The sequence below is a fragment of the Stomoxys calcitrans genome, chromosome 4 (assembly GCF_963082655.1).
Source record: "Stomoxys calcitrans chromosome 4, idStoCalc2.1, whole genome shotgun sequence".
Lineage (NCBI taxonomy): Eukaryota > Metazoa > Arthropoda > Insecta > Diptera > Muscidae > Stomoxys > Stomoxys calcitrans.
The window spans coordinates 87339757-87483663 of NC_081555.1; the positions used below are offsets into that span (position 1 = coordinate 87339757).

The window sequence follows — 143907 nt, forward strand, 5'->3', positions numbered from 1 at the left end:
GCAAAATTCATACGTTATGCCTCATAGCAGCTATATCGAAATATGTTCCGATTTGGAACAAATACTAATAAGTACAAGTCATTGTTCAATTGTGTATAACAAAATATTGGCCTTTTAAGCAGCTACATCCAAAAATAAACCGATCTAAACCATATACGACACGGATGTCGAAAAGCCTAACATAAGTCATTGTGTCAAATTTCAGTGAAATCGAATTATAAATGCGCCTTTTATGGGGCCAAGACTTTAAATCGAGATATCGGTCTATATGGCAGCTATATCCAAATCTGGACCGATCTGGGCCAAATTGAAGAAGGATGTCGAAGGGCCTACCACAACTCATTGTTCCAAATTTCGGCGACATCGGCAATAAATGCGCCTTTAATGGGCCCAAAACCTTAAATCGAGAGATCGGTCTATATGGCAGCTATACTCAAATCTAGATTGATCTGGGCCAAATTGAAGAAGGATGTCGAAGGGCCTAACATAACTCACTGTCCCAAATTTTGGTAAAAACGGACAATAAATGTGCCTTTTATGGGCGCAAGACCTTAAATCAGCGGATCGGTCAATATGGCAGCTATATCCAAATCTGGACCGATCTGATACAAATTGGAGAAGGATGTCGAAGGGCCTAACACAACTCACTGTACCAAATTTCAGCAAAATCGGATAATAAGTGTGGCTTTTATGGGCCTAAGACCCAAAATCGGCGGATCGGTCTATATGGCAGCTATATTGAAATCTGGACCGATCTAGTCCAAATTGAATAAGAATGTCGAAGGGCTTAACACAACTCACTGTCCCATATTTTAGCAAAATCTAATAATAATTGTGGCTTTTATGGGCCACCTAAATCGCCTAAATCGGCGGATCGGTCTATATGGCAGTTATAGGAAGATATAGTCCAATATAGCCCATCTTCAAACTTAACCTGCTTATAGACAAAAAAAGAATTTGTGCAAAATTTCAGCTCAATATCTCTATTTTTAAAGACTGTAACGTGATTTCAACAGACAGACGGGCATGGCTAGATCGTTTTAGATTTTTACAAAAATAGCAGTTTTAAAAGCTGAATCTTAGAAACCAATATAAAGCAAGATAGCAAATATGGTAAAAGTTTTTATGGATTATTCGTCTACATTCTCTGAAATAAATTTCAACATTAATTTTTGTGCTTTCATTATGGTTTGGAAGACAAACTGTGTTGTAAAAAATGCGTGCTTAACGATATTCTGTTATGCATTTTTCGTAATTAAAATTGTTCAAAAAGGATTATATTTATTTAATAGACCTACTGTGGATGTATTTGAACGCCTGTTTGCACAATAGATCTGAAAATCAACACAGCTAAGACAAAGATCAATCGATTCGTTATATAATGGCTTAGACCAAGTTGATGCCCGCTGTCAGAGGAATTCATGTGCGGATGTGTATGCTAACCATCTATGCTTTAGATTTTAAACTTTAGAATTTACACTTCAGATTCAAAATAGAATATTACGCTTTATATTCAATGGGTTGATGTTTCTCGGGCGTCCCCTCCTTCGCTGTACTTGCGAGTTTCAGTCTAAGACATTTCTCTCTGTATATTCGTGCGGTCGGCGTAGAATATGACCCAAACAAGTCGAATTTCTACATGGACACGGACAGTGTTTGTTCTTATTTGGAATTCCTCATTTGAAATACGGTTTGGTCAGAAATTTGAAGTATTAAGCAGTGATGCATAAAAACTTTGATTTTGTGTGTAGTCGTTTGTGTCCAGCTCCAAGTTGTACAGCCATATAATAAAAGAGATTTCACACCACAGTTGAAGATTCTGACTTTTGTCTTATATGAGATGTCAATCCAACTCTAAACTTTGTTGAGTTTTATAAAGGCACTTCTATCCTTGTTTAACGTACGCGGATGTATGGTTCTGATCCTTTGTCCTTTGCGATTTTGTTGCCAAGATAACAAAAGTTGTCAACGTCTTCAAAGGCATGGTCGTTGAGTGGAGTCATATTTGTCGTGCTTATCCTCATCAACTTGGCCTTAGGCATGATATAACGAATAGCTTTTATACCCACCATCATAGGATGGAGGTATACTAATCTAGTCATTCCGTTTGTAACACCTTGAAATATTTATCTAGGATCCCATGAAGTATATATATTCTTGAACGTCTCGAACTTCTGATTCGAACTAGCCATGTCCGTCCGTCCGTCCGTCTGTCGAAATCACGATAGTGGTCGAACGCGTAGATCTAGCCGCTTGGAATTTTGCACAGATACTTTATATTGATGATAAGGCCACCGTAACGCAGAGGTTAGCATGTCCGCCTATGACGCTGAATGCCTGGGTTCGAATCCTGGCAGGAACATCAGAAAATTGTTCAGCAGTGGTTTTCCCCTCCTGTGTGGTGGTTTCCCCAAATTTGCATTTACTTTATATTGATGTAGGTCGTTGGGGATTGGGCCATATCGGTTCAGATTTTGATATAACCTCCCATATAAACCGTTCTCCCGATTTGATTTCTTGTGCCGATTTGACTTTCATCCGATTTGGTTGAAATTTTGTACATGGTGTTCTGTTGTGACTCCCAACAACTGTGCCAAGTATGGTTCAAATCGGTCAAGAACATGATATAGCTCCCATATAAACCGATCTTCTGATTTGATTTCTTGAGCGCCTGGAGCCGCAATTTTCTTCCGATTTGGCTAAAATTTTGCACATAGTGTTCTATTTTGACTTCCAACAACTGTGCCAAGAACGGTTCAAATCGGTCTATAACCTGATATAGATCCCATAAAAACCGAACATGATATAGCTCCCATATAAACCGATCTCCCGATTTGATTTCTTGAGCCCTTTTTCCGATGTGGCTGAAATTTTGCATATAGCGTTCTGTTATGTTATGATTCGTCTAAGACCCCATGAAGTATATATATTCTTGAACGTCATGACATTTTAAGTCGATCTAGCCATGTCCGTCCGTCCGTCTGTCTGTCTGTCGAAAGCACGCTAACTTTCGAAGAAGTAAAGCTATCCGCTTGAAAACTGATCTGGGATCTTGACTTCTTGAGCTACTAGAGCTACTAGAGGACACAATTCTTATCCGATTTGTCTGAAACTTTGCATGAGGTGTTTTGTTATGATTTCCAACAACTGTGTTGAGTATGGTTCAAATCGGTCCATAACCTGATATAGCTATCATATAAACCGATCTGGAGTCTTGACTTCTTGAGCCTCTAGAGGTCGCAATTCCTATCCGATTTGGCTGAAATTTTGCATGACGTGTTTCGCTATGACTTCCAATAACTATGTCAAATATGGTTCAAATCGGTCTTTAACCTTATATAGCTGCCATATAAACCGATCTGGGATTTTGACTTCTTAAGCCTCAAGAAGGCCTAATTATTATCCGATTTGGCTGAAATTTTGTACAACGGCTTCTTCCATGACCTCCAACATACGTATCAAATATAGTCTGAATCGGTCTTTAGCCTGATACAGCTCCCCTATAAACCGATCTCCCTATTGTACTTCTTGAGCCCGTAAAAGGCCCAATTCTTATTCGATTTGGCTGAAATTTTACACATATTCTTCTACTGTGCAATTCTTCTTTTATTCTTTGTTTATCTAAAAAGAGATACCGGGAAAGAACTCGGCAAGATCCGATCCATGTTGGAGGTTATATAAAATATACCCGGCCGAACTTAACACGCTTTTATTTTTTTTTTTGTCTTAGCTGTGTTGATTTTCATACCAACTGTGCAGACAAGCATTCAAATACTGCAACTGTAGGTCCATAAAATAAATTATTTAAAGCTTTTTGAAAAAGTTTAAATACGGAAAATGCATAACCAAATATCGTTGAGTACACATTTTTTTCAACAACGTTTGAAAAAAATGCTCAAATATGATTTTTTTTGTGAAAATTGTCGTATCTTCTAAACCATGATGAGAAGCTCAAAAATGATGTTGCAATTAATTTCATAGAATGTAGAAACCATAAAAACTTTTACTATACTCACTTTATGTTTAGGAAGAGATATGCCAAAGCTACCTTGAAGGTTTCTATGATTCAACTCTTATAACAGCTACTTTTGTCCTACTTTATTGGTTTTAATTTTTAAGAATCACGAATGGTATGACTTTTCTATTTTGATTTTGAATATGGTGTTCGGAAATATTTTTAGAGAAAAAAATCTTTCTTTTTTGTTTTGAACTAAACCGTCTGGGGTGGTATAATTGAACTTCGCACATTCATTGATGTTTACTATTTCGTGTTATTGTAAACTCGTTTTTGGTGGTATGTTGTGTTAGTGTGTTTTGAAATTTTTACAGAAAAAAATCTCTGTATTCAATCCAGCAAGCTTTGTCTCTCCCGTTCCTCTCACATATTTTTCAGGTGGTCGCAATAACCCAGCTCAAAGCGCATTTATAGTTGGCCGCATCAACCCAGCTGATGGGACTTGATATGTCAAAACATTTTTGAATTCCCCTTACAAAAACATAACGAAAATATTAACTTCAAAATAAATAAGTTATAAATTTGTTATTGTGTTTGCTGCTGTTATGGTTCTTGAACCTCAATCGCTTTCAAGTTTACGCTGGGACCTTAGGCCATTGTGTCGCTCTCGAAAAATTTTAAGAAGCGCCAATGATTAAAGTGCAATTTACAGGGAAAATCGTAAAAAAATTAATTTTTTTTCATACTGGCCATAAATTACCTCAGAAGCACAACAAGACCTTCAAACGGGCCCTTGTCCCACCGAAATTAAAAGATACCAAAGTTAAAGGAAATTTAGCGTAAAACACAAAAAAATAAAAAAAGTCCAACCACTGTATTTGAGAGGGAGAATTGCAATAATTGAAGCCCTTTTTTAGGCAGAACTTTTATAACTATAAAAAAATTACAAAAACCCTTTTTACATTATAAAAAAATTTTGCCTGTGGCGCTTGTTCCACAAAACACAAAAAACAAGTAAAAAAGGCGTTAAGTTCGGTCGGGCCGAACTTTGGATACCCACACCTCGGGTATATATGTAAACCAGCTTTCGTCAAAATCCGGTGCAAAATTCATACCTTATGCCCCATAGCAGCTACAGCGGTCAAAAAAAGTATTCATCATTCAATGTTTTTTTTTTTAATAAGTCTACAAAAGACAATTGGAATAAAAACATATTAAACTAATGATGCAGTAGTGCTTGTGTGATATATATGTACACAATTTCATTGTTTTTAAAGAAAAAAATAGTATTTATTGGAACAAAAAGGGCCATTTTACAGCTGAACACAAAAAATTAAACAAAAAAAGTATTCATCATTGCAAAAAAACAAAAAAATAAATAACATAATTTAAAAAAATTAATACTTTGTTATTCGACCACCGCGTCTTATAACTTCTTTTAAACGGTTTGACATCGATTGGACTAATTTAGCGGTTATATTTTGGTCTATATTAGTCCATTCCTCCATTATCACCTGTTGCATTTGACTCTTGCTCGAAAAATTGCGCGTTCTCAATTTGCGTTCGAGATGTTCCCAAAGATGTTCAATTGGGTTCAAGTCGGGACTTTGAGGAGGAGTTTTAATGACTTTGGGGCAGTTATACAGCATCCACATCTTGGTATTTAAAGCAGAATGTTTGGGGTCATTATCTTGATAATATTGAAAGTTATTACCAAGCCCAAGTTTTACAGCACTATCTTTTAAATTCCTCTTTAAAATGTCAATGTAATACTTATGATCCATTACTCCATTAATAATTTCAAGATTTCCCGCTCCTGAAGCCGCCATACACCCCCAAACCATTAAACCACCTCCACCATGTTTTACAGTAGCAACTGTGTTTCGTTCTTCAAGCTCTGTATTTGGTTTTCTGTACACTATGACCTTTCCATCGCACCCAAAAAGATTAAACTTGCTCTCGTCTGCAAAAATGACTGTTTTCCAAAATGATTCGGGCTGTTTTACATACATTTTTGCGAAGTTTAGCCTTTTCACTCGGTTTATTTTCTTCCTCTGTAACTATGCCTTTTGAGTGTATTTCGAATTGTTTGTGTAGTAACTTCCTTCCCTAAATATTCCATAGTGTTTTTACGAAGAATGGTCGCATTTGTCTTCGGAGTTTTCTTAACTTGCCGCACTAGCCAACGCACATCTCCAACTGAAAGTGCTTTTGGTCGACCAGATCTTGGTTTATTGTCAACAGTTTTCGTTTCTGTCCACTTTCTGATGATGGATTGTATAGTAGATCGTGGTCTATTTAATATTTCACTGATAGTTTTTTGAGTTAAACCATTCCTGTGGTGTTTTATTATCAAAACTTTTACCTCATCAGAAACCTCGTTTTGCTTACGACCCATTTTGACAAAAACTATATTTTCAATGAAATTAAATATTTGCTGTCAAGGGCAAAGCCTCCTTTACTAAATAAAACAGAAAAGGGGGATTCCCAAATAATATTTGAATTTGACTTTGATGATAGCACATCAATGATGAATACTTTTTTTGTTCTGTTTTTGGTGTTATTATATAAAATTGCATTTTTTGCGCTAATTAAATTTATTTTTTGAATTTATTTTAAAACATATTACGAAAAATAAACTATTGCATAAAACTGCATTATTTGTTTACTTTAAATTTTCTTCAATTACCCAAAATAAGTGAATTTATTATCAATTTTGCTAATGATGAATACTTTTTTTGACCGCTGTATGTCAATATCGACCAAATACTAAAAAGTAAAAGTCATTGTTCAATTGTATATAACAAAATATTGGTCTTTTTAGTAGTTATATCTAAAAATAAACCGATCTGAACTATATACGACACGGATATCGAAAAGCATAACATAAGTCAGTCTGTCAAGTTTCAGTGAAATCGGATTATAAATGCGCCTTTTATGGGACCAAGACTTTAAATCGAGATATCGGTCTTTATGGCAGCTATATCCAAATCTGGACCGATCTCGACCGAATTGCAGAAATATGTGGAGGGGCTTAACTTAACTCTGTGTCCTAAATTTCGGTAACATCGGACAATAAATGCGCCTTTTATGGGCTCAAAACATTAAATCGAGAGATCGGTCAATATGGCAGCTATATCCAAATCTGGACCGATCTGACTGAAATTGAAGAAGGATGTCGAAGGGCCTAACACAACTCACTTTCCCATATTGCAGCGACATCGGACAATAAATGCGCCTTTAATGGGCCCAAAACCTTAAATCGAGAGATCGGTCTATATGGCAGCTATATACAAATCTTGATCGATCTCGACCTAATTGCAGAAATATGTGGAGGGGCTTAACTTAACTCTGTGTCCTAAATTTCGGTAACATCGGACAATAAATGCGCCTTTTATGGGCTCAAAACATTAAATCGAGAGATCGGTCAATATGGCAGCTATATCCAAATCTGGACCGATCTGACTGAAATTGAAGAAGGATGTCGAAGGGCCTAACACAACTCACTTTCCCATATTGTAGCGACATCGGACAATAAATGCGCCTTTTATGGCCCCAAAACCTAAAACCGAGAGATCGGTCTATATAGCAGCTATATATAAATCTTGACCAGTCTGTACGATAATGCAGAAGTATGTCAAGGGGCTTAACTTAACTCACTGTCCCAAATTTCGGCGACATCGGACAATAAATGCGCCATTAATGGGCCTAAGACCCTTTATCGAAGGATCGGTCTATATGGCAACTATATCCAAATCTGGACCAATCTGAGCCAAATTGACGAAGGATGTCGAAGGGCCTAACACAACTCACTGTCTCAAATTTCAGCAAAATCAAATAATAAATGGGGCTTTTAGGAGCCTAAGACCCTAAATCGGAGGATCGGTCTATATGGCAGCTATATCCAAATCTGGACCGATCTGAGCCAAATTAACAAAGGATGTTGAAGGGTTTAACACAACTCACTGTCCAAAATTTCAGCAAAATCGGATAATAAATATGGTTTTTATTGGCCTAAGACCCTAAATCGGCGGATCGGTCTTTATGGGGGCTATATCAAGATATAGTCATGTCTAGATCGTCTTAGATTTTTACGCTGATCAAGAATATATCTATACTTTATAGGGTCGGAAATGGATATTTCGATGTGTTGCAAACGGAATGACAAAGTGAATATACCCCCATCCTTCGGTTGTGGGTATAAAAATAAGAAAGATTAATAAGTAAAAGCATGCTAAGTTCGGCCGGCCCGAATCTCCCCTCCATAGGATTTTCGCCGTCCTACCGACCGTTTCACTGTTCCACACTGTTGCATGAGCATAGGACAAGAGTTGCCTTTCTTGCCCTATCCAAAATGTTGGATCTGAAGTTCAATTTTCTGTCCAGCAAAACACCAGGTATTTTGCGCTTTCTTTAAATGGAACATTCTCTCCTTCCAAGGAGGCAGGTGCCACAGTAGGCAGCTTGTAAGTCCTGCTGAAAAGAACTACTTCTGTCTTGCACAGGATGACGCATAGACCGCTTTTGGTAGCCCACTTTGCTGTTGTACGTAGAGCTTTCTGAAGTATATCTCTTAGTGTTGGGAAATTTTCTCCTAACCGCAATTGCCACGTCATCGGCATATGCGACCATTTTTACACCTTTTTCTTTCAGAGACAATAATGTACTATTGGGTTGCCCAAAAAGTAATTGCGGATTTTTTAAAAGAAAGTAAATGCATTTTTAATAAAGCATAGAATGAACTTTAATCAATTATACTTTTTTTTACACTTTTTTTCGAAAGCAAGCTAAAAGTAACAGCTGATAACTGACAGAAGAAAGAATGCAATTACAGAGTCACAAGCTGTGAAAAAATTTGTCAACGCCGACTATATGAAAAATCCGCAATTACTTTTTGGGCAACCCAATATTAATGGCTATATTCCAAAGTAGAGGAGACAGTACACCCTCCTTGAGGCGTTCCTCTGCTGACCCATATTTTTAGATCCGCAGATCCCAAGCCTGCCGTAATACATTTTTTAGTAAGTAAGTTATTAATAAACTTTCTTACAGTAGAGATGATGCCTAGAAACTCTAACTCCTTCATGATTGACGTCGGTTTTATATTATTGATAGCACCTTCAATGTCAAGAATTTCTACCATTGTATATTCATTGACAGCAAAGAACCTTTTATGTAGCCGACTAAGTCGTGAAGGCTTGTTTCAGTGCATTTTCCTTTACTAAATGCATGCTGCTGCCGAGACAGGCGATCTCCGGGGATCTTTGTTCTAAGCTATGCTTCTATCAACCTTTCAAGAGTCTTCAGCATAAAGGATGACAGACTAATAGGGCGAAAATCTTTGCCTTCGTTTGGTAAAGTTTTCTTGCTTTCGGGGTGAAAATGACCTTTGTGTCCCTCCATCCCACAGTTATATATGACTTTCTGATACAAGCAGATTATATCTCCATAAGTCAAGAAACCAGTCTATCAGACAGCTTGTAATTCAACCGGTGATACATCATCAGGGCCTGGCGGCTTAAAGGAGTCGAAACTTCTTATCGCCCAAAGGATTTTCGGCTCAGACACAATTTACCTAAAGGCCTCCGACGAATGGATATCAGTGACAACCTCTTCTGGTGCCAAGTTGTCCGTTGCAGAATTTCCCGGGAAATGTGTATCAACGAGTAGTTCTAATGTTTCCTCACTAGACATTGTCCATATATTCTCTGACTTCTGAATACACCCATCGTAATAGGTCTAGAGGACAGAATCTTCCTTAGCCTAGAGGCCTTAGATGTATCCTCCACGGAGCTGCAGATTGCAACTTTAATATATTCGATAGACAGCTCACCCCTTTCGTTGACATCCGAATTTCCCCATATCTGGTTATAAATATATAAAATGTACAGAATTTTTATTAAAATTTTCTAATAAAAAATGGTATACTAAAAAAATTTACAAAATATAAATTCGAGCAATATTTTTAAATTTTTTACAAAATATACACTTAAACAACTTAGAGTAATATATAGAATAAGAAAAGGCATACATAACATACACATGCATTAATTTAATATGTTGAATTATAACAAAGATGTATAACAGTTACAGCTATTGAATGTATAACAGATACGTGGGGGAACAAAGGTATAGATTGGAATAAAAAATTACATCCTTTAAAATGAAATGAGAAAAATTATGAATAAATAAGCATCATGAAAAAGATGAAAATTTTGGGTTTTACAATAGCAAAAAAATAATAAAAAGTTTTGAGATATAAAGAAAAATAAAGGTACTTGGCAAATTGGAGATACATATCTATTTCTCTCTATACTATGAACTAACTAAGTACACATCACATAGAGAATTGAAAGAGGAAAACGCAGACTTCTATCAATTCTCTTTTCAGCATAGCAAGTCTCTCATTTGGTTTCTTCATTGTGGTCGTAGGCTTCATTTGAGATTCCATTGGGCGCCGATGAATCATGTTCTCCCTTTTCCGTTGTACTCTCCTTAGATGTCTTATATGATTGATTTTCTTTGTTGGAAGGCAATTGTGATAGATGCCCATTGTTGGCCTTTTCCGACTTTTCTCCCGTTTCAGGATCTTCTTCTTCCGAGTGTGTTACATATTCGTAACGCATAGCCAGAAGCATGAATATGAACATATCGACTATCATCAGACCAGCAAAGAGAGCAAATTCTGCAGCCTAGAAAAAAATTGATGCAAATAATATGTTAAAAGTATATCAGATTAGGCATAGGATTGCGGGTTAAGATATCGAACACAATTCAGAATGAATGGAAAATTGAAAAATTTGTCAAAACTTATTTAATTAGAATACTTTGTTGAACGCCTGGGTTTGAATCTGCAATGCAATAAAATGTCCTTCAGACCTGGCTACAAAAAGGACTTTTTTTAATAATTGAGCTAAAACTTTCTTCCGACAGCATTCATGCAAGAAAAATTTGGTGTTCCCTGTCGGTGGATCCCTAAAGCTCCTCATGCTCCTCATGTGCGAAATATAGACAATATAGTTCTCAAATAAGTAAAAACCAGGCTGTTACCGGACAGGGAGCGACAAGGAATTCCTAAACAAGTACAAGAGCGAAGTGAAGTTGCTTATGAGAGCCTCATGGGTCTGTCTTTACCAGGCGATAGTGGGAGTGATCTTCTAGGTTCTGTAGGATCCTCTCTAAGGACCTGAAATCCCTTTGGAAGCATGCTGAGAGATGACTGAACGGAGTTAGCCCTGAACGGAGTTAGCCCTGAACGGAGTTAGCCCTGAACGGAGTTAGCCCTGTCTGCGATGCAATTCACTGAGTGCTCGGAAGAAGCCAGCAGGTCGTTGTAGTTGGACGGGAAGCGCGAAGTGAGTAACTGTGCGTGGTTGAGGATATGATAACGGAAGGAAGTCTGGGAGGTGAACTCTTTTGAACCCTATAAGCCGACGGTAACGAATGATAGATTTATTGCATAAAACAAAACCGCGTGCCATACTAATTGTCGTGGTGATTTTTAAGAGCTACGTTTTACTGGACTATGTGCCGACTGGATGGTGTGAGATTAGGTTGGTTTTCTTCGCGAAAGCAAGGCACTCGCTGCTTAAGGACTACAGTAAAATTATTCTCATCCTTCGTCTTTAAGACCCATGATATATTACTTCACGTGTATTTAAGAAAGCTTCATTACCCATCAAAAACTGCAAATTTTGGCAATGGCCATTCCACTTAGGAACAGGGACAAACTTCTTACATATCAATGAGTGCAGCCGGATTCAAGTTTAAGCTCAATGATAAGGGGCCTCCTTTTTATAGCCGAGTCCGAACAGCGTGCAGCAGTGCCACACCTCTTTGGAGACAAGTTTTACATGGCATAGTACCTCACAAATTTTGCCAGCATTAGGAGGGGAAAACCACCGCTGAAAATTTTTTTCTGATGGTCTCGCCAGGATTCGAACCCAGGCGTTCAGCGTCGTAGGCGGACATGCTAACCTCTTTGCGCTACGGTGGCCTCGCATCACTGGTATGCAAATACCAGCATACTTACACTAAGGGTCGGTCGTTTGACAGTGCCCTTCATGATGTGGTTGGGTAGATCGATGTAATTTTGGGGATATGCGATATCGATCTTCGTAGACATAAAACGACTGGGATTTTAATAAGGTAATGTTGGAGTATATGCACGACTATCTTATGAATATGAGGATCTACTCTCTCTTGGTAATTCGGTTAATACGATAATGAAAGGTGGTATTATTAACTCATCACTAGTGGGGGGCTCAATTAGGAAGAATGTTACTTTTGGGATTTCCAGGTACTTCCTTGTTAAAGGGCTGAACGTCGTATTAACGGAAAGGGGGTTTTAGTGTGTTCGTACTCCGCCTTTCCCATAATTTACTGTACACATATAAAATGGATGGGAGGTCCGGGCAGGATTCTACATTGAGTTCCTTGGAATTAGGAGTCACAAAGGCTTCTGAACAGGTGTAGCGCTTTTTAGTAGGAGCTCTACATCATCATAAAATATTTGAAGACGATGTCGATGCATAACCTGCTTCCCGATCGAACTCTGGGGACGGGCTATGTCAGGTCGAGACTGATATAGGCATCTGGAGGCCACCGTGGCGCAGAGGTTGGCATGTTCGCCATGACACTGAACGCATGGGTTCAAACCACGGCGTGAATAGCAGAAAAATTTGTAGCGGTTTTTATCCTCTTACTATATTTGTGAGGTATCTTAGAACTTCTTTACAAAGTGGTGTCGCAATGCGGCACGACGTTCGGACTTGGCATAAAAAAGGAGGTCACTTATCACTGAGCTTAAACTTTGATCGGACAGCACTCATTAATATGAGAGAAGTGTCACTTGATCCTTAATGGAGTGTGCATGGAAAATTTATTAAAGGCTTCTGGACGGGTCTAGCGTCTCTAGACTGAGCGTACTCCACGTTTCTCAGAACCTTCTATACACACAGACAGGTTGTTGTAGCCACATGTCTATATGTGGAGGTGGCGATCCTCGTCTAGCTTTTATAAGTGAGAAAGCTCATTGCGGTCCAAAGGACCGATCGCCGCAGTAACATGATGACCATTGATTAAACAAAGACACCAATTACTCGTCTTATCATATCGACCATCATAGTCACTCAGAATTTATACAAGAGCCGGTGCCAACCGGCATCCCACTTAGACTCTCCGTTCGATGCCACTGATTGTCCACGTCTCCAATTGCAGCTATTCCGTATGCAGCATTCCACTATCCGCAACCTGTGGACGCGCCCGGTAGCTCGCAGCTAAGCTTCTCGTGATAACAAACAACACCACACAGATCAGAGCTCAAAGGTCCAGCCTGTGTGGTGCTCATAGTTATCCAGTGCCGGGTACACAAAGAGGTCTAAAATACATGCATGTGTGTCAGGATTCTTCATTTAGTTCCTTGGAATTAGGAAGTCCTATAAGCTTCTGAACGGGTGTAGCGTCTTTTAGTCGCAGGTCTTCCTGATAATAAAAGCTTTGGAGATGATGTAGATGCAGGACCGACTGCCTGATCAGACTCTGGCGTCGGGCCATATGAGGTCGATACTGGTAAGAAGATGCAAATCTTTTTTTTCGAACCATGGGGAACGTTGACAGACGTTGCTTCGTCCGGACCATCGAGAAGTAGTGTGGAAGGCGGTCGATCAGCTAGCCAGAAATGGATCGATGGTGGGTTGCTGGTAGAGCTAGAAAAATATCGATGGCACTATCGATATTTTGGTCTGAATATCGATTTTGATATTTTTCCTATCAATACTATCGGAAAAGCTATTTTTTTTGCAAAAATGAACAAAAATAAGCATTCCGACACTGAAAATATCCTATAAGATACATTGCGCCTGTAGAGGTCGCAATTTTCATCCGAGTGGGCTAAAATTTTGTATAAGGCTTTCTCTCGTGACTTTCAACTGGCATTATTAAATTTGGTTTTTTTCGGTCTGTGCATTGATAATTCTTCTATATAAATCGATCTCCTGATTCTTACTTCTCATTTTCCTTTGAATAATAGGTTTTGGAAAATTAACGATAGAATCGATACTATCGATATTTATTATTAGAAATATGGAAAATAACGAATGTTGTTATTATCGATGTTTCTCCAGCTCAAGTTGCAGGTTGACCAAGGCCCAGTGGCCTAGAGTTCTAACGAAAGGCACGTAACATGTGCGCTCTAAAAATTTGAAAATAACTTCGATAACTTATGTCGGATATTGTGTATCCACCTAAGTGCCAGTGTCTGCTCCAAAGTCTCATCATTCTCCGCACATATCCTACACATGCTATCACTTGGCGTACCGATCTTGCATTAGTGAGCTCGTAGTCCTATGTGTCCCGTTATGCTACTGGAAGCTATACTGACCTCCTTCTAACTTCCTTTCAGTAATATCCCCGCCTTTTCACGATCTGGATCTCCCCATAGCATTTTCGTCGTCCTACCGTAGTGCATGTCCGCCTATGACGCTGCACGCCTGGGTTCGAATCCTGGCGAGACCATCAGAAAAAAATTCAGTTTTCCACTCCTAATGCTGGCAACATTTGTGAGGTGTTATGCCATGTAAAACTTCTTTCCAAAGAGATGTTGCACTGCGGCACGCCGTTCGGACTCGGCTATAAAAAGGAGGCCCCTTGTCATTGAGCTTTAACTTGAATCGGACTGCACTCATTGATATGTGAGAAGTTTGCCACTGTTCCTTAATGGGATGTGCATGGACAAAATTTGCAATTTACAATTTTTCATGAGCATTCGTCGCTCTCGTCCTTAACATGGACTGCGTCGACTCGAAATGCTTTGGGTTAACCAAGTTTATTGACTGCAGTGCTCTGGCTTCCACTGTAAAATCGTCTGTTCTTTCATTCCCTCTTATTCCTACTATGAGAAGTCTTAAGTCATCATAGACAGCTGGTATTCGCACCTCCATTAAGTCACGTCATTGTTCTGATAAAAGGTGGCTAACCTTGAAACAACCTTGCAATAAACTACTCGTTTTCAAGGGCTTAGTTTGTAATGTGGTCGCAGTACGGACATTGTGTCAGAACATGTCTCCAGTCCCCAGGACCGTTGTCACTGTCCGTCCATCCTGTTTTCCACCTATCATAAAGCCGCTCTAAAAAGAGTGATTTGAGCAGCATACCCATGCACCAGATCAGAAGAAGTGAGTCAATCTCCATGCACCATTTCAAATCCCTTTTTTATACCCTCCTTCATAGGATGGGGATATAATTTGTAATGTTGTCGCAGTACGGGCATTGTGTCAGAACATGTCTCAAGTCCCCAGGACCGTTGTCACTGTTCGTCCATCTTGTTTTCCACCTATCATCAAGCCACTCTAAAAAGAGTGACTTGAGCGGCATCCCCATCAGAAGAAGTGAGTCAATCTCCATGCACCATTTCAAATCCCTTTTTTATACCCTCCATCATAGGATGGGGATATACTAATTTCGTCATTCTGTTTGTAACACCTCGAAATATGCGTTTAAAACCCCATAAAGTATATATATTCTTGGTCGTTATGACATTTTAAGTCGATTTAGCCATGTCCGTTCGTCTGTCTGTCGAAAGCACGCGAACTTTCGAAGGTGTTAAGCTAGCCGCTTGAAATTTTCCACAAATACTTTTTATTATTGTAGGTCGGTTTGGATTGCCAATGGGCCAAATCGGTCCATGTTTTGATTTAGCTGCTATATAAACCGATCTTGGGTCTTGACTTCTTGAGCCTCGAGAGGGCGCAATTCTCGTTCGATTTAACTGAAATTTTGCACGTTGTGTTTTGGTATCAAGTCCAACAACTGTGTCAAGTATGGTTTAAATCGGTTCAGAACCTGATATATTTGGTTGCCCAAAAAGTAATTGCGGATTTTTTAAAAGAAAGTAAATGCATTTTTAATAAAACTAAGAATGAACTTTAATTAAATATACTTTTTTTACACTTTTTTTCTAAAGCAAGCTAAAAGTAACAGCTGATAACTGACAGAAGAAAGGATGCAATTACAGAGTCACAAGCTGTGAAAAAATTTGTCAACGCCGACTATATGAAAAATCCGCAATTACTTTTTGGGCAACCCAATAGCTGCCATATAAACCGATCTTGCTGCCATATAAACCGATCTTGCTGCCACTTCCACATATTGTGCGAGTGCTCCATTTGGAGCCGTCGTGTGGTCTGTGGTCTTCAAAAGTATTTTATTCTTGCTTAGAAAGAGGTCCACATACTGATGTTTTTTGGGCGCTCAATTAGTTTCAGTCTCGTACTCGAGTAGTTTCAAGTACATTTGTTTCATATTTAGCCAAAGTATTTTTTGGACTTTTCATACCCACCACCGAAGGATGGGGGTATATTCATTTTGTCATACCGTTTGCAACACATCGAAATATTCGTTTCCGACCCTATTAAGTATATATATTTTTGATCAGCGTAAACATTTAAGACGATCTAGCCATGCCCGTCCGTCTGTCTGTTGAATTCAAGCTACAGTCTGTAAAAATTGAGATATTGAGCTGAATCTTAGCACAGATTCTTTTCTTTGTCCATGAGCAGGTAAAGTACGAAGATGAGCTATATCGGATACGTAGCCACTGGATTCTGACGAAAGGTGGTTTATATATGTACCCGAGGTGGTGGATATCCGAAGTTCGACCCGGCCGAACTTAACACCTTTTTACCTTTTGTAGGTATGATAGTGTCATATATACGCATATCATTTCTTAATGAAATGTGTCGTCTCGTCATCACCAATCAATAATAAGTATTTTAAAGACAACAAATGTTCAATTTAGATTTTTTAACAAATTTTTTCAAATTATGTTGCGTTTTTTGAAAATTTCGCCAATACATGATTCTTATATAAAATTTTGTTCAAATACGATTTCCAAAATCACCTTTTTCTAGTTTTCCTTTTTTGTAGAGAATAAAGTCTTTTAGGTTGCCCTGAAAAATGTCCTTACCTGAGAATCGAAGAATTTAAGCTCCGCTATAACCACCACCAACATGTTGCCTAGGGCCACAGATAGCAACCAACATGCCTGTAATACGGATTTCATGCTTTGTGGCGCCTGTGTGAAAGAAAATTCCAAACCCGTAATGGAAAACATAATCTCTGCAGCAGTTATGACAATAATTTGTGGTAGCTGCCAAAGCATATGGACTGAATTGGGTTCCGTAACGACATGAGTTTTATAATTCTGCAACAATAATAAAATCGCATAAAAATAGAACAAACAAAAATAAAAACATACTTACAAATCCTTCCTTAAAGTTTCCATTAGCCATGAGCACATATACACCACCAGCTCGTGCAGTCAAATTCATGACGGCCGCTCCATTAAGATTCAAAACAACCACTCCTCGGGTTACGGTCAAAGCTTGTGAGGTGTTGTATGAGGAGAGTTCTGTCATAGTTCCAGATGCATCTACTATGCTGAAATTACTCTGGCCAGCAGGTACATTCAGCATTACACGCAATAAAGGATTGCCTAATTTGGGCTGTTCGGGGCTATCGATGAACTCATGCATTCGATCATTGGCTATGAAGTAACTGACCGCCTTTCCTGGCTTTACATTAAACACACCAGATATGCCAGGGCAGGAGGCATCCTCTGAGGAAGCATCAAATCTGTAGGCTGTTAGCTGTGGTGCCTTAACTTCTTTCTCCACCCACATGTCCAGGGCGGGGACGAAGGTCTCATTGTTTGCATTGCTCATGGGGAATTCGCTTAAAAATTTGTAATTGCAAGGCATGCCATTGTAAACTCTAAGCTGGGAGGTCATTTTTCCTGGCATAACGGGGGCCACAGCTTCCAACTTCAATTCAACAAAGGCCGAAAGCAGAAAAGCTCCGGCCGCCAAAAGTCCACCAAGGGTAAGTTTCTGCAAAGGTCTGCGAATGCCAACCAATGAGAGCAAAGGATACAGCACATAGTCGAAGAGAGGTATGAAACCCAAGATAAGCAAAGGATTGATGACCTGCATCTGATCGGGTTTTATGAAGAAACCAAAAACTTCGCCATCCATACGGGTTGCCTGGAAGGTCCAACGGGAACCTTGCTGATCGAATAGTGCCCAGAAGACGGGGAAGGGTAAAAATAAAACCAAAATCTTCAACAAGATTTTGGTATCGGAAACCATTTTTTTACCCACAGCAGGTTCGGCATAGTCTAACCAATGTTTTCGTGGCACGCTTTTACGTTCTCTATGCCAGCCTCCGATAGCCTTGGTTATGCATTGTGATACACCCAAAATCATATTTCCTGCAGGAGGTTTCATGATGTACAATCTCTTGCCGGCCACAAATATCACTACGGACAACAACATCAATATGGCTGGCACACCAAAAGCCAAAGAGAAGCAATCGTTATCGCCGAAACAGTGGACATCTTCGCGGAGAATAGGTGTTACCGATGTAGAGATCATGGAGCCAGCGTTGATGGCAAAGTAGAATAACGAGAAAAATGTGGCCAATTGTTTTGCCTGCTCTGGCAAACGGAATTGATCTCCTCCAAATGCTGATACGCAAGGTTTTATGCCACCGGTTCCTATGGCTATGAGCACCAGGCCCAATATGGTGACCGCCCTAAAAGAAAAAAATAGAGAGGGAGAGTTATTTATGTGCGTAAAGAATTGTTTTTTTGTTTGGAAACTCATGAACTTGTGCATGAATTAAACCAATTCAGAGTGTGGGAAACCTCCCTGCTGAAAATTGTCAATATTGGATCATGAAGGTACTGGTATACCCAAAGAAATAAGTCTGCTGATATCAGCATTATCGGCCGTGCTGAAATTTGGATACCCATCACCATGGATATATTTAACAGCTATTTTATTATAACTCTACTATATCCATATTAATATCCAAATATAAGCTGATCTGGATCGTATATACCAAGCCGTATACAATTTACAGTTTCAAATTTCAACGAAATCGGCTATTAAAAACTACTTTTATGCGCTTAAGAATCAGAATACCCTGATCGAGCCTATACCTATATCCAAACATGGTCCGATCTAGGCAATATTCGCTTCGGATAGCAGGCCGAGTCCATGTCATTGTTAAAAATTTCAAACCGGGCAATAAATGCGCCTTTTTTGGGCTTAAGATGCTAAATCAGCAGATCTATGTGGCAACTATATCGAAACGGAACGCCTAGTCCAACTCAAAATTGCAAATTCGCCCATGAAAATTCCATTAAGGAACAGGGGCAAACTTCGCACTCTCTTACATAAGAGTATCAATGAGTGCTGTTCAATTCAAATTTAAGCTCAATAATAAGGGACCTCCTTTTTATAAGCGAGTCCCAAGACTCTAAATCGGCAGATCGGCCTCATTACAGATATATCAAATTATGGTTCGATCTGGCCCATATCCAGACAACAAGAGACGTACTTCTACTCATTGTACTAAATTTTACCCAAAATCGGGTAATAAATGTGGATTTTATATGCTTCACACTCCGAATCGGCAGATTGGTCTATATGGCAGCTATATGTAAATATTGCCCGATATGGACAAGGATGACCTAATTCGGAATCTACGCAGAAGCGTTGTAACTAGACTAGCATTGGAAATTTGTGGTGTACTGTCATATCACTTTCCAACACCGGTACAAGTGATGACAGGATCTTAGCCACGATTGTCGGCTTAGTGGTGATAAATACAGGTTGATGAACGAACAGTAAATTTATTGAACATTCCAAGAAAAGTGATAGAGAGAGGGAGAGAGAAGCAGATCCATTCGCCGATGATCAATGGCTCGGAAACCACGAATCCGATGAAAGGCTCTCTCGATATATCACTCCCACAATTAACCGCCGAAGGAATTGAAAACGTCCTCTGTCCTTATTCGATTTCAAATCGATTCATAATTTGATATAGCTGGCATATAAGCCGATCTGGGTTCTTGAGTTCTCCGATTTGGCTGAAATTTTGCTCAATAAAAAATCCTTCCTACCAAATTTCGAGAGAATCGGTTAACATTTAACTTTATTATTGCAATATTAGTCCAAATCAGAAGAACATATATATTTGGGAGCTATATCTAAATCTGAACCGATTTCGACCAAGAACTTAGATATTTTGTTAGATATTTTGTTAGCCGTTGTGCAAAATTTTGGCAATATTGGTCAATAAATGTGCTTGAAGTTGCTCTAGGAGTGAAAATCGGACGATATATGTATGAGAGCTATATCTAAATCTGAACCGATTTCTATGAAATTCGCCAATAATATCAAGAGTCAAAAGAAAATCCTTCCTGCCACATTTTGGTTAACAAATAACTTCATTATTGCAAATTTGGTGCAAGTCAGATGAGCATATATATGGGAGATCGATCGGAATACTTATCGATGGGTCTAACTCTCTTCCTTCTGGGTGTTACAAACAAATGCACTAAGTTATAATACCCTGTACCACTGCGGTGGTGTAGGGTATAATGAAAGGCGTAGTCAGGGTAAAACAAGCTTTTTATTTATCACAAATTTTTGCAAGAATTTATATTCAAAAGCATGCACTTTCATCGCAAACAAAGTCCAACGTTTTTTTCATTTATGTGAAACGAACCATCGATTTGGGTGTATGGTAATGGATGGTAACCATTATGTGTATGTGGTTTCTATTTTGAAATAAGTAAGCTTACTTACTTATATTCGGAGCTTAAACTTACTTATATTCGGATAGAAATTGCGCCCTCTAGAGGCTTAAGAAGTCAAGACCCCAGATCGGTTTATATGACAGCTTTAACAGGTTGTGGACCGATTTAAACCATAATTGGCACTGTTGTTGAAATCGTAACAAAACACCTCATGCAAATTTTCAGATAAATCGGATAAGATTTGCGTCCTCTAGTGGCTCAATAAGTCAAGATCCCAGATCGCTTTATATGGCTGCTACATCAAAACATGGACCGATAAGGCCCCATTTACAATCCCAACCGACCTATATTAATAAGAAGTATTTGTGCAAAATTTCAAGTGGATGGCTTTACTCCTTCGAAAGTTAGCGTGCTTTCGACAGACAGACGGCGGACATGGCTAGACATGGAAGTTTCACCTTTTTATTTGCCAAGACCCAAAATAGAAATAGCAGCACCCGTAAATTTGCCGTTATCATTGTTTTTCATTCTCTTCAAAGCTAAACATTTTTTTGTAGCCTCCATCATAGGATGGGGGTATATTCATTTAGTCATTCCGTTTCCAACACATCGAAATATCCATTTGCAAATATACAAAGTATATATATTTCTGATCATCGTTAACTTCTCAGGCGATTTAACGATGTCCGTGTGTCTGTCCGGCCGTGTGTCCGTCAGAGTACTACAGTCTTTAAAAATTGAGATATTGGGTTAAAATTTTCGTATTTTCGTAGACTCGTATTTCTTCTTTACGCAGGTTAAATTCTTGAACGGGCCAAATCGGGCTATATTTGGATATAGCTGACATATAGACCGATCTGGAGATTTAAGGTTTTAATCCATAAACAAGAAATTGTACTAGGGGTACCGATATTCAAACCGAATATGGCTTATATCGGTCCATATTTACATATAGCTGCCATATAGATCGATCTGCCGATTAAGGGTCGTAAGCCCATAAAAGTTGCATTAATAACCCGATTTCGTTGGAATTTGTCGCAGTGACTTGTATTAAGACTCCCGACATCCGACTCAGATATGGTTCAGATCGGGCCATATCTAGAAATAGCTGTCTTATAGACCGATCTGTCGATTAAGGGTTTTAAGCTCATAAAAATCGCAAATATAATCCAACTTCGCTGAAACTTGAAACAGTGAGTTGATTTAAGCCTCCCGATATTAGACTCAAATATGGCTCTGATCGGTCTATATTCAGATATAGCTGCCATATAGAGCAATCTGCCGATTAAGGGTCTTGAGCACATAAAAGTTGCATTTATAACCCGATTTCGCTGAAACTTGAAACGGTGAGTTGTTTTAAGCCTCCCGACATCCGACTTAAATATGGTTTAGATCAGACCATATTTAGATATAGCTGCCATTTAGACCGATTTGCCGATTAAGGGTTTCAAACTGCAATAATTATCCGATTTCACTGAAATTTGAAATAGTGAGTTGCTTAAAGCCTCACGATATCCGACTCAAATATGGTTCAGATCGGTCTATATTCAGATATAGCTGCCATATAGAGCGATCTGCCCATTAAGGGTCTTGAGCCCCTAAAAGCTGCATTTATAACCCGATTTCGCTGAAACCGGAAACAGTGAGATGTATTAAGCCCTCCGTCATCATACCTAAATATGGCTCAGATCGGACTATATTTAGATATAGCTGCCCTATAGACCGATCTGCCGATTTAGGATCTTTAGCCCATAAAAGCCGCAATTATCATTCGATTTCGCTGAAATTTTAAATAGTGAGTTAATTTAAGCCTCCCGATATAAGACTCAAATATGGTGCAGATCGGTCTATATTCAGATATAGCTGCCATATAGAGCGATCAGCCGATTAGGGATCTTGAGCATATAAAAGCTGCATTTATAACCTGATTACGCTTAAATTTCAATTTGAGTCGTTTTAAGCCTCTCGCAATATGGCCCAAATATGGTTTAGATTGGACTATAAGGGTCTGAAGCCCATAAAAACTTTATTAATAACCCGATGCTGCCGATCTGCTGAAATTTGAAACAGAGATTTGTCGGAAGCCTCCCAACACCTGACCCGAATATGATTCAGATCGGATCATATTTGGATATAGGTGCCATATATACTGATCTTCTGATTTAATGTCTGCAACCCATAAAAGCTGCATTTATTACCCGATTTCACTGTAACAGTGTGTTACTTTAAGTCTCCTATATTTACTATATTTAGATATAGCTGCCATATAGACCGATCTGCCGATTAAGATTCTTGAGCCCATAAAAGCCGCATTTATTACCAGATTTTGCTGGAATTGGTCCCAGTGACTTGATTAAACTATATTAAGATGTAGCTGTCGTATAGACTGATATTTCGATGTAATGTCTTAATCCCATAAAATGCGGATTTGTTGCCCGATTTCGCTGAAACTGTGACTTGTATAAGGGTTCTCAGGACCTAAATGAAATATGATACAGACCTTCTCCTAATTGCATGTTACTATGGATATGGTAGTGGAGTTGTTATAAAAGAGGGTGGTTAATTTATCCTTTGTGGTGGGTATCCAAAGTGCGGCACGGCCGAACCTAGCACGCTTTTAGTTGTTATACCCTCCACCATAGGATGGGGGTATACTAATTTCGTCATTCTCTTTGTAAATACTCGAAATATTCGTCTGGGACCCCATAAATATTCTTGACCGTCGTGACATTTTATATCCATCCATCCATCCGTCTGTCTGTCTGTAGAAAGCACGCTAACTTTCGAAGGAGTAAAGCTAGCCGCTTGAAATTTTGCGCAAATTCTTCTTGTTAGTGTAAGTCGGTTGGGATTGTAAATGGACCTTATCGGTCCATGTTTTGATATAGCTGCCATATAAACCGATCTTGGGTCTTGACTTCTTGAGCCTCTGAGGTGCGCAATTCTTATCCGATTGGAATGAAATTTTGCACGACGTGTTTTGTTATGATATCCAAGAACTATGCCAAGTATGGTTTAAATCGGTCCGTGTTTTGATATAGCTGCCATATAAACCGATCATGGGTCTTGATTTCTTGAGCCACTAGAGAGAGCAGTTATCGTCCGATTTGACTGAAATTTTGCATGTAGTATTTTTGTATCACTTCCAACAACTGTGTTTAGTATGATTTAAATCGATTCATAATCTGGTATAGCTGTCATATAAACCGACCTTGGATCTTGATTTCTTGAGCCAATAGAGCGCGCAACTCTCATCCCATTTGGCTGAAATTTTGCATGAGGTGTTTTGTTATGACTTCCAATAATTGTGCTAAGTATGGCGTAAATCAGTACATAACCTGATATAGCTGCCATATAAACCGATCTGGAACTTTTGCTTCTTGAGCCTCTAAAGGGCGCAATTCTTATCCGATTTGGCAGAAATTTTGTACAACGGCTTCTCTCATGACCTTCAACATACGTTTTTAATCATCTGAATCTAATCTGAATCAATCAATAGCTTCATACAGCTCCCATATAAACCGATCTCCCGAATTTGCTTCTTGAGCCCCTTATCCGAATGAACTGAAATATTACACAATGACTTCTACAATGTTCAGCATTCAATTATGGTCCGAGTCGGAATTCAACTTGATATAACTCCAATAGCATAGCAGTTCTTATTCAATATTCTCTGTTTGCCTAAAAAGAGATACCGCGCATAGAATTCGACAAATGCGATCCATGGTGGAGGGTATATAAGATTCGGTCCGGCCGAACTTAGCACGCTCTTACTTGTTTTTATCTATTGCATGTTTTCTCACCTTTCATTGGTAGCTATTGTACGCAAAACATGTATTTAATATATTAATTCTCAGAATTATTAGTGTTCTATCAACCGGTTATCAAAGAAGCTTTTTTGGTGAAATCGTATAATATGTAATTAAAATAAAATTGTTCATATAAATACTTACTGTACTGGCAACTTCAGTAGTGGTATTGCACCCAAAGCCATAATTACACCACCAATCGCATACACAATTGACAAATAAAGAATAGTTCTAAATTTTCCAAGCCAGCTGTCAGCAACTATGGCACCCACCAGGGGGCATAGATAGACCAGCATGGTAAAGACATGAAATAAAACCGTTGATGTGTCATCATCGTATTGCAATTTGCTAGTCAAATACAGAACCAATATGGCTGAAAATTAAAAAAACAACAACATTCAAAAATGGCAAGAATGATTTTATGAGGGTTTTCCCATTTAAATTTTTGCTTACTTCGCATGCCATAGTAGTTGAAACGTTCACAGAACTCATTGCTGATAATAAAGCCAACGGCTTTTGGATATTTTACCGGCTGAAAATAAAACAATAAAAGAGGAAAACAATTAACTCTTTTTTTTTTGGATTCAGATTATTAGTTAAATGTAATATTAGAAAATATTAAAAAATTTCTCAAAAAGTGTCATTAAAGAATTTTTCCAAACTCTGCCTTAGGATATTAGGTTCAATATATTTTCTTTTTTGTCGTAATTCTGGTGTCAGTCACTTGTTTTTTTCGTTTAGTTGAATGTACAGGTAAATGCTCCGAGATATCATGGCATTGTCCGATTTTAAAAACGTTGACTTTTACAGAGGCTAATACACCACAAAGAGAATAATGAAAATTACACTTGTTTGCTTGAGAATACCTTACATACAACTGAAGACTTTATGCCACAAAAAATATCTCAAAACAAGTTTATATACATTAAGCTAGGGCTGCCAGAATCCTATGTACTCTAAAATATTTCCAAATGTTCTCAAAATAATGTGGAACCCGAAGCCAGTATTAAAGAATTAGTACTGGGAAACCAAATAAAAAACAAGTAAAAAGGCGTTGGAGGCCACCGTAGCTCAGAGGTTAGCATGTCCGCCTATGACGCTGAACGCCTGGGTATGAATCCTGGCGAGACCATCAGCAAAAAATCTCAGCGGTGGATTACCCCTCCCAATGCTGGCAACATTTGTGAGGTACTATGCCATGTAAAACTTCTCTCCAAAAGAGGTGTTGCAAAGCGGCACTCCGTTCGGACTCGGCTATAAAAAGGAGGCCCCTTAACATTGAGCTTAATCTTGAAACGGACAGCACTTATTGACATGTGAGAGGTTTGCCCTTGTTCCTTAGTGGAATGTTCATGGGCAAAATTTGAAAAAGGCGTTAAGTTCGGCCAGGCCGAACTTTGGATACCCACCACCTCGGGAATATATGTAAACCACTTTTTGTCATAATCCGGCAAAATTTATGCTCCCATAGCAGCTTTATCGAAATATGGTCCGATTTGGACTAAATTCGACACGGATATTTAGAGGTATAATAAGTATAAGTCACTGTTCAATTTTGTAAAACATAATATTGGTCTTTTTGATTGGTTTGGGTTTATATTTGAGCCATATCCAAATATAAATCCATCTGAACCATATACGACACGGATGTAGAAAAACCTAACATAAGTGACTGTGTCAAATTTGAGCGAAATCGGATAATAAATGTGCCTTTTATGGGGCCAAGACTTTAAATCGTGATATCGGCCTACATGGCGGCTATATCCAAATCTGGACCGATTTAGGCCAAGTTGCGGAAAAATGTCGAAGAGCCTAACACAACTCACTGTCTCAAATTTCGGCGACATCGGACAATAAATGTGCCTTTAATGGGCTCAAAACCTTAAATCGAGAGATCGGTCTATATGGCTGTTATATCCAAATCTGGACCGATCTGTGCTATATTCCAGGAAGATGTCGAGGGGCCTAACTTAACTCGCTGTCCCGAATTTCGGCAACATCGGCCTTTTATGGACCCAAAACCTTAAATCGAGAGATCGGTCTATATGGCAGCTATATCCAAATTTGGACCGATCTTGGCCAATTTGAAGAAGGATGTCGAAGAGCCTAGCATAACTCACTGTGCCAAATTTTGGAAAAATCGGACAATAAATGCGCCTTTTATGAGACTAAGACCCTAAATCGGCGGATCGGTCTATATGACAGCTATATCCAAATCTGGAAGGATCTGGGTCAAATTGAAGAAGGATGTCGAAGGGTCTTACACGACTCACTGTCCCAAACTTCAGCAAAATCGGATGATAAAGGTGGCTTTTATGAGCCTACGACCCTAAATCAGCGGATCGGTCTATATGACAGCTATATCCAAATCTGGACCGATCTGAGTCAAATTGAAGAGGGATGTTGAAGGGTCTAACACAACTCCAACTTCCAAATTTCAGCAAAATCGGATGAATAATGTGGCTTTTATGAGCCTAAGACCCTATATCGGCGGATCGTTCTATATAGGGGCTATATCAAGATATAGTCCGGTATAGCCCATCTTCGAACTTAACCTGCATATGGACAAAAAAAGAATCTGTGCAATGTCTCTATTTTTAAAGAGTGTAGCGTGATTTCTGTCTGGACAGACGGACGGACATGGCTAGATCGTCCTAGACTTTTACGCTGATCAAGAATATATACACTTTATAGGGTCGGAAATGGATATTTCGATTGTGTTGCAAATGGAATGATAAAATGAATATACCCCCATCCTTCGGTGGTTGTTGTTGTTGCTGTAGCAGTGTGTTGTACACTAAGGCGGCAGCCCTTGCCGATGATGGAATCCATCGGATCAATCCGGTACGTATATACGGCTGCCATGGAATTGATCCTTCGGTGGTGGGTATACGATGCATGGTATGCAAGATATATTGATTTAGACAGACGGACGGACATGAACTTAAGTCCATGCTATGGTAGTGAGTATAAAAACTAAGTTTTTACAAAGTTGTTAGTAATAATTAAACTCCTGCACCTCGTACATATCAAATCTCATTAAAATGAATTTTGCATAAAATGTTTTGTATCAAACTTTGATTTTTAACAAAAGCCAAGTTTATTGTTATGTGTTTGTTAACAATGAACTTTTTGGGGGCACTAAAACAAACCAATACTACTAATACGTAATACTACCAATCAAACAATTTAATCAAAAACATATTTGCAAATTAGCATAGATTTACCAAATTTATTTTTTTCCTATCCAAAAAATATGGGTGGAGTGGTAACAATATTAAATAGCGTGATATTGAACAAGTATACACTCAAAAATAGACAAGGTCAATATGCGTGCCTGCCAAAAATTTTATGCCGTATCGCATATCAAGTTTATGGATAAAAGCAAAATAAAAAATATTTTTTTTCTGCATTGAGCAAACTGGTATTCCAAGATGTATTTTTATTTAATTATACCCTCCACTATAGAATGCGGGTATATCAACTTTGTCATTTCGTTTGTAACACTTCAAAATATTGGTCTAAGGCCCCATAAGTATATGAATACAAGAACGTATTCTTATCGTTATGACATTTGAAGTCGATCTAGCCACATCCGTCCATTAGTCGAATGCAAGCTAACTTTCGAACGTATGTAGCTAGCTCCTTCAAATTTTGCACAAATTCTTCTTATTGGTATAGGTCGATTGGGATTGTAAATGGGCCAAATCGGATCTATATAAACAGATCTCTCTGCCATACTTTTTGGGCCTTAGAGAGCGCATTTTTTATCCGAATTGGCTGACATTTTTTACGGTTACTTCTCCTATGACGTCAAACGAGTATAATTTAAACCGACTCATAACCTTATATAGTTCCCATATAAATCGATCTTCATATTTAATTACGTGAGCCTTAAGAGGGTGCAATTCTGATCTGAACTTGACTTACGCGATGCATGGTATACAAGATTCGGCCAAGCCGAACTTAACACTCGTTCACTTGTTTTTTTATTACCATTTATTTCACCAAGAGTTAGGATCGAGATATACAAAAGCAGCGGAGTTTAAATTTTTATGATTTAAGCAAATTCTCCAACAAATGTTGACATTGTATTTGAGTCATGATGGCAATTTTGTTTGTTGTCATTAGTTAATTTTATTATGCACTTGTCAGGTGGCCAGTGTTTAGTAAATTTATAGAAAAAAAAATAGGGAACCACCAAAAATTGAGAATAAAAAATTAATAAGATTGTAGACAAAAAACAATTAAAAGCGTGCTAAGTTCGGCCGGGCCGAATCTTATATACCCTCCACGATGGATCGCATTTGTCGAGTTCTTTTCCCGGCATCTCTTCTCAGGCAAAAAAAGGATAAAAGAAAAGATTTGCTCCGCTATTAGAGCGATATCACGATATGGTCCGGTTTGGACCACAATTAAATTAAATGTTGGAGACCTGTGTAAAATGTCTGCCAATTCGAATAAGAATTGCGCCCTTTGGGGGCTCAAGAAGTAAAATAGAGAGATCGATTTATATGGGAACTGTATCAGGCTATAGACCGATTCAGACCATAATAAACACGTACATATGTTGATGGTCATGAGAGAATCCGTTGTACAAAATTTCAGGCAAATCGGATAATAATTGCGACCTCAACGGGCTCAAGAAGTCAAGATCAAGTTATGAACCGATTTGAATCTTATTCGGCACAGTTTTTGAAAGTCATAATAAAATAATTCATGCAAAATTTCATTCCAATCGGATAAAAATTGCGCCCTCTAGAGGCTCAAGAAATCAAGACCCAAGATCGGTTTATATGGCAGCTATATCAGGTTATGAACCGATTTAACCCATACTTGGCACAGTTGTTAAAAGTCATATTGAAACACGTCGTGCAAAATTTCATTCCAATCAGATAAGAATTGCGCCCTCTAGAGGCTCAAGAAGTCAAGACCCAAGATCGTTTTATATGACAGCTATATCAAAACATGAACCGATATGGCCCATTTACAATCCCAACCGACCTACACTAATATGAAGTATTTGTGCAAAATTTGAAGCGGCTAGCTTTACTCTTTCGAAAGTTAGCGTGCTTTCGACAGACAAACGGACGGACATGGCTAGATCGACATAAAATGTCACGAATATCAAGAATATATATACTTTATGGGGTCTCAGACGAATATTTCGAGTAGTTACAAACAGAATGGCGAAATTAGTATGCCCCCATCCTATGGTGGAGGGTATACAGTATACCCATTTATAATGCAATTTTTGTCTTTCAAAAAATTATTTTAGACTTAGAATGTCACACAAATTTGACTTACGGGCAGTCGATAACATTGAAATGAAACCTGTATTGATTATGCAAAAAATTTAAATTTTTTTTTTACAAATTTGTATGGGTTGAAATAAAAAAACTATAAATAAAATCAGAATTAAATGAAAACCAGAAAGGAAGGACAAAAGTCGGACGGAGCCGACTATATAATATCCAACACGTACTACTTTTATTGCATGGAACCTTTCTTGAAATCAAGTCCGACTTTAATTTTGCATTCTTATAGAAATATTGAAAGATCCCTATAAGATTTTCTAACGATACTAAATTGCGGCTACTACAGGATTAAAGATATATTGGGTTGCCCAAAAAGTAATTTTTCATATAGTCGGCGTAGACAAATTTTTTCACAGCTTGTGACTCTGTAATTGCATTCTTTCTTCTGTCAGTTATCAGCTGTTACTTTTAGCTTGCTTTAGAAAAAAAGTGTAAAAAAAGTATAGTTGATTAAAGTTCATTCTAAGTTTTATTAAAAATGCATTTACTTTCTTTTAAAAAATCCGCAATTACTTTTTGGGCAACCCAATAAATGGGAGCTACATCTAAATCTGGACCGAGTTTGATGAAATTTAGCACACGTCCAGGACTTCAAATTAGAAACATCTCACGCTAAGTCTAATAAAGATCGAATCAAATTTGTAGCTTCTACAGCTTTAAAAGGCCATATCGGCCTTTAAAAAAATTGCATTAACCCATTAACGACAAAAAATACCCAAGAATATAGCTGCCTTAGAAAAATCATGGCTCGAAAGTGGACGACTGAAACCAATTACGACAATTTTTCCCGTCATGTTTTTGGGGGAAAATTGGCTCGTCAAAAGTCGGCAATATTTCATATCCCAAAAATCAAACGAAATTTTTCTCAAAATTGTTAGGAGTGAGATTTTTTGGAATCCGTTTTAATGTCTTGTTGCATTTGGTGGTTTCAATATTAAAAAATAAATTTATGGCAATTATCGTATTTCTTATGACAGCAGGTGCGATTTTTGACAAAATCAATAAATCCAACTTTATTCGCTGTAGGGGCTTAGGAAATAAAAAGATTTTTTTTTCAAACATTTTTAAAATTCAAAATTTTTAAAAAAAATTGCTACGTCAATATCAATTCTCTAAATTATAAATATATAAAATGTCATAAAAATCGAACAAAGGAATAGAGGGTCAGGCGTAATGGGTTAAAATTTTGTCTTTAAAATTATTTATTGAAATTTGTATATCGAAAAAATTTAGGAAAATTTTGTTTGGTACAGGTAAGCATAATAAAAAGACTTTTATGCAAAATGTAGTGTCCCACAATTCAAAATTTTATTTAAATTTTGGCTTTAAAAAATAATCTCGGGGTTAAGTTGTTTTCAGAGAGTTTTAAGCTGAAATTTTGTCCTTAGAAAAAATTTTATTCAAATTTTGTCTTTAGAAAAAATTTTATGAAAATGTTGCCTGAAGAAAAGATTTTAAAAAAATTTTGTCATAATAAAAGTAGTTTCGAGGGGGTCGGACCCGTGCTAAAGTTATGTCATTAGAGAATATTACCCTGAAATTTTGTCTTAATAAAAATTTCATTAAAATTTTGTCATAATAAAAGTAGTTTCGAGGGGGTCGGGCCCGTGCTGATGTTATGTCATTAGTGAATATTACGCTGAAATTTTGTCTTTAAAAAAGTTGCATTAAAATTTCGAAAAAAGATCAATAAAAGTTTGTTTTTACTAAGAATTTCATTACAATTTTGTTCTTAAGAAAAATAATTTTAGGGCGGCCCTCAGCATGTTGTCTTTGTAGAATATTATAAATATAAAATTTTGTCATATAAAAAAAATTTTACTGAAATTTTTTGTTTAGAATAAATTTAATTTAAATTTTTCTTCAGAAAAATTAATTTAGGGGGGTTCAGGCCCATGCCCCCCCGCCCCCCCCCCTGGCTACGTCCCTGATGGGAGTTGTATCTAAATCTGATTTTGTGAAGACCGTACCAAAATTGTGGCTACTGCAGCCTTGAAAGGCCATATCGGATGAAAGATATATATGAGAGCTATATCAAAACCTGAACCGCTATGTTATGAAATATTACACATGTATTGGGACGTAAAATAAAACATCTTATGCCACATTTTGTAAAGATCGGACAAAATTGTGGCGGCTTCTGCCTTCAAAGACCATATCGGACGAAAGGTGTATATGGAAGCTATAACTAAATATGATCCGATATTTTTTAAAATTATTGCCGTTTTCATTGAGTTCCATATTGCGATGGTCACTAAAAATTTGCTGTTTGTGGGGTATTTTGGGAAAGGGGTAGACCCCAGAAAATTGGTCCCGAAAATGGGTATCAATTCTTGCTCTACCCCTAAATTCCTTTCATTTAAGCTCCACATTAACATGGTCGGTAAATATGACCGATTTAGGGGTGTTTTGGGAATTGGGGTGGTCCCCCAAACACTAAGCCCGGAAAATATATCAGCAACGTGCTCTATTCTCATATATCTATATATCATTTATTTGAACCCCATATTGCCATTGGCCTCAAAATTGGATAACAAATTCGTTTTCTAATCTCATTTAAACTCCTTATTACAAAAGTCAGCAAATATGTCCGGTTTGGTGTATTGGCCCTAAAAACTATGAATATTTAGTTCCACTCTCTTTAGGACTCAAATTGTCATGGTGAGCAAATATGTCCTATTTGGGGGTTGTTATGGTGGTGGGACGTCCGCTAGACAGTTGGTCCCTAATGTTGATATTAGATATATGGTCTACTCCCACATACCTTTAGCCCCACATTTCCATAGTCGGCAAACATGACCGGATCGGATTCGTGTTCCACTTTAAAAACCCTCTTATTTGAGCCTCATATTGCAATAGTCAGAAAATACTTACTATTTGGGTGGTGTAGTGGAGATGGGGTGGCCCCATAGACACTTTTCCCGAATATTGATATCAAATTCGGGCTTTACTCCCAAAGACTTTTCATTTGAGCCCCATATTGCTGTGGTCGTATATTTGTCCCCTTTTGGGAGATGTTTTTGGTGAGAGACGGCCCCCCAAATACTTGGTCCCATATTTGGATATCAGATTCGTATTCTACGTTCAAATACCTTTTATTTAAGCCCCATATTCCCATGGTCAGTAATTAAGTCCTGTTTGGGGGGTGTTTTGGGAAAGGGGTGGACCCCCAGAAACATGGTCCCACATTTGGATATCTGATTCGTTTTCTTATCCTATATACCTTTCATTTGAGACCCATATTGTCGTGATTGGTTTAAATATATATTTGGTAGTTTTTAGGGTGGGGCGCCCACCCTAGGTACCCCATTCGAAATTTATATACCAAATTTTTATTTTTAGGGTACAATATGAGAGCACACGAAATTTCGCTTAAATCGCATCACCATCTCTGAGATCTGGCGTTTCTGAGGGGGAGGGTCCGCCCCCTTTCATATATTTAAAAAAATGTAGTACCCTATTTTCACCATGGGATCGTTATGCACAATCTGTGAACATTTCAAGAAAATCGGTTCAGCCGTTTCTGCGTCTATAAGGAACACACAAACATACAAACAAACACAAATTGATTTTTATATATAAGATACGAAACTTAATTTGTAGAGAGCGTTCTTTATAAAGGACGATATGCCGGGAGTGTGTCTTACATAGGTCATTCTTGTTCATTTTAATCATAATTTGAACGCGCATATTGTTAGGATTTGCCTCCACCAGCTGTTAAATGAGAAATATTGGTCAAGTTAACGTACCATTAATTCTAAGTTTATTTCCATTGATAAAATTTACCTGCACCCTTGCTGTTTTATTAGATGTTTCTTTTTAATTTTTTTCATTTTTGTTAGTTAACAAGAACATGAAAGAGGAATATTGATCAACATTATAGAACAACTGTGATTTATGATATGTTCCGCCTTCTTTTCTTTATGGTTTTTCAAAATGTTCACATAAATAAACATCTAGCGTAAGAAATAAACACGTCCGATAAAACAGACACTATGCACTAATAGGTCAAGTAGTAAGTCAATAAATATTTGAAACAGTTGTTGTCATTGGAAAGACAATTTTATTGATATTCATGACATCGGAAATAACATTGCAAATGCTTTAAATTGTGCCTGACTTTAACAGGTCAGGGGTATGTATTTCTAACATAGAAGTGATATATTCGTTAATTTATAACTGGTCAAAGGCAATGTTAATGTTAATAACATTTGTAATGAACTAAAAAAACAGTGCAACAGGGCTGCAATATACTGCAAACTTATGGCGTTATTCACAATACTTTATGAAGATTTGAAATAGGTTTATTTGACAAATTTCCTTTATCTTCGTTTATGAGGGAGTGAGAGTGCGCAGGCGTATGCTCAAGCTCCTCATTGCGAGGAGTTGTCGAATAGGTGCCAGATGATCAATCGGCCTATGCAATTGGCAAAATTCTACTGGATCGCATAGGGAATTGTAGATTAAGTGCCAGAGCCCATGTGAGAGGCAAATAAATAAGCACCCCGTAGTAATTTAATGATAAATAAAGCTCTTAACATAAAACGTCTTTTTTCAAGTGTCGGAAGATCAATCAACAGCAAACGACTTCTGTAAGGAGGAAGTAATTCCGATGGGTTCTAATTCAGGCCACGCAAAGCGAAAATCACAATTAAATCTGAACTGATTCGATTCTTTCAGAGTAACAATTTTAAAACGGACTCCATGTGACTCACCCATACTCCAATATAGGGCGAACTAAAGGCTCTATTACACGGCATGTAGTTGTCTTATGACATGTAAAATTTTGAACACGTTGAGTTGTACATGTCGGGTGATACAAGCGAAACTAACATATGAAAATCACTTTTCAAAAACGCAAATGTAATTTTTGTCGATTAGCGCGTGCTCTATTCCTTCTGACAAAAACCTAAAGAAATCAGATGTTTTTGTTGTCAGCCTAATGAAAGCAACTCTAAATTAATTTCTTTTTCACAAACTTTATGATTTAACCAGCTTTCTCACAACTTTATCAATTATTACTCATATAAAAAATCAGATTTTGTTAACATTTTTAGGTTATGTCATACGGAAATAATACGGAATAATACGGTGTGATAGAATAAATGATAAATCGTATGTAAAAGGACAATTTTGACAAACATTTTCAATTACATGTGAATACAAAAAGTGACATGTCATAAGACATATACATACAGCGCCTTAAGGTTACAAATAAGCTCTTAGTGACATTAGGGTCATTGAACTCCTAAGATCAACGTTCAATGAAACCTTATAAAGAATTAGCTTTATTAACGCAAACATCGATGTGTATATGGAACCGTAATCTAGGATCTAAGATAACGCTTAGATCAGCAAACGAATCAACATTATCCAGTTTGTACGAGTCGATGAAGAAATCCGGAAGTATAGGCTGGGATCTAAACGAAAACAATTTCTCACATTTCTTTAAATTAAGGGACATACTCTCTGGGTATGGCCTTCTGTTTAAATAGGATGATGCCCAGTTTAGAAGAGGAAAACCCATAACATCGTGTTTAAGAAGCAGAAGCCTATGTATCACTGTATCAAAATCCTTGCTACAATCGGTACAAATAACGTCTATCTGTTTCCCATTCATAAAACCCTAATGAACGTGGCATACAAATTCCATGAGGTTACAAGATGGGGATCTACCCTTTACGCCCTTTAGAAAATGTGATATTCTTCGAGAAACAAGAAGTTCGAAATGCTTAGGAATAGGACTTTTTTCTAAAGCAAGCTTAAAGTAACAGCTGATAACTGACAGAAGAAAGAATGCAATTACAGAGTCACAAGCTGTGAAAAAATTTGTCAACGCCGGCTATATGAAAAATTAGCAATTACTTTTTGGGCAACAATAACAATATGTCATTTATGGTGGTCAACCATAGGAGTGACGCGCCTTGTGCCACTTTTTCCCTTATATTTATGCCATGGGATCCACCCTTTCCTTAGCATATGATTTATTCAGTCTTCAGGACCCGGTCCACTCGGTATTGGTCTAAGTATTGGGTCAGTGTACGTTTTGACATCGAAGGATTCTTCTATTTTATGCACAACCTAGTGCAGGACAGTCTCCGCCGACCTTCCCTTGACATAGGCATGCTGTTTCTATTTGGGCAGTTCGCTGGATGTCCTACTCTTTATCATGGTGTCCACAATACGTTCCATGGTTTTGAGTAGAAAGGACTTATAGGTCTGTAGGCCTTTGTTGTAGCATAACTTGCCTTGCTAGGCTTGTCTGCCTGAGTCTCGTCGTATCCTGTGGAAAATGGGTTTTCATCAAAAACCTCAACATGTCCTCCGTTGTCTCTGCTCTCACTCCCATGGCGTCTACTAAAGTTTCAGCTTGGACATGGGTTTTTGAGGGAACCTTTTTATCTTGGGGGCGTCATTAACGCTATCGACCTGTTCGCAGAGAAGTAGTGAAAATTCCCAATCGTTTTATTTTCGGTATTATAACAGGACACATAGGACTACGAGATCACTTATGCAAAATCGATGCGGCAGGTGATAGCATATGTAGTGCTTGTGGGGAAGATGATAAGACGTTGGAAAATTTCCTATGTTATTGCCTGGCTTTCGCGGCTAATAGACACGGGTACTTAGGTGGGGGCACAATACCAGACATGAACCAAATTAGGGGCGTGATATGGGAAACAATTAAGGATGTTGAAAGTAACAGGGAATTCCTAACATAGATTTTCTTTTCCGAGATTACTTTATAGCATTTAGAGCTCACAACAAGCCGATTACTTGCTTAAGTTTATGTCCATAATGGCATGGGGGCGGATTAATATCCGCACCCTCTTTTCAACCTAATCTAACTAGTTTTAATAATTAGAAAATATTTTATGTGTATAAAAACCCCACATATTTAGGTTTGCAGTACTGAACTTTGTACGAGTACAGTTTTTTGTATCTATTGTTGCAAGGTAATGAAATTCTCTCAAGGGTATGTAACTGACCTTACCCTTAATATAAGTATTTGCGCTTTTGAATTGGCACCACTCCAGGGCTTATCACCAGCTTTATTGGGAAAATGTACTGAAAGCGAGTGTTGTTTTTTTTCAGCTACTCCTTTCCACCTGAAAACACTATAGTCCACAGAGTAAACAGATTCAGTATCTGTATTTAATTGTATGTTAAAATGGGTCACTCAAGCGTTCATTGTTAAATTCGTTTATTAATCGTTGGACAGACGGAATTGCTTTATTGTATTTTCAATTAAAAAATAAACAAACAAAAATGCCAACGTAAAATTTTTGGTGTAAACTTCAATTTTTTGTGGCTGTTGTTTTTTTAAGAGTTTTTTTTAGATATGCTTGCGGCAAAATTAACATATTTTTAAACAACTATTTCATGCAGAAAAAAATACAGAAGTTATCTTGTAAAACAGTAAATATTGCATAAGATAAAATTACTGACTACATTTTATATGGGTGCAAGCAAAATTTCAAATATGCCAATGAACACTCCATGAAGGAACAGGGGCAAACTTATCACAAATCAATGAATGCTGTCCGATTCACGTTTAAGCTCAATGATAAGAGGCCTACTTTTTATACCCTCCACCATAGGATGGAAGTATACCAATTTCGTCATTCTGCTTGAAATATTCGCATAAATACTCCTTATTAGTGTAAGTCAGATGGGATTGTAAATGGGCCATATCGGTCCATGTTTTTATATAGTAGCTGCGGTTTGGCTGAAATGTTGCATGGATGTTTTGTTATGATTTCCAACAACTACGCCAAGTATGGTTAAAATCGGTCTATAACGTGATATAGCTGTCATATAAACCGATCTGACTTCTTGAGCCTCTAGAGGGTGCAATTCCTATCCGATTAAGCTGTAATTTTGCATGAGGTGTTTCGTTATGAATTCAAACAACTGTGCTAAGTATGGTTCAAATCGTCCATAACCTGATATAGCTGCCATATAAACCGATCCGGGATGTTGACTTTTTTTTTGCCCATGAATATTCCATTAAGGAACAGGGGCAAACTTTTCACATATCAATGAGAGCAGTCCGATTTAAGTTTCAGCTCAATGATAAGGGGCCTTCTATTTATAGCCGAGTCCGAACGGCGTGTCGCAGTGTGACACCTCTTTGGAGTGAACTTTTACATGACATAGTAAATCACAAATGTTGCCAGCATTAGGAGGAGAAAACCACCGCTGAAAAATTTTTTTGATGGTCTCGCCAGGATTCGATCCGAGGCGTTCAGCATCATAGCCGGACATGCTAACCTCTGCGCTACGGTGGCCTCCTCCTCAATCTCCAATAAAGTACACCAGAAAGAAGTTTCTTTGCAAATATTAAGTAGGCTAGCTTTATTCGCTTGAAATCCATCGTGATATTGACAGACAGAGGGAATATTAACGATCAGGAATATATCCATTTTATATATATGGTAACCTATATATGCTAACCTCTGCACTATGGTGCCCCGCGCCAGTATCATTCTTCACTTTATTTCAAAACTGGTGTCATTCGTTTCGGTTACGGCGGTGCCGAGGTAGATAAAGTTACTGACTATCTCAAAGTTATGGTTCCCAACTTTCTCCATTTTTTTATCTGCTCGATTGTACAAGGCGTTTTGGGAGTTGAAACTATTCATTTCGTCTTATCTCCATTTACTGTCGGACCCATTGTCACTGACTCTCTTTCGATTCTTTCAAAGGCAGCAGTTACTACTTCCGGTGACCTATTCATTCTATTCATTTCGTCTTATCTCCATTTACTGTCGGACCCATTGTCACTGACTCTCTTTCGATTCTTTCAAAGGCAGCAGTTACTACTTCCGGTGACCGACCTATGATGTCAATGGCATCGGCATAGGCGAGTAGCATGTGTTCTCTTGTGATTAGTGTGCCATATCTATTGAAGAGATCACACGATAGGCTGTCTCCTTGTCTGAAATCTCGTTTGGTAATAAATGGTTCGGAGAGATTCTTTCCTATTTTTACTGAGGAACGTGCGTCAGCAAGTGTCATCCTGCAGAGTCTTATTAATTTTGCAGGGACACCAAACTCAGGCATGGCTTGATATACCTTTGAACGTAAAGGGATATTGAAGGCGGCTTTGTAGTAAACAAAGGGAATGTGTTGATTTGTCCATCTCGGGTCTTTTCCAGGATTTGGGGCAGTGGGAATATCTGGTTCAGGGTGGATTTACCAGGTCTAAAGCCGCATTGATAGGGCCCAATTATCTCATTGACTTTAGGTTTTAATCTTTCACACAGTACGGTCGAGAGTATTTTGTATTCGAAGGGGAGAAGCCTTATTACTCTGTAGTTGGCACATTCCCTCTTGTCTCCTTTCTTGTGTACAGGACGTAGTATGCTGGGGTTCCAATCATCGTTCTTTTAGTCAGATTGCGCAGATAAGCTGATGCATACGCATTCTCAGCGTATAGCCTGCGGTCTTAAATAGTTCAGCGGTTATACCGTCGGCTCCTGCTGTCTTGTTGTTCTTTAATCGGGTCACTGCTACTTGGACCTCGTTCTGACTAGGAGGTAAACATTCTATACCATCATCATTGATTGGTTCTGTGGTATCCTCTTCGCCGCCAACGTCGGACACTAGCAGTTGGGTAAAATTTTCTTTCCATATCCTATGATGGCCAACATTCATTTCAATTATGATCCGAATCGGACCATAACTTGATATAGCTCCAATAGCATAGTAATTTTATTCCTTTATCTTTTGTTTGCATAAAAATAGATACCGGGAAAAGAAAAATGGTTTTATCCGACCCCTATGAATAAAAATGGATTTCTTCTTCTTTCTTTAAACCCCGCAAAACAGCAGTGGGTTTAGATGGCATTTTTCCAACTTTTAATCTTTTAGTATCTCAATTTATTAAGAAGCCCGATGTTTTACCATGTTGAGGTAACTAATGGTGTTTGTTTGCCCTAAGTCAATTTAAATTTCTCGTATATTATTCTTTGGTAACATAAACAACAAAATTTCTTTGGAATTATATATGATTTAAGCTTGGCTACTAAAGCCAATACTATTTTTCTACTTAATTATGTTTATATTTACTATAAACTTTTAAATAAATCAATAAGCTGGCTTACTAGTTCTAGTTCTAGAATTGTCCATTTAAGTATAAGTGTAGAGTTAACGTCATTAGTTTGCAATAATAGTCATATCATATACATATTAGATGTTATCTCATTTCTTGATTATAATTTGATTAACTTTTTTAGTCACTTTTCATACATCCACATGTAATTTAATTTTTTTGTAGTAACATACAACACCTTAGTAATAATGCGGATGTTATTAAATAATTGTTGGTGTTTTTTTTTCGAAAATAGACAATTTTCATGCTTAGCGATGAGTGAAAATGAGTTCATAATTTAGAATTAAATATCTGCTAAAATGAGCGTGGAATCGATTATACTGGATAAAATATTCAAATGCAAATTGTACCTTTTTCTAATTTGCTTATATGTGTCGAAATTTGTATACGACAAAACGAATAAGAGAAAGCTTTGATTTTTTCTTAGAATAATATTAAATACAATCCGCAGAACTAAATCAAATGTATCGAAAGTTAAGAATTTTCATCTAATATTTTTCGTTTTGGTGAGAGCCTTAATATCAAAGAGAGTTCCGATAATTTTATCGAAATTAAATTTTTACAGAAAACTAACTGAACCGCGCCTGCTCCGCTGCGCCTTCTTTTATTTTCGACAATTAAAGACCTACTAGTGAAATACCATGCTACGAAAATACTATATCGCTTGACTAACAGTTTAACTATATAAGTGCCTTTATCTGAATCCCATATGATCTTTATTGGTCTACGAATTACAGTTTGGATGCAAGGTGTACTCTATTCTTAAAATACTTTATTTCATCCCTATATTCTCATGATGTCTGATTTATGGGAGTTTTCGGGGATGAGGTAATCCCCCAGACATTTGGTCCTAAAAAAATATCAGCATCGTGCTCTTCTCTCAAATACCATTTATTTAAACCCCTTATTGCCATTGGTTTAAGGAGAGTATACAGGTTGAGGCGTCCCCCAAACACATGGCCCCAAAATTGGGCCATTTGAGCCACATCTTGAGATGGTCAAAAAATGTTTACCCTTTGGGGGATGTTTTGGGGAAGAGGTGAGTCTCAAATACATGGTCCTAAATTTGGATTTCCAATTCGTATTCTACTCCCAAATATCTTTTTTTGAGCCCCATATTGCGATGGTCACTAAAAAATTTCTGTTTGTGGGGTATTTTGGGAATGGGGTAGACCCGCAGAAAATTGGTCCCGAAAGTGGGTATCAATTTTTGCTCTGCCCTCCAATACCTTTCATTTAAGCCCCACATTGACATGGTCAGTAAATATGCCCGATTTAGGGGTCTTTTGGGGAGTGAAGTGGTCCCCCAAACACTAAGCCCTGAAAATATATCGACAGCGTGTTCTATTCTCATATATCTATATATCATTTATTTGAACCCCATATTGCCATTGGCCTCAAAATTGGATATCAAATTCGTTTTCTAATCTCAAATACCATTCATTTAAATCCCTTATTGCAAACGCCAGCAAGTATGTCTGGTTTAGGGTATGGGCCCTTAAAACTATGAATATCGAGCTCCACTGTCTTGAAGGCCCAAATTGTTCTATTTGGGGTTGTTATGGTGGTGGGACGTCCCCTAGACGGTTGGTCCCGAATGTTGATAATAGATTCATGGTCTGCTCCCAAATACTTTTTATTTGAGCCCCATTTTTCTATAGTTGGCAAACGTGACCAGATTGGGGGGTGTTTTGGGGGATGGGGAGGCCACTCAGTGACTTGGCTTTGAAAATATATATCAGATTCGTGTTCTACTCTAAAAAACCTCTTATTTGAGCCCCATATTGCGATGGTCAGCAAATACTTCTTATTTGGGTGGTGTTATGGGGGTGGCCCCATAGACACTTTTCCCGAATATTGATATCAGATTTGTATTTTACTCGCAAATACCTTAGATTTGAGTCTCATATTGCCATGGTCGGTAATTATGTCCGATTTAAGGGTGTTTTGGGGGTTGGAGTGGTCCTGGGACACCAAACTCAGGCATGGCTTGATATACCTTTGAACGTAAAGGGATATTGAAGGCGGCTTTGTAGTAAACAAAGGGAATGTGTTGATTTGTCCATCTCGGGTCTTTTCCAGGATTTGGGGCAGTGGGAATATCTGGTTCAGGGTGGATTTACCAGGTCTAAAGCCGCATTGATAGGGCCCAATTATCTCATTGACTTTAGGTTTTAATCTTTCACACAGTACGGTCGAGAGTATTTTGTATTCGAAGGGGAGAAGCCTTATTACTCTGTAGTTGGCACATTCCCTCTTGTCTCCTTTCTTGTGTACAGGACGTAGTATGCTGGGGTTCCAATCATCGTTCTTTTAGTCAGATTGCGCAGATAAGCTGATGCATACGCATTCTCAGCGTATAGCCTGCGGTCTTAAATAGTTCAGCGGTTATACCGTCGGCTCCTGCTGTCTTGTTGTTCTTTAATCGGGTCACTGCTACTTGGACCTCGTTCTGACTAGGAGGTAAACATTCTATACCATCATCATTGATTGGTTCTGTGGTATCCTCTTCGCCGCCAACGTCGGACACTAGCAGTTGGGTAAAATTTTCTTTCCATATCCTATGATGGCCAACATTCATTTCAATTATGATCCGAATCGGACCATAACTTGATATAGCTCCAATAGCATAGTAATTTTATTCCTTTATCTTTTGTTTGCATAAAAATAGATACCGGGAAAAGAAAAATGGTTTTATCCGACCCCTATGAATAAAAATGGATTTCTTCTTCTTTCTTTAAACCCCGCAAAACAGCAGTGGGTTTAGATGGCATTTTTCCAACTTTTAATCTTTTAGTATCTCAATTTATTAAGAAGCCCGATGTTTTACCATGTTGAGGTAACTAATGGTGTTTGTTTGCCCTAAGTCAATTTAAATTTCTCGTATATTATTCTTTGGTAACATAAACAACAAAATTTCTTTGGAATTATATATGATTTAAGCTTGGCTACTAAAGCCAATACTATTTTTCTACTTAATTATGTTTATATTTACTATAAACTTTTAAATAAATCAATAAGCTGGCTTACTAGTTCTAGTTCTAGAATTGTCCATTTAAGTATAAGTGTAGAGTTAACGTCATTAGTTTGCAATAATAGTCATATCATATACATATTAGATGTTATCTCATTTCTTGATTATAATTTGATTAACTTTTTTAGTCACTTTTCATACATCCACATGTAATTTAATTTTTTTGTAGTAACATACAACACCTTAGTAATAATGCGGATGTTATTAAATAATTGTTGGTGTTTTTTTTTCGAAAATAGACAATTTTCATGCTTAGCGATGAGTGAAAATGAGTTCATAATTTAGAATTAAATATCTGCTAAAATGAGCGTGGAATCGATTATACTGGATAAAATATTCAAATGCAAATTGTACCTTTTTCTAATTTGCTTATATGTGTCGAAATTTGTATACGACAAAACGAATAAGAGAAAGCTTTGATTTTTTCTTAGAATAATATTAAATACAATCCGCAGAACTAAATCAAATGTATCGAAAGTTAAGAATTTTCATCTAATATTTTTCGTTTTGGTGAGAGCCTTAATATCAAAGAGAGTTCCGATAATTTTATCGAAATTAAATTTTTACAGAAAACTAACTGAACCGCGCCTGCTCCGCTGCGCCTTCTTTTATTTTCGACAATTAAAGACCTACTAGTGAAATACCATGCTACGAAAATACTATATCGCTTGACTAACAGTTTAACTATATAAGTGCCTTTATCTGAATCCCATATGATCTTTATTGGTCTACGAATTACAGTTTGGATGCAAGGTGTACTCTATTCTTAAAATACTTTATTTCATCCCTATATTCTCATGATGTCTGATTTATGGGAGTTTTCGGGGATGAGGTAATCCCCCAGACATTTGGTCCTAAAAAAATATCAGCATCGTGCTCTTCTCTCAAATACCATTTATTTAAACCCCTTATTGCCATTGGTTTAAGGAGAGTATACAGGTTGAGGCGTCCCCCAAACACATGGCCCCAAAATTGGGCCATTTGAGCCACATCTTGAGATGGTCAAAAAATGTTTACCCTTTGGGGGATGTTTTGGGGAAGAGGTGAGTCTCAAATACATGGTCCTAAATTTGGATTTCCAATTCGTATTCTACTCCCAAATATCTTTTTTTGAGCCCCATATTGCGATGGTCACTAAAAAATTTCTGTTTGTGGGGTATTTTGGGAATGGGGTAGACCCGCAGAAAATTGGTCCCGAAAGTGGGTATCAATTTTTGCTCTGCCCTCCAATACCTTTCATTTAAGCCCCACATTGACATGGTCAGTAAATATGCCCGATTTAGGGGTCTTTTGGGGAGTGAAGTGGTCCCCCAAACACTAAGCCCTGAAAATATATCGACAGCGTGTTCTATTCTCATATATCTATATATCATTTATTTGAACCCCATATTGCCATTGGCCTCAAAATTGGATATCAAATTCGTTTTCTAATCTCAAATACCATTCATTTAAATCCCTTATTGCAAACGCCAGCAAGTATGTCTGGTTTAGGGTATGGGCCCTTAAAACTATGAATATCGAGCTCCACTGTCTTGAAGGCCCAAATTGTTCTATTTGGGGTTGTTATGGTGGTGGGACGTCCCCTAGACGGTTGGTCCCGAATGTTGATAATAGATTCATGGTCTGCTCCCAAATACTTTTTATTTGAGCCCCATTTTTCTATAGTTGGCAAACGTGACCAGATTGGGGGGTGTTTTGGGGGATGGGGAGGCCACTCAGTGACTTGGCTTTGAAAATATATATCAGATTCGTGTTCTACTCTAAAAAACCTCTTATTTGAGCCCCATATTGCGATGGTCAGCAAATACTTCTTATTTGGGTGGTGTTATGGGGGTGGCCCCATAGACACTTTTCCCGAATATTGATATCAGATTTGTATTTTACTCGCAAATACCTTAGATTTGAGTCTCATATTGCCATGGTCGGTAATTATGTCCGATTTAAGGGTGTTTTGGGGGTTGGAGTGGTCCTCCAAATACTTGGTCCGACAATTGGATATCAACTACGTTTTCTTATCGTAAATACCTTTGATTTGAATCCCATATTGTCATGATTGGTCTAAATATATGTTTGATAGGTTTTAGGGTGGGGCGGCCCCCTAAGTACCCCATCCGAAATTTGGATAGCAAATTTTTGTTTTTAGGTTACTATTAGAGAGCACACAATATTTGACTTAAATCGCACCACCCATTTCCGAGATCTAGCGTTTCTGAAAATTTGTGTAAGGGGGAGGGTCCGCCCCCCTTCAGATATCAGAAAATGCTGTACCCTACTTTCACCACGGTATTATTATGTACCATCTGTGAAAATTTCAAGAAAATCGGTTCAGCCGTCTCTGAGTCTATAAGGAACACACAAACAAACACAAATTGATTTTTATATATAAAAAGAAGAAAGAGAATATTTGCTTGAAACTTTATATTTGCTTGAAACTGGCGTTCATAGCATCTTGACTTTCATATCCAAGAGTTCTTCTCAGATTTACATTACTATATTTGTTTGTCGTATTTGTTACTTTACTTTGCTGAGTATTGATATCCATATAGTTATCCTCTGTTGTACCATTACGATATTCTCCCTTTGTAAAAATCATATTTTTTTTGCTTTCAAAAAAAAAGACAAAATATTTTAATGAATATATTTATGTTTTCATTACCAATTATTCGACGAAATCTGAGGCTTCTATATGCCAAAAAATAAAACGTTTGGGAAATTATTACGATAAACAAAATACATTTATCACAAAGTTTTTCGTTTATTGCAACCGTTTCGTTTACGATAAAAGGACCTTCCTTTTGTTGTAAAACCAATAATCTTTAACTACAAAAGTGCTTCGATAGTCGTAAACGATTATTCGTGTGCTGGACCAATAATTATTCTCTTGTGTCTCTTCTACTAGAGAGAAAGAGTATTTGACAGAGAGAGAGAGAGAGTATTTGATCGTATAGACCACTCTATTGCTCATTACTTTGTACGTACACAATAAAATAATCCCAAGCAGACTCATTGGCTTGTAAATAATTGCAATTGTTTGCTCGTCACTGGTATGGACACATTCTCACACACAACATTTTTTCCTTTTTTGAGCAACTCGCGCGAAAGTGTACATTGTTAAAGTTTCACTACAAACAAGTAAAAGCGTGATAAGTTCGGCCGGGTCGAATCTTATATACCCTCCACCATGGATCGTATTTGTCGAGTTCTCTTCCCGGCATCTCTTCTTAGGCAAAAAAAGGATATAAGAAAAGATTTTCTCTGCTGCTAGAGCGATATCAAAATAGGGTCCGGTTCGGACCTCAATTAAAATATATGTTGGAGACCTGTGTAGAATGTCAGCCAATTCGAATAAAAATTGCTTCCTTTAGGGACTGAAGAAAAAAAATAGAGAGATCGATTTATATGGAGCTGTATCGGGCTATAGACCGATTCAGACCTTAATAAGTACATATGTTGATGGTCATAAGAGGATCCGTCGTACAAAATTTCAGGCAAATCGGATAATAATTGCCACCTCTAGAGGCTCAAGAAGTCAAGATCCCAGATCGGTTTATATGGCAGCTATATCAGGTTATGAACCGATTTGAACCTTATTTGGCACAGTTGTTGAAAGTCATAGTAAAATACGTCAAGCATAATTTCAGCCAAATCGGATAAGAATTGCGTCCTCTAGAAGCTCAAGAAGTCAAACCCCCAGATCGGCTTATATGGTAGCTATATCAGGTTATTGCCGATTTGAACCTAACTTAGCACAGTTGTTGGAAGTCATAGCGAAACACGTCGTACAAAATTTCATTCAAATCGGATAAGAATTGCGCCCTCTAGTGGCTCAAGAAGTCAAGATTCAAGTTCGTTTTATATTGTAGCTATATCAGGTTATTGACCGATTTAAACCTAACTTAGCACAGTTGTTGGAAGTCAGCGAAACACGTCGTGCAAAATTTCCTTCCAATCGGATAAGAATTGCGCCCTCTAGAGGCTCAAGAAGTCAAGACCCAAGATCGGTTTATATGGCAGCTATATCAGGTTATTGACCGATTTGAACCTAACTTAGTACAGTTGTTGGAAGTCAAAGCGGAACACGTCGTGCAAAATTTCATTCCAATCGGATAAGAATTGCGCCTTCTAGAGGCTCAAGAAGTCAAGACCCAAGATCGGCAGCAATATTAAAACATGGACCGATATGGCCCATTTACAATCCCAACCGACCTACACTAATGAGAAGTATTTGTGCAAAATTTCAAGCGGATAGCTTTACTCCTTCGAAAGTAAGCGTGCTTTCGACAGACAGACAGACGGACAGACGGACGTACATGGCTAGGTCGACATAAAATTTCACGACGATCAAGAAGATATATACTTTATGGAGTCTCAGACGAATATTTCGAGTAGTTACAAACAGAATGACGAAATTAGTATACCCCCATCCTATTGAGGAGGGTATAAAAATACTGGTATTTCCAATGACAAAAATCATTAGAGCAACACACAAATGGCTGCCACGTACAAGAAAACACAACAAAAATGTTTACGGCGCATGCATTGTTTGGTAACATTTATGCGATAACGAAAATAAATCCAGCAGGTATTTAAATGTGCGAAAACAACAACAACTACGATTATTCGTAAAATTTTAATTTTTATAGAGAATTTTATTGAAATTAAATTTTAAAGAATTTTTTTTTTAATTTTAAGTTGCCCTATTTTTTTACGTTTTCCCAAAACCGATTAAAGTTTGAATAGAATTTGTTGAATAGTTTGCTACAGCACCATATATTATAACTTGGTTTTGAGAAATCTTTTCTTACATACCACATACAGAAATTGCAATGGAATATTACAGCGGTTTGAATAAAAATATATTTGACTTGGCTTTAAATTCAACTTTTGATATTGGAAACTTTTGATTTAACCATACAGTCAATTAGCAATAGACAGCGTGCATGCGTCATAGAGTGAAACTTTATAAAGTTCAGGGAACATGACTTAGCAACTTACCACCAATGCCTCTTCGGACATATTCACCAGAAGTTGAGGTTTAAAATCCAAAGATTATAATTTAAAAATATACACTATAGTTGGATATTTCCATAAAAAATATATAAAGAGAAGCACAAGCGAATTTGAATATCTGCAAATGGATTGCAAATGCCGGCACAAACACAAAATGGAATATTTAAGCTTTTAGATCATATATAAACTTGGGAATCTTTAGTTTTTTAATGATTTGTTTTTATTTTTATTTCCATTTATTTCTTGTTTTTAATTTGTTTATATTTGGCTTTATACTCAAAAAATTCCTATTCACAGTGGAATTTGTTTAAGAGCACAATGAACGGTTAAAGAACGTCACAACATGCCAACACGATACACTTCAGAGTTTGAATATCGACTGATACTTCGACACAGATTCACAGTGGCTTAATGGTTATGAAGTATGGGAACTCTGACTGACTGACTGACTGCCTTTGTGGTATTATTTTTTTTTATTAACTAGTATTATGAGATTCGTCTCTGCCTTTGTTATTGATAGGGAGAGGCCGAGAGTGAGTTAGTAGGAGCGAGAGAGAGAGAGCGAGTAAGTGTGTGTGACACCGGAAATAAATTCACCAAAATCAAAACGCCGGGAACACAACACATTTGTACAGCAACAACAACAAACGGAAAGAAAACTAACCATTTTTAATTATTTTGTATGGGCTTCTGATGAAGCTTCTGCCCCACACTCGATTCAATCTGTGACAGTTGAATCAATTTGTTTGAGTTTTTTTTTTTCGTTTTTGCCCAGACCCAAATCGATCGTTGAAACAGAGTATCGAAGAACAAACGGCGGCTTTCCAAACACTTGTAGCACTCCCTTGCCCCCTAAGATGTGTTATGAATGGAAACATTACAGACAAGTAACACAAAATGATCGAAAAAATAAACAACAATGTTAAGATAAAAATCTCTTTGTCAATTAGCAAATAAAGTACGAGGATTGTATCACAAAGCAAAACGAAACTGATCTTATCAAAGACTAGCTTGCACTGTGTGCTTCGCTACAATCTAAAGTAGATATAAAAACAAATAAATGAAGCCTCGGATCTACATTACATTATCTCGTATCTACATTACATTAATTGCTGCTTATCGTAGTTGTTATTTACTTTCAAGTCTTATTTGTACCATATCCCAAAGGTCATTTCTTGATCACCCCTAAGCAAATTTGAATCTATGATTCGTACTCCACTCTCAAAGCGCCTTCATTCTAGACTGATATTATCCCTCTTGGCAGCATGTAAATAGAGCTGGCAAACAATTGATAGTTTAATTTTTCTTCAATATTGACAGTTTTTAACACCATCGATGAAACGCACTCTTTTTTGATAAAAATTATTGGATTTCCTATTAACACTTAATAAAGGAGGAAATTTGGTAATTGACACAGATAACATATGGAAAGAACATTTTACCCAACTGCTAGAGTCCGACGTTGGCGGCGAAGAGGATACCGCAGCAGCAATCAATGATGATGGAATGTTTACCTTCTCGTTATAATGAGGTCCAAGTAGCAGTGAACCGACTAAAGAACAACAAGGCAGCAGTAGCCGATGGGTTATCCGCTGAACTATTTAAGACTAGAGGCGACACGCTGATAAGGCGTATACATCAGCTTATCTACGCAATCTGGCTAGAAGAACGCATACCCGATGCTTGGAACCTCATCATACTATGTCCCGAACACAAGAAAGGAGACAAGAAGGAATGTGCCAACTACAGAGGAATAAGTCTCCTTCCCATCGCATACAAGATACTATCGAGCGTACGGTGTGAAAGATTAAAACCTTAAGGCAATAAGATAATTGGGGCCTATCAATGCGGCTTTAGACCTGGTAAATCCACCCTGGACCAGATATTCACACTGCGCCAAATCCTGGAAAAGACCCGAGAAGGACAAATCAACACCTACCATCTTTTTGTTGACTACCAAGCCGCTTTCGATATCCCTTTACGTTCAAAGGCATTTCAAGCCATGTCTGAGCTTGGTATCCCTGCAAAATTATTAAGACTGCAGGATGACACTTGCTGATACGCGTTCCTCAGTACGAATAGGAAAGAATCTCTCCGAACCATTCAACACCAAACGAGGTTTCAGACAAGGATACAGCTTATCGTGTGATCTCTTCAATATCCTGTTGGAGAAGATTATACGAGATGCAGATGTGAATAGATATGGTACGCTAATCACAAGAGAACACATGCTACTCGCCTATGCCGACGACATGAAGAAGCTCCAGCAAAGAAGTCTTTTGAAGGCAAACACGGTGGTACACGTAAACCGGGAAGAACAAAAGCCAGACGGAAACATCAAGTGGTGGGAGACATCTTGAAACTTGGTGTCAGAGATTTTGGAATGAGCGCAGAAGATTGAGACGCTTGTCATAACCAATAAGTAAAGTAAGTTCTATTAATCTTTCCATAATTTCAAAATATTTTACTTTCTTACTAGTAATCATCATATAAACTGAGCTTATAGCTCTGTGGGTGATAGTAAATGCCAGAAGGGCAACCCCTTATAGTTCACGAATGTTGAATGTTAGATGTACTCCATTTTTAAAAGACTTTATTTGAGCCCGATATTCTCAAAATGTCTGATTTAGGGATGTTTTCGGGACTGTGGTGATCACCCATTCACTTGGACCTGAAAAAAATATTAGCATTCTGCTCTTCTCTCAATTTGTTTAAACCCCATATAGCCATTGGTTTAAGTGGAGTGTATGGTTGAGGCTTTTGGGGTAGATCCCCAGAAAATTGCTCCCGAAAATGGGTATCAATTTCGTGCTCTACTTCACAATACCTTTCATTTGAGCACCACATTGGCATGGTAGATAAATATGCCCCAAACATTAGCCCTGACGATATATCAACGCACTGCGGCACGCCGTTCGGACTCGGCTATAAAAAGGAGGCCCCTTATCATTGCGCTTAAACTTGAATCGGACTGCACTGATTGATATGTGAGAAGTTTGCCCCTGTTCCTTAGTGTTCATGGTCAAAATTTGCATTTTTTACTATATCCTCCAGATCTATCTGCATGTCCGTTTCGGAGTTGGGCGTACCCTGGGGCTTCGCATTTTGATATAAGAATCGTATTCACCACCGAAGCGCGGAGGTTACCATGTCCGTCTTTGACGCTGAACGCCTGGGTTCGAATCCTGGCGAGAACATCAGAATAAATTTTTCAGCGGTGGTTATTCCCTCCTAATGCTGGCGACATTTGTGAGGTACTTTGCAATGTAAAAACTTTTCCCCAAAGAGGTGTCGCTCTGCGGCACGTCGTTCGGACTCGGCTATAAAAATGGCTATCATTGAGCTTAAACTTTAATCGAACAGCACTTATTGATATGTTGATATTTGGCCCTGTTCTTTAAGGAATGTTCATGGGCAAGTTTGCATTTGTACTCAACACCTTAATACCATCTACCGGGACAATATGAGACTCAATCTCATATTGTCCCGAAGGGTATACTTTTCCATTACGTGGTTTTTGTGTGGTAGGTCCGTCAGAATAAGATATAGAAAAATTATATTGCTCATGGTTGCTTTCAGACCAATCTACAAAATTTCGGGTGTTTTTAAGAAAATTCGTTCATCTGTTTTAGAATCTATACTGAGCTTGTCAGAATTAACTTTAATAGCAATTGTAGATAAAATTTGCGTTTCTTAGATACAACTTTTTCCTTGTTTTCTACATTTTAACTGGAATTCCCATAAAACTTTTCCTCATATGGTATGTAGCTTAGATGAATTAATGAAATGTTGAAGTGTGAAATGTCTGCGTATAATAAACACTCATCATTAATAAGCTTAAACGAAGTCAAGTCAAGTGCATCACAGATTAGCACCTAATACGTAGCTGCTTACAAACGCACTATAAGTAGGGAGGAGGAGATCACACAAGCTAAGATCACGGAAGATGAATGCATTGTTATTTTATATATGGACGAAACGACAGACGTTGACACTCACCCTATAAGCACAACACAGATCTCGTCAGTCATCTGTCTCGATTTATTGGTCTTTAGAAAATGAGCAAATGGTGTGACTGAAAGGTCTGCCGGCCGGCCGGCTATCCAGTTGGCGGCGACAAGTTGCAATTGTTATAAAACGCTTTCTCAAATTATGGGGGTAATCATCATTGTGATCGACGCGCACGAAGATAATAATGCAATATAAAATGTCGTAAATGGTTACATCCCAGTTGGGAGCAACTGTGGCACGTGACTTATAAAAATTCTGTATATGATATTTACGAGTTTGGATTATTGTTTATTTATACAGAGAAATTGGATATTTCTACTGCAGATGCTGATATAGCAAAGTTGTAGTTGACAAAGCAAAAAAATATACTGGAATTTTTTATAGCTTTCCTTTAGTTGGTTTCTTTAGATAATGTTAATAAAATGAGTTGAAATATTTTTAAAATGTGTTTTTATACCCTCCACGATAGGATGGGGGTATACTAATTTCATCGTTCCATTTGTAACTCCTCGAAATATGCGTCTCAGACCCCATAAAGTATATATATTCTTGATCGTCATGTCATTTTAAGTCGATCTAGCCATGTCCGTCCATCTGTCCGTCCGTCCGTCTGGCTGTCGAAAGCCCGCTAAATTTCGAAGGAGTAAAGCTAGCCACTTGAAATTTTGCACAAACACTTTCTATTAGTGTAGGACAGTTGGGATTGTAAATGGGCCAAATGGGTCCATGTTTTGATATAGCTGCCATATAAACCGATCTTGGGTCTTGACTTCTTTAGCCTCTAGAGGGCGCAATTCTTATCCGATTTGACTGAAATTTTGCACGTAGTGTTTTGGTATCATTTCCAACAACTGTGTTAAGTATGATTCAAATCGGTTCATAATCTGGTATAGCTGTCATATAATCCGATCTTGGATCTTGACTTCTTGAGCCCATAGAATGCGCAATTCTTCTCCGAATTGGCTGAAATTTCGCATGAGGAGTTTTGTTATGACTTCAAATAACTGTGCTTAGTATGCGCCAAATCGGTACATAACCTGATATAGCTGCCATATACCGATCTGGGATCTTGACTTCTTGAGCCTTTAGAGGGCGCAATTTTCATCCGATTTGGAAGAAATTTTGTGCTACGGTTTCTCTCATGATCTTCAACATACGTGTCTAATATGGTCGGAATCGATCAATAGCTCGATATAAAACCGATCTCCCAATTTTGCTTCTTGAGCCCCTAAAAGGCGCGTAAAAGCGTAAAAATCTAAGACGATCTAGCCATGTCCGTCCGTCCGTCCGTCTGTCTGTTAAAATCACACTACAGTCTTTAAAAATAGAGACATTGAGCTGAAACTTTGCACAGAATCTTTTTTTTGTCCATAAACAGGTTAAGTTCGAAGATGGGCTATATCGCACTATACCTTGGTATAGCCCCCATATAGACCGATCCGCCGATTCAGGGTCTTTGGCCCATAAAAGGCGCATTTATTTGGGACAGTGGGTAGTGTTAGGCCCTTCGACATCTTCCTTCAGATAGGTTCAGATTTGGATATAACTGCCATATAAACCGATCCGCCGATTTAGGGTCTTAGGCCCATAAAATCCACATTTATTAAATTTAGGACAGTGAGTTGTGTTAGGCCCTTCGACATCCTTCTTCAATTTGGCCCAGATTGGTCCAAATTTGGATATAGCTGCCATATAGATCGATTCGCCGGTCTTAGGCGCATTTGTTGTCCGATTTTGGGACAGTGAGTTGTGTTAGGCCCTTCGACATCCTTCTTCAATTTGGCTCAGATTCGTCCAGATTTGGATATAGCTGCCATATATACCAATCTCTCGATGTAAGGTTTTGGGACCATAAAAAGCGCATTTACTGTCCGATGTCGCCGAAATTTAGGACAGCGTGTTAGGTTAAGCCCCTCAACATACTTCTGCAATATGGCATAGATCGGTCCAGATTTGCATATAGCTGCCATAAAGACAGATCTCTCGATTTAAGTGTTTGGGCCCATAAAAGGCGAATTTATTGTCCGATATCGATAATATTTGGGACAGTGAATTGTGTAAGGTGCTTCGACATTCTTCTTTAATTTGTCTCAGATCGGTCCTGATTTAGATATAGCTGCCATATAGACCGATATCTCGATTTAAAGTCTTGGCCCCATAAAAGGGGCATTTATAATGCAATATCACTGAAATTTGACACAGTGACTTATATTAGGCTTTCCGACATCCATGTTGTATATGGTTCAGGTCGGTTTATTTTTAGATAAAGCTACTAAAAAGATAAATATTTTGTTATACACAATTGAATAATGGCTTGTACTTATTAGTATTGGGTCCAAATCGGAACATATTTCATTATAGTTGCTATGGGTATGGTATGTATTTTTCATGTTGATGAAAGGTGGTTTACATATATACCCAAGGTGGTGGAAATCCAAAGTTCGGCCAAGCCAAATCAAATAGCATTAACTATTAGATCAAAAAAGTTTTTTATTTGCCCTATATTCGATTTCATGCGAAATTTATGTTTCATTGTTTGATTTTACAAAAAAAAAAAATTTACATTTGGAGAAAATGTTTGGGTTGGATTATTTGGGCCACATTTCCTATACTCGCGTCAAGAAAAGTTAATTTTTTTTATTTCTATACTTGAAATTAAGGTCCACATGGCAATCAAAGTTGGTCATCTCTGCCCATAGACCATAATAAACCTCATGTTCCCATATTAATTAAGCTATGTTTGATACTTAACGACGACGAGATGTTATGACATCTTCTTTTATTTTTTTTTATAAAAAAAAACCAAACAAATGCCAGAAGCGGCAATGGCCAAAAACTACTTTCTTTTTAGCGTTCCAAAGTGTTTGTTTTCTTTTCGATTGGGTCAACTGCGATGTGTTTGTGTATTTTCAGATGAATGTCTTTATAATGGATTGTAATATGAAATGAATTTCACATTTCACATTGTAACTGCAATGCAATCAACGGGTATTTAGTAAATATTTGTAACTCAATTAAAATCGCATTTAGTGCGCACTTCATTGGAGTTAAAAATTGTGTCGGTAACAATGACGATATCTTATTAAAGAGTAGCGGGAACTTGATATCAAACATCAAATGGAAGTTGACATCTTTATTTGTAATTTAAATGAAAATCTAGGAAATTTGAAAAGATATATTTTCAAAAAATGTTTCAATAGAGAAAAGTGAAATAATTTTTCTAGCAAACCTTTCGAGCTAGTTTAATTTTCATTAAAAATAGTTCTACAATTATTGCACCTAAGATTCATTTCACACATAAATAAAATGCTAAAATACTCCAATGAAATTTAAAACATTACAATTTTTGTTGTTGTTGTATACAACTCGCATTTAATTAAAATTACTGAAGAAATGTTAACCCCCTTGCTGCTGTTCATTTAATGGTGTTTACCTCTAAAATAAAACCACACAACAGGTTTATAGATTATTGGCTTTGACAGCTAAACGTGATGGCACTTTATAATGGATTATACATGTACACTGTATGTTTTTATTGCGCTTTCAATTTTCAAATACAAATAATTTCTATCAACTTAGAATTTTAATGCAAAACAAACTATTCTCGATAAAAATGTATATAGGTCAAGGTTGTCACAATGGGGCAGCCAATGACATCATGAACATGACCCTATACATAAAACATTCAACTCTCTTTCGAAAAATGAGGGAAATCCTTTTATTACTATACCCTTAATTAAATATCAATTGAAATGATCACAATACGCTGGTGTCTCGACGAGACCCTGAAATCGTTCAAAGTCATTAAAACGGAAATGTTCTGTGAGTAGTACTATGAGAAGTTGTGGATGTGACCGATTGACAATACACGTAGTATTGATCAGTGTTGCCACAAGAGAAAACAATGTTGTTGTCCCAATGATAAGAGTAGAGGTTAAAGAAATTATTAAATACAATTTCTTCCAAAAAAAAAATTTTAATTTAAAAATATGTGTTATAAAAATTTGTGTGGAATCCTGTTCATCAGGATTACACCTATTACACATTGAATTACAATTTGAATTATGAATTTTAATGAAATACAACTTACTGTTCTCACAAACTCTTAACATTTTTATCGAATTTGGGAACCCTTTGTCCTTTCCTGTAAAAGGGCTAATAGCTATCACTCAATGGATAAAGGGCAACTATATTATCATGAATTCCATTTCCCCTTGGTACATTTATGATGTTTTTATATACTTTTTAAAATCGCGAACTTCACTTATAACAAAGGCGGTAAGATCTGCGTCATCAATAAAGGAACCCAAGAATTGTCACCTAAACAAGTTAGAGTGTGCTATGTTCTGCGGGGCCGAATCTTATTTACCCTCCACAATCGATCGAATTTGTCGAGTTCTTTGCGTGGTATCTCTTTTAAGGCAGACAAAGAATAATGGATAAGAATTGTTATGCTATTGGAGCTATATCAAGTTAAAGTCCGATTCGAACCATAAATGAATTGAATATTGAAGACCATAGTAGAAGTCATTGGGTAATATTTCAGCTCATTTGGATAAGAATTGCGCCATGTAGGAAGCATAATCGGGAGATCGGTTTATTTGGGAGCTGTTTCAGGCTTTAGATCGATTAACATATTGAACACGTATGTTAAAGATCATGGGAGAAGCAGTTATACAACATTTTAGCAAAATCGGATAAGAATTGCGCCCTCTAGAGGCTTAAGAAGTCAAGATCCCAGATCGGTTTATATGGCAGCTATATCAGGTTATGTACCGATTTGAACCACATTTATCGCAGTTGTTTAAAATCACAATAAAATACTTCATGCTTAATTTCAGCCAAATCGAATAAGAATTGCGCCCTCTAGTGGCTCTAGAAGTCAATATCCAAGGTTTATATGGGAGCTATTACAGGTTATAGACCGATTTAGACCGTACTTGGCATAATTGTTGGAAGTCATAACGGAACACTATGTACATGCAAATCGGATAAAAATTGTGGCTTCCAGAGGCTCAAGAAGTCAAATCGGGGGATCGGTTTATATGGGAGCTATATCTAAATCTGAACCGATATGGCCCATTTGCAATCCCCAACGACCTACATCAATATTAAGAATCTGTGCAAAATTTCAAGCGGCTAGCTTTACGCGTTCGCCTGTTATCGTAACTTCGACAGACGGACGGACGGATATGGCTAGATCGACTCATAACGTCGAAACGATCTAGAATATGTATACTTTATGGGATCGCAGATCAATATTTCGAGGTCTTTTAAACGGAATGACTGCGTTAGTTTACCCCCATCCTATTGTGGTTAGTATAAAAACTGTAAGTGAGAAAAGCCAAGCACTTCTAAGGAACCACTTTCTCCACAACCTGTTAAAAAATTTAAATAACGTACTTTATAAAATTTTTAGTCTATTATCTATTACCATAGCATGGACAGTCCAAAGTCTTTGGTGGGTATCGAATCCGCCATCAACTCAGCCACGGGGATGGTTTATACAATGATTCGATTCCAAATGATTTTATAAACATTCGCATAATAAATGAGGGGAAGCAGTCTCCGCTACCAATTAGAGCTGATCGAATAAAGCTCAACGATAAGGTACCCCCTATTCATACTCGAACAGCGTCCGGTGGTCTATGATTAAAGTTCATTGGCTAAAAGTCCAAACTTTAATTTAAGAAGGGATTTTTATATTCTTAAAAGCCGATTGTAGAGCATAACCCTCTCTAAAAAGTGTTTTTAAGGTTCTGGCCACCATTCAATCTTAAGTGTTCAGGGTCGTGCTAACCAAAGGCCCACATTGGCCCCCAACTTCAATGTAAATTAAGAATCCTAATGCTTAAATGGATATGGAGAAATTGAACCTAAAATCGAACATTGAACCCAAAAAAAAATATTTTAAGTGTTGTGACATTTATTGGCGCACTTTTCCTTTGTGATCGACTAAAACGTTCCCCCACAGTAATTACACATTCCATTACAATAAAAATGCCTATAGCACACATTTCGAAAAAAGGTATTTAGATTTTACCTTTGTTGACCATTTTAATAATGACGCGTTTCATGTTTGTTTGGTTTTATTCACTGATACGTGAAGAGAATATCGAAAGCAATTTAAATATTGCAAGTATAATGGCAGATTTTATTTTTTGTTACTCGCAAACAAATTTAAAATTGCTTAAAGTGAATGATGTTGTTTCCTGATATCACATTTCAATAATACTTTGGAGGTTTAGGTCATCCCATTGATGGAGGAGACACATTTGTCATGTTGCCAATAAACAATACAATGAACTTTGATGAATGAAATCCTTTTACTGCCAGTATCCAGAAGCACTAAACTAAATGGCCAATTGATTTATTGACATTGTGTGGAAGATCTCAAGACCCTGAAATAGTTCATTGGGCTAAAATATTGTTGTTTCTGATAAAGTTGTCAAATTAATAGAAAAAGCAAAACCAAATTGAATTTGGAAACGAATAAATCAATACAAAATAAAAATAAAAAACATGCAAGGTTGACTTATGGAGAAAAATGAGGAATCAGCTTCTAGAAAATGTGTCAAATGCATTGACACATAGAAATTGCAAGAAGTTTAACTCAAACTTATTTTAAATACTTTTTAACCTTTAATTCAAAATGTTTGTCCTGTTAAATATTCGGAAATTATTTTTATGACTAATTGCATTCCAATGGAAGAGTTAAATTACTTTGTATTTAATTCCTCAACTCGAACTTGTTGTTGAACTCAACTCAAAGTCTACACCAGTGTGTGAAAATGGTAATGAACAAGTAAAAGCGTGCTAAGTTCGGCCGGGCCGAATCTTATATACCCTCTGCCATGGAACGCATTTGTCTACCTCTTGCCACGGTATCCCTTTTTAGGCAAACAAAGGATAAAAGAAAAGAATTGCTATGTTATTGGTACAATATTAAATAATGGTCCATTTCGGACCATAATTGAACTGAATACTGGAGACCATAGTAGAAACCATTGTGTAAAATTTCAGCTAAATCTAGTAAGAATTGCGCACTTTAGGGGCTGAAGAAATAAAATAGGGAGATCGATTTATAGGGGAGCTGTATTAGGTTACAAACTGATTCATGCCATATTCGACACGTATGTTAAAGGTCATGAGAGAAGCCGTTGTACAAAATTTCAGCCAAATCGTATAATACTTTCGCCCTTTAAAGGCTCAACAAGTCAAGATCCCATATTGGTTTATATGGCAGCTATATCAGGATAAGGAACGATTCGAACTTTTCTTAGCACAGTTGTTGAAAGTCATAACCTAACACATCATGCAAAATTTCAACAAAATCGGATAATAATTACGTCCTCTAGTGGCTCAAGAAGTCAACTCCCCAGATCGGTTTATATGGCAGCTATATCAGGTTATGGACCGATTTGAAACATTATTAATGCAGTTGTTGCAAGTCATAACAATACACATAATGGAATATTTTAGCCAAATCGGATAAGAATTTCTCCCTGTAGAGGCTCAAGAAGTCCAGACTCCAGATCGGTTTATATGGCAGCTATATTATGGACCAATTTAAACTATTTTTAGCGCAGTTATTGAAAATCATAACAAAATACCTCATGCAAAATTTCAGCCAAATCGGATAAGAATTGTGCCATCTAGCGGCTCAAGTAGTCAAGATCCCAGATCGGTTTATATTGCAGCTATATCAGGTTATAGACCGATTTGAACTATTCTTAACACAGTTGTTGCAAGTCATAACAAAACACGTCCAGCAAAATTTCAGCCAAATTTTTGCTAACTCTACAAGAGGTAAACAAGTAATACAAATACGTCATCAATATCGTGTATCTGAACAACAGTTCTTTGTTAATGCTTTACGTCTCTGGAATAATCTTCCCAATAGTATTCAAATTATAAGTAATGAACGACAGTTCAAATCTTTGATTTATAATCATTTTAATTAATTATTTGTTTTGTTTTTTTTATAACTATTTTTTTAATTTATTTTATTAGTAACTTTGATTAAATTGTTAAATTTTCTTTAAAGTTTCTTTTTCTTTTTTTTTTGTTTTGTTTAAACCTTTTTTTAACTTAAATATTGTATCAGTAACTTTGCTTAAATTGTTAAATATTTTGTACCAATTATTGTTCTATTTAAATGAAAACTTATTGAACTCATTGTATTTATCAATTTACTAACCCATGCTTTATATAAGACACTGTCTTTTGTATGGGTTTTATCATAATAAAAATACAAATACAAATACTTTCAAGAAGTCAAGATCCCATATAGGTTTATATGACAGCTATATTAGGTTACGGACCGATTTGAACCATACTCAGCACAGTTGTTGGAAGTCCTAATGAAACACCTCATGCAAAATTTCAGCCAAATCGGATAAGAATTGTGTCCTCAAGCGGCTCAAGAAGTCAAGACCCCAGACAGCCACCTCATGCAAAATTTCAGTCAAATCGGATAAGAATTGTGCCCTCTAGCGGCTCAAGAAGTCAAGATCCCAGATCGCTATATATGGCAGCTATATCAAAACGTGAACCGATATAGCCCATTTACAATCTCAACCGACCTACACTAATAAGAAGTATTTGTGCAAAATTTCAAGCGGCTAGCTTTACTCCTCCGAAAGTTAGCGTGCTTTCGACAGACAGACGGACGGACGGACATGGCTAGTTCGACTTAAAATGTCATGACGATCAAGAATATATATACTTAGACGAATATTGGGAGGAGTTACATGGCGGAGGGTATAAAAAGTACATCGATCGGTTGCTGAGAAGTATATTTTGCACGAGTTTTCATGGCATTTCATTCCTTCTCACGCTCCACACATGGGGGGCTTATGGGAGGCGGATGAACACTCATTTGCGGAAAGTTACTGCTAATATCAAATTTACTTTTGAAGAATTTTTCACTCTGTTTGTTAGAATCGAAAGTATTCTGAACTCTCGACCACTTTCTCCCTATAAGCGAAGACCCAACTGACTTGATTCCATTGACCCCTGGCCATCTACTGAGGGAAGCTGTCCCTGAAGACTAAACTGACAAAGACTGAAATCTTTACAAATTAAATTTGCAAAGCGATGGAAGACCGAGTACATTTGTGAGCTCCAGCGAAGATACAAATGGAAATCCGTCTAACAAAATCTGATAACTGATGACTTCGTTGTGGTAAAAGAGGACAAACTTTCTCCCAATGAATGGTTGAGTAGAAAAGGTCTTTAGAGATCAAGATTCTAATGTTCGCGTAGCTGAAATACAAACTCAAAATGGACTACTGACTCGTCCTTTAGTCAAACTCTCAATCCCACCCACTGCCTAATATAAGTATCTTCCACATCCGTTCACAACTTAATAAATTCTATGTTTACAGCTCCACAAATAGTCTACCAAAATGCCGCATCTGCCATCAAAGGCATACACTGAAAAATTGCGTTAAATTTTACAAAATGGATATCCCAGTGCGCAGGATAAAGGATTTTAATTTAAATGTCTTTGCTGGACCCATACTCGTGATTGGTGCCCTTCCCGGAAAACATGCTTGGTCTGTAATAACAACAACCACAAAGTTAACCAGCATAACATGAACCACTCTTCACGCCAAAGCTACAACCCAAAGCCACCAAATTCCCAAAACTCATCTTCTGGACAACGCTCCACTTCCAGTTCACGGAGAACATCAAATTCGAGACGCCAACCAAAAACCATCCGTACATGATAGGGTAAGTCAGCGATCGAAAACACATGTTATTTCTCCTACAGCTTTGGCACGTGCTCTGCCAACCAACGGTCTTGATAAAATTCGGCTGATGCTAAACTCTGGTGGAGTACAAATGTTCAATGGTTCAGCGGCTACATCTTCAAACTACACCACACTACACTACTAACACACTGATTTCTGCACTGTTACTCTGCAGTCCCATCATGATCCGCCGGTTAAAATACAAATAACAGGAACTGTCAAATCCAAATTCGACTTTCCTTTACCCAAAGATACTTCTGAGAAAACCTTGAAATCTATATACGATCATATAACCATATTAGCTGACACACACTTTTTCAAGCCGTCGGACATTGAAGTTATAATTGGAAATGATCAACTGCCCAAAGTACTTATGGCTGGCATGATTCAAACCCCCTCGTACATGCCCATAGCCCAAAGTACCATCTTCGGTTGGATTATATCCAGAGCTTGTAGATATTAAATAGCAATACTGAAAGGGAGGCGGCATGTTGAACTCCATTCCACAAATTATTGAACTTTAGAAATCAATATATGAACTTATTGAAATACTTTATAATATGAATTCTTAGATACCATTAATTTGACAAAGCGGTCACCTTAAAACCTTTCTTTGTCACATAAAGAAAGCTTTTACAATTTAAGTTAACATGTTGTCCCTTTCTTTGCTGAATTAAACTTAGACTAATTGTTTCAAGTTCTAAATCAGTAAAACTCACTCACTAAACTCACTTGCACCTAAACATCTGAAATGGTAAGCTGAACACTGAACACTAAAACCTGCCTTTTCTGCTTCATTACACTGATTTACATATCTGGGGGCCTTACTTAAAATACAGTCCGTTCCAGCTTGAGAAATTACCCCGGATTTGTACACATGTTTTATTTTTATGTAACCGATTTTTTGCTGATTTCAAATCGATAATGCTTAACAACTTGTTCTTCCAATGATATTAACCCGAACCACCCCAGGGCGATACGTTTTAAGAACACAATATGAATTTCAAGTGCAAAGTTTTAAATACAGAAAACTTGAAAAAATGAAAGTCAAATTTGTGTTATATGATCCTTTATATATTTATTATTCAACGCTAGATTCGAAGTACTTAAGATACAGCTGTGAAATTTGACAGACATTTATGTTATTTTTAGGAGCTTTGGCCATATCCCTCCACCATTCGATAAAAGTCTGCTGATAATAGAAAACACTGTCTGCTGACGGTTCATTGTTAGTTTTGCTACTATTTAAGCTATTATAGCAAAATATTGTAATCAGACATAAAATATGGTGGAATTGTTTGGTTAGGTTTAAGTAAAAAGGAAGATGCCTTCTAGTTCCTACCTTTGAACCATCCAGATCGCTTTAAAAAGCCCAACAACTTGCGAATGTTCACATCCGCTAAATCGGACAGGTTCTCAAAGAAATGAGAACCTAAAGTGGAACTCCTCCTGACGGCCAGTGCGGGACACATACACAGAAGGTGTTCTATAGTCTCTTCTTCTTCGATGTCCTCACAGCTTCTGCAAAAGCCGTTACTGACAACCTTCAGTCTGTCAACATATTTTCCGATTAGACAGTGACCCGTCATGACGGACACAATGACTGAGACGTCTGTTCTAGCTAATGACGGCAAAGCAGTAGACCTCTTCAAGTCTAGATTAGGCCACATAGTTTTTGAATGCTTACAGCCCCCTCTTTGTGACCATGGACAACGAATGGTAGCGTTGTCCTTTGGGACCTGGTCCTTAAAACTTAGCTTACATGTCGCTAGAAGCATACCCACAGATTCCAGTGTCCCTGGAATGTGTAAGGTAGTTTCTAGTCTCGCAAGCTTGTCCACTTTTCAATTCCCTGGGATATCTCTGTGGGCCGGCACCCAGAACAGGTGAATTTTGAACTGTTCTGTCATCTCGTTGAGACATCTGCGACAATCGAGGGCAGTTTTTGTGTTCTAGCCAGTGACAACAAAACGTTAGACCTCTTCAAGTGTAAATAAAACCACATAGTTTTGGAATGCTCACAGCCCCCACTTTGTGACCATCTATCATTCGTTGATCTGAAAACTTAGCTTACATGTCGCTAGAGGCATACCTACAGATTCCAGTTTCCCTGGAATGTCTAAGGTAGTTCCTAGTCTCGCAAGCTCATCCACTTTACAATTCCCTGGGATATCTCTGTGGCCCTGCACCCAGAATAGGTGAATTTTGAACTGTTCAGCCATCTCGTTGAGAAATCTGCCATAGTCGAAGGCGGTTTTTGTGTTCAGAAATACGTTCTCCAGAGATTTAATATTTGAACAAGTGCCATCTTGTATCTCTTGCTGAATATAACTACTTTTGTCATACACGGATTTATACCTATACCACTTTCGGTAGCCCACTTCACTATTGCACGTAGAGCTTCCTGAAGTATATGTCTTATAGTGCTGGGAAACTTTCGCCTAACCGCAATTGCCACGTCATCTGCATACGCGACCACTTTTACACCTTTTTCTTCCAGAGACAATAATATATTGTTGATGGCTATCCAAATCCAAAGTAGAGGAGACAGTACACCTGCTTGAGGTGTTCCTCTGCTGGCTCATTTTTTTAAATCCACAGATCCCAAGCATACCTTAATGCATGTTTTAGAAAGTTATTAATAAACTTTCTTACGGTAGAGTTGATGCCTAGAAACTCCAACTCCTTCGAGTGAAGTCGGTTTTACATTATTGGAAGCAGCTTCAATGTCACGAAATGCTACCATTGTATATTCCTTGACAGCAAGAGAACCCTCTATGTAGCTAACTAGGTCGTGAAGGGCTGTTTCAGTGGATTTGATTTGTTCATTCTAAGTTTTATTAAAAATGCATTTACTTTCTTTTAAAAAATCCGCAATTACTTTTTGGGCAACCCAATATATGCATGCTGCTGCCGCGACAGGCGATCTCCAGAGATCTTTGCCCTAAGATATGTTTATATCAACCTCTCAAGAGTTTTCAGCATAAAGGATGACACGACTAATAGGACGACTAAGTCGTTCTAGCCATGTCCGTGTGCCTGTCCGTCCGTCCGTCTGTCGAAAGCACTCTAACTTTCGAAGGAATAAAGATAGGCGCTTAATTTTACACAAATACTTCTTATTAGTGTAGGTCGGTTGGGATTGTAAATGAGCCAAATCGGTCCATGGTTTGATATAGCTGCCATATAAACCGATCTTGAGTCTTGACTTCATGAGCTTCTAGAGAGCGAAATTCTTATCCGATTCAATTCAAAATCTTTCGCCTTCGTGTGGTAAGGTTTTCCTGCTTTCGGAATGAAAATGACCTTTGTAACCCTCCATCCCACGGTTATATATGACATGCTGATACAAGCAGAGTATATCTTCTTAAGCCAAGGAACCAGTCTATCAGACACAGCTTGTAGTTCAACCTGTGATATATCCTCAGGGCCTGGCGATTTAAAGGAGTCGAAACTTCTTATCGCCCAAAGGCTTTTCGACTCAGACACAATTTCCCTAATAGCCTCCGACGAACGCATACCAGTGACAACCTCTTCGGGCGCCACGTTGTTCGTTGGAGAAATGTGTATCAATGAGTAGTTCCAATTCCACCCAGAATTTGTTCTAAGACTTTCTCAGCTCGTCCTTATATTTTCTTAGGTCAGCCTTATAGTTGTCCCAATTGTGTGGTGCCCTTGTGGCTTTTGCTCTGTGGAAGAGTTTCGGCAGTCCTTCCTTAGACCAACGAGCTCTGGGGACCACCATGGTGGTCACTGTTTGGGATTGTTAGGAGCACACTTAAATAAATACTAGGTGTTATGTTAGTAATATCCCGATCAACAAGGAATAACTGTGAGCATCACACAGGCTGGATTTTTGTTTTCCGTGGACCTAATGATATACGAAATGACAAGTCGAGTTATTGGCGCTTTCAAATAACCAATGGTCAACACCAGCGCCTATTCTCAGGTTAGGGACTGCTGGGGGCAAGCGTCGGATTTTGGAGCATGCGGCTCACGACTTGGGGTGATGCATGTGAGATCCCACATAACCCATCCGGTTGGGGCGCTGGTCCGGTAACCCACACCCGGAAAACTAACAAAAACAAAGAAACAAAAGTAGAGTAAAAGCGGACTCCCCTAACGTTGAAAACCCACGCAAATGATAAAAGGACCATGATGTGCGGATCTTCACCTGGAATGTCCGGATTCTTTATGGAGAAGGAGTAGTATATCCAATGGCGCATATATTGGAAAAGAACAAGGCAGATATTGTCGCCTTACAGGAAGTGTAATGGATCGGTAAGGGCGTCGCAACAACATCAAACGTTCACGAACTATACTACAACTGCGGTGGCACGAGGCATGAATTTGGCTGTTAGTCAGAGACTGAAACACCTCCTGCTTTACTCCGGTGGATGAGAGACTAGCCACAATCCGCATAAACGCCAAATTCTTCAACATCAGCCTTATTTGTACCCATGCCCCGACTGGAGACAAGGGCGAGCAGACCAAAGGTATTTTCTACAAGTGCCTAGGGAGAGAATACGACCGCTGCCCCGTCCATGGTATACAAATCATTCTGGGAGAATTTAAAGCGAAGATAGCGAAGAAAAATATCTTTGGTCCAACAGTTGAAGAATTTAGCCTCCACAAGTTAATGAACGATAATAGGTGGAGGCTAACAGATTTCGCAGCGGCAAAAACAGGGTAACTAGCAGCACCAGATTTCCACAAAGCCACATGGTTGTCCCCAGATCAAGTAGTAAGAAACCAAATTGATCACGTTGTTATAGATGCAAGGCATTCATCCAGGGTGTTAAATGTACGATCAATACGAGAGCCGAATATAGATTCGGATCATTATCTTGTTTCAGCAAAAGTTCGCACCCGTTTGAGATTGACGAGAAAAGAACGAACTGACACTCCACGGAAGCTGGACATTGAAAAGCTGCAAAGACAACAGATGGCAGCGCATACTCCCTTTGACTGACTGCTTGATGAAAACACTCCTTGTACCGATGATATAACGGTGCATTGGCAAGTCTTTATGGAAAGTGCCGCGAAAACTCAACTTGGATGCCAGATGGTACGACCAAGAGTGTTGAAATGCTACTGAAGCCCAGAATTTGGCATACAGAGCAAATCTGCAATCAGTAGCAACGCGCTAGATGATGGATGGGTATCGGGAGAAAAGGAGAAAGGAAAAACGTCTATTTCGTAGAAAGAAAAAGGAAATGGAAAGACGTGATTGTGAGCAAATTGAGATAAACATGGAGCAGAATGAATTAATGTTTTTTTTTAAAGGATCAAACATCAAACGCATGGCATTGGTACAGGCATATCCTCCTGAAAAGACTAAGAAGGAAATCTAGCAAAAGATACAGATTGTGTAGAGGATACCGCAGAACCAATCCCTAATGATGGGGCAACAACACACATCCGCACATAAATTGTTGTTATTTTACGAGTACATAACATTATTGTTATTTTGCACTTCGTTGATTGGTCGGGATTTATTGCCCCTCATACAAACAAAGTTTATTATTTTCAACTGGGTTAGTGTACCCATCACTGGTATAGAATCTAGTCAGAATGAGGTCCAAGCAGCAGGGACCCGACTGAAGAACAACAAGGCAGCAGAAGTCGATGGGTTGCCCACTGAAGAATTTAAGACCCGAGGCGACTCGCTGATAAGTCGTATACATCAGCTCGTCGGCGCGATCTGGCTAAAAGAACGCATACCCGATGATTAGAATCTGAGCAATGTATGACCGGTACACCAGAAAGGAGACAAGGAGAAATTTGTCAACTAAATAGGAATAAGGCTCCTCTTCATCGCCCAATTAATGCGACTTTAGACCTGGTAAGGCCTCCATAGATCAGATATTAACACTGTGGCAAATGCTGGAAAAGACCCAACACTTGTCTATAGAACAGATATTAATACTGCGCCAAATCCTGGAAAAGTCCCTAGAAGGGCAGGTCAACACTTACCATTTTTTCGGTGTCTACAAAGCCGACTTAAAATGACCCAAGCAAAACAATTGTTCAAACCCTTTATCGGCAGATCGATCTATACCTAAATATATTCCAATCTGTACCATATTTTAGTCGGATGTTGAGAGGCTTAAAACTGCGCACTATTCCAAATTTCAGCGAAATCGGGTAATAAATTAAGCTTTTATGGTCTTCAGACCCTTTATCGGGAGATCGGTCTATATGGTAGCTATATCTAAATGTAGTCTGATCTGAACCATATTTGGGTCAGTTGTCGGGAAGCTTTAAACTACTCACTGTTTCAAATTTCAGCAAAATCGGATGAAAAATAAAGATTTATCGAAAAATCGGTCTAGATAGCAGCTATATCCAAATATGGTCCGATTTGGCCCTTTCAAGAACTTAACCAGCGTGCATCAAAAAGACGTATCTGTGCCAAATTTCAGCTCAATAACTCAATTTTGGTAGCCTGTAGAGTGATTACAACAGACGGTCGGACAGACACACGGACATCGTTAAATCGTCTTAGAATATTACGACGGTCCGAAATATACGTACTTTTTAGGGTCGGAAATTGATATTTCGATAATTCACCCTACAGTGGTGGGTATAAAAAACGGCTTTTTAGTTTTTATACCCACCACCGAAGGATAGGGGTATATTCATTTTGTCATTCCGTTTGCAACACATCGAAATATCCATTTCCGACCCTTTTTAAAGTATATATATTCTTGATCAGCCTAAAAATCTCAGACGATCCAGGCATGTCCGTACGTCTGTCTGTTGAAATCACGCTACAGTCTTTAAAAATAGAGATATTGAACTGAAACTTTGCACAGATTCTTTTTTTGTCCATAAGCAGGTTAAGTTCGAAGATGGGCTATATCGGATTATATCTTGATATAGCCCCCATATAGACCGATCCACCGATTTAGGGTCTTAAGCCCATAAAAGCCACATTTATTGTCCGATTTTGCTGAAATTTGGGACAGTGACCTTCGACATACTTCTTCAATTTGGCCAAGATCGGTCCCGATTTGAATATAGCTGCCGATTTAAAGTCTTGACCCCACTGAAATTTGACGCAGGGACTTATGTCAGGCTTTTCGACATCCGTGTCGTATATGGTTCAGGTCGGTGTATTTTTAGAGATAGCTTCTGTATTTATTAGTATTTGGTCCAAATCGGAACATATTTTGATAAAACTGCTTTGGGACATAAAGTATGAAATTTTCACCGATTTTCGATGAAAGGTGGTTTACATATATACCCGAGGTGGTGGGTATCCAAAGTTCGGCCCGGCCGAACTTAACGCCTTTTTACTTGTTCTATTTGTAATAGAAATAGATTTTCCTTTGGTCTGCAGCCGGACAATATCCGATTGTATGACTTTTTTCTAGACCGAATAAATTTAGCGCAAAACGCAATTTTTTGTTAAAGTTATGGCAATAAAATATTTCTGTTAACTTACCTCTCTTTCCGATACCTTAAACGAGCTGCTGACCATGATTAATGCTTCTGTTTTGAAAAAATTCCAATCGAAAATGTTGAAAAGGATTGCGAATTCCTTTCGCTACGCAATAACTTTGCTATATATTATAAATGTTATATAAAGATTCTGTCCACTAAGTTAAATTTTTTTTTTAATGATTAGTTTTTTCTTTCACGCACAACGAAATTATATAAAAGCATATTTCAAGTTATGTCACTGCTATAAAAATAAACGAGGGTGTACAAGTTAATGCGACAACGAATATTCAATTGCCGCATAATCTTATAATTCAAACGATCGATCGAATGTTTTACGCGTATTATTCACTTCTCGACTACAATTGTTTAGATATAATTAAGACAAAAGTAAAAACAGTCATTCTTTTTTTGTTGCTTTTTTTCATTGCCATATAAAATGACACAAAAATGCCAAGTAAATATTGACAGTTAGACATTTAGTTGCTCTTTTGTCACAACAGAAAAAAAGGGAATAGAATAAATTCAATTTTGAAAGTCAAGTTAACAAAACTTTAAAATTTGACCAATGCAGTGTTAGAATTAGACAATTGCCAAGAGAAACGTGAATTGAAAGATAATTTCGAAATGTTTTGTACAAATATGGGGCCTGAAAAATATCTATGCACATAAGTAAATACATCACAGTGGCCCAACAAATGACAGCGGAACAGGTGGAAGTAACCCGCTCATCGCTGACATGCAAAATAACGCAAGAGACATTTTTAAATTTATTTAAATGAGATGTCCTTATTGATAGATTCGAGAAAATAGAGCAAGGAAATGTTGTTGAATGCATGATGACATTTCAAAAGGGAACTTTCTACAAATTTTACAATTTCTATAAAAATTAAATTTCGAAAATTTTTTTGTGAAAATATCATTTTTTCTGTATTAAAACAATTTCATATTTCAACTAAATTTTCTATGTATGTGTAGATACCATCTCTAGATCGTACCCCAAAAATCAGAAAATGGATGGACGATGTCTAATGCAGCGACGCCCAAAATGAAAATGTGGCTGTATGTATGTGTGAAATACTCTCTTTGAAAGTTTTTAATTCTCTCAATATGTAAAAAAATATTTTTTTCTTACGGAATGATAATTGTTTTCAAAAATAAGCATAAAATAAGAAATTTCGAATATCTTTGAAGCGTATAATCAACAAAAATTATTGTTTTTATACCCACCACTGAAGGATGGGGGTATATTCATTTTGTCATTCCGTAATATATATATATTCTTGATCAGCGTACAAATCTAAGACGATCTAGCCATGTCCGTCCGTCAGACTGTCCATCTGTCTGTTGAAATCACACTACAGTCTTTCAAAATAGAGATATTGAGCTGAAACTTTGCACAGATTCTTTATTTTTGTCTATAAGCACGTTAAGTTCAAAGAAGGGCTATATCGGACTATATCTTGATATAGTCCCCATATAGACCGATCCGCCGATTTAGGGTCTTTGGCCCATAAAAGCCACATTTATCATCCGATTTTGCTGAAATTTAGGACAGTGAGTTGTGTTAGGCTCTTCGATATCCAACTTCAATTTGGCCCAGATCGGTTCAGGTTAAGGTACAGATGCCATATAGACCGATCTCTCGATTTAAGGTCTTGCGCCCATAAAAGGCGTAATTATTGTCCGATTTTGCCAAAATTTGGGACAGTGAGTTATATTAGGCTCTTCGACATCCAACTTCAATTTGGCCCAGATCGGTGAAGGTTAAGATATAGCTGCCATATAGACCGATCTCTCGATTTAAGGTTTTAGGGCCATAAAAGGAGCATTTATTGTCCGATTTTGCCAAAATTTGGGTCAGTGATTTCCGTTAGGCCTCTTGACATCTTTCTGCAATTCGGAACAGATCGGTATAGATTTGGATATATCTGCCACATAGACCGATCTCTCGATTTAAGGTTTTGGGGCCATAAAAGGCGCATTTATTGTGCGATGTCCCCGAGATTTGGGACAGTGAGCTATGTTAGGCCCTTCGACATTCTTCTTCAATTTGGCTCAGATCGGTTCAGATTGGAATATAGGTGCCAAATAGACCGACCTCCCGATTTAAGGTTTTGGGCCCATAAAAGATGCATTTATTGTCCGATGTCGATGAAATCTGGGACAGTGAGTTGTGTTAGGCCGTTCGACATTCTTCTTCAATTTGGCTCAGATCGGTTCAGATGTGGATATAGCTGTCATTAGACCGATCTCTTGATTTAAGTTTTTGGGGCCTTCAAAGGCGCATTTATTGTACGATGTCGGCGAAATTTGGGACAGTGGGTTATGTTAGGCTCTTCGACATTTTTCTGCAATTTGGCCCAAATCGGTCCAGATTTGGGTATAACCGCCATATAGACCGATATCTCGTTTTAAAGTCTTGGCCCCATTAAAGGCGCATTTATAACCCGATTTCACTGAAATTTGACACAGTGACTTATGTTAGGCTTTTCGACATCCGTGTCGTATATGCTTCAGATCGGTTTTAGTTTTAGATATAGCTACTAAAAAGACCAATATTTTGTTATACACAATTGAACAATGATTTGTACTTATTAGTAGTTGGTCCAAATAGGAACATATTTCGATATAGTTGATATGGGGCATAAGGTATGCATTTTCACCCTATTTTGACGAAAGATGATTTACATATATACCCTAACTTAACGATGTGTATGCCCCAGCGTTCATTCGTTGCTGTCTCAACAACGACTTAAAAGAGCATAAGAATACTTGCTTGCCATAAACACTACCGTAAGGGTCTGCGCATCGCTGGTCTACTAAGAAAATCGTAGAACTACTCTTTAATAATAAGTTCGCTTGAAGCCATCTAACGCACAACGTGATATTAGAAATTATATGAATAAATGAATTCAATTATATGAATTTGAGAGAAGAAAGAAAAGTTTTTTGTACGAATAAAAGTTGGGACCCATTCAAGTAGCAAAGCCTCTATAATATGTGTGTTCGCGTACTTAACAATTTTTGAAATTTGCACAAATTACAACTGGAAATGATTCGTACTTTATATGCCAGCATAAGAGAGCGCAATAGTGTGTGAGAGCAAGCAAAATTTTGAGAGTTTGGTACTTGAGAGCTTTCAAATTTCTACTGGAGTTTTTTTTTTTTTGAAGCATCGAACGGCTGTTTTATGAAAACCAGCTGATTACTTCAAATAAATAGCAAAAATAGTGTAAAGGCTGTTCTTACGTTAGGTTAAGTTAAAGTGGTAGTCTGCCATCAGACTCACTTAGACGTTTTCGTACATTGTGATACCACAGGAACAGGAGAAGGAAGATGCCGCTTTAAAAACCCAATAACTTGCGAATGTTCACAACTGCTAAATCATACAAGCTCCAACGAAATGAGAACCTAGGTTGCAACTCTTTCTGACTGTCGGTGCGAGAAACACACACGCAGATGTTCTATAGTCTCTTCTTCCTCACAGCTTCGGCAAAAGTTGTCACTGGCAACCTACAGTTTGTCAGCAGGTTTTCCGATAAGACAGTGATCTGTCATGATGGACACATTGACTGAGACGTCTGTTCTAGCCAATGACAGCAGAGCGGTAGACCTCTTCAAGATAAGGCCACATAATTTTGGAATGGCTTGTGACCATTTATCATTCGTTATCCTTCGAGCCTGATCCGGAAAACTTAGCTTACGTTGCTAGAGGCATACCCACAGATTCCAGTTCCCCTAGAATGTGCAAGGTCGTCCGCTTTACAATTCCCTGGGATATCTTTGGGGCCGAGCACCCGAAACAGTGAATATTGAACTGTTCTGCCATCTCGTTGAGAGATCTGCGACAGTCAAGGGCGGTTGTTGTGTTCAGCTATAAGGTCTTCAGGGATTTAATGCTCTCTGAGAAGATATTTATGTCAGTTGTCGTTATATATCTTAGGCATTTCACCACTTCTTTAATTGCAAGTATCTCCGCTTGATACACACTGCAGTGTTCCGGTAAGCTTTTCTATATGAACAGTTCTAAATCCTTAGAGTACACCCCAAAGCCCATCTGGTCGTCTAGTTTGGAACCATCCGTATAGAAGTCTATGTAACTTCTATTACCAGGGATCTCGTAGTTCCAATCGGTCCTATCAGGAATAGGGGTACAGTTCTTTTTATCAAAAAGCGGCTCAGTTAGGGTGTAATCCACACTCTGTGCCAAATTTCATCGGTATAGTATGAAAAATGCTTCTGTTATAGTCGCATTAGACTATATCGGGAAATCGGTATTATTGGCAACTATATCCAAATATGGTACATTATGTACCACATTTTATAGGAATGGATAGGGGTCTATCAGAATACGCTGTGCCAAATTTTATCGAATTCGGGTAATAAATGGATCTTTTATGGGCTCAATACCCTATATCGAGAGATCGGGTGGTCGGTCTATAGGGCAGCTATATCCAAATATAGTCCAGAACTCACTGTGCCAAATTTCATCGAAATGGGATGAAAAATTACCAATGTATTGCCTTAAGTCTGGATATCGGTCTATATAGCTGCTATATATAACTAAAATCCGATTTTATGAGATCAGAAGGTCAGGTTTCTATACAAAGAATACGAAATAATAAAAAAAATTGAAAAAACCCAAACCATTGGGTATAAATGGGTAAATACACGGGTATTTACCCAATTTACAGGGTAAATACCTTTTGGGTATTTACCCATCGCCCATCTCTAGACATTATATCCAACTTGAACTTACTAATAATAGCATAGAGATTTTAAAAATATGCGAAGAACGCGAAATTGATCTGATTTTCCAGGTTTCTTTGAATTTGTACATAGCATAATATTTGCCATAACTGGCAAAGGTTTCGGTGAGCAAGGTTATCTAGGAGATTACTTCGGATTAAATTCTTCAACGTCACCTACCATACCATTGCCTTTGTGATGGGATAATATACTTGTACCAGATTTGAACCGTCTCACAGTGGTATGGGAAAAAATTAGAGGAAATAGGTCTGCCATTTTTGGACTGATAAAGATAGCTTCACGAAATTTTAAACGACTGTAGCTGGGGTTTTCACTTAGTTTTCAAAGCCCGAGGGCTCATTGGTGGGCGTTTAAAGTTGGCCAACTCGGCCCTACAAACTTTTTTCGGTCTACCAAAAGCGCATTTATGGGCCGATTTCAAAATGTTTATCCGATTCTTCAGTCGAAAATTGTATGTCCACATTGGATAGCAATTTTTGGCCATATTTCAAAATTCTTCAGTCGAAAGTTGTATGTTCTCATTGGATAGCAATTTTTGCACATATTTCAAAAAAATTTATATACAAAAATTTAATATTTTTGAAAAGGTCAGTAGGTGTTTTACAATACAATTCCCAAACTGAAATCAATATATTTAATTTTAGCCGATTTATTTTGGAAAAATCTAAAATGAACCCAATATTATTATTTTTTTTTGTGAAACCCAAATCAACCTAACATAGGCTCAAAAATTACTTTTTTAAGAATCTTTAAAAAATTTATTGGTAAAAAAATGAGTCCAAAATATTGAATGTATGAAATTTCATCAAAATCGGACAAGGGTTAAGTAGCTTGAAAGCCCTTTACTTCATTATTTTAAGAATTTGTATGATTATTAAGATTTTAATTGTATTATAAACCAGGTTTCAAATATGATATTTAGGCTTATTTACCTCTCAACGCTTTATGAAAAACAATATCAACGTTATTTTTGTATATCTCTAGACATTAAACAGTGATATATTTAAAGATGAGGAAATATTATGCAAATATTACATTAATCACGTATGGGCATACCACGTATTAAGTACAATACATATGCCTATCTGTCTGTCTCTTTTATTCTTTAAAAGCCACTGTGAATGTATGTTTGTTCAAACATTACAATAGGTATGCAAAAAATCAACCACCCACACCAAAGCAAAAAAAAACAGTTAAAATAATTAAAATTCTTGTGTCAGTTTTCTTTCAATTCAACATTTCGTATCACAAAAAAAGAGCGCACTCAACGGCTAGCAACCGTACTCAGGGTCACCCTAAAGGGGCGCGTGATGTTTAAATGAATTTTAAACACTTAACCAACTGAAGAATAAGAACTAACACAAATTACAAGTCAATTTCGATATAACAAAAAATCACAATTCACTTTAATTTTGTTTTATGAGTATTCCGCTTCAAATTCGTAATTGAAACAACACTCAAACGTAGAACACAGACTTCAAATTAACTGTTTTTTCGCACAACAACTACAAATATTGCCAACCGTTCAAAAGAAAGAAAACAAAAAAAAAAAAAAAACAAACGCCCCACAGCCACGAAAAAGCAAACGCCAAAACTCACGAAATAACGTCTGTTCTGGGCAACAGTTGTTGCACTAATAAAGCGTTGCTTACACGGTTACAAGTGCTGCTGCTAAGTAAGGTGTTGATGGATGGGGTTTCACTTGTGGTGGATTACAGAGCATCGTTGCTCGATATCTCTTCTCGATTTTTTTTCGTTATGTCAACGAACGACTTGAAACAACGGAGAAAACATTATTAACATTCATGTACAGATTTATTTATATATATATTCGTATGTATGTATAACAGTCATTTGTAACACCAATACTACTAATCTGTCATCAGTTTTGTTGTTGGTTTTTGATGTCATTACCAACTGGCAGTCTCAAAGTTACCATAGTAAGTCTGGCTTTGTTTTTTGTTTATGAGTGTAAATGACTATATGGGATAGATAGATAATCTATTGTTGTTGTTTCGAGTTTCATTTCTAACATTGAGTGAGAGAACACACAAATACATATCTCTCTTATCATATCTTGTGAGTGATCACATTACATAGGTGATTAAGTTTAGCAAACGATTGAAATTAAGTTTTTTGGTTGCCGTTTAAAAAAAAACGTTCTAAGTATATTAGGGTGTAACGACTAGCAGTTTTCTTAAAATTTTTCAGAAAAACAGTGCCAATAGTCAAACATTTATGTATTTAAAGCGATGCATTCGAGAACAATAAGGTCCAAGTGATTTCTAAAATGTTTAGAATCCCCAGAATTCCCGTTCACGATGGTATTCAAGAAATGAGCGAATATATGTCAGGAAGAGCTCGGTCACGGCAACGACGCTCTCGCTTAATGCCTACTGAACTTACACTCAAAGAACCTACTGAACTTACACTCAAAGAAATTTTTTATTTAAAATAAGCAAAAAAGTTTGCTAAAACAACAGTTTTTACCTTCTAAAAATGGATAAGCAGACATGACTGGTTTAACAAACGTAACGTTAGACCCTTCGATATCCTTGTTTCATTTGGCTCAGAGCGGTCTAGATTTGGTATAGCTGTCATATATACCGATCCCCAGATTTAAGGTATTGGGCTTATAAAAGAAGCATTTATTGTCCGATTTCCCTAAAATTTACGATTGTTATTTGTATTAGGCTCCTCGTTATCAATGTTTAATTAGACCCAGATCGGTTCAGATTTGGATATAGCTGCCACATAGACCAATCTCACAATTTAAGGTCTTGGGCCCATAAAACCGTATATACGGAATTTTGGTATAGCAATTAAGCAAAAGTCATTACCGGCAACCTTCAGTCTGTCAGCATGTTTTCCGATCAGGCAGTGACCTGTCATGATGGACACAATGACTGAGACGTCTGCTCTAGCCGGTGACAGCAAAGCGGTAGACATGATCAAGTCTAGTTTAGGCTTCATAAAGGGTGATTTTTTTGAGGTTAGGATTTTCATGCATTAGTATTTGACAGATCACGTGGGATTTCAGACATGGTGTCAAAGAGAAAGATGCTCAGTATGCTTTGACATTTCATCATGAATAGACTTACTAACGAGCAACGCTTGCAAATCATTGAATTTTATTACCAAATTAATCAGTGTTCGGTTCGAAATGTGTTCAAATTTTGACAAATTTTGTTCAGCGATGAGGCTCATTTCTGGTTGAATGGCTACGTAAATAAGCAAAATTGCCGCATTTGGAGTGAAGAGCAACCAGAAGCCGTTCAAGAACTGCCCATGCATCCCGAAAAATGCACTGTTTGGTGTGGTTTGTACGCTGGTGGAATCATTGGACCGTATTTTTTCAAAGATGCTGTTGGACGCAACGTTACGGTGAATGAACACATTTCGAACCGAACACTGATTTTGGTAATAAAATTCAATGATTTGCAAGCGTTGCTCGTTAGTAAGTCTATTCATGATGAAATGTCAAAGCATACTGAGCATCTTTCTCTTTGACACCATGTCTGAAATCCCACGTGATCTGTCAAATACTAATGCATGAAAATCCTAACCTCAAAAAAATCACCCTTTAGTTTTGGAATGCTCCCAGCCCCCTCTTTGTGACCATCTATCATTCGTTGTCCTTCGGCCCTAATCCTGCAGACTTAGCTTACATGTCGCTAGAGGTATGCCCACATATTCCAGTTCCCCTTATGTATAAAGTAGTACCTAGTCTGGCAAGCTCGTCCGCTTTACAATTCCCTGGGATATCTCTGTGGCCCGACACACAGAACAGGTTAATATTGAACTGTTCAGCCATCTCGTTGAGAGACCTGCGGCAGACGATGCCGGTTTTTGTGTTCAGAAATAGGTCCTTCAAGGATTTAATGGCTGCCTAAGAAGATATTGATGCCAATCGTCATAATGACATTATATCTTAACTATTCCACCACTTACTTAATGCAAGGATCTCCGCATGATGCACACTGCAGAGATCGGGTAACCTTCTCTATATGACCATTTCTAGTTTTTCAGGGTACACCCTAAAGACCACCTTTCGTCTAGTTTGGAACCATCCATGTAGAAGTCTATGCAACTTCTATTACCAGTGATATTGTAGTTCCTATCGGTTCTATTAGTTTAGTACTTTTTATCAAGAAGCGGCTCAGACAGGGTGTAATCCACACTGCCTAGAACATCGGACATTGTATCAAGGATAACACAATGTCCGTAGACGCCACATGACCAAAGAGAAAGCTCCCTTAGACTCACAGCAGTGGTCGCAGCAATCCTATTAGTGAAGGTCAGTTAGGATTGTACATGAGCCATATAGATCCATGTTTTGATATAGCGGCTATAAAACCGATCTTTACTTCTTCGCCTCCTCTAGATCTCGATTGTGCCTATAGAGGGAGCATTTGTTATCCGATTTGGCTCAAGTTTTCTATAAGGTGTTTTGTAATGACTTCCAACAACTGTGCTAAGTATGGCTCAAATCAGTTTATAACCTAATATAGCTGCCATAAAAAACGATCCCGGTCTGACTTCTTACGCCTATAGAGGGAGCATTGTTTATCCCATTTGGCTGAAATTTTCAATGAAGTGTTCTGCTTTGACTTCCAACCCGGTGTGGTATAAATCGATTCATAACCTTATATAGCTTCCATATAATCGGATCTCCGGATTATACTTCTTGAGCCTCTAGAGGGCGCAATTCCTATCCGATTTGGCACAATTACTTTTACTTTGGTCTCCAACATCCAAACCAAGTATGTCCCGAATCATTTCATAACCTGATATAGCTCCATTGACATAGTAATTCTTATCCATTATCCTTTGTTTGCCTATAAAGCAATACCAGGCAAAGAAATGCGATTCATGGTGTTTAACATCGAATAGATGAACCGGCGTACGAACATGGCTAGATCGACTAAGAATACAAGTCATTTAGAATATGAACAATTGGGAATCATTTGTGAAATAAAATTAGCATAATTCGAAGTGAAAAGTTGTGTCCCTTAAACATAGCGACATATATTAAGAGATAAGAACGTCTTTTTTTAAGTCTTGATTCTTTGGCTTAAAATAATTACCAAATTACTTTAATCAAGGAAATATTTTAGTATTTAGTAGTATTTTCTTGTGTGTAGCTGGCGACAACCCAATGTCCATTCGCTACCATTGGCATGTAAATCTTTACAATGAGGACTACCTACATTTTAATCTATATGGTATGCATATTCGCATGGGCTACACCCATTTCTGATAACGTAAATGTATTTTTATTTCTTTGTTTTTGTTTTTAATCGTTGAAAATAGTAGGCGATATTTTTTCATTCAGTGCAGAGGTTTTCAACCTCACAATAAAACAATTTTCAGGTTCATGATAGTTTTGTGCACCCTCGTCCAAGAAGTAAGTTTGAGAAAAGAACAAAAGCTTTTAATAGCTTTCAATATAAATAAGCTTTAGTGCATGTAAACCATGGTCGTATAAGAGAAATTAACATTATTCTCTTTAAGTTTGTCTAAAAGCTTTTAATTATAAACATGGATCAGGGAAGGAAAAAAACAACATTTTAAATAGCACTAACAAGATACTTTTTGGTCCGAAAGGGTACTTTTAGTTTTGCATACAAATTTAAAAAACATATTCGAATGCAAAAATCGAAAATTTCTTCTGGAAAAATGCTGCCCTATCGGTTGCTGATTACACTGTACAACGGCCCTTACACTCAAAAAAATTTGTTATTTAAAACAGCAAAAATGCTTGCTAAAATAGCAGTTTATATCTGCTGAAAATGGGAAAGCCGACACTATTGCTGTTTCAGCAAACATAGGGCTGCTGTATTAGCTAATATGTACTTAACTGGCATGTATCTAAATGTAAAGAAAAAAGATTATGGAAAGTATACATTCAGTGGTGCTTATAAACATACACTGAAACACATTAACATACGTATTTTATTTTTTCTTCTAACATCCTTTTCAAAACTAAGCAGCAGTGGTTTTAAGCAAACAACAAGCTTTTCAGCAGTAAGCCAGCAGCTCCGAAAATGGAGAACTACTACTGTAATTGCAGAACTACTTCTACAATAGCAGCAAAATTAACTACTAATATTCAGCAGACAGTGTTTGCTGTTTTTAGCAAATTTTTTTCTATGAGGGGAACATTCTAACCTAAAACCCTACAAACCGATATATAGACCAATAAGTACAATATGGTCTATATAGACCCAATCTCGTATAGAGATTGGGTGTCAAGTATCAGGAGTCTTTCCCACTCCCAAAGCCTTCTAGAGGCTCAATAAGTGATATTAGGCGAATCGTGCATAAGAATTTTTTTTATCTAAATATGAAGTGATATTGCCCCATCCCCGTATTGCCCAAAAAGCAATTACGGATTTTTTAAAAGAAAATAAAGGCATTTTTAATAAAACTTAGAATGAACAAATATACTTTTTTTACACTTTTTTTCTAAAGCAAGCTAAAAGTAACAGCTGATAACTGACAGAAGAAAGAATGCAATTACAGAGCCATATATATATCATATATATATATGTATATATATATATATATATATATATATATATATATATATATATATATATATATATATATATATATATATATATATATATATATATATATATATATATATATATATATATATATATATATATATATATATATGTATATATATATCATATATATATATATATGTATATATATATCATATATATATATATATATATATATATATATATATATGTGCAAAATTTCATGATGACTGGTCAATAAATACTACATGCACTTTGGTTACAAGAATATATGGGCTCACAGACGAACATGGCTAAATCGATTTAGAGAGTGATTCTGAGTCCATCGGTATACTAATCAATGGGTCTAGCTCTTCTCCGTTGCAGCGGCGTTGCAAACAAATGCACAAACTTATAATACCCTGTACCACAGTGCTGGTGTAGGGTATAAACAATTCTTAGTGCATCGAAGGGTACTACGGTACGGCACGGGAGAACCACGGTACTCTTCGGGTGGAAAAGTACTGAAAAAAAGTACAAAAGTACTGCCTTTTCCATCTCTGGCATAGATCAACATTACTTTATTGGAGAGTCAATAATACGATACAAATGTCTTTAACGAAGACAGATTACAGGTGCCGCTTGAAGAGATTGTCTGCCTTGTGAATTAGTAAAATATGTTCATCGTTGGTATAATTTTAGTAATAATGGTTAGGTTAGAGTGGCAGCCTATTTTCTTAACAGACTCACATAGACTATTTTTGTCTATTGTGATACCACAGTAGCGATAGATTAGAACTCCGGTGGGAATCGAACCCACAATAGAGGACTGGTTATCCAACGCGCTACCAACTCGGGTTGAGAATAGGAGGTGGGTATACTTATTTCGTCATTCCGTTTGTAACACCTCGAAATATTCATCTAAACCCCCATAAGTAAATATATATATATTCTTGATCGTCATAACATTTTAAGTTGATCTACCCATGTCTGCCCGTTTGTCTGTCGAAAGCTAAAATCCTTGTGGATTTTTTTGTTAAAACCTCACATTATCCTTTTTTAGTTTCTGTCTATAAAGAGAAACCATGCAAAGAATTTGTACATACGCGATCCATGGTGGAGGGTGTATAAGATTCGGCCCAGCCCAACTTAACACGGTGTTACTTGACATTGAAGGTGCTTTCAATATTGTAAAACCGACGTTAATCATGAAGGAGCTGGAGTTTCTAGGCATCAACGCTACCGCAAGAAAGTTTATTAATAACTTACTTACTAAACGATGCATTACGGCAGGCTTGGGATCTGTAGATCTAAAAAGATGGGTCAATAGAGAAACTCCTCAAGGAGGTGTACTGCTTTGATATATTACAGTTAATCATTAACAATATATTAATGTCTCTGGAAGAAAAAGATGTAAAAGTGGTCGCGTATGCTGATGACGTTGCAATTGTGGTTAGGGGAAAGATTCTCAGCACTCTAAGAGATATACTTCAGAAAGTTCTGCTTACAACTGCAAAATGGGCTACTGAAAGTGGTCTAGGTATTAATCCGTGCAAGATAAAAGTAGTTCTTTTCAGCAGGAGATACAAGTTACCTACAGTGGCACTTGTCTCCTTGGGAGGTGAGAAAGTTCCATTTACAGAATACATGGGTGTTTCCTGGACAGGAAATTGAACTTCAAATCCAAAATTTTGGAAAGGACAAGAAAGGTCACTCTTGCCCTATACACCTGGCAAAAGTTGGGTACATTAATGGTACATCTAATGCCATTAAGGCGAGACAAATTGCTGCTACCTCTGCCAGTGGGGCTACGGGAGCTTTCTCTTTGGTCATGTGGCGGCTACGGACACTGGGTTATCCCTGATACTATGTCCGATGTTCCAGGCAGTGTGGATTACACCATACCTGAGCCGCTTTTTGATAGAAAGTACTGTACCAATATTTCTGATAGAACCGATTGGAACTACATTATCCCTGGTGACAGAAGTTACATAGATTTCTATACGGATGGTTCCAAACTAGACGACCAGGAGGGTTTTGGGGTGAACTCTAAAGATCTAGAACTGGTGTGTATCAAGCAGAGACGCTTGCAATTGAGGAAGTGGTGGAATGGCTAAGATATAATGTCATTACAGCGGTTGGTATAAATATCTTTTCAGACAGCCAGGCACTCATTAAATCCCTGGAGAATCCCTGAACACAAAAGCCGCGCTCGACTGTCGCATATCTCTCAACGAGATCCCTGAACAGTTCAAGATTTCACCAGTTCTGGGTGCCAGGCCTGAGAGAAATCCCAATGAATTGTAAAGCAAACGAGCTTGCGGGACTACCTTATACATTCTCCTATGACTTCCAACAACTGTGCCTAGTACGGTCCAAATCAGTCTATAACCGGACATAGCTCCCATGTAAACCGATCTCCCGATTTGACTTCTTGAGTCCTATCAAGCCGCAATTTTTGTCCGATTTGGCTGAAATTTTGCATGCGGTGTTCTGTTACGATTCCAACAATTGTGCCAGGGACGGTCCAAGTCAGTCTATAACCTAACTGGTCTCTCGATCATCCTTTTTCGGTTCCTAGAGCTTTAATTTTTGCTGGTTTGACAGAAGTTTGGTATGAAGAATAAAATTATGTCCTTCAACTAAATATATTCCGCGGAACACGGCCGGGATTCGAATCTGGGCATACGGAGTAACATCTAGAGCCGTTGCATGCATTGCGAAAAAGTACAGCTAATAGAAAGGGTTGTCGAGCGTGGTTATTGTGGTAATTGTATTATAGATGCGTTTTCGCAATTAATACGATTCAAATACAACATACCAACGCACGGTCTTAGAAGCCATCACACCTAATATGGTTGAGAAGTCTTCTAACCAAAGACGAAACGCGTACCATAGTGGTTGGTGTGTGTTGCTATCTTTGGCTTTCCATTTGCAATCTCCGACCATTGAGCTCGTCGCGAAAGAGAAACAAACAAAAATTTATTGTGTATAAATTTTGAGCAGAATCTATGGTGGAGGGTCCCAAAGATTCAGCCAGGCCGAACTAAGCACGCTTTTGCACGTTTCTACTAGTTTCATTCGTCTACTTTACGTCAATCTAAATTTCATTAAACTACCTCTTTCCTTACTCGAGCTAGAATTTTTCTAAGACAGTTCTATCCTTGGGAATATTTCTATCTTTTCGTCGCTAATGGGTTAAGTCAGTCCACCCATATTCGTCCATCCGTTCAACAGATAGCTGAAATTATGATAGCGTTCAAATGAAGTTCGATCAGGATCATATTTGAGTCAAATGTCAGGAGGCTTAAAACAACTCTTTGTATCAAATAATGGGCCTTAGACCTTAGTCTATATGGCAGTTATATCTATATATAGTCCGATATGAACCATATTTAAGTGGGATGTTGGGAGGCTTAAAATAAAATAACAAATTTCAGCTCAATATCTCAATTTTTGAAGATTGCAGAGTGATTACAACAGAGGGACGGACAGACACACGGACTTAGAATTTTACGACGATCCGAAATATATATACTTTGCAGGGTCGGAAATGGATATTTTGAAGCGATGCAAACGGAGTGACTAAAAGAATATACCCATATATATGTTCGTCCGATTTGCAGTAATATTGCAATAAAATGGTCTTTTGTTAACCGATTTTCTCGAAATTTGGCAGAAGGGATTTTCTCTTGACTCTCAATATTACTGGTGAATTTCATGAAAATCGGTTCAGATTTAGATTTAGCTCTCATATATATGTTTGTCCGATTTTGAGAAATATTGCAAAAAAGTGCTCATTTGTTGACCGATTCTGTCGAAATGTTGTTTTTTTTTTTGAGAAATTTGTGATGAGTTTCGCTTTATATTGACGTTATTGCGGTCTCTGAGACATGGTTTCAACCACATCATGGGAATAGACTGGTATCCGTAGATGGGTACAGGTTTTTAAGATCCGATCGGGATGGCAGAGGTGGTGGAGTTGCTATTTATATAAGACATGACATAGATTTCACACCCATTTCTTCGTCTGGTTCAACAGACAAAGTTGAATAAATGTTTGCCGAATTGCACTGTTTGCGTAGAAAAGTTCTGGTTGGGGTTGTATAACGTCCGAATAAAAGAGTGCAATATGATGACTTTGTGAGGAGACTTGAGAATATAAACTGTCATTATAATGATATTATAGTCACTGGTGACTTTAATAGTAATGTGCTTGAATAGACACATTTAACAGGGAGCATGCAATCAGTAGGGTTGCATGTTGTTAATTTCAATACTGCGACATACTATACAACGTCAACAGAGACTCATATTGACTTCTTCTTCATAAGTTCCAAGACTGATGTGAAGTTATATGATCAATTATCGGCACCCCTATTTTCAAAACATGATTTATGTTTTTTGACTTATGGCGTTCCAATGGAATATACAAGTATAACATATACGTACAGAGACTATAGAAACATTGATTATAACTCACTACCTTATGAAATTGGCACTGTAGAGTGGCAGGAGCTTTATGGTATGTCTTGCGTGGATGAACAGACTGCATTTCTTCAACGTAATGTGAGTCAGATTTTCGACAAATGTGTTCCGATGAAGACCCGACCTGTTTTTTTGAATGGGAATCAGTGGTTTGATAATGATATTAAAGTATTGATACGTAAAAGAAAATTTGAAATTTTTTTTTTTTGGCTGTCGGCGCCAATAACCCCCCTTGTCATATCTAGAATCATAGGCACTCAGTATTTAGGCAGGAGCCGCCCGCCCTCTTCACTCAATTGTCTGATTGTCTGCGACTGCCATTACAGTTACTCCGTTTGGAGCAATCCGCAACCTATGGACGAGCCCGTTAGCTCCCAGCTAGGCTTCTCGTGGTCAAAATTAACACCACCATCTATTGTTATGAAATACTAACAATACTTTGCAGTATGATCTCCACCAGTAAAAATTGGAAATAACCTCTCAGAACAATTCAGTTCCGTAAACGAGGTTTTAGAAAAGTAAATTGAATTTTTTTTAATCATTTGTGTACTTACATTTTGCTGCTGAATAATTGGTTTTAATACTGCTGGTGGTAATTGCCATTCTTGTCTACCGGAGTGACTACTTCCCGTTCGACTAGCACCGTTCTTATCACAACGCGATGATGATCTTAAAAGCAGGCTCGTGGCTGAAACAAAAGCAAAGGGAAAGGAATTAAATTAGAACATAGTGATAAGCATTGTACCTTGATTAAATTATACCAATTAATATACTCACATTCTCCCTGCGATTCTATTGCATTCTCTTTGTTATAATTTGCAAATTCTGGGAAATGTTTACCCATTTTTAAATGAGATTGAGAGTCTTTAGAATTCAGAAACAAAACATACAAATATCGACAGTTTTGATTAATAATATCTAACGTTATATGTGTAAAATATTAGAGTGTGCTAAGAAGTAAAATGTTCCCAGAAAGGATATAGAAATTGATCTGTATGGGTCTCTATGGTATTTATGCCAAAATTGTTGTCTGTATAGTTTGGTATGGTCTGCCTAAAACAAAATTACATCTTCAAGACATTGAGTCTTGACATATACATAGTTGCAGCCAATGGCCTGAGCTTTCTTTTTGGATCAGGCAGTGTGTATTGCATATCGTATGAGCAGTTATTTCATAAAAAACCAAGAAAGAACGGGCTTAGGTCAGCAGGCCCGGGTAAAAATTTCAACTCCTAGGGGTCGTACAAGACCAGTCTGGGGATCGGTATATTTAAGAGCTATGTCAGGTTATTGACCAATATGGACAATACTAAAGGCGTCCTGTCGTAACGCCTAACGGTCATAATTCAATTTTGGGTTTTATGACCGCCCATACCGCCGTCATCAATGAAACTACGTTACATTTTTATACCCTCCACCATAGGATGGGGGGTATACTAATTTCGTCATTCTGGGTTGTAACTACTCGAAATATTCGACTGAGACCCCATAAAGTATATATATTCTGGATAGTCGCGACATTTTATGTCGATCTAGCCATTTCCGTCCGTCTGTCTGTTGCAAGCACGATAACTTTCGAAGGAGTAAGGCTAGCCGCTTGAAATTTTGCACAAATACTTCTTATTAGTGTAGGTCGGTTGGGATTGTAAATGGCCATATCGGTCCATGTTTTGATATAGCTGCCATATTAACCGATCTTGGGTCTTGACTTCTTGAGCCTCAAGAGGGCGCAATTCTTATCCGATTGGAATGAAATTTTGCATGACGTGTTTTGTTATGGCATCCAACAACTGTGTCAATTATGGTTCAAATCGCTCTATAACCTGATATAGCTGCCATATTAACCGATCTTGGGTCTTGACTTCTTGAGCATCTAGAGGGCGCAATTCTTATCCTATTGGAATGAAATTTTGCACAACATGTTTCGCTATGACTTACAACAACTGTGCTAAGTATGGTTCCAATCGGTCCATAACCTGATATAGCTGCCATATAAGCCGATCTTGAGTCTTGACTTCTTGAGCATTTAGAGGGCGCAATTCTTATCCGATTGGAATGAAATTTTGCACGACGTGTTTTGTTATGACATCCAACAACTGTGTCGAGTATGGTTCAAATCGGTCGATAACCTGATATAGCTGTCATTTAAACCGATCTTGGGTCTTGACTTCTTGAGCCTCTAGAGGGCGCAATTCTTATCCTATTGGAATGAAATTTTGCACAACATGTTTCGCTATGACTTACAACAACTGTGCTAAGTATGGTTCAAATCGTTCCATAACCTGATATAGCTGCCATATAAGCCGATCTTGAGTCTTGACTTCTTGAGCATTTAGAGGGCGCAATTCTTATCCGATTGGAATGAAATTTTGCACGACGTGTTTTGTTATGACATCCAACAACTGTGTCGAGTATGGTTTAAATCGGTCGATAACCTGATATAGCTGTCATTTAAACTGATCTTGGGTCTTGACTTCTTGAGCCTCTAGAGGGCGCAATTCTTATCCGATTTGAATGAATTTTGGCACGGAGTATTTTGTTATGATATCCAACAACTGTGTCAAGTATGGTTCAAAAACATGCTAACCGTAGCGCTGAGGTTAGCATGTCCGCCTATGACGCTGAACGCCTGGGTTCGAATCCTGGCGAGACCAACAGGAAAAAATTGTCAGCGGTGGTTTTCCCCTCTTAATTCTGGCAAGATTTGTGAGGTACTATGCCATGTAAAACTATTCTCCAAAGAGGTGTCGCACTGCGGCATGCCGTTCGGACTCGGCTATAAAAGGGAGGCCCCTTATCATTGAGCTTAAACTTGAATCGGACTGCACTCAAAATTTGCATTTGCATATTTTCTAATAAATTTTTAATTTATATATAAATTGTTAATTTTTTTTTTAATTTGAGAAGTATTTCTTCTTAGTTGGGGTTTTTTTCGTCGATATTATTTGGATATTATTTCATTATGAAATAATTCCCCAATATAGAAATAAACGTATTATTAGAAATTCAAAGTTGAACCATTAAGCGATAAACAAGTACTTATGGAATATGAAATCATTGCCGGCAGACGCGAAAACAGTAAATTGTTGTATATTCCTAGTGAAAGGCAATTATAAGCTAGAATATCTGTGTACAAAAAAAAAATTTTGAGTGCTGTGTGGAAAAGTTCAAAATTCGGATGTTTTCTAAATGATTCAAGAAAATTCCAATCTGGTTAATTGAAACGAAAATAAAGCATATAAAATTATGAAAAAAACATAATTTAATTATTTTTATCCAGATATTAAGGGGTACATAGGAGAAAATTTGGAGTAAGCGTGAAGAAGTAGGGAGCGTTCAATTTAAAATCAAGACGACCATCAAGTTAAACTTTTTCGGTTATTTGGGCGAGATAACCGGTCACCACTAAAGTTCAGGCGGACGCATTAGCTAACCAAAAATTCATTACCCGTTTTGTCAAGTAGTTGATGATACAGTGAAAATCATTGTTAAAGTTTTTTATGAAGTGAGTTGTGTTAGGCCCTTCGACATCCTTCTTCATCCGATCTCTCGATTTAAGGTCTTGGGACCATAAAAAGAGGCGTTTATTGTTCGATTTTGCCGAAATTTGGGATTGTGAGTTGTTTAAAGCTCTTCGACATCCTTTTTCGATTTGGCCTAAATCGGTCTAGATTTGGATATAGCTCCTATATAGACCGATCTTTGGATTTAAGGTTTGGGCGCATAAAAAGCGCATTTATTGTCCGATCTCGCCGAAATTTGGGACAGAGAATTGTGTGACCCTTTAACATTCCTCTCAATTTGACCCACATCGCTTCAGATTTGGATATAGCTGCCATATAGACCGATCTTGCGATTGAAAGCCTTGGCCACATAATAGGCACATTTATAATCCGATTTCGCTGAAATTTGTTAGGCTTTTCGACATCCGTGTCATATATGGTTCAGATCGGTCTATATTTGGATATATCTACCAAAAAGACCAATATTTTGTTCTACAAGATTGATATAACTGCTATGGGGCATAAGGTATGCATTTTTTACCAGATTATGACGAAAGGTGGTTTACATATATACGCGAGGTGGTGGGTATCCAAAGTTCGAACTTAACGTCATTTTACTTGTTAATAATAAATATCGGTAGTATCGACACTATCGTTAATTTCTTATCACCTATATTATAAGCGATAATGAGAAGCAAAAATCTATATATCAGTTTATGTATGTAGAAGTAATATCAATGCACAGACCGAATAAAACTAAATTTAATAAAGTCAGTTGGAAGTCATGAGAGAAATCAGAGAGTTAGAGGATTTTTTGAGTCCTGTTTCGAAAAAAAGCATGCTCTACACCGTACTCAATAGTCTTTGGGTATGTAGGGTACCTTAATCAATTAGACAAAGGTGTTGATGAAGATACAAGGCGTATCAGAATACATGATCCACTAACCAGTCGAATTGTTGTGAATAATAAAACAGTAAGGAAGGGCAAAAGTCGGGCGGTGCCGACTGTATAATACCCTACACCTACCCTATAAGTACAATGTTGATCGACCTCGGCGAGCAAATATGTTCAAACTGTAATAACTACGATTGACAAATGACAATATTATTGGAAATTGTCAAAATCTGGCAAACATATATATGGGAGCTATATCTAATTCTGAACCGATTTCGAGCAAACTTCTCAGATAATGTGGAAGTCGTCAAGCAAGGCGTTGTACAAAGTTTTGGGAAAATTGGTTAAAAAATGCGATTGCAATGGTTCAAGGAGTGAAAATCGGGCGATATATATAAATGAGAGCTATATCTAGATCTGATCTGATTTCTATGAAATTCACCAGTAATGTCGAGAGTCATAAGAAAATCCGTCCCCCAAATTTTTGAGGGAATGAGTTAACAAGTGACCATTTTGAATTATTACTGCAAATCGGACGAACATATATATGGGAGCTATATCTAAATCTGAACCGATTTCAAACAAACTTCTCATATATTGTGGTAGTCGTTGAGGAAGGCATTGTACAAAATTGTGGAAAGATTGGTCAATAAATGCGCTTGTAATGGCACTAGGAGTGAAAATCTGGCTATATATATAAGAGCTACATCTAAATCTGAACCGATTTCTAAGAAATTCACCAGTAATGTCGAGAGTCATAGAAAAATCCTTCCTGCCAAATTCCGAGAGATTCGGTTAACAAATGACCATTTTGAATTATTTCTGCAAATCGGACGAGCATATATATAGGAGCTATATCCAAATCTGAACCGATTTTGGGAAGATTAGTCAATAAATGCGCTTACAATGGCTCTAGGAGTAAAAATCGGGCTATATATATATATATATATGAGAGCTATATCTAAATCTGAACCGATTTCGATGAAATTTACCAATAATATCGATAGTCATAAGAAAATCCTACCTACCAAATTTCGAGAGAATCGGTTAACTAATGACCATTTTATTGCTGTATTACTGCAAATCAGATAAACATATATATGGAAGTTACATCCAAATCTGAACCGATTTCTATAAAATTCATCAGTAAAATTGAGGGTTATAAGAAAATCCTTCCTACCAAATTTCAAGAGAGTCGGTTAACAAATGACCATTTTATTGCTGTATTACTGCAAATCGGACGAATATATATATATATATCCAAATCTGAACAGATTTCTATAATATTCACTTTTAATATCGAGAGACATAAGGAAATCCTTCCTGCCCAATTTCGAGAGAATCGGTTAACAAATGACAATCTTATTGCAGTATTACTGCAAATCGGACGAACATATATATGGGAGCTATATCCAAATCTGAACCGATTTTTTCCAAATTTGAAGACGATCGGATGAAAATTGCGACCTGTAATTTGTACACAAATTAACATGGATAGACGGACATAGCTAAATCGAATCAGAAAGTTATTCTGAGTCGATCGGTATGCTTATCAATGGGTCTATCTCTCTTCCTTTTGGGTGTTACAAACTAATTCACTAAGTAATAATACCCTGTACCACACTAGTGGTGTAAGGTATAACAATTGTTACTTACTGAGCTTGCCATTCGCGCTCGACCGAGACGCTCAACAAACAGATTGCTCTTTGCTCTGTCAAAAAAAAAAAACGGAAACTGTTGTATGTGAGAATGTGTCATCCCAGTGACGAGCACACAATTGCAATTATGTGTAGCTGTCTTGGGATGGTTTTCTTTGGTACGTACACAGCAATGTGCAATAGTGTGAGTATTAACTCACCATTTCTCTCAATCGGAAGAGACACTAAAATTGGTCCGGTAAGCGAAGAATCGTTTGCGGCCATCGAAACACTTTTGACTTTAAAGAGTTTTTAATTTTCCAACCAAAGAAAGGTCCTTTTATAGTAAGCGAAGCTGCTAAATGCGTTAAAATAAACAAAGTAAGTTAAGTTAAAATAAAGTTAAGTTAAGTTAAATTAAATGCAATGTTTATGACTAATGTTTGATATGCTGAAGTGAAATAAACGAACAAAATCGTAAAAAAATATTTTTTTTGTCTTAAAAATGTCCCAAACATTTTTTTTGCGTTTACTTTCATAGAAAGACGAGTGAAAATCTATGTTGATGAAGCTTTAACAAAAATGTAATTAAAAGCATTTTATGTACAAACTTTAGTCTCATAACTCTTAACGGTAGTACTTGCCATGTGCGTTTTATTAATTCTGTGATATTGACGTTTGTCCCATTAACAATGGGAAATTTTACCGGTTATTACACGAGTTGATGTAATTTATAATCCAACTATGACAACTGTGAGTTTTAAATATCATTTTATTGGGATTGATTCATAAAAGATAGGGATGATTTGCAGCGGGAAAAGGCTTAGCATTATCGCTGGAATTACCGTTGGAATGCCTACCGTCTTAAACACCCTGCAGTAAAGTTGAACTGTATTAAAATATTCATTGCAAATGTAACATTCTGCAATTTAAACAAACCAAGTATATATGCGCTAAATTGAACAGATCGCAGCGGTTCTATGCTACCCAGAAGGGTAACAATATATATTTATATGTATATCTTGTTGTGTTTAGTGCCAACTACGAAGGAAAAAGTAAAAAATAGCAAATCAAATGTATATTAGACTATATACAAATTTGTATAATAATGTCAGGCCAAGTGTTTGGGGACCAGACCCAGCCTCTGATGAAATATTTAAAAATCGTCGAGGATAACTGGAAATTAATTCACTTCTTGTTTCTGTGCTAAGAGAGCAGAATAGAATTATGGAAGTCAAGGTGCCAAATACTGTTACTGTTAAATTTCTGGAAAAAGGGCCAACGTTCTGAAATTGATTATAACTGGTACGAGCGTTAAGGGATCTCTTCAAAATTTTGTAAATTTTGGTTAGGAAATGCGGTTTTTATTCGTCCGCACCAACTTTTCAACCTAACCTAAACATATTTCATTTGTCAATTCAAACTGTTTCAGAGTTGAGTTTGATCAATTTAGATGTTATGATACTCGTACACAAGCCTTAAATTTTCGCACAACTCCATTATGGTTTTATATTTTGATCTGCTTTTTGTTGTGCTATAACAACAAAGTACTTATGGGAGTTGTTGTTTTCGCACATTTAAATACCTACATTGGAATGCTTTTCTTTATCGCGATTATATTACCAAACAATGTATGTGCCTTAGAAACCCTTGTTGTGTTTTCTTGTTCCTAGCAGCCATTTTCCTGTTGATCTAATGATATTTATCATTGAGCATACCAGCATTTTTGTACATAAGGCGAAACTTAAAAAATTTTCACTTTCCGAGTTTACCATTTGCAGTCAACATATAGAGTGTTCTTTTCCCAATCATATAAAAAGGAAAACATTTTGTATGCAAGAATGTGTCTATACCAGTGACGAACACACAATTGCAATTATGGGCTTGCTTGGGATTGCGCAGTAATGTGAAATGTGTTAGTATTTTTGATCATCACTAGTTTAAACAAATAATCATTTGCGGCTATTGAAATACTTTTGCCATTAAAGAATTTTTGCTTTTATACCAATGAAAGGCCCTTTTATTGTAGGCGAAGCTGCTAAAGTGTTTATAAAATACAAAGTTAGTTTCGTTCAATAATGCTACGTTAATGGCTTACTTTTAATATGTTGAAATGAAGCGTTACTCAGTTACAATGAAAAAAAAAACTTTGTGATAAAAGTATTTTGTTTGTTGTAAAAATGTCCCAAACATTTTATGTTTTTGGGTTTAGAAACTCCAGCTCCCTCATGATTGTCGTTGGTTTGCATTATTGAAAGCACACTCAACGTCAAAAAATGCTATCATTGTACATTCCTTGATAGCGAGAGAACTTTCGATGAGGCCGAGTAGGTCGTGAAGGGCAGTTGCAGTGGACTTTCCCTACTATATGCATGTTGTTGCCGAGACAGATGATCTCCATGGATTTTTGTCCTAAGCAATGTTTCTATCACCCTCTTTAGAGTCTTTAGTCGTACAAATATCATAAAGGCGTTTTCGCAATGAATTCGATATAAGTGCAAACTACCAACGCACCATGGGATGGAAAAAAATAATGAAATTCTCCTCCAGTTTGTGATGATGTAGGCTGGTATCGGGGCCGATACAGACTAATTGGCTTCGGGGATCAACGCTCAATTGAAATGTATCGTTGTGCGTTAAAAAATATTGGTGATATCTGGCCAGGTGCAGCACTAGAATTAGTCAAGAAGGAAGATATTCCTTTTCGACCAATGGCGCATGCTTGGATACCAAGGATTGCCTCAGATCCTGAATCCATACTTAGGAGGCTAAGGGAATGTAATCCCAATCTTTAAACCACCGATTGGAAGATTGGTAGATGGGATGAGGCTGATGGTTACCGGAGGCATGCAGATTTCGTACTAAACACCGGCTGTCGCAGACCTCAACAAGTCGGAAGGAGTTATATCCTACGGATTCTGCAAGTTGAGACTGAAGGTGTATAGAAGCGGTGGTTTGGTGAATCAGAAGACGAAAAAGCAGATGTTGCTGAATACTTGTCTGATGAACTATCGACCACATCGCTAAAGTCTGGCGGATTGCAGGAGACTGGAGACTCCCTGTTATGCTCAAAACTGGAGGGGAAAGAAGAGGGGAAGCCCTGTGTGGGTGGTTCATACAGTTGAATTGGGCTTAAGGTGTGTGCAAGCGGAGAGGGACTAAACTCAAAAGGAACTTCCATAGCAAAAGCTAGTGAAGCATCTATGGCAGAATCGTCCACACCGCAAGTGTCCAGTGTCATGAGAAAGAGTGATCCCACTGTTTTCTCAACTACCGCTGTATGCGTAAGGAAACTCAACATGACAAGATCAAACAAATCTTGTGAGGATGAACTCCTGGCAACTCAGAAGACGAGGCTAACGCACCAGCCGTGAAAATTCTGAATCCTGACTACAGTCCGGTTTCTGCAGATAAATCTCCATCATTGCAAAGCCGCATTGGCAGCACTAAAGGTCCTTCTGATGGCAAGAGGTTTTGACGTGGTTCTTGTCCAGAAACCATGGGTGTGCGGAGGAATGGTTCGTGGACTAACGATTCCTGGATTTAAACGGTTCAAGGGCATGTAGAATGGCCTGTATTCTAGCAAAAAGTAGTCTAAAGGTTTTTCTTCTGAATATTCAGGAGTATCCGTCCCTGAAATAAATAAGTCTGATTACAGGTTGGCTTCCCTATATATGGCTAACGATTCAGAGATGCCGCCCTCAAGCCTTAATTTGCTGGATGAAACTGCTTCAACAGAGAAAAAGAGCCCCGTTGTAGGAAGTGATGCTAACGCATATCTCCAGATATGGGATAGTTAGGATATAAACGAAAGAGGTGGGCTGGTTATCGAATATATTGTAAGTTCCAATTTGGCATTTTGTAATATAGGGAATCGAGCCACCTTTATTGCCAGAAATAGACAGGAGGTACTAGATGTCATTCTGCACGATTGTCGCTTCTAGACCAGAAAAGAAGTGCTAACTGCGGACGACAAAGACATAATGTTCAAGTAGATCACCAAAGCCCCGAATGACTCGCTTGTAACAACATGTCCTACTGCCAAGCCAAGGGGCAAACGATTACCCTGGTTGGTCTAAGGAAGGGCTACAGAAAGTCTCAGAAAAAATCCCGGCTGGAATTCTATAGCTCCGTGGAGGATACATCTAAGGCATCTAGACTAAGACAGATCCAATCCACGAGACCTATTATGGTGAGATATATTCAGTAGTCAGAGAATGTATGGCCAATGTCTAGTAAGGAAATACTAGAACTAATCGTTGAGTTTCCCGGGAAACTCTCCAACGGACAACGTGGCGCCAGAAGAGGTTGTCACTGATATGTATTCGTCGGAGGTTATTGGGGAAATTGCGCCTGAGTCGAAAATCTTTTGGGCGATTAAAAGTTTCGACTCCTTTAAGTCGCCAGGTGGAATTACAAGCTGATGATGTATCATCGGTTCTGTAATTCACCATTCTCTGAATTACAAGCTATGTCCGACAGACTAGCTCCTTTGCTTAGGGGGATATACTCTGCTTGTATTAGCATGTCGAATATACCTGTGGGGTGGTGGGACACAATGGTCATTCAAAAAGCAGAAAAAACTTTCCACAAGAAGGCGAAAGATTTTCGTCCTACTAATATGTCATTCTTTATGCTGAAGACTCTAGAGAGATTGATAGATACATATGTTATCGCCTGGAGGTCGCCTTTCTCGGCAACAGAATGCATAGAGTAAGGGCAAGTCCACTGAAAGAGCCTTTTATGGCCTAGTCGCCTACATAGAGGTTTCTTTCGCTGTCAAGGAATACGCAATGATAGCATTTCTGTTTTTTTTTTTTTTCCAAATATTCATAGTGATTTCTTCATGTTGCAGATCCTAGGTATAGGGCATCTACATATCGACTTGTGCTACCAGTTCTATTTGATCACAATTTGTTCTCGTTTAGTACTTTAAACTGATTGATTTGCGAAAGGCAATAAATGTTGAACACCTTTATTACTTAGGGATGTTATGAAGGCGTTTTGCCAATAAATCGCAATGAAACTAAAAAAGAATACAAAAACAACTACACAACGTAGTTACCATTTCTATTGTCCCATTTATATATAACGAATAAGGCAAATTTGTGACAATGTCTTTCGAAGAAATTGGAAAATGCATCTTATCGCAAATCATTTCGAAAAGATAGATTAAAACCTGCCTATATAGCATGTACAACCAGCTACACATATACACCGAAGATATTCGAGGTGTTATTGAATGGATTGGCTTTTTCCGAAAGCAATTTTGTTGTTAACTTAAACAACAACAAGATGGCTAAGATAAGGGCGAGTTCAACTACCAGACCTGGTCAGGAGTGATAAGGAATGGTTCACAACGATTTTGTGGCAGTTAAACGCTATCGACAATACCTTCGATTTGGCGGGTGGCTGGTTCATGGATTTTCTTTTGTTTTTGGCCGTACTTTTTTTTCGATACGATTTGCGCGATTTTGCCATGGGCATTAAATAGGGGATTAATCGCTCGTGTTTGATTAGAGCTATGTGAAGATCGTATATTTGGCGAACATTCTAATTTATAACACCAATTGGGTGTTGTATAACATGACACGTAATTCTACACCTTCATCGAAGCATTAGGGAAATGAACATATGTCTCCACATGTGTATCATATCAATAATAGTGGGTGATGTAGTTCAATTGTTATTCCAAAGAGGTTGGAGAAGATTGGAATGGGAATTAAACAAATAATTTTTAAATTTTTTAAGGGATATCAAATTTTTTATTGAAACCCCATCGATATGAACATTCGCAGAAATTCTACGCTAAACTTCAAAGCTAAACTATTATAAATAAAATATCGCGTGTAAATTTAGATCGATGCTAACTCGTATCAACAGCCACAATAAAGTTAAGCTATTTTTTATACAACATGCATACCTATCGAACATTTTAATTTGCAAGCTTTCAATCGTATATAGAGCAATTTATCGCCGATCCAGTGGGGAACAACGATTAATAGTCTACTACGGATCCTGAATGAGGATGGTTTTCAACCCTTCTGTTATGCGGAAGATGTTATAATATTTCTAAGGGGTAAAGATCCAAATCAGTTATGCAGAAAGCCTGAAAATGTCATGGAGATGGCAAATGACTGGGCTAGACCTAGTGGTCTGAATGGTAACCCAGAGAAAACTGAAATCTGTATTCTTACGAGGATGACGTAGGTAGTCCAATTTGACGCAGCACATTTTGTTGCTTCCGACAAGTTCAAATACTTAGGAGTGAATCCGAGTATAGTACACTGGCTCTACTGAAGCGTGAATAGTCCAATAATTACTTACGCCTTAGTTTGCAGTATTGCGAACGAAAAAAATACAACATAAGGATATTACAACAGGTTAAGATGTTGGCTTATCACAGGCGGGGTGATGAGGACCAATCTTACTAGGGTACTGGAGACTATTTTAGATATCCGACTCATATACATACAGTTTAAGTATAAGGCAGCCACAGCGGCTATGAGACTTAAGGCGATTGGAGGATAACTAGAGGATAGGAGCAGGGACTGAGATCTGTTTCTGACTGTCATAGCATTTTACGATTCTGCAAGCGGAAATCTGGGCGATCACGTAATGTGTAAGATGGTCCATCAGGGCTATAACAACCAGGACGGTGAGGTCCCGAACCTTTTTGGGATGTAAGAAGTGAAGATAGCATGAGCCGCATTATTTAAATGCCGGCCAATAGGGAAACGAAAGAGCCGATGAATTGGCCGTAAAGGCTAGAGGGCTGCCATTCTTAAACTTGTTGGCTTTTGTGGCGGCGCAGTCGGAGTTAAGGACGTACATCAGTAAAACGGTCGGTAATACAACATAAACCTTATGGGGGATTCGGATTTTGAAATGACACGGCTTTTACTGACGAGAAGTAGGAAAGAAGTGAAGAAACGTTGGAACATATCCTATGTCAAAGCCCGGCATTGTTACAAATCGTTTACGTAACTACCCCTGTTTAATTCATTTATATGCCAAATTTCCACAGTAAACTAAAATAAAATATTTGTAGTGAATATGTCAATTTTGGTGTCTATTTGCATGTTAAAGTTTGGGGTGAATTTTTATTTTGAAAAAACACCCTAAATTGTTAAACGAAATGTGTTCCGAATTTCGTATTGGAAATTTTTATACCCACCATCATATGATGGGGGTATAATAATCAAATCATTCCGTTCGTAACACCTCGAAATATTGATCTGTGACCCCATAAAGTATATATGTTCTTGATCGACTCGACATTCTGTTCACCCGTCTGTCGAAATCGCGATTGCGGTCAAATGCGAAAAACTGCAAATTTGCAAATTTTGCATTGAACATTCCACTAAGGAACAGAAGCAATCTTCTCATATATCAATGAGTGCAGTCCGATTCAAGTTTAAGCTCAATGATAAGGGGCCTCCTTTTTACAGCCGAGTCCGAACGGCGTGCCGCTGTGCGATACCGTTTTGGAGAGAAATTTTACATGGCATTGTACCTCACAAATGTTGCAAGCATTGGGAGGGGAAAACCACCGCTGAAAATTTTTTCTGATGGTCTCGCCAGGATTCGAACCCAGGCGTTCAACGGACATGCTAACCTCTGCGCTACGGTGGCGAAAAGCTAGCCGCTTGAAATTTTGCACAGGGCCTCGATAACAGCACAGTGCCTCTCTCCACAAACTGGAATAGACCCAAGAAATTCCGCAAGGGCATCGGAGTATACAGATAACGGTCCATTGACTATCCCACTCCAATTATTCCTACGTATGCAGCCCTGTTCTTCTCCCTTGTCGATAACTACCATGACCAAACTGTCCCTAGCGACATTAGCGAAGGTTCTTGGACCCATCTTACTGTTGTTCGCCCTAGTTTTTTTAGGCATGGGATGCCCTCCAGGTGGCCGCAGCCATTTGGCTGACTGCGGTGCAGTTTCCGAATCTAGACGTATAGTCTTTGGGGTAGCTTGTGCAGCGAATTTCCTAACCAAATTTGGGGAGCCTCTCTCCCTATTAGTGAGAGTATTAGAATCATTCGTACCAAGCCTCTTAATAAACCTGAGAGCGATGCTTCTTCTATTATTTTAAACCCTTGAAGAGCGTGTTGGTTTGCCGGGGAAGGCCGATGGCCTAGGCTTATTTAAGGCATGCGAAGAAAGAATAGCTTCGGCCTTGTCCTTTAGACTCGAACCAGGTGTCTTCGTCAAAAGCCCCTGCTGACCAGTCGTCTGTCGGCTAGTGTAGCCTGGGCCAGCCGCTCCACCAGTCGTGGTTTCAGTAGCAGACAACATGCTATGGTCTGATACCATCACCGCAGCTGTTGGGTCTTTGGAGTCCATTCAAAGCCTACTCCAAGGCTCTAGATCTGCCTCTCCACTGGAAACAGACGCAGATAATCAACTGACTAATGGATACCTCTATCGCCGCTATCCATGAGTGACTTAAATTTTTCCTCCAAAAATAATAACCTACTTCGAGTTACAGGAAAACTCTTGCGGAGTGAATAACACCACGTCTTTTCCACTCAACGGTTCAAACAAGAGTAGCTTATAAAGGGTGATTTTTTTGAGGTTAGGATTTTCATGCATTAGTATTTGACAGATCACGTGGGATTTCAGACATGGTGTCAAAGAGAAAGATGCTCAGTATGCTTTGACATTTCATCATGAATAGACTTACTAACGAGCAACGCTTGCAAATCATTGAATTTTATTACCAAAATCAGTGTTCGGTTCGAAATGTGTTCATTCACCGTAACGTTGCGTCCAACAGCATCTTTGAAAAAATACGGTCCAATGATTCCACCAGCGTACAAACCACACCAAACAGTGCATTTTTCGGGATGCATGGGCAGTTCTTGAACGGCTTCTGGTTGCTCTTCACTCCAAATGCGGCAATTTTGCTTATTTACGTAGCCATTCAACCAGAAATGAGCCTCATCGCTGAACAAAATTTGTCAAAATTTGAACACATTTCGAACCGAACACTGATTTTGGTAATAAAATTCAATGATTTGCAAGCGTTGCTCGTTAGTAAGTCTATTCATGATGAAATGTCAAAGCATACTGAGCATCTTTCTCTTTGACACCATGTCTGAAATCCCACGTGATCTGTCAAATACTAATGCATGAAAATCCTAACCTCAAAAAAAATCACCGTTTACTTACATTTAAACCATTTATTTTTCTAATTGGACTTTATGTCCCCTCGGGGGCTGCCCTCATAAAGCTTTTTTCGTTATGTCTGTCAATCTAGCGGACTCGCTAGCTTATGGACTGCTAAAACGCTCTTCGCAAAACGAAGACAGATAAAATCATACTTTCCTTATTCAAATCCGACTTATCCAGTAATACCAACAGCAATAAATATACACAAACAACTTGCCGGTCAGCCGTTGGCTGATCGCAGTCCAAAGAACAAATAAGTTAGGGTTGGTATGGAAAGATCCATGACCCATTTAAGGAAGCCCGCTGATGAAGATTCATGGCGCATCAGAAATCGCCATACAGGTGGCCAGTCAAATACTTTTTACGAGCATCACACAGTTTGCCTTGCTTTTAAGAGTTCTTTGCTGAGCTATTCTTGGAATAGAAAGCATTGAACAAAATGGTCTATACCCGGACAATATCCTGCAATGAATTCTTAAGACGATTTTAAGACCAAAAAACGAAAGCGCAAACTGACAATTTTGATTTTATTAAAATTTGAAGCAATATATGCATTCCCGAAGGTTTAATTATTTAGTAAATATGTTGCGTTCTTCCTCTTTCAGTCATTGTCATTCGGATTGAATGATGATACCATATGTTTTCTATTTTACACGCTTTCCAACAATGTCCTAAAAAATTGGCAATAAATATACGGGCATACCGCAAGGCGCTTAGTAAGCATCTGTTTCAATACAAAATAAGCGAAAATATCCGCTTATCGGGTAATTAAACATACCTATAATCACCATGGAGGCCACCGAAACTCAGTGGTGCAGTGGAGTTCCATAATGGAACATTCATTTGCATTGTCACCATTTATTCATTAATAAATATCTTTAATATCTTTGGTTCGTTCAATATTTGCCTTTTTCGGATGAATTTTAGTGTTGGTCAACGTTAAATACAATGTTGTTAGCAGAAAGGGCGTTTTATTGGCTAGCAAGTGTGGCTTGACATATATAAAAGGATTATGTGAGGGCTTATTTTTTTTTTTATACCCTCCACCATAGGATGGGGGGTATACTAATTTCGTCATTCTGTTTGTAACTACTCGAAATATTCGTCTGAGACCCCATAAAGTATTTATATTCTTGATCGTCGCTAAATTTTATGTCGATCTAGCCATGTCCGTCCGTTTGTCTGTCGAAAGCACGCTAACTTCCGAAGGAGTAGAGCTAGCCGCTTGAAATTTTGCAAAAATACTTCTCAGTAGTGTAGGTCGGTTGGTATTGTAAATGGGCCATATCGGTCCATGTTTTGATATAGCTGCCATATAAACCGATCTGGGGTCTTGACTTCTTGAGCCTCTAGAAGGCGCAATTATCGCCCGATTTAACTGAAATTTTGCACGTAGTGTTTTGGTATTACTTTCAACAACTGTGCTTAGTATGATTCAAATCGGTTCATAATCTGGTATAGCTGCCATATAAACCGATCTGGGATCTTGACTTCTTGAACCTCTAGAGGGCGCAATTCTCATCCGATTTAGCTGAAATTTTGTACAAGGGCTTCTCTCATGACCTTCAACATACGTGTCTAGTATGGTCTGAATCGATCAATAGCTTGATACAGCTCTTATATAAATCTTTCTCCCGATTTTGCTTCTTGAGCCCCTACAAGGCGCAATTCTTATCCGAATGAACTGAAATATTACACAATGACTTCTACAATGTCAATCTGGATTCATTTATGGTCCGAATCGGACTATAACTTGATATAGCTCCAATAGGACAACAGTTCTTATTGAATATTCTATGTATATTAAAAAGAGATACCGCGCATAGAACTCGACAAATGCGAACAATGGTGGAGGGTATATAAGATTCGGCCCGGCCGAACTTAGCACGCTCTTACTTGTTAATTAATTAGAAAAACATATTCAAAAATCGCTAGTTTTTTTTTTTTCAATACATTTTAAAAAGTTTTTTTTTTATCAATATATACAGAACAAAAATTCTTTCACGCGTACATACATACAATTATTTCTTATGGTAGTTTAAAACTGACCGTTGAAATAGTATGTAAATAAGGTACATATAATTAGTGCTCCTAAATCAATAAAATATATTTATTTGAAATCATGAATGTATACAATATGCGTACTATAAAGCAAAAATATAGTCCAAAAATATTGCAGTGTTGATAACGCTGAAGATTGAATTGTTCGCAATAACATTTGCGTATGGCCAATACAGGCTGATATGAATCTAAACTAATACAAAAAAATGCACAACTTCGAGTTGTTTGGGTTTTCCCAAAATAAGTGGTAATAGAGGTGTTTTACACTAAAAACCAAGAAAGAAAAGTTTTCATGCGAAATTTCAAAGTTATGCAATATAAAAAAGAAACTAAAAAATCTGAATTTGCAACATTCTTTTTTAATCCATTTCAGATTTATATTTAACAAATTATTTTTTCGAAATAGCAAAAAAGTTTGTTGAACCAGCAGTTTTGTCTGCAAAAAATATGAAAGTATACATCACTGTTGTTTTAGCAAACATTTCAGGTAGCTATTTTAAGTAACAAAATCAGAGCGTGCTAAGTTTGGCCGTGTCGATTTTTATATACCCTCCACCATGTATTGCATCTGACGAGTTCTTTGCGCAGTATCTTTTTTTAGGCAAACAAAGAATAATGAATAAGGATGGAGGAGGAGCTATATCAAGTTATAGTCCGATTCGGGGTTCAAGAAGCAAAATCGGCAGATTGGTTTATACGGGAGCTGTATAAGCTATAGATCGATTCAGACCATATTGCTCACGTATGTTAAAGGCAATGGGAGAAGCCGTTTGTGCCAAATCGGATGAGAATTGCGCTCTCTAGAGGCTCAAGAAGACAAGATCCCAGATCAGTTTATATAGCGGCTATATCAGTTTATGCACCAATTTGCGCCATACTTATCACATTATTTGGAAGTCATATTATAACTCCTCATGCAAAATTTTAGCCAAATCGGATGAGAATTGCGCCCTCTAGCGGCGTAATAAGTTAAGATCCAAGATCGGTTTATATGGCACCTAAACCAGGTTATGAACCGATTTGGACCACACTTCGCACAAATGTTGAAAGTGATACCAAAACTCCAAGTGCAAAATTATAGCTAAATCGAATAAGAATTGCGCCTTCTAAAAGCTCAAAAAGTCAAGACCTAAGATCGGTTTATATGGCAGCTATATCAGGTTATGAACCGATTTGAACCATACTTAGCACAGTTGTTGGAAGTGATATAAAAACACTACGTGTAAAATGTTAATATGGCATCTATATCAAAACATAGACCGATATGACCCATTTACAATCCCAACCGACCTACATCAGTAAGAAGTATTTATGCAAAATTTGAAGCGACTGGTTTTATTCCTTCGAAAGTTAGCAAACTTTCGGCAGACGGACGGACGACTAAAGCGACATAGAATGTCAGAATGATTCAAAATATTGGGTTGCCCAAAAAGTAATTGCGGGTTTTTCATATAGTCGGCGTTGACAAATTTTTTCACAGCTTGTGACTCTGTAATTGCATTCTTTCTTCTGTCAGTTATCAGCTGTTACTTTTAGCTTGCTTTAGAAAAAAAAGTGTAAAAAAGTATATTTGATTAAAGTTCATTCTAAGCTTTATTAAAAATGCATTTACTCTCTTTTAAAAAATCCGCAATTACTTTTTGGGCAACCCAATATATATTCTTTGTTGGGTCTCAAATCAATATTTCGATGATATTTCGATATGGATGAAATTTTGCACAATGGCTTCTTCTATGGTCTATGCTGGCATGTCTGTTGACAACAAGTATAAGCGTGCTAAGTTCGGCCGGGCCGAATACTTGGAACCCACCATCATGGATTCTGTTAAAATATGGGAGCTATATCTAAATAGTTATAGACTGATTTAGACCGCACCTGGCACAGTTGTTGAGAGTCATAACAGAACACTTTGTGCAAAATTTCGGCCAAATCGGATAAAAATTGCGGTTTCCAGGGGCTCAAGAAACCAAATCGGGCGATCGGTTTATTTGGGAGCTATATCAGGTTATAGTGTTCCGTTGTGACTTTCAACAACTGTGCCAAGTACCGTCCAAAGTTGTTGAAAGTCACAACGGAACACTACATGAAAAATTTCAGCTTAATTGGTTAAAAATTGCGGCTTGTAAGGGCTCAAGAAGTCAAATCGGGATTCGGTTTATATGGGAGCTACATATATTCAAATCTGAACCGATATAGCCAATTTGCAATCCCTAGCGACCTACATTAATAGAAACCATCTGTGCAAAATTTCAAGCGGATAGCTTTACGAGTTCGACCGCTATCGTGAACTAGACTGACGGACGGTCGGACGAACGGACATGGCTAGATCGACTTAGAACGTCGAGACGATCAAGAACGTATATACTTTATGGGGTTAGATGAATATTTCGAGGTGTTACAAACGGATTGATTAGTATACCCCCAGGTATACTAATAACCAATGGTGGTGGAACTTGTCAAAACATTTCTGAGGCACATACATTGGTTGGTAATATTTATGCGATAAAGAAATATCAACTCCTGTAAGTAATTTATTGTTTTATTTATAATAGAAACCCATAATTGAGTTTTGCGAAATACATCGAAACAAATCCAACTATGTCCGAAAGCGTTTGAAGTGCCAACTAAGATCTGCTTATAATCGGCAAAAGTTTGAGTTTGGCATCCTTTTCAATTTGCACAAATCAATTCTCAAATAAAACAAGTAAAGAAAGGCAAAAGTCGAGCGGAGCAGACTATATAATGCCCTACACCTACCCTACAATTGTAAATTCGGGCAATATATAAATATATATGTATATGAGAGCTATATCATAATCTGAACCGACTTTTAAACAGACCGTTTGAAAATTGTTGTTACTACGGCCATGGGTAGTACATCCAAAATATGTTAAGCTCAGTAACAAAACAATTCGTGCCAAATTTTATGCAGATCGGTCGAAATATGCTGTTACTACGGCCATATAAGTGCAAATCAGGCGATACATACATATATCCAAATCTGATCCGATTTTTATGAAATTTTGGGTATATGTTAAGATCAGTAACAAAACTGTTCGTTACTACGACCATTTAAGTGCAAATCGGGCGATACATATATATGGGAGCTATATCAAAATCTGACCCGACTTTGATGAAATCTTGCACGTATGTTAAGATCAGTAACAAAACAGTCCATGCCAAATTATGTCCAAATCGTTTGAAAATTGTAGCTACAAATTGGGCGATACATATATATGGGAGCTATATTTAAATCTGAACCGATTTTGATACAATTTCGCAAATATGTTAAGATTAGTAACAAAACAGTCCATGCCAAATTTTGTGCGTATCGGTTACAAATTTTATCTATTACGGCCATTTAAGTACAAATCGGGCGATACATATATATGGGAGCTACTTCTAAATCTGAACTGATTTTGACCAAATTCAATAGCGTTCGTCCAAAAAGTCATATGTGCGAAATTTCGTGATGATTGGACATCAAATACGACCTGCACTTTGATTAAAAGAATATACATGGACTCACAGACGGACATGGCTAAATCGACTCAGAAAGTGATTCTGAGTCGATGGGTATACTAATCAATGAGTCTAGCTCTTCTCCTTCTTAGCGTTGCAAACAAATGCACAAACTTATAATACCCTGTACCACAGTGGTGGTGTAGGGTATAAAAATATACATGACGTTAAATTATTTCATAAACAAATTTATAAATACTTGTTGAAACCCTGAATAAAGTGTTTTATATGTTAAGAGTGAAAAGAATTGTCAGGGTTAAACAAAATTAATGTTTGTCACAACTTCTGTAAGAATTTATCGCAAAAAACATGTAATTACTTCGTAACATCCGTACTATGTCATGTAAAAACTTCTCTCCAAAGAGGTATTGTACTGCGGCACGCCGTTCGGTCTTGGCTATAAAAAGTAGGTCCCTTATCATTGAGCTAAAACTTAAAACGAACAGCTCTCATTGATATGTAAGACGTTTGTCCCTGTTCCTTAATGGAATGTTCAGGTTCTTGACCGAATTTGACCGTACTTGACACAGTTGTTGTATGTGCAAAATTTCTGCCAAATCGGACAAAAATTGTGGCTTCCACGGGCTCAAGAAGTCAAATCGTAAGATTGGCTTATATGGGAGCTATATCCAAATCTGAATCGATATGGCCCATTTGCAATCCCCAACGACCCACGTATTCAAAAGTATCTGTGCAAAATTTTAAGCGGCTATCTCTACGTGCTCGACCCCTATCGTGATTTCGACGGACGGACGGACGGACATGGCTAGTTCGAATCATATATACTTTATGGGACCCTAGATCAATATTTCGAGGTGTTACAAAAGGAATGACTAGATTAGTATACCCCCATCCTATGGTGGTGGGTATAACATTACATTAAACTTTAATGCCCATATTCATTAAACTTAATGCAGTTTTAAAGTAGGTTTATTTCACAGATTTCTTATTCACTGATATTATTTAATATAAGATATAATAGGAGATTGTCAATGAAACAAAACAGATTAAATATTTTTTTTCTTTTATCGGTAGTGGATACGTGTTTTCAAGCCCATTAGAAAAATGAGTAAATCCCCCCTCGTGTCAAGTGTTACAAAATGTAGCTGATAACACCATTGAGTCATGGTTAGCTTTTAACCATTCAAGTCTGCGTTGCCAGTGATTTCACTCTTTGCCATAAAAATATTAGTTTAAAAATACTGAGAGCACTATTTCATAAAACAACAGATGTTTGTACAAATAGAACTCGATATAAAGTTTCATTGATAGATATAGGGATGCCAAATGAGTCAAATGATAATTGTAATAAAATCATGAAAATATCCCAAAATTTATGAATTGATGTTAAATCCTCAAAACGAAAAAGTGGTTCAATATAAAGCTTGTAATACAGCCGGTTTCGCTAAATTGAATACTCTTGCATTGAAAATAATTGATTCAAAAGAATTCTTAAGATACGTTTAGATTTGTCAAATATTTGACCCAGCTTGTTTTATCATTTTCGCCCATTCTCAAGATTACGGTGAATGGGAGACACAGAGTCTGTATGATTGCAAAGAGTTGTCTAAATGTTTTTCTTTTTCCGTCGCTAAGCACTGAAGATTCAGTAGTAGCCAGCCTTGAAATTAATAAATCTCATTACTGACTGCCTTCCCTACATATGGCACACGATTCAGAGATGCCGGCTTCAAGCCTTTTGTTGCTGGTTGAAGCTGATTATGCAGTTAAAAAGAGTCTCATCGTAGGAAGTGATGCTAATGCAAATTTTGCCCATGAAAATTCCCCTTAGGAACAGGGGCAAACTTCTCACAAATCAATGAGTGCAGTCCAATTCGAGTTTAAGCTCAATGATCAGAAGCCTCCTTTTTATAGCCGAGTCCGAACGGAGTGCCGCAGTGCGACACGTCTTTGGAGTGAAGTTTTACATGGCATAGTACCTCACAAATGTTGTCAGCATAAGGAGGAGAAACCCACCGCTGAAAATTTGTTCTGATGGTCTCGCCAGGATTCGAACCCAGGCGTTCAGCGCCATAGGCGCACATGCAAACCTCTGCGCTACGGTGGCCTCCAAATATCGAATATATTATAAGTTGAAATCTGGCGATTTGTAATAAAGGAGGTAAACCGACCTTATTACCAGGAACAGGCAGGAGATTCTAGGAAAAACGGAAGATATAAGATCAAGAATATGCAACTGGGAAGTGTTGGATGACCACCGCTTCTCTTATCATCGTTATTTTAGTTTCAGCCTTTTCCCTCAGCTAAACAGAAGAAATACGTATTGGGATAAATTTTAGAACACACTCTGCACGACTATCCCTTCTAGACCAGAAAAGGAGGTGACAACTGCGGAGGATATAGACATAATGGTCAAGAGAATCAGCATATCCAAGTGTAAAGCCAAGGAGCACACAGCGACCGCCATGGTGGACCCCAGAGCTGGTTGGTCTAAGGAAGGACTTCAGAAAACTCTTCAACAGAGCAAAAGGAACAAGAGCCCCACACGATTGTGACATCTATAAGACTGAGCTAAGAAATTATAAGGGTGAGTTGAGAAAGGCTCAAAACAAGTCCTAAGTAGAATTCTGCAGCTCTGTGGAGAATACATCTGTGGCGTCTAGGTTAAGGAAGATTCTGTCCTCGAGACATATTACGGTGGGGTATATTCAGAAGTCAGAGAATGTATGGAAAATGTCTAGTGAGGAAACACTAGAACTACTCGTTGAGTTTCCCGGGAAATTCTCCAACGGACAACGTGGCACCAGAAGAGGTTGTCACTGGCATATATTTGTCAGAGATTATTGGGGAAATTGTGTCTTTGGGCGATAAGAAGTTTCGACTCCTTTAAGTCGCCAGGCCCTAATGATGTATCACCGGTTGAATTACAAGCTGTGTCTGATAGACTGGTTCCTTGGCTAAGGCAGATATACTCTGCTTGTATCAGCATGTCATATATTACTGTGGGATGGAGGAACACAAAGATCATTTTTATTCCGAAAGCAGGAACACTTTACCAAACGAAGGCCAAAGATCTTCGTTATATTAATCTGTATAGAAACATATCTTATAGATAGAAATTATGACACAATCACTGAGACGTCTTTTCTAGCCAATGACATCAAAGCGGCAGAATTCTTCAAGTATAGATTAGGTCTCATAGTCTCGGAATGCTCGCAGTGCCCTCTTTGTGATCATCTATCATTCGTAGTCCTTCGGGCATGATCCTGAAAACTTAGCTTACATGTCGCTAGAGGCAACACCCACAGATTTCAGTTTCCCTGGAATGTGTAAGGTAGTTCCTAGTCTCACAAGCTCGTCCGCCATACAATTCCCTGGGATATCTCTGTGGTCCGGCACCCAGAACAGTTCAAAATTCACCTGTTCTGTGCGCTGTGAGCATTCCGAAACTATGAGGCCTAATCTACACTTGAAGAAGTCTGCCGCTTTACTGTCATTGGCTGGAAAAGACGTCTCAGTTATTGTGTCCGTTATGACAGGTCACTGTCTAATCGGAAATCATGCTGACAGACTGAAGGTTGCCAGCAATGACTTTTACAGAAGCTGTTAGGTCATCGAAGAGGAAGAGACTACAGAACACCTTCTGTGTTTGTGTCCCGCACTGGAAGTCAGAAGGAGTTCTACTATATGTTCTCATTTCTTTGAGATCCTGTCTGATTCAGCGGATTTGAGCATTCGCAAGTTGTTGGGCTTTTTGAAGCGATCTGCATGGTTCAACGATAGGAACAAGAAGGCGTTTACGTTCCAATTTTCGAAGCGGTGAATTTTAAACCACATACATAATATGTATGTGGGTTGAATAATTTTTACTATTTCAGATGATTAAATTGAAAAGTATTACAGTTATCAGAACTTCTTCCAATTACCTGAACTTCGGTAAAACGAAACGAATTTCAATTAAATGCAAATGCAAATTTTACTCATGAATATTCCACTAAGGAACAGGAGGCCACCGTAACGCAGAGGTTAGCATGTCCGCCTATGACGCTGAACGCCTGTGTCGAATCCTGGCGAGATCACCAGAGAAAATTTTCAGTGGTGATTTTCCCCTCCTAATGCTGGTAACATTTGTGAGGTACTATGCCATGTAAAACTTCTCTCCAAAGAGACACCTCTCTGCACTGCGACACGCCGTTCGGACTCTGCTATAAAAGGGAGACCCCTTATAATTTAGATTAGACTTGAATGGGACGGCACTCATTGATATGTGAGAAGTTTGCCCCTGAATTTCAATTAACCATTACTTTAATTGGCTATGTCAGAGCAATGGTTCCATTATCCGAACTCAGAATAGTTTTTCAGGAGCCTCGTATAATTGCAAACATCGAATAATCTAAACAAATTCCCCGTGTTTTGCTGTTTTCAATTAAGCGAATTCTACAAAAGGAAATTGAAAGATTAAGACTTGGACACGAAAAGATCTTCATTTTATTTTTCTAGGTTCTGTCAAAAACCTCTCGATATAAAAATATCGTCATATAAAGGGTGATTTTTTTGAGGTTAGGATTTTCATGCATTAGTATTTGACAGATCACGTGGGATTTCAGACATGGTGTCAAAGAGAAAGATGCTCAGTATGCTTTGACATTTCATCATGAATAGACTTACTAACGAGCAACGCTTGCAAATCATTGAATTTTATTACCAAAATCAGTGTTCGGTTCGAAATGTGTTCAAATTTTGACAAATTTTGTTCAGCGATGAGGCTCATTTCTGGTTGAATGGCTACGTAAATAAGCAAAATTGCCGCATTTGGAGTGAAGAGCAACCAGAAGCCGTTCAAGAACTGCCCATGCATCCCGAAAAATGCACTGTTTGGTGTGGTTTGTACGCTGGTGGAATCATTGGACCGTATTTTTTCAAAGATGCTGTTGGACGCAACGTTACGGTGAATGAACACATTTCGAACCGAACACTGATTTTGGTAATAAAATTCAATGGTTTGCAAGCGTTGCTCGTTAGTAAGTCTATTCATGATGAAATGTCAAAGCATACTGAGCATCTTTCTCTTTGACACCATGTCTGAAATCCCACGTGATCTGTCAAATACTAATGCATGAAAATCCTAACCTCAAAAAAATCACCCTTTAGAAAACACTGACACTTCCCTTGCTGTTTAATGCGGAAGAAGCTGTGAGTCATTGCCATAGAGGCTAAAGTAACGCAGAGGTTGGTATGTCCGCCTATGACACTGAACTCCTGGGTTCGAATCCTGGCGAGACCATCAGAACAATTTTTAGCGTTGGTTTCCCCCTCCTAATGCCGGAAACATTTGTGAGGTAATATGCCATGTAAAACTTCTCTCCAAAGAGGTGTCGGACTGCCCTTCGGAATCGGCTATAAAAAGGAAGCCCCTTATCATTGAGCTTAAACTTGAATCGGACTGCACTCATTGATATGTGAGAAGTTTGACCCTGTTCCTAAGTGGAATGTTCATGGTAAAAATTTGCATTTTTGCCACAGACATAGACTCTGTGGCCATAGCGGTATAAAGCTAGAAGTCTTTTTTTGCCCTTTCCAGAAAAATTCAGTTTTTTGTATCCAGTAATAACACCCAAAAAAAATTTTTTTTCTGTAACTGAACATCTGCCAAGTCTATCATCGGGCGCTCACTGCATGACCAATAAGAAGGCCCTCAACGCAGGGCGAAAATTCTGGCAAGAACACCAGAAACAAATTTTCAGTGGTGGTTATCGTCTTACTAATGCTGGCGACATTTGTGACGCCTTTATTTGTGGCGAAACTTCGGCATTAGGTTGTTGGGACTTGACTAGAAAAACAATTACACTCGAATCAGATAGCACTCAATGATGTGAGAGAAGCTTTCCTGAGGTTTCTTAAAGGAATGTAAATGGAAAAGTAGCCATTATTCACTACACCGTTGTGTTTCGGCGACCTCCAAACAAAAAAAAACCTACCTTCATCATCTTTTAGTTATGATTTAAACTTCAAAAAATTCATCTTTTACTTCACTATTCTAAAAGGGGCTAGAAGCTTTAAGCATATAAACAAAATATGTCTCATAAATTCTTAACACTTTGATAAGCCCAATTGAGTGTTATCGCATCTTAACTCTTCGAATGTTCAACGTCAAGTTTCTGGTCGATGTGATAGGGAGAACGTAGATTATATTTAGGTGATTTTGGCAAACACCAAGAGGTAAGGGGGTCATATGTTTTTGGCAGAAGCTGGTATAAACCATAATCTGGGCAAGGGTAAAGAGGGTGAGTACAGATGTGTGTGTGTGTGTGAATATGGAACTCCTACTTCAATTGCTCTAGATTTCGATTTGTTTTATGACAATACACCTAGAAACGATTACAGTCATAATAATGTCCCCGCAGTCTATGATCGAGCCTAAATAAACTCTCAACACTTCCAACACTCTATCTAAGGGTGTATAGGTAAGCAGCGTTCACACACAAGTGTATTGGTGTATGAAGAGAAAACTCTTGACTTAATTGTTAGCAAAAGTTCAGTTAGTCTGTTGAGTGCCGTTAACAGACGTGGACGCGTTTCTTTAGAACGTTGCAGCGCTTTAACGGCTTGTAATTCAAAACAAAGAGTTGTAACTATTCTTAATCCTGTGAAAGTCCTCAAAGTGCAAACGAATGTGGATTACTTCTGCCCAGAGATAAACATTTAAAAAGGATTAAATTATAAACGGCTACAATATGGCGGATGATAACGGTATATTATTTTTTAAATATCTATATATCTATAAATAAAAAAAAAATATTTTGTGTAAAATTTATAAAAAAAACAACCGCAGTTATTAATTCAACTTAAAAGACTTAATCCTAAAGTGTATGCGTTGCCAATTAAAAAAAATTATAGTGAAAATCGAAAACTAACATATAAGAAATGAAGGTCCGAGAACAATAGTTGGCACTTAAAATATGAAAAAATTATTATCAACAAATACAAAGGCATGAAGTTCGGCCGGGCCGAACTTTGGTTACCCACCACCTCGGATATACATATAAACACGCTTTCGTCAAAAACTGGTGAAAAATTCAATATTTATAAACCTACAGCTACAGTGAAATATAATCCGATTTCGACTAAATTCCGCATGGACGTCGAGGGATCTAATACAAATCTCTGTTCAAGACAGTAAAACAGAATATTGGTCTACATGGCAGCTATATCAACATATAGTCCTATCTCCATCATATTGGGGAGGGATATGTAAGGGTCTAATACAACACATTAAACCATATTTCAGATGTCCTGCCTGGACAAAAAAAAAAAAGAAACTGCGCAAAGTTTCAGTTCAATATCTATATTTTTTAAAGATTGTAGCCCGAATTCAACAAACAGACGGACGAGCGAGGTAGAGGCCACTGTAGCGCAGAGGTTAGCATGTCCACCTATGACGCTGAACTCTTGGGTTCGAATCCTGGCGAGACCATCAGAAAAAAATTTCAGTGGTGGTTTTCCCCTCCTAATGCTGGCAACATTTGTGAGGTACTATGCTATGTGAAACTTCTTTCCAAATAGGTGTCCGTCCCACTGCGGCACGCCGTTTGGACTCGGCTATAAAAAGGAGGCCCCTTATCATTGAGCTCAAACTTGTATCGGACTGTACTCATTGATATGAGAGAGGTTTGCCCCTGTTCCTTAGTTGAATGTTCATGGGCAAAATTTGCCGACGGATGGGCAGACGGAAATGGCAAGATTGAGTATTTCGATGTGCTACAAACGGTATGGCAAAATTAATATACACCCATTTTTCGGTGGTGGGTATAGCAATTAGGAGCCAGGGGCGCAGCCAGAGAGTGGTAGGGGGGGAGGCAAAGTGACAAAGTTTAAGTTAAATTTATTCTAAACAAAAAAATTTCAATAACATACTTTAAAATGGTCAAAACTTCATATTTATAATAGTGCACAAATACAACATTTTGCTGAGGCCAGGGCCGCCTTAAAATGATTTTTCTTAAGGATAAAATTGTAATGAAATTCTTAGTAGAAGCAGAATTTAAATGAAAATTTTTCTAAACAAATTTTCTAAAGACAAAATTTTAGCGTAATATTCTCTAATGACAAATTTTTAGCACGGACCGGACCCCCCTCGAAATTACTTTTTAAAGACAAAATTGCTCAAAAATTTCCAAGGACAACATTTTTATTAAATGTTTTCTAAAGACAAAATGTTAATGAATATTTTTTTAAGGACTAAATTTCTGCGAAAAACTCTCTTAAGACAACCTAACCTCGAGATTACCTTTTAAAGCTAAATTTCAATAAAATCTTGTATTCAAAGAAACATTTTTTTCAAAATCTAATTTGTATACCCTTTATCAAGGATGGAGTTATACTTGTCTTCGCTATTCCGTATGTAACACATCGAAATATTGGTCTAGGGCCCCATAATATATATATATATATATATATATATATATATATATATATATATATATATATATATATATATAGTCCTGAGCGCCATGACATTTTAAGTCGATCTAGCAATGTCGATCCGTCTGACTGTCTGTGGTAAGCACACTAAGCTAGGTGCTTGAAATTTTGCACACATACTATCCTATCAGTGTAGGTCGGTTGGGGTTGTAAATGAATCATATCGGTCCACGTTTTGATATAGCTGCGATATAAACCGATCTTGGATCTTGACTTTTTGAGCCTCTAGACGGCACCATGCTTAACCGATTTGGCTGAAATTTTGTATGAAGTAGTTTGCTACAGCTTCCATGAACTGTGCTAAGTGAGGTTCAAATCAGTTCATAACCTGATATAACTGCTACGTAAACTGATCTCGGATCTTGACTCCTTGCGCCTCTGAAGTGCGCAATTATTATACGATTTGGTCGAAATTTTGCATAAAGTGTTTTGGTACAACTTCCAACAACTGTGCTACATATTGTTCAAATCGGTCCATAACCTGATATAGCTGCCATATAAACCGATCTTGGATCTTGACTTCCTGAGCCTCTAGAGGGCGCAATTATTATACTTTTTGAGCCTATATGGGGCAATTCTTATCCGATTTGTTTGAAATTTTGCACAATGACTTCTACTGTGGTCTCCAACATCCAAATCAAGTATGTCTGGAATCGGTCCATAACCTGATAAGGCTCCAATAGCATGGCAAATTTTTTTTCCATTATTACTGGGAAAAAAACTAGCAAATGGAGGATGGTATATAAGATTCGGCTCAGCCGAACTTAGCAAGCTTTTATTTTGTTTAAATACCAACCACCATAGGATGGGGGTATACTTATCCAGTCGTTCTGCTTGTAACACCTCGAAATATTGATCTGCCACCCTATAAAGTAAATATATTCTGAATCATCTCGACATTCTGTGTCGAACCAGTCCTGTCCGTCCGTCCGTCTGTCGAAATCACTATTGCCATCGAAAGCATAAAGCTAGCTCCTTGAAATTTTGCACAGACTCTTCTTTTTCATGTAGGTCGGAATTGCAAATGGGCCATATTGGTTCAGATTTGGATATAGCCCCCATATAAACCGATACCCGGATTTGATTTCTTGAGCCCCTAGAAGCCGCAATTTTTATCCGATTTGGCTGAAATTTGAAACAAACTTGTGTTATGACTCCCAACATCTGTGACAAGTATGATCTGAATCGGTCTATAAACAGATATAGCCCCCATATAAACCGATCCCCGGATTTGACTTCTTGAGCCCCTAGAAGCCTAAGTGTTCACCTGATTTGAATGAAATTTAGCCAAAATCTTATGTTATGACTTATGACATCAGTGCCAAGTTTTATCCGAATCGGTCAATATGGTGATATAGGCCCCCCTAAGTACCGGTATCACGATATGACTTCTTGAGATCAAAATAATTCAAATACAAACTCAGGTAATAAGGGTACATTTTAAGCTGGATCCATGGTACGCAAGATTCGGCCCGGCCGAAATTAGCACGCATTCACTTGTTGATTTTACTTTCATTTCAATAATAGCAAGTTTACAAAAAAAAAAATTATATACCATTGAGGAAACTAGTGGGGTGCTAGAAGCGGTCGAAATTTTTATACCCTCCACCATAAGATGGGGGTATACTAATTTCGTCATTCTGTTTGTAACTACTCGAAATATTCGTCTGAGACCCCATAAAATATATATATTCTTGATCGTCGTAAATTTTGTGTCGATCTAGCCATGTCCGTCCGTCTGTCCGTCTGTCTGTCGAAAGCACGCTAACTTCCGAAGGAGTAAAGCTAGCCCCTTGAAATTTTACACAAATACTTCTTATTAGTGTAGGTCGGTTGATATTGTAAATGGGCCATATCGGTCCATGTTTTGATATAGCTGCCATATAAACCGATCTTGGGTCTTGACTTCTTGAGCCTCTAGCGTGCGCAATTCTTATCCGATCAGAATGAAATTTTGCACGACGTGTTTTGTTATGATATCCAACAACTGTGCCAAGTATGGTTGAAATCGGTCCATAACCTGATAAAGCTGCCATATAAACCGATCTTGGGTCTTGACTTCTTGAGCCTCTAGAGTGCGCAATTCTTATCCGATTGAAATGAAATTTTGCACGACGTGTTTTGTTATTATATCCAACAACTGTGTCAAATAAGGTTCAAATCGGTTCATAACCTGATATAGATGCCATATAAACCGATCTGGGATCTTGACTTCTTGACCCCTAGAAGTCGCAATTATTATCCGATATGCCTGAAATTTTGTACGACGGATCCTCTCATGACCATCAACAAACGTGTTTATTATGGTCTGAATCGGTCTATAGCCCGATACAGATCCCATATAAATCGTTCTCTCTATTTTATTTCGTGAGCCCCAATGGGCGCAATTCTTATACGAATTGGCTGAAATTTTACACAGGTCTCCAACATATAATTTAATTGTGGTCCGAACCGGACCATATCTTGATATCGCTCTAATGGCAGAGCAAATCTTTTCTTATATCCGGTTTTGCCTAAGAAGAGATGCCGGGAAAAGAACTCGACAAATGCGATCCATGGTGGAGGGTATATAAGATTCGGCCCGGCCGAACTTAGCACGCTTTTACTTTTTTTTGCCTAAGAAGAAATGCCGGGAAAAGAACTCGACAAATGCGATCCATGGTGGAGGGTATATAAGATTCGGCCCGGCCGAACTTAGCACGCTTTTACTTGTTTTTTTTTTTTTTTTTTGATATCATTATAACCCAAAACTGCCATTTGACTTGTGGTCTTTATATTGATCCAATTTTGTGGTATGTTCAATATAAATATTACCTACCAATGTATGATCTTTAAAGCCACCACACCTCATATGGTTGAATGAGTCCCCTCACCAAGGACGAAATGCGTCCCATGGCTTTCCTTTTCTACAGCATAAAAAAGCTTTGCTCGAGCTCGTCTCAAAAGAGAAACAATCGAGAAGTTATGAAATCTTCCCCATAACAGGCAAAAAACCTTAAAAATACAAATTCGACGGAGCCCGGCCAGGATTCGAACCTAGACACACAGCGATAGCCGTTGCGTTGCCTAGCTTTCGAAGCCATAAATCCATAAACACATGCGGTGGAAAAGAACAGCTAGTGCGAAATGTATCAAACTTTCTTAGTGCCGTACTTACATCGCTTTTTTTGTGCATTCGATACAAGTTCGACCTACCAATATATGGCCCTTGAAGCTTTCACACCAAATGTCGTTGGATGAAGGACGAACCGCGTCGCACATTGGTTGGTGTGTTGTGATCTCTGACTTTCCTTTTCTATTGCATAAAAAATCGATCATTAAGCTCGTCTCAAAATAGAAACAAACGGGAAAATTAATCCTTATAAATTTTTTTTTTTCAAATTTGAATTTTTTTAATGAAATATTTATCAAATTTTGTTTTGATAGAAAATTTGTTAAAAATTTAATTTTTTAACAATTTTTGTCGAATTTTTATTTAACAAAAATTTTTGGTAAAAACTTTATTTTTAAGAATTTTTAGTCAAAATCTTATTTTTATAGAAGATTTTCTCAAAAATTTTTTAGCAGAAAAAATTGTTTCTTTCATTGGACATTTTGTCTAAAGTTTGATTGTAAAATTTTTTCTACAATATTATGTCAGAAAATTAACGTTAAAATGTTGTTTGCCGTTTCAAATTTTATTCCGTTAGTTTTGCAAATCTTTTTTTATGAAAATTTTGTTTCAGTTTATTTCTTTCAGATTATTTGTTTATTTTTTATATCAAAATATTTCTGTTGAAATTGTTGAAATGAATGAGGAGGGATTAGAACCCGTCTGCTATGCAGACGATGTTATGATACTTCTAGGGGCAGGGATCCGAACCAGTCTTGCAGACGGCATACAACTGGGCTACACTCAGGGGCCTCAATGCTAACCCAGAGAAGTCTGAAATCTGCCTGTTTACGAGGAAGACGAATATGATACGATATCTGACATGGTCAAATACTTAGGAGTAATCCTGGACAGGAAACTGAATTGCAAGTGTCACATTCAGTAGCGTACCGTGCCGTATGCTCGAAATGGGGTCTGATGCCGATGTTAGTCCACTGGCTTTACAGGAGCGTACTCCTTTAAACAATTTTGTTAAAATTTTTTTCAATCCTAGTAAAAAAGGTATAATTCGGGACAAATGTGAGATAAAATATTTTTTGATTACGAATCCTGGCAGAACACCAGAAACAATTTTTCAGGGGTGGTTATCACCTCCTAAAGGTGGCGATGTTATTGAGGTACCTAAATATAGTACTGAATTCCGCCCCATTTCCATCATTTGTTACCTCTCAAAAATATTTAAAACAAGTAAAAAGGCGTTAAGTTCGGCCGGGCCGAACTTTGGATACCTACGACCTCGGATATATGTTAACCACCTTTCGTCAAAATCCGGTGAAAAGTGCATACCTAATGCCCCATAGCAGCTATATCGAAATATGTTCCGATTTGGTCCAAATACTTATAAGTACAAGTCATTGTTCAATTGTGTATAACAAAATATTGGTCTTTTAAGTAGTTATATCTAAAAATAAACCGATATGAACCATATACGACACGGATGTCGAATAGCATAACATAAGTCACTGTCCCAAATTTCGGCGACATCGGACAATAAATGCGCCTTTTATGGGCCCATCACCTTAAATTGAGATATCGGTCTATATGGCAACTATATTCAAATCTAATCCGATCTGCGCCAAAATTCAAGAAAGATGTCAAAAGGCTAAACCAAACTCACTGCCCAAAATTTCGCTGATATCGGACAATAAATGTGCCTTTTATGGCCCCAAAATCTTAAATCTTAAATCGGAGATGGGTCTTTGTGGCAGCTATATCCAAATCTGGACCGATCTGTGCCATATTGCAGAAGAATGTCGATGGGCTTAAGTTAACTCACTGTCCCAAATTTCGGCGACATCGGACAATAAATGCGCTTTTATGGGCACAAGACCTCAAATCGAGACATCGGTCTATATCCAAAACTTAATCAATCTGGGCCAAATTGAAGTAAGATGTTGACTGGCCTAACACAATTCACTGTCCCAAATTTCGGCATAATCGGATAATAAATGTGGCTTTTATGGGCCTAAGACCACCCCAAATCGGCGGATCGGTCTATATGGGGGCTATATCAAGATATAGTCTATCTTCGAACTAAACCTGCTTATAGACAAAAAAAAAAGAATCTGTGCAAAGTTTCAGCTCAATATCTCTATTTTTATTGACTGTAGCGTGATTTCAACAGACAGACGGACGGACATGGCTAGATCATTTTAGATATTTACGAAAATGGATATTTCGATGTGTTGCAAACGGATTGACAAAATGAATATACCCCCATCCTTCGGTGGTGGATATAAAAATTGGGCACCAACAAATGTCTGAATATCTCAACCGGGAATCTTTGTTGTCTGATAGGCAGACTGTAGCTTTTAATAACATAATTCGATATGTGTGTAGCTTGAAAAGAATGGTTTCTCAATTTGCGAATTCGCTCTATGGTTACAAATTTGACACGCTGCTTCAAATTAATATATATTAACAAGTAAAAGCGTGCTAAGTTCGGCCGGACCGAATCTTGGGAACCAACCACCACGGATTCTGCTAAAATATGGGATCTATATCTGGCTATAGACCGATTCGGACCGTACTTTGCACAGTTGTTGGAAATCATTACAGAACACTATGTTCAAAATATCTGCCAAATCGGACAAAAATTGCGGCTTGCAGGGGCTCAATAAATCAAATCGGGAGATCGGTTTATATGGGCGCTATATCAGGTTCTTGACCGATTTAAACTGTACTTGACACAGTTGTTGAAAGTCATTACAGAACACTATGTGCAAAATTTCAGCTAAATCGGAAAAAAATTGCGGCCTCCTGGGGCTCAGGAATTTAAATCGCGAGATCGTTGTATAGGACCTATCGGGTTAAAGACCGATTTGGACCATACTCAGAACAGTTGTTGAAAATCATTACGACAAATTAAGATTTACTCGATCTAACAGAGGTTGAGTATTTTGTTCCTTTAGAACGCGAAGCCTAGTTTATGAACGGCAAATTTTTATTCACACTATACTTTAGAATACACTTCCTCATGATTAACAGAACATCAGCAACATATACACCTTTGAGAAATCTTGTAATCATCTCAATTTTTTAAATGTAAAATCTTATTTTCTTTTATCAAACTTTCTTTCCAACAATATAAATTTTACTTCATTTTTATACCCTCCACCATAGGATGGGGGTATACTAATTTCGTCATTCTGTTTGTAACACCTCGAAATATGAGTCTGAGACCGTCCGTCCGTCTGTCTGTCTGTCGAAAGCACACTAACTTTCGAAGAAGTAAAGCTAGACGCTTGACATTTTTCATAAATACTTCTTATTAGTGTAGGTCGATTGGGATTGTAAATGGGCCACATCGGTCCATCTTTTGATATAGTTGCCATATAAACCGATCTTGGGTATTGACTTCTTGAGCCTCTGTAGGGCGCAATTCTTGTCCGATTTGACTGAAATTTTGCTCGTAATGTTTTAGTAGCACTTCCAACAACTACGCTAAGTATGGTTTAAATCGGTATAGAACTTGATATAGCTGCCATATAAACCGATCTTGGGTCTTGACTTCTTGAGCCTCTAGAGGGCGCAATTCTTATCCGATTTTATTGAAATTGTGCACGTAGTGTTTTGGTATCACTTCCAACATCTACGCTAAGTATGGTTTACATCGGTCCATGTTTTGATATAGCTGCCGTATTAACCGATCTTGGGTTTTGACTTCTTGAGCTTCTAGAGGGCGCAATTCTCTTCCGATTTAACTGAAATTTTGCACGTAGAGTTTTGGTATCACTTTCAACAACTGCGGTAAGTATGATTCAAATCGGTTCATAATCTGGTATTGCTTTCATATTAACCGATCTTGGATCTTGACTTCTTGAGCCACAAGAGCGCGAAATTTTGTACAACGGCTTCTCTCATGACCTTCAACATACGTATATAATATGATCTGAATCGAACAAACGCTTGATACAGCTCCCATATAAACCTATCTCCCGATTTTGCTTCTTGAGCCCCTACAAGGCGCAATACAATTTATTGTTCTTTTTGTTAAGAGGAATATTTCATTACATTTATAAGCCTACACTGTAACTATAAGATTTTCGTCTTGTTGTGTAGGTATTTATGTAATAAATAAATAAATATTGTACTCTCAAATACCTTTGCCACATCATTCCAATCGGTGTATCTTTCTGTTTTGGCGCTTTTTTATGAGAGAACTCCTTCTGAGATGCGGCAGCAAAATTTGATGGCAGATTCGATTAATTTTGTAAGCATGACATAATTGCTGGCATTTCCAGCAAGCCGACTAATGCTTAATTGTATATCCTTAGTGGCATGGAGCGGATTAGAATCCGCACTTTCCTTTCAACTTAACCTAAATGGTGCCTGTTTTAAGAGGCAAACATGGTCTAATAAACTTTACCACTAACATATCTTTCTAGTTAATCTTTACGACTTGTAAACTCCTTCCCATTTGATTTGTCACCTATATTTTTACGTATTATTCATAAATACCTTGCCGGAAAAGCTCATCATTAATGCACATTCGACATCGTCAACAAGCAGAACCATAAGCTTTAGAGTATGACTATAGATAATGATAAATTTATTGAAAAATTGTCAAATTTATAACGCGACAATATCTTTGGCATCTGTCCCATTTATTGTTTTATTAATTACATGAAGGTAATAAATTCCGAACATGGACTCCGTATGCTCTTCAACTACTATGTATGAACATATGTAGATACGTAGGGCTATATAGCAACCTCTATCGAGCCAAAATGAAAGTAGGTACTTGGCATTTTTATCATCGTCAATGAAGGTGTTGTTGGTGATAAACGACATAAAAAAACAAAAAAAAAACTTCAACGAAAGCGTCAACAACATTGATTGCGTCTGTTGTTTATGACACTAAGTAAGTCACTCAATGGCTAGAGATAAATACCTTGGGTGTTGTCTAATCGCAGATAACTTTAGTATCGCCTGCTCACAGTACCAATGGAATAATCTGCTTTGGTAGAATCATTCATTGATGGATTTTGAATAGGTACAAAAATCCATCGCACAATTTTTGCCAAAAAAGAATAATAAAATGAATAAAATTGTCAGAGAATGATTGAAAGCGTTGATAGATATGAAGGATGAATATGAAGTTTTGTAATGATAAGCGGCATTGTAGTTATAAAGTGTCATTTGATACAATTAATATCCAATGGACCCAAAGACTAGACATATTAGCTATGACGACGGCCATAAGGTTAAGGAATCTTTGACCAAAGTAGGGGAATTAAATCATGAATCATGCACTGGTTGTATACTACAGCTGTGAGCCCCATGATGGTATATGGTGTTGTGGTCTTATGTACGAGGCTTCGAAAATACACCAAATGTTAAATACATTTCACAATCGATTTTTTAAGGCATTTTGTTCGAAATTGGAATTCCCTACATCATATGAAAAAATGATACATACAATTGCAAAAGATTCCTATAGACATATAGACGGAATAAAAAATGTGAATAATCATTTCTGAAATTGATATATGGTCTTGGTAATACCCTGCCTAACTGTGTAGTGTGGGGTCTTATTAGTATTAACTTTCCTCTAGATTGTTTGAAATGTTCTCATACTTAACAGAAGATCTCGAGTGCTGTACTTAAGTTTTCTTTTCATTTCAATGAAAATTACTCAATTTTTTACTTCAATACATGCATGTATTTTACGATAATACAGACAACCAGTTTAATTGAAAAATCTCAAGAGTATTTTGCAATGTTTTTGAAGTTGCAATTGCTACCTCAATGGAAGTGATTTTTTAGTTGTCAATAATATTCTTATCTCTGCTAAATAATGTCAATGGAAAAGTCATTAATTTACAATAAAGTTCATAGAAAATGTAAGTAAAAGTGGAAGTACTTGCAGAGACAACAATTTATTTTCAAGCTAAATTCACATTCAGGAAATTCTTTTTCAATTCAATTGAATTGATTTTAATTCTTTATATTGTAAAAATACAATCTAATTCTTCAATAAATGTATATATTTTTGAAATATTATGAGTTGTATACCTGATGCTTAGCTGCTGCATATTGACTCTTTCATATTTGATTTTCAATAGAAGTTATTGATATTTTTATTATATTATATTTTAGCCGAACACGGCCCGCTCCGCTGCGCCTTCTTTAACTCTCTAATATATTTTTAGGGTTGGCACACTTCGCCTTGAATGTGTATATCGAATTCGTGCCACTGCTGCCTATGTCCACCTGTAACGCTGAACGCCTGAGTTCAAATCCTGGCGATGATATCAAACAAAATTAAAAGCGGTGGTGATTCCCTCTTAGTACTGGCCATACATGGTCATGTAAATAATTCTCCCCAAAGAGATGTCGCACTGCGGCACGCCATTCGGACTCGTCTATAAAAATAAATTCCCTTATCATTGAGTTTAAACTTGAATCGAAAAGCTTTCGAAACAAACACTTAGCTCCAAAATTGGATATCAAATTAGTTTTCTATTCTCAAATACCTTTCCACCATTTGAGTCCCATATTGTCATAATGGGAAAAGCGTTTTCTAGTCTCTAATACCTTTCCTTTGACACCTATATTGCGCCCATCGGTCCACTTTTGGTTTTGGATGGCGTTGTTCGGGTAGTGGGGAGGGATCGCCCCCATCCGATATCTCAAAATTATATAGCCAATGTTTCCTTCAAACAAACTGACACAATCTGTGAAAATTTTTTTAGAAAATAGGTTCAACCGTTTTTGATTCTACGGAACAAACAATAAAATCGAGTTCCATATAGTCATGATGGGTCATATGCGCATTTAAGGCGTTTTTGGGGGGTAGGGTGACCCCCTATACTTCGATCTGATTTTGTATGCCTGATTCATAATCTACTGCCGAATACCTTTCATTTGAGGCTCAATTGACATGAACGCCCAATATGTCTGTTTGGGGGAATTTTAGGGTTGGGGCGGCTCGATGGGTACGTAGACCCAAATTTTAATACCAAATTCGTATTCTAAATATTTTCCAATACATTTCATTTGATACCCATACTGTCCCGATCGGTCCACTTTTGATTTTGGGTGGTGTATTCGGGTAACGGGGGAGGGTCCGCCCCCTTCCGAAATCAACAAATTATAAAGTCTATTTCTCCTTCCTGACCATATTCGCCATCTACTCCCGAATAACTTTCATTTGAGTCCCATATTGTCATGATCGTCCAAAAAACCTATTTTAGGGGGTTTTGGGTTTGGGGCGGCCCCCAGTTACTTGGACCCAATTCTTATGAAATTCATACTCTACTCCCGAATACCTTTCATTTGAGACCCATATTGTCCACTTTTATTTTTGAATAGTACTTTTGGGGTAAGGGGGAGGGTTCGCCCCCCTTCCGATATCAAAAAATTATATAGCCTATGTTTCCTTCCTTCCTTCGGTTCATCCGTTTCTGAGTCTATACGGAACCAACAAACAAACACAAATTCAATTTTATATATAAGAAGATTATTCTTATTCTATTTAAACATTTCGAAGATAACGATTTACCACTGCCATTTAAATAATGGCTAAAGTAAAACAAATTGATAATTAGCTGTGAATTAAACTGCTATTAAAATCTTAGTCAAAGACGTCATCACTTAGATCCTACGATAATGATATACAAAGATAATCAAAACAACCTAGTAACACAATGGCTATTTTTGAAATAAACATATTTAACCCGAATCACCCTGAAATTTTCTGTGGAATATTTTTGTTCGATTTATTCAGGATTTATTATTTGAACGTTTAAGATTCTAGAAATATTGCGCTTAAGTCCGTAGGTGTTTTTTGAGGAGAGAAATATCCTGTTGCCTTATGGCAACACCAGGGCTGTTAGGTTACAAATTTTTTGTTGAAGAAAAAGTCAGGGATTGCTCATTTCGTCCCTGTACTTTCTTAGCGCGGCCTAATAGACTTCCCAATCATGTGTTGTCCTTGTGGCACCTTGGCGCTGAAGCCTGGGTTAAAATCCCAGCAAGAACATTAGAACAAATTCTCAGCGGGGGTTATCCCCTCCTAAAGCTGACGACACTTCTGAGGTATTTAGCTTGGGTAATCAACCGTGTTAACTTCTCTACTAAAGGTTTGTTGCTCTGAGGCGAGACGGTCGGACTAGGACATAATAGGAGATGCCCCGCTGTTTCTAAATGCAATGTTCAGGCGCAAATTTGCATTTGAATTAAAATAAGATTCAGACAAGTAGTGAGATTCGAAATAAAACATATAAATATAACAACTATTATTCTTCTTTAACCAAGAAACGAAATCATCCATGGTCTTGGGTTCTCAAGATTCGGCTTGGCCGAATATAGTACGTTTTTATATGTTTTCACTATTTTTATACACACCACCGAAGAAAGCGGGAATATTTATTTTGTGATTTCGTTGAAATACATCGAAATATCCATTTTCGATCCTTTCAAGTATATATGCATGTTCTTGGTGTTCGCCTAGATCTAAGATGATCTAGCCATGTTCGTCGGTCTGTCTGTTGAAATCACGCAACACGCTTTAAAAATAAGGATATTGGGAAGAAACTTTACATAGACATTTTTTCACATAGACAGAATGAGTCCCCATATAGATCTATTTCACAATTTAAGATCTTAGCCCGTTAAAAGCCGTCATAATTGTCCGATTTCACTGAAATTTGGAATAGTGAGTTGTGTTATGCCCAGGAATTCGGAGCGGGAACCTTTTTCCGCTCCGCTCCCCCTTCATCAAAAAATTTTCCGCTCTACTCCGGAATTTTTTTTTCGCTCCGCTCCTTTACATATTACATGACTATTTTTTTCAAATTTCTTCTTATACATACCGTCGTAGGGAAAGTGATATATTAATGTTTTCATTACCTTTTCAACGTCAAGCAATATTCAACTCCGATTTTATGTATTCCTAATCGCCCTCTATATCGGACCATATCTTTATAAAACCCCCATATAAACCGATTTCCCGAATTGATTTCTTGAACCTAAAGAGGACGCAATTGAAATCCGATTTACCTCAAACCGGTTTCGCAGAGGTTCGCATGTCCGCCGATGACGCTGAATGCCTGGGTTCGAATCCAGGCGAGACCATCAGAAAAAATTTTCTCTTTAAAGAGGTGTCGCACTGCGACACGCTGTTCGGACTCGGCCCCTTATCATTGAGCTTAAAACTTGAATCGGACTGCACTCATTGATATGTGAGAAGTTTGCCCCTGTTCATTAGTGGAATGTTCATGGGCAAAATTTGTATTTTTTGGTTTATTTTATACCCTCCAAAATTCTTGTCTATTTATCCATTTATCCATCCTCCCGATGTTACTTCCTAAGCCTCTAGAGTTCTGTTTTTGGAAACTAATTTCTCCTATAACCTCCAACATCCAAGCATGTTCTGAATACGTCTCTATTGCCTCCATATAAACGGATCATCCGACTTTACTTCTTAAGTAGAAGTGCTAGAAGTAATTACAATTCCTAAGTTCGGCCGTGCTGAACTTTGCATATCCACCAGCATGGATATATTTTTTATTTGCCTGGAACATCGGGCATTGTATCAAGCATAACACAGTGTCCATAGACGCCGCATGACCAAAGGAAAAGTTCTCTTAGCTTTCTTACCTCACATGAGCTGTCATTAAAATTTGTCTAGCCACAATGTCTAGAGGCGTTAGGTATAGTATAAAATTCAGATGGTGTCGTTCCAGTGTGGCTGTGATGTACAAAGAAACCATCTTTTGGATCTGGCTGAGTAGTGGCCAGTAATTGGGCTTTTGAAGCACCGTCCACCAGACCATAATACCATATAGTATTATGGGTCTGACAACTGCAGTATATACCCAGTGTATGATAGGCAGTTTTAAACCCCAACTTTTGTCAATGGCTCCCTTGTAGTTGTATAGGGCAAGAGTTGCCTTTCTTGTCCTCTCCAAATTGTTTTATTTGATGTTCGATTTCCTGTCTTACACCCAAACACCCACACCTGATTTAGCTGAAAATTGGTACAGTGAGTTGCATCAGACGCATACACATTATTACCGAATATTTTGCCGATCGAACCATTTTTTGACATAACTCACATTTAGACCGATCTCTATCTGCACACTATCTGTATCTGTATCTGTTACCAAATTACCTATGCTGTCGATGTGAGAGTATGTGCCTGTACTAAAGCCATCGATCTGAAAATCTCGATTCGCTCATACTCACCTCTTACCATTTCTTTCTTGTTTCTCCCTTTTGCTTTTCTCTCGATGACTTTACTATACTGACTGCACGGTTCAAGGTCTTGTGCGACGCAGTGTGTAAATGATCTCTCTAGGCGCTCGTAAAATATATACTTGGTCATTTCGTCTTTGTCTTCGGTCGTGGTCGTGGTCATAGCCACAGATAAGACTGATATAGAAAAATTTGGCTTTTAAGCGAATTGTGCCTAATCTCTTATCCACTATGATCATAAATCCACAGCAATATTTATGTTTCATATCATGGCAGCTATAGAGTATCTAACTAAACTATATAAAGTTTTTTTTTTTTTTTGAATTTATTCAGAACTTAGAGAAGAGATACTCATCTTATTTTTGTTTTTAATAAAATTTCAGGAGGCAAGCCAGCAAATGGCAATGTTTCCGAGAATGCGCCTGCCGATGCAATTGAAACTGACACCCCAGTTGCCACCAAATCGAATGAGATTGAAGATAAGCCAACTAGCGAAAAGGCAAGAGATTTTGTGTCAGCCATTACACCAAGCAAACTTAGTGATGAACCAGTAAATAATGGAGAAGTTGAAGCAACAAATGTTTCCGAGGCTGAAGGACAAGTAAAGGTATGTGCATAAAACCCTTGAAAATTATTAAAAAGAGCTAAAAAAAACATTCCTTCAATATAACAGAAATTGCCCTATCCCAAATCGGTATTCTTCATCATCAGTAATGAATTCTGTGAACGTTTCAACTACTATGGCATGAGAAGTAAGTTTAAGAGTCTATGTCTAAGAGTTACCTCCTCAGTGCTAATATTGATTTTTTTTTTTTTTGATAATTTCCAGCAATTTTGGTTTTATATCTAAGTCGTCAATTGGATTATAGCGATGATACGGCCACTGTGATCTTCCACATCTTCACCATGTTTGTATATTTCCTGTGTATTTTGGGTGCCATTATTTCGGACAGTTGGCTGGGCAAATTCAAGACAATTCTATATCTCTCTTTGGTCTATGTATGCGGTTCTGTTTTGATTACATTGGGTGCTATACCTCCGTTGAATTTGCCGGCCACAACGTTTACCATGTTAGGTCTGTCACTGATAGCATTGGGTTCAGGTGGTATAAAACCTTGTGTTTCGGCCTTTGGTGGTGATCAATTCAAGATGCCGGAACAAATCAAGCAAATGACCACGTTCTTTTCGCTGTTCTATTTCTCCATCAATGCGGGTTCATTGATTTCGACAACAGTAACACCGATCTTGCGTGAAGATGTGGCTTGTTTTGGTGAAAAGGAATGTTATTCTCTGGCCTTTGGTGTGCCAGCTGTATTGATGGCAGTTTCGATTGGTAAATTCTAGCGTAATTTTCACAAATAACAAAAATAAAAACGATTTGGACTATTTTCAGTGATTTTCGTTTTGGGTCGTCCTTTGTACAAGAGCAAACCTCCAGCAGGCAATATGGTGGTGTTGGTCAGCAAAACAATTGGTGTAAGTATTTCTTCTTTCTAATGCCTAAATATGACCAGCTGATGACTTTTATTTCACTTAATATGTGAAGGAGAAGAAATATGACAGTTATATATTACGCAAGAACAATAAAAAACATATGTCATTCTGTAAAAAAAGAACAGTTAGACTGGGCTAGATTATTGAAGGTATGCCCTGTTCCTTATTGGAATGTTCATGGGAAATTTAGTAGTATTGTGTGATTTCTTTCATGATTGGGATCATCTTTCATCTGACCTATTTGGTGACACTACTGGCACTACGATTTATTATTTTCCTATCTCTACCTTTCCTTTCGGATAACGTCCAGGTTATTTGGTTTTTAATAATGAGTAGGTCAACTTTTCGTATGCGCTACATCCACCAAATATTTTCAATCAAAGGATCTCGATGAAGAAGAAATGTAGAGTTAGGATAGGCTGAAAAGAGGGTGCGGATTTTATCCACTCCATCCCACTATTGACATACCTAAGCCGGTAATTTGCTTGTTGTGCGTTCTTAATATAGGGTTAGTATTGGGTAGCCCAAAAAGTAATTGCGGATTTTTTAAAAGAAAGTAAATGCATTTTTAATAAAACTTAGAATGAACTTTAATCAAATATACTTTTTTACACTTTTTTTCTAAACCAAGCTAAAAGTAACAGCTGATAACTGACAGAAGAAAGAATGCAATTACAGAGTCACAAGTTGTGAAAAACTTTGTCAACGCCGACAATATGAAAAATCCGCAATTCCCACCATCTAAAAAAGTATTTTATTATGAGGATTTTCCTGAGAGTCTAAATTGAAATTCATTTACTGTGCAGGTAGTCTTTATGAATAATGCTTTCGAATAGCTAGAACTAGTAGTCAGTTGCAGCTCACGCTCAAAGACAATCTATCTTAAGAAAGTAACCGTTTAGATTGGTCTACAGATTTGATTTCGTAGCCCATCGAATTACTTTTTGGGCAACCCAATAGTATTACTAACCATCCACACCGACCCACCATCTAAAAAAGTATTTTATTATGAGGATTTTCCTGAGAGTCTAAATTGAAATTCATTTACTGTGCAGGTAGTCTTTATGAATAATGCTTTCGAATAGCTAGAACTAGTAGTCAGTTGCAGCTCACGTTTAAAGACAATCTATCTTAAGAAAGTAACTGTTTAGATTGGTCTACAGATTTGATTTCGTAGCCCATCGAAGTTTAATTTCTTCCTATTCCACTTCTGAGTTGAGTTGAGTCTATTGGTTGGGTTGGTTCAATGAAATGGCGAATTCTATAAGCTTTCCTTATTGGTCCACAAGGTAAACATTTTCGAAAAGGCTCCAAATATAAAAGAATTCTTTGACTTGGCTTCTTGAGCTCGCATATGATTCAATTGTTGTTGTATTAATTGTTTAATTCTATGCACTTTCACATTTATTTTCCCTAACAGAATGCCATTTCCACCAAATGGAAGGAGAAGAAAACCAATCCCCGTGAACATTGGTTGGACTATGCCGATAAGAAATATGACCGTCAATTGATTGAGGATGTCAAAGTGTTGATGCGTGTTTTGGTCTTGTATCTGCCACTGCCTATTTTCTGGGCTTTGTTCGATCAGCAAGGTTCTCGCTGGACTTTCCAAGCCACACGTATGGATGGTGACATGGGCTCATGGGACATTAAACCCGATCAATTGCAAGTGTTGAATCCCTTGTTGATTTTGGTCTTCATTCCTTTGTATGATGTGGCCTTCTATCCTGCCTTGAGTTTGATTGGCATTCGTCGTCCTTTACAAAAGTTGACTATGGGTGGTATTTTGGCTGGTGTGGCGTTTATCATTTCTGGTGTTGTAGAATTAGAATTGGAGGTAAGTGCATGAATATAGATTTGTATGGTGTATGGTTTGTGGTTGTTATGTGGTGGGTTTTTGAGTTACATCTCTTATGTGAAAGATGTCATACCTCAAAGAAATTTTGTGTTAGTTTTAAGCAATCATCGGTAATGATACATTTAAAGTTAAGACTATAGAGATAAGTACGACAAAATTGTTATATCTACATTAGAGTGTTCCAAAAATCATAAAGTTTTTTTTTTTGAATGCATATCCTCAATTTTTTTCCTTTTGAACCCAATAAGCAAAATACGAAATATTATGGCGATCGGTTAGCGATAAACCGTGCCGCCACAACGTCCAAAGTTGAATGTAGTGCTTTCTCAGGAATCCAGTTGAGTATTTTAGGTCCTAGCATGAAATTGGTAAACTAAGTACACATTTATATGGAATTTATTACAAAAGCACAAACAATACCCTGCCCCACTACTGTGGCTGTGATAAAATGTTTAGTAAATCGCGAATTTCCCATTAAGGAACAAGGCCAAAGTTTGCCCTTATAAAATTTTTAGTTCGACACAGAAATTCTTGCTGATTTGGCTTAGCAATGTCCTTCTGTCCGCATATTCTTTCTGTGCTGATAGTGCGTCTTTTGTTGGAACTAAGGTGAAGATCGCATTTGTTATACAATCATTACAATCGGATTTACGTATATCACTTTTTTTAAGCCCAAAGACAAACGCTATCGTTTTAATTCAGATTTAAATATAGTTCCCATATAAACAATTTGCCCGATTTACACTTATTAGGGCGAAGTTATTACAATTTTCAACCGATTTGCACGATATCTGGTATGAAGTGTTTCATTACTCATCTGGAAGCCTCTATCAAATTTCATGAAAATTGGTTCAGATTTAGATATAGCTCCCATATTAAGATAGTAGCCGAAGTTAAATTATTGGGCTGTCGTTTCTGTAGATTGAAAACTATAATGGGAACTACATGATATCACAATCTGAACCGATTTTGATAAAATTTAGCTTTAGTTAGTGCAAATCGGGCGAATTATATATATGAGAGCTATATCTAAATCGGATCCAAAATTAATAACGTGTACCTCTGGATAAAAAAAGTGATATATGGAAATTTTCGTGACGATTGGATAACAAATGCGATCTCCACCTTTGTTACAAGAAAACGACAAACTATCAGCACAAAAAGGATACGCGGACATGGCTAAGCCGAAACAGCAGGCCTTAACAGACTGTTATGCTACTAAAATATAAAAGAGTGGTTTTTCAAGAGCTATAGGAAATTAAAAAAAATCACGCACATAAAATTTAGAAAAATGCATGAAATCTTTATTTTAATCGATAGTACGGTCGATGTTATTTCATGTAAATGTTGACCGTGACTATGTCCAATTTTGGCATACTCTTTCCAACATTTCACAAATAAATGCTTCAATGTCGTCTTCCATTGCGTCAATTGAAGCGGGCTTGTCTCTATACACATGAGCTTTAACATAGTCCCACAACAATAGTCTAAAGGCATTAAATCGCACGATTTAGGTGGTCAATTGACAGTTCCCGAACGTGAAATAAAATGTTCGCCGAACTCGCCTCTCAATAAGTCTATTGTTACGCGACTGTAAAGCATGTGGCACCGTCTTGTTGAAACCACATGTCATGCAAGTCAAGCTTTTGCATTTTGGGAAAAAAAAGTTGGATATCATCGCACGATATCGCTCGCTAATCACAGTTACGTTTCGATTCGCATCATCTTTCAAGAAGTACGGTCCAATAATGCCACCAGCCCTTAAACCTCACCAAACTGTGACTTTTTCTTGATGCATTGGTAGCTCTTGCAATGCAATGCTGATCTTCACTTCAAAATCGACAATTCAGCTTATTTACAAACCCATTGACCTAAAAATTAGCTTCGTCCATAAAATGGAAGAAGCTCGCGTTCAAGTTTCTTAACAGAGCACGCATTTCGAAAATAAAATCCAATAATTTGCAAGCGTTGTTCGGTTTTAAGACGATTTATGGTTAAATTATAGACCAAACTGAAGATGTTTGACACTGAAACAAAACACGAATCGTGCGTGAGCTGTTTAAACCAGTGACGTCAAAAAAATAACAGCTAAAAAATCACCCTTTAGTTCAGCGGGCAACCCTCCTGCTGCCTTGTTGTTCGTAAGTCGGGCCTCTGCTACTTGAACTTTATTCTGACTAGGAGGAAAACATTCTATACCTTTATCAGAAATTGGTTCAGTGCCATTGTCGGACACAAGCAGCTGGGAAAAATTATTTCCATATCCCAAGCACACCATTTGTATCACTTATCAGATTTCCTTCCTACTTCCAACAGGAGGATGTGCCCTTGCCCGTGCTTAAGTTATCGCTTTCCGGACTTCATTCAGACATCTACATCTCATTTCGTTCACACTCACGCCTTTCTATTTCTCTTTTCTGTCTGCGGAATAAACGTTTCTCCCGATACATCTACTTCACCTGACACTTTGAAATTTTCCCAACATATTTTTTCTTCTTATCTTAGCAATAAAGCCATATCCACCACTATTTTAATGTCGTGTGCTGGGCAAAGGTCGGCGCATAGGCACAGATGAAACTGATATAAAATAATTTGACTGTTATGCGGATTGTGCCGATGGATGAGATCCAACTATACCTAGAGGTGTTCCAGTGTTCGACTAAACACAGATCCACATGTCTTATATCATGGTACAACATGTCACCCTTGAGTGTTATAGTGACACCTCTCATAATCTATAGCACTTTCTGTAAGGCATTAATGTCTCTGCATAGAGTTCGTAAATTCCAGTTGCAGATTCGCTAATCATGTTCCGTTATTTGTTTGCCTGGTTCGTTAACGTTAGGCGAGATCGTTTAATTCATTCGTTTCTTCATAGTATTGGAATATTCTACAAGTGCGAGTTACTAGCCCATCCTCATCATGTATACCTTAATATGGCGAGTCACTTGTTACAGGATTAAGCCGCCTGTTACAAGATCAAACCGCCCCTTGTTTGGGGCCATGTCATATCAAGTATCACGCAATTTTCAGTAAGAACCGGAGCCGCCCTGTGAGATTCTCCGCTCGAAACCGCTGAGTGTTCGCAATTGCAGCTATTCCGCATACCTACGGTGGTTATCCGCAAACTGTGGATAATGAAACTTATTATAGGAAGCTATCTGTCTAGCATCCTACGATAATGATAACAACCACACCAAAAAAAAAATTCGTTTGGCATAAAGGGAATTTTTCCCAAGTAAACTTCTTTTCTTAAAAACGTTGGACTTTGTTTAAGATAAAAGTGAAAAATTTTTTGCGATAAATTCTTGCAAGAGTTTGTGACAAATATAAAGTTTTTTTTACACTGCTAATACCGTTCATTCTTGATATATAGAACATGTTATTCGGAGCTTTACCTATTCTTTCTTTATTCAAAAATTAATATAACGTCGAACGTTTCTAATGGATTGTGCATATTGAAAAGGATGTCAAGTTCAATTTAATGTTGTAACATAATTCAAACTCAATTTTTTATGAATAAGCAGATCTCACTTGGTAATTCGGACTGTTTCCGAATATATTTGCATTTATTTCGATGTTATGATATACAATTATATTATTGTAAAAGCCTCTTACTTTCGCACAACCCATTATGGTTTTATATTATTGTTGTTGTTTTCGCACATTTAAATACCTATCTTGTGATGGATATTTCTTTATCGCGTAAATGTTACCAAACAATGTATGTGCCTCAGAAATTCTTTTTGTGTTTTCTTGTACCTGTCAGCCTTTTGTGTGTTGCTCTAATGACTTCTGTCATTGGACATACCAGCATTTTTGTATCGAAACTTTAAAAATTGACACTTTTCGAGTTTACCATCCGCACTCGTCCGACCTGCTCAATATACTGAATGCTCTTTGCACTTATTAGGACGCAGTCAAACGAATAATGGTATGCGGCTATCGCAGCACTTTTGCAATTAAAGAGTTTTTGGTTTTACAACAAAAGTAAGGTCCTTTTGCCGCAGACGAAGCTCTTAAAGGGTTTACAATAAACAAAGTACGCTACGTTCAATAATACTACGTTTATGGCCAACGTTCAATATGTTGAAGCGAAACGTTACAGGGTTACAATAAAAGCAAAACTTTGTGATAAAAGTATTTTGTTTATCGTTTTTGCGTGTACACAGATCAGAGTTTAAAATTCCAATAAATTTAGAACTCATATTCATTCCAGACCATAAATGTAAGGAAATTTTGTTTCGCATGTTGTAAAATAATACCGTTTAGCTATTACATATCACAATAATCTGTCTTCCAGTTTTACTTCTTTGAATTATGAAGAACATTCGCTTTCATGCGTATTTCAAAGAATTATGCATGTGGACGGATTAGTGTTCTGACTTCCAACGTACATATCAGTATGGTCTAAATAGGCTCGTAGCGTTTGGATAACTACCAAGCCCGACATATGTCCGTCGGTACTTTATGCCTTATTTTTTTATACTCACTACCTCGTAATATTGGTTTGAGACCCTATAAATTTCGACATTCCAATTCTACATAGACATGTTCGTCTGTTTGTCTAAATCAGGAATCGTGATCGAACGAACGTATCTGTGCAAAATTTCGAGCGGAAAGCTCATTAATTTAGGGGATTGGGAAATGCAAATAGGTCGTATCCGTGAAGATTTGGATCATCCGTTTTCACTTACTGAGCCCCTAGAAGTTTAAGTTTTGCCTAAGGTGACTAAACTTTGGTATAAAAAACGATCCTCCGTTTTGACTTTTTAAAGCTTACTTTAATTGGCTATGACAGAATATTTGTTCCACTAGCCGAAAGTAGAATAGCGTTCCAAGCTGCTCGATCTTCTGCGCTCATTCTGAAATCTCTGACACCAAGTTTCGAGATGTCTCCCACAACTTGATCTTTCCATCGGGCTTTTGGTCTTCCCGTTTTGCGTGTACCACAGTGTTTGAGGCTTTACAAGTTTTAATTTTAGACCCACGTAGCTGAAATTCGAGCCATTTTAGCATTTTTGGAACTGCAAACATTTTCAGCTAACAAAAGACTTCAGCAGAGTTTCTATTGTTCTAAAATAACAAACGTTTTGCTATTACAGCAAATCTTTTGCTGTTTTAATATCATTGACATCATCTACGAACAATCAGCCCATAGTGTTTCTCGAGTTCAGCAGATTTCTCTGTGTGTGTACTATATTCTAGCAATGAACAGCAATCTTAATCGTTTTATACGTATATCAAATGTTTTAGTAAAAAAATCTACTGCTTGTCAAATATCCATCCATCGCTTAAACGTCGTATTGTTCACCATTACAAATTGCTTCCTATTTCAATGCCATAAAAAGTGATGTCCCTACGGAAAAACCGCCGAGTTTCATCCAAGCCTTTCCATTTCCATTTCTATAACTATCTTCTGTTATCTACTTTATCCTTTTTGCTAATTCTATTCCTTTAGAAAACCTATCCCACCCTTCCCTCAGACCATATCTCACAATTGCGTATTTTCAATGGTGAAGATTGTGCATATACCATGATGACGAATATACCAAGTGTAGCTGAAATTAACATCGATCGCCATGGATACTATGTGAACAAAAATATACCGGTGCCTGGAAGTAATTTTAATTTAGAATACTCGTTTTCCTTAACGGAAGGTCAAAATTGTCCGGAATTTGATGCCGGTGTCTATCAAATAAACTCTAAAGAAGCCCATACCCTGTTTATGAACTCAAGAAATGGCAGCACTCCCTTAATTTGGTACGAGGATTATGTGAACAAGCCTTCGCGTGGTAGTCCTTTGGCTAGAACTTTAAGTAATGTGGAGCCAGGACGTAACATTGAATGGAAATTAACGAAAAAAGGAACCATAGAATACGAGGAAACGGCCTATGTACAAAATTTGACGGAATTATCCACAGGAGACTACATAATTACTGTTGATGGCGTAGAGGCGTATCAGACCACATTGCAAACTGGTGGCGTTTACACCCTCATGATCGAAGAAGTCGGTAACGGCCAATACTGGGCAAACATTTTCATAGTCACCGAGCCAAATTCAATGAACATTTTGTGGCTGATTCCACAGTATGTGGTAATGACGCTGGGCGAGGTAATGTTTTCAGTTACCGGTTTGGAGTTCTCCTACTCACAGGCCCCTGTTGCCATGAAATCGGTATTGCAGGCCTGTTGGCTGCTCACTGTGGCCGTGGGCAATGTGATTGTCGTCATCATTGCCGAGTTGGCCCTCTTCGATTCGCAGGCCAGTGAATTCTTCCTGTTCGCCGGTCTTATGTTCGTCGATATGATACTCTTCATGTTCATGGCCTATCGTTACGTACCCAACGACCCCAATAAAGTAGCAGAAGCTGAACCCCTGACTGGAAACGAAAAAGAACCCTTGAAGTTGGAAGGTATTGACAACAAGGCCGTAGACACCAAAGAGTAGAGATTATAAGTCATTTTAGTAACTAGAGATTAAGTATGATATATGTGTAAGCTCCAATTTTACCGGGAGTGCAGATAATGAAAATATTCGACAATTATAAGAATTTTCTTTCTTTTTTGTATGATTAATAAAAAAGTAAACTATTTAACACAACTAAGGGCAATATAACATGACATAAACATAAGTTTACCGCAAGTGTATTGAAATTTTTAAAACAAACATCCCGCAAATATATTGAATGTTTACAAAAGTAGTCGAGGTAAATCAAAATATTAGCAGCCTTGCATTATTGTTGCCTAAGTTTTTGAAGCACAACTTAAAAATTATAAATTGGTAAGTTTTTAAAATGATGAAATGCAAACGATTTAATGCAAAAAAAAACTCTTTTACTACTTTCTAGGTTGAATAACAGTATTAACAAATCGTTGTTATCGGAAACCCCCTTCACAAAAACGACAATAAACAAATTAAATTTTTCTATACCCATCACCATAGGAAGGGGAATTTCCGTTTTGTTAAATTGTATGTAACACTAGCCGAACCGGGCCCCCTTCGCTGCGCCTTCTTTAACTCTCTTATATCTTTTTAGGATGGGGACACTTCGCCCTGAATGCGGATATCGAATTCGTGTTCGAATCCTGGCGAGAACATCGGACAAAGCGGTGTTTATCCCCTCTTGATGTTGGCGACATTTACGAGTTACCATGCCATGCATGGTCATTTAAAAAATTTTCCCCAAAGAGGTGTCGCACTGTGGGATGCCGTTCGGACTCGGCTATAAAAATGTCCCTTATCATCGAGTTTAAACTTGAATCGGCAAGCACTCATTGGTGTGTGAGAATTTACCCCTTCTCGGTTCCTGGTAATAATGTTCTTCTTGAGGGTAATCTTCTCATTAAGGGAAAAATGGCATCTTAGATATATTGACTCAAATATTGATATCAAATTCATGCTGCACTTCCAAATCCCTTAATTTGAGCCTCATATTGCCATGACCGGTCAATATGAACCGTTTGGAGGGTGTTTTGGGGCTGGGGCGGCCACTTTGCACTGGAAATAGATATCAAATTCGTTCATTATTCCCAACGGAAATGAAATTCAGTTTAGGAGGTGCTTAAGGGCGTACCCCAAAACACTTGGCTCCAAATTTGTATATCAAATTCGTTTTCTACTCTCAAATACCTTTCATTAGAGTCCTACATTGTCATAATGAGTCAAATAACCCTTTTGACGTATCTTTAAAAGGAAAAGCGCCACCTAGACTTGAACGCAATTTTTAATGGCATATTCGTTATCTACTGCCGAATACCTTTCATTTGAGTCCCATATAGCCATGGTCAGCTAATTTGCCCTTTTGGGGGTGGGCGACCTCCCATTACTTGGACCTAATGTTTTATGTCATATTTGTACTGCCTAATACCTTTCATTTGAGACCCATATTGACATGAACTTCGAATATATATGTTAAGATGTGTTTTGGGTTGGGCGTTCGTTGGGTACTTGGTCCCAAATTTTAATACCATATTCGTTTTCTGGTCTCCAATACCTTTCATTTGATACCCTTATTGTGCCCATCCGACCAATTTCGGATATGGGTGGCGTTTTTGGGGTAAGGGGGAGGGTCCGCCTCCACCCGATATCTAAAAATTATAGTCTATGTTTCCTTCCAGACAAACGTACACAATCTATGTAAATTTTAAGAAAATCGGTTCAGCCAAGTATCATATAGACAAAATGGGTCTAATGGCGTTTGTGAGGAGTGGCGTGACCCCCTATACTTCGATCTGATTTTGTATGCCAAATTCAAAATCTATTCCCGAATACCTTTCATTTGAGCCCCATATTGAAATGAACGTCCAATATGTCTGTTTGAAGGAGTTTTGGAGTTGGAGCGGCCCGATGGGAACTTAGACTCAAATTTGTTCATACCATATTCGTATTCTACTCACCAATACCTTTCATTTGATACCCATATTGTCCCGATCGGTTCAATTTTGATTTTGGGTTGTGTTTTTGGTATAAGGGGGAGGGTCCGTTCCCCTTCCGATACCGAAAAATTATAAATCCTATGTTTCCTTCCAGACCAACCTATACAATATGCGAAGATTTCGAGAAAATCGATTCTACCGTTTTTCAGTCTATACGGAACAAACAAACCGAGTCCCATATAATCGTGATTGGCTAATGTGCCCATATTGGGCGTTTTTGTGGGGGTGAGTGACCCCCTATACAACGACATGGATTTTGTATGCCAGATTCGTTATCTACTCCCGTATACTTTTCATTTGATACCCATATTGTCCTTATCGGTGCACTTTTGATTTTGGGTGGTGTTTTTGGGGTAACGGTGGAGGGTCCGCCCCCTTTCGTTATCAATAAATTATAAAGCCTATTCCTACTTCCTGACCATATTCGTTATTTACTCCTGAATACCATTCATTTGAGTCCCATATTGTCATGATCGTCAAATAAACCTATTTTAAGGGGGTTTTGGGATTGGGGTGGGCCCCTAGTTACTTGGACCCAATTTTTAATATGAAATTCGTACTCTACTCCTGAATACCTTTCATTTGAGTCCCATACTGTCCCGATCGGTCCACTTTTATTTTTGGGTAGTACTATTGGGGTAAAGGGGAGGGTCCGCTTGCCCATCCGATATCAAAAAATTATATAGCCCATGTTTCCTACCAGACCAACCTACACAATCTGTGAATATTTCAAGGCAATAGGTTCAGCCGTTCAAACAAACAAACACAAATCTTATATATAAAAATCAATTTGTGTTTGTTTGTAGGTTTGTTTGTATGTTTGTGTGTTCCTTATAGACTCAGAAACGGCTGAAACGACTTTCTTGAAATTTTCATAAATGGTGCATAATGACCCCGTGGTGAAAATAGGGTACTACATTTTTTGATATCTGAAGGGGGGACGGACCCTCCCCCTTTCCCTAATATTCAGAAACGTCAGATCTCGGAGATGGGTGGTGCGATTTAAGCGAAATTTTGTGCACTCTCTTATAGTACTCTAAAAATAAAAATTTGGTATCCAAATTTCGGATGGGGTACATAGGGGGGCTGCCCCACCCTAAAAACTACCAAACATATATTTAGACCAATCACGAGAATATGGGACTCAAATGAAAGGTATTTACGATAAGAAAACGTATCTGATATCCAATTGTCGGACCAAGAGCTAGGGGGACCACCCCAAGCTCAAAAACATCCCTAAATCGGACATACCTACCGACCATAGCAATATGGGACTCAATTGAAAGGTATTTGCGAGTAGAATACGAATCTGATATCCAAATGTGGGACTACGTTTCTGGGGGTCGACTCCTTTCCCAAAACACCCCCCAAACAGGACTTATCTACCGACCATGGGAATATGGGACTTAAATAAAAGATATTTGAATGTAGAATACGAATCTGATATCCAAACATGGGATCAAGTGTTTGGGGGCCGTCTCTCCCCAAAAACATCCCCCAAAGTGGACAAATTTACGACCAAATGAGGCTCAAATGGAAGGTCTTTGGGAGTAAAGCACGAATTTGATATCAATATTCAGGAAAAGTGTCTATGGGGCCACCCCACAACACCACCCAAATAGTAAGCATTTTCTGACTATTACAATATGAAGCTCAAATAAGAGGGTTTTAAAAGTGGAACACGAATCCGATATATATATATATATTCAAGGCCAACTCACTGAATGGCCCCCCATCCCACAAAACACCCCCCAAGCCGGTCATGTTAGCCGACTATGGAAATATGGGGTTCGTATCTGATATCAACATTAGGGGCCAACTGTCTAGCGGACGTCCCACCACCATAACAACTCCCAAATAGGACATATTTGCTCACCATGACAATTTGGGTCTTAAAGAGAGTGGAACTAAATATTCATAGTTTTTAGGGCCAATACCCCAAACCGGACATATTTGCTGACTTTTGCAATAAGGAGTTTAAATGGGATTAGAAAACGAATTTGATATCCAATTTTGAGGGCAATGGGAATATAGGATTCAAATAAATGATATATAGATATATGAGAATAGAGCACGTAAAATTGCAAATTTTGAATAGAGCACGTTGCTGATATATTTTCCGGCTTGGTGTTTGGGCGACCACCCCAATCCCCAAAACACCCCTAAATCGGCCATATATACCGACCATGTCAATGTGGAGCTTAAATGAAAGGTATTGGGGGGTAGAGCAAAAATTGATACCCACTTTCGGGACCAATTTTCTGGGGGTCAACCTCTTTCCCAAAATACCCCACAAACAGCAATTTTTTAGTGACCATCTCAAAATGGGGCTCAAATAAAGGTATTTGGGAGTAGAATACGAATTTGATATCCATGTATTTAGGGAATCACCCCTTCCCCAAAACACCCCGCAAAGGGTAAAAAATTTTCGACCATGCCAATATGTGGTATTTAGGATTAGAAAACGAATTTGATAACCTATTTTGGGCCATATGTTTGGGGGACGCCTCATCGTGTAAACTCCCCTAAACCAATGGCAATATGGAGTTTATATAAATAGTTTTTGAAAGAAGAGTACGATGCTGATATTTTTTCAGAGCCAACTATCTGGGGGACCACCTCACCCCCGAAAACACCCCTAAATCAGATATCATGAGAATATCGGGCTGAAATAAAGTATTTTAAGAATGGAGTACACCTTACATCCAAACTTAAATTCGTAGACCAATAAATATCATATGGGGTAGAATGGTATTTCACTAGTAGCTCTTTAATTGTCGAAAATAAATATTCCAAGGAAACTTTTGTTCCATATAAAGTAAAAGAAGGCGCAGCGGAGCGGTCCCGGGTCAGCTAGTTTTTAAATAAAAAAGAAAGAAAATAACAAATTTTAATATTATTAATTTTCTAAACCACTGTTTCACTTTAAATTCCTTTTCAGAAAACCTATCCCATAACACCTTCGGCGGGTTATATTCAACTGCGTATTTTTAATGGAATACCCGATTGTTCATATACGATAAACAGTAACCTAACTGGGTTCGAAGAGATTCCCATCAATGGCTTTGGCAAAGAGTTCGAACATTTTATACACTTGGAAAATACATCGGTGTCGGTGTTCTACACGATAAAGGAACAAAAAGGTAGTTTTTAAGTCTTTTCCAATTTTGTTTTTTACAGAATGATTAATTTAAAAAAATCATCTAGATTGTCCAAAACTAAGCGGTGGAGTTTATGAATTCAAAGAGAAAACAGCCTATAGCATATTCCTCAAAGATAAAATCAATGCCCAAGTGCCTTTTATCTATAGAGAGCAAATGGAAAAGCCTAGCAGAGCGAACCCCTTGGTTAGAAATTTGGCTAATATAGATGCTGACACGGATATTGTATGGAAATCCCATAAATCTGGCGATGTGGAATCTTCCAAAAAGGCTGATGATAGAAAGATTATGGAATTAAGAGCCACCAACTACGATGTTTTAGTTGATAATGTTGAAATGCAGGAAGCCCAACTAAGACATGGAGGTGTCTATGCCCTGATCGTAGGCGTCGCTAATAATGGCTCAACGCTAACAAAACTCGAAGAGGTTATTCCACCGAATTCAATGAACATCTTATGGCTTGTTCCCCAATATGTGGTCATGACTTTGGGCGAGGTGATGTTCTCAGTTACCGGTTTGGAATTCTCATACTCACAAGCTCCGTTGGCCATGAAGTCAGTGTTGCAAGCCTGTTGGCTGCTTACGGTTGCCTTTGGCAATGTCATTGTAGTTATTGTTGCCGAAGCGAAAATTTTCAAGTCGCAGGCAAGTGAGTTTTTCCTCTTTGCCGGTCTTATGTTCGCCGATATGATTGTGTTCATGTGGGTAGCCTACCGTTATAAGCCCAATAACCCAATACTCTCGGAGTCAACACAAAATTTGATCGATGACCAACCGGAAACTTCCAAGGATGCTAGCATAGCTAAAAACAACAATTACGACTTTCAACAGAGAGAACAGCAAAAGCAGCGGGTGCCACGTTATACAAAAAGACAGCAGGTGGACTAACATTTGTTTAGAAAATGTTTCTATATTTGTATGTATGTATGTATAAGTTTTTAATGTGAATATAATTTAAGGAAATTTGTATTAATAAATATTGAAAAATTTAAACCAAAGATTAAAAGCACCATATACTTATCAAAAATTTAAGAGTGTTACAAGTTTTAGAGAAAAAATCAATTATTGGATCAAGCTGATGCTTGGCAAAGTTTATGTTCTATCATCTCATTATAAGACCAAAGCGGGCGCACGTACTGGAAATTTACAATAGAAATTCCGATTTACCGGGAATCAATTACCGGGCCACGTTAATCCACTTATCCCTTGGCACTTATAGTTACCGATGCCTCCTTAAAAATGACCGGAGTAGTGTTGCTACAGAAATCGTATTAGAATTCGAGTAGAGGAGGATAGTACAGGCCGACTTTCCTTCTCTAGCCAAGAGCTAAGACGCTTAAGATCCTTTCTTCCCGATCTTGGAAGCCTGTTTCAGTGGACTTGTCCTTGCTTTATTCATGCTGTTCCCCAGGAATATTTGCCCTAAGATATGTTTCTATAAACCTCCTAAGAGTTTTTACCATAAACGATACCAATAAGGATGATCAACAAAACGAAAATCTTTCG

The 143907-nt window shown here is 37.7% G+C and overlaps 2 protein-coding genes and 1 long non-coding RNA gene across 8 annotated transcripts; 2 read left to right on the plus strand and 1 right to left on the minus strand.

The window, feature by feature from the left end:
* Positions 1 to 4217: 4217 nt before the first annotated feature.
* Positions 4218 to 4539, plus strand: LOC131996730 (uncharacterized). Its single transcript, XR_009397948.1, has 2 exons — positions 4218 to 4294; positions 4394 to 4539. It is a non-coding gene; the product is annotated as an uncharacterized LOC131996730 (long non-coding RNA).
* A 5417-nt stretch (positions 4540 to 9956) lies between these two features.
* Positions 9957 to 85741, minus strand: LOC106094019 (peptide transporter family 1). Of its 5 annotated transcripts, none has more exons than XM_059367506.1 (7): positions 85630 to 85741; positions 85407 to 85540; positions 24821 to 24899; positions 24512 to 24740; positions 17215 to 18544; positions 16920 to 17156; positions 9957 to 10647 (listed from the first exon to the last, which is right to left on the minus strand). In XM_059367506.1, the coding sequence occupies exons 1-7, from the start codon at positions 85694 to 85696 to the stop codon at positions 10360 to 10362; spliced, it is 2364 nt and encodes a 787-aa protein (XP_059223489.1). In that variant the 5' UTR covers positions 85697 to 85741; the 3' UTR covers positions 9957 to 10359. The 5 variants fall into 5 exon arrangements, with proteins under 5 accessions (XP_059223489.1, XP_013116651.2, XP_013116650.2 ...); XM_013261197.2 differs by lacking the exons at positions 85407 to 85540; positions 85630 to 85741 and adding exons at positions 69066 to 69305; positions 75434 to 75486 and having other exon boundaries at positions 9960 to 10647; XM_013261196.2 differs by lacking the exons at positions 85407 to 85540; positions 85630 to 85741 and adding exons at positions 69066 to 69305; positions 75240 to 75467 and having other exon boundaries at positions 9960 to 10647.
* A 26420-nt stretch (positions 85742 to 112161) lies between these two features.
* LOC106093306 (peptide transporter family 1) lies at positions 112162 to 143399 on the plus strand. 2 transcript variants are annotated; one of them, XM_013260356.2, is made up of 8 exons: positions 112162 to 112364; positions 127833 to 128056; positions 128123 to 128201; positions 128279 to 128782; positions 128843 to 128925; positions 130364 to 130780; positions 142182 to 142383; positions 142448 to 143399. In XM_013260356.2, the coding sequence occupies exons 1-8, from the start codon at positions 112349 to 112351 to the stop codon at positions 143287 to 143289; spliced, it is 2367 nt and encodes a 788-aa protein (XP_013115810.2). In that variant the 5' UTR covers positions 112162 to 112348; the 3' UTR covers positions 143290 to 143399. The 2 variants fall into 2 exon arrangements, with proteins under 2 accessions (XP_013115810.2, XP_013115811.1); XM_013260357.2 differs by lacking the exons at positions 142182 to 142383; positions 142448 to 143399 and adding an exon at positions 136263 to 137522.
* Positions 143400 to 143907: the final 508 nt, after the last annotated feature.

Excerpts from the sequence above, each read along its gene's own strand:
- LOC106094019 (XM_059367506.1), bottom strand. The coding sequence starts at position 85,696 with ATGGGTAAACATTTCCCAGAATTTGCAAATTATAACAAAGAGAATGCA. Across the intron at positions 85,541-85,629 it reads AATAGAATCGCAGGGAGAAT|CCACGAGCCTGCTTTTAAGA; the intron begins GTGAGTATATTA and ends CTTTTGTTTCAG. Across the intron at positions 17,157-17,214 it reads GAAACTTTAAGGAAGGATTT|AATTATAAAACTCATGTCGT; the intron begins GTAAGTATGTTT and ends TTATTGTTGCAG.
- LOC106093306 (XM_013260356.2), top strand. Across the intron at positions 128,202-128,278 it reads CAACTACTATGGCATGAGAA|CAATTTTGGTTTTATATCTA; the intron begins GTAAGTTTAAGA and ends GATAATTTCCAG. Across the intron at positions 142,384-142,447 it reads CACGATAAAGGAACAAAAAG|ATTGTCCAAAACTAAGCGGT; the intron begins GTAGTTTTTAAG and ends AAAATCATCTAG.